General features: G+C 35.7%; 1 protein-coding gene across 3 annotated transcripts; it reads left to right on the top strand.

The window, feature by feature from the left end:
- The first annotated feature begins 34,806 nt into the window (after positions 1-34,806).
- Positions 34,807-141,916, top strand: USP47 (ubiquitin specific peptidase 47). Of its 3 annotated transcripts, none has more exons than XM_090264034.1 (29): positions 34,807-35,050; positions 64,119-64,178; positions 69,657-69,860; positions 73,196-73,309; positions 74,823-74,961; positions 82,330-82,426; positions 86,536-86,681; positions 87,217-87,296; positions 89,326-89,475; positions 107,120-107,215; positions 107,297-107,449; positions 110,195-110,350; positions 113,113-113,244; positions 113,684-113,760; positions 114,320-114,375; positions 116,877-116,989; positions 117,703-117,807; positions 120,172-120,379; positions 123,155-123,270; positions 125,298-125,417; positions 127,201-127,978; positions 131,622-131,797; positions 132,141-132,221; positions 133,451-133,566; positions 133,910-134,028; positions 136,130-136,260; positions 137,755-137,802; positions 137,891-138,021; positions 138,850-141,916. In XM_090264034.1, exons 1-29 carry the CDS (start codon positions 35,012-35,014, stop codon positions 139,022-139,024), a joined length of 4,116 nt encoding a protein of 1,371 aa, XP_090120160.1. In that variant the 5' UTR covers positions 34,807-35,011; the 3' UTR covers positions 139,025-141,916. The 3 variants fall into 3 exon arrangements, with proteins under 3 accessions (XP_090120160.1, XP_090120157.1, XP_090120163.1); XM_090264031.1 differs by having other exon boundaries at positions 110,183-110,350; XM_090264037.1 differs by lacking the exon at positions 64,119-64,178 and having other exon boundaries at positions 110,183-110,350.
- The last annotated feature ends 2,263 nt before the right edge of the window (positions 141,917-144,179 follow it).

Genomic DNA, 144,179 nt, shown 5'->3' with positions numbered 1-144,179 from the left:
ATTCCAGGAGGTAGGAGGTTCACAATGCAAGTTTCAGGTTCAGATTGGGAGTGCCCATTCTCGTCAGGCTTGGGTGTAGTTCCCATGTGTTATAACATGTGAACTGGAATCCAGTCCTTGGCACTTTCTTCTAGTCCAGGAGTCTAACACCTCCCAGCTGCCAGCAATAAAGACCTGTCCTCAGTGTACAGGAGGCCGGCTTGGCTCACATGGCCATCAGGGTCTGCAATGCTTTCACTGCCCACAGGCCTTTCTCTGGAGACCCCATGATTGATGGGGCCTCCCTAAGTGAACAAAGTCAGAAGCCATCTTTAATTCCCACTGAAGTCTTTCCATCTGCCTGACAGGCTTCTGTCCTGGTCCCCAGCTCTCCCTTTAGTTCCCCACTTGGAATGCAGCCCAACTGATGAGGGCTCTAGCCCTGTCCCCTTGCTTCTCGCTGCCCTCACTCCCAGCCCTGCGTCCTCTAGCTCAGCCCGGCCTTAGCCAAACAGCTCCACCACTGATTGTCACAGCGAGAGTCTTGAGATGCCCACTGCCTTCTCCCTTCTGTACTTGTTGTCTGGACTAAATCAGAATTCATCCCATCCTCTAGATCCAGGGACTTGGACAACTGACTGCTCTGACTGTTATCACAGTTGCCCAGGCCTCCCACTACCAGCCCGTGCTCCCCTTTCTCCTGCAGTGCCAGGGCCTCTCCTCACATTTCATTCATTCATTTAACAAATATTTATTGTATGCTATGCACATTTTTCTATCAAATTGCAAAACTCCTGAAATAAATTACATACACACTAAGCTCTGTATTTCTATTGTAATATGGGTGGTAAGTTATTGAAATTTTATGAATATATTACTAGAGACTACATACAGTTCAGTCCTTTTTCAGGAAGAGGTGCACTCCTAGACAGTTGTCATTATAGTACTCTATCCCATTCCTTTGATATTGTATAATAACAGCCAACATGTATTAGGTACTGAGCAAGCAGTGGTCTAATGTATGCATGTGTTAATAATGCTCACCACAACAACCCTACGAGATAATTATTGTACTACTGTCATCCCTATTTTATCGGTGAAAATTTGAGACTAAATTTACCTAAGTTCACCCAAGCTGTAATTAACAGAGCCAGTATTCAAACCTAGGTCTCTGTTATCAGAGCTTACTCTCAACCACTGTGGTATTATGCCCCTCCATAGTGGTTTTCTACATCAGATTCTTGGGCAGAAGCCAAAAAATTCATCAATCGCAGCTTTGGGGAAGCCTGAAAGATAAAGGGTGCAGGACCTGAAATGACAGTAACAACTCTGGACTCTGGCCAGTGGAACCCCTTAGCGGCTCAGTCATCTACAGGCAGTGAGCAGCCTTGTGTCCAGCAGGTTCCAGTGATGTGATGAGAGAAAGAGCAGGAGGCCAGTGCTGAGGACCCAGCACTATCAGCTCTGTCCTGCTGCTAGGAGTCCTGCTGATGAGAGGTGGCCATTTAGGCTTCTTCCTTCAACCCCAGTCATCTCCAAGCTTATATTCATGGTGGTTAAGAGTTCACTGTGAGAATTAAAGGCAATGACTCTTGGATCAGAGTATCTGAATCCATCCAAATCATGGGATAAGTTACTAAACATATGTGCCTCAATTTCCTGGTGCATAATAAGGCAGAAATAATAGCATCTTTCTCAAAGAGTTGAGAGCATTTATATAATGGAATGTTTATAAAGTATTTTTAAAATACCAATAAATGTGAACTATTTTAATATCATCCAAAAGGCAGGCTGACCATTTTGGAACAGCTGAAGAAGTGAACAGAAACCATAACAAAAAGATTCCGTTCTTGTATAGGTGCTATACAAGGTGCATCCACAGTGGGGAAAGAAACATCTGAGGGTATCCAGTCCAACCCCTGCTTTACAGATGAAGAATGAATTACTTGCACAAGGTCACAAACAAAGAGAAGAATAGTCTTGAATCTGCTCTCTACCTAACACTGCATTAGCTGGAAGAAATAATGAATTCTGCTGATCGATCTAACTTATTTAACAAATTATTTAACAGATTTAAACCATTTATACAAAATGATGAGAATACTTATTTTTCATCAAACACAATCTGACATAGTATGAAACAGCCAATGGTAGGTCTGTCACACTAGCATCTTGCAGCCCTAGTTCCCAAATGGCTGGAATAACGGTCAGCCTTTCACATTTATCGCAGGAAGCATTAAACTTCTTAGAAAGCTTATTTTCAAACAATAAGAAATAAGGGGAAAGTTCATCTGTTCTTGTTACAGGAATTGCTATATAAAAAAAAGGAAAAGATATCAAATTTCCACATCAACTTTGCAGACTATAAACCTGGCATTCCTTCATAATAGCACCCATCTTTTCTCAAACAGCAGCTCCAGGGCACAACCACCTGGTCAGCATCTGGGGCAGATGCCCTGTCCTTATGTTGGCTTTCTCTGTCCCAGAATAGAGCCCAAGTTTCTCAAGAACCTTAACCAGACAAAATGTTAACAGAATTGAGACTGCAACATGACTGCAAGGCTGGTAATGACAGGTGTGATTCCCTTAAAAGAGTCAAAGATCTAATAGTTATTTCCAGACCCAACTCTACCTCTTAGAAACAGTGCAATCTTTAACCTTCTAAAACTTAATTTCCTCATCTTTAAAATGGGAGAAATAGTTGCCTACATCACAGGTTGTGAGGATTAAACAAGAAGAGTGTTCAGAAAATGCACAGCACAGAGGCTGGCACATTGTAGGAAGTTAAATAATTTTTAAATTGAAAGTGTATGGCCAATAATTTTCTTCCCTCTGAAATTGATCTGGGGTAATCTGTTCCTTCTTTTATTCATATTCAAATAAGAAGTTTAGCCTGTCATAAGCCTTTACAGGGCCAATCTTTGTTCTAATGCTGCCACCTGCTGCTGGACAGCCAACATCCCACCTGCTATTTCAAGGGGATGCAATGAAATAAATAGGGGACTATGTGGGGTGCATCTAAACAAATTCCTCCCAAGTATTCTTAGCTTCATCTCCATCTTTTAGGTCTGGACCAAGGGTACACCTGACTTATCTGATCCTGGAGATACAGCCAACTTTCCTTGGCAAGAGGGACTGTTCAGACAGAAGACATTTCCTCCTAGGTCACATTTTCCAGCATTGGGAACATGAAGACAGCCATGGGCCAAACTGCACCAGAGGTCAAAAAGTATTATACATTGTCTCCTGCAGGCGTGTTTTGCTGAAACTATATAGTGTTGGCCCATACCATGTTTCACAAAATTCAAATTACCTACCAATAGTTAAATATCAGATTTTACCTTGAAAATCTGGATTTTCAGATTGTTGAAAAATCTAAAGCTATGGCAACATGTGAACCACATTCCTTCATGAAAGCAGTTAGCTAGAGCTGAGTAGAAGTCCCTTTACCTGGGCAGGCCTTCTCCAATTTGACACCACTAATCCCTACTGGATCTTCCACTTAGCCTACCTCACTAAGTAATTTTACCTTGCTGACCCCTGACCCTGTCTCTACACAAGTTGTTTTCTCTCTAAATCCTAACCACAGTCTTATGGAGAGTAGGATGGCTAAATAGAGTATTAATACCTTCAAGTAATAGTATGATAATAATTAGTAATTATCAACTACTTAGTCTGTGTTAGTCACAAATGAGAACATTTTGACCCTAACCTCTGACCTCAAAGACATTTTCATCTTATTGTGCATTTGGATTTTACATCTTTGCTCTATGCATTTGCTTCATTCTCTCGGCCAAAAAATATAAAAGTCAGTAACACATCTAAATCATAACAAGTATTACTTGTGAAAATATTGCTGTGTGGGATATCTGAGATTTTACTGCCTATGTTTTCCTCTAGGATTTTTATGGTGTCACGACTTATGTTTAAGTCTTTGATCCATCTTGAGTTTATTCTGGTGAATGATGTAAGTTGGTGGTCTAGTTTCATTTTTTTTTTGCATGTCCCTGTCCAGTTCTCCCAACACCATTTGTTGAAGAGGCTATTTTCACTCCATTTTATGTTCCTTCCCCCTTTGTCAAATATTAATTGACCATAGAGACATGGGTTTATTTCTGGGCTCTCTATTCTGTTCCACTGATCTATGTGTCTCATCTTATGCTTGTACCAGACTGTCTGGATTACAGTGGCCTTGTAGTATAGTTTGATATAGAGTATTGTGATCCCTCCAGCTTTGTTGTCCTTTCTCAGGATTGTTGAGGCTATGTGGGGTCTTTTTTGGTTCAATATAAATTTTTGGAATATTCTAGATCTGTGAAATATGTCATTGGTATTTTAATAGGAATCGTGTTGAATCTATAGATTGCTTTGGGTAGTATGGACATTTTAATAATGTTAATTCTTCCAACCCATGAACACAGTATATGCTTCCATTTATTTGTATCTTCCTCAATTTCTTTCTTCAGTGTTCTATAGTTTTCCAAGTACAGGTCTAGGCACCTCTTCATATGTTTGCTGGCAACTAGCTTTGTTCTTCCACAAAATGCCTGTTTATATGACTTGACCATTTTTGATTGGGTAGTTTGTCTTTGCTTGCCATTTGTAAGGAATTCTTGATATATTTTTTTCACAAATCTTGTCACCTACATTACCATTATTTTTTCCAATTAAGTCATTTGTTCATTGACTTTGCCTATGATATCTTTGCCAAATAAGAATGTGAATTTTTACATAGTTAAATATAATTAAAATTCTGGCTAAAAGGTTCTCTCCCCATCATTCCCAATTCTTAGAAAATGTAGGAATATAGTCTTTCAAATTATCTTGCAAGATATTATTGTTTAATTTTAATTTTTTACATCTATCTTTAATTTATTTCAAATATACATAAGATAGGGATCAAACTTTTCCTTCCTTATGGATAGCCAGTTTTGCCAGGGTCATTCATTATAGAATACATCCTTTTCCCGCTAAACTAAATTACCAACTTTCTAGTATAGAGATGTTTATATATTCCAGGATCTATTTCCAGAGCCTTTATTCTATTATTCTAGTTACTACTTATTCTTATAACAATATAATGTTTAATTTATAGTATTTTCTGACATCTTGTAAACCCTCTCTCACTAGTCTTTTGATCATATTTTTCTGGGCCATCTTTGGGCATTTATTCTTCTGTATAAACTTTAATACCATTTTACAAAATCTTCCCCACCCCAAACCCACTGGGATCCTAATAAGAATTTATTTAAGTCTATATATTAATTTGAAATAATTAACAACATTAATGTGAAGTCTTCCCATCCAAACACATGGTATTTCTATTTGTCTATATTTTATCCTATGTTCTTCTATAAGACACATGACTTCTAATGAATTATTTGCTTTATATAAATCCTCTGCCTTTCTTGTTAAAACTTCTTCCTGTTTTATAATGTTGTTACTAATTAAGTACGTGTTAACATTTCCATTTGTACCTGTTTATTTTTATAAAAGATAGAAATTGCTAATTTTTGTATATTTTATCTTGCAACTAGACAACTAGCCAAATTATCTTATTAACTCTAAGAAGGTTTTTACTACATCTTACTGGATTTTCCATGTATATAATCATGATCAGAAAAACATATTATTTTTCTTCTCTTTTCCAGTATTTTTACTAATTATTTTACTTATTTATTATTATTACACAAACCTCCAAGACCATGTTAAATAATAATGGTGAGAGTAGGTAGTTCTGGCGAGAATAGGCTTCCCATTTAGTTCTTAATTTGAATTAAAACGGTTTTACTATTGTACCATTTAGGATAATATTTGCTGTTCATTCTTGGAAAATAATATTTATTTTATTGCATTTTTATTAGAAATAGTTGCTAAATTTAATCAAATGTCTTTTTAATGGGTACAATAATTTTATTTCCTTTGTTTATTGATAAATCATGTTGATCAACTTCCACTATTGAACTTTAATTCGTGTTCTTGGAATAAACTATAATTGTTTTCTTACTCTTAGATACATTACTAAAATCTATTTGCTGATATTTCACTTAGAAATTTGGCATCTATATTCCTATATGATAATTGCCTATGATCTAGTTTATAAAACATTTGAACTACAGTATTCCCTCACTTATTGCAGGTATTACATTCTAGACCTCCCACCCCCATGACAAGTGAAAATCCTCCAACTGGGAACCTTACATTTATTTTAGTTATTTATATATACTTTAAGGCTTTATAAACTCTTCCCACACACTTATAAACTGTTCCCAGTCCCTTATTAATCTTTCCCACTCTCTTATTAACCTTTTCCACACTTTTATAAACACTACTTATGTTCTTAAACATATTCTACACTCTCAAACCTATGTAACTTTAACAATGTACATATACAGTACCGCAAAATCCTGTGATATAGAGAAAAATCTGCAATAAATAATTATATTTTTTAAATCCCACAATACAGTGAGGCCGCAATAAGTGAACCATGATATAGAGAGGGACTACTGTATCCTTTAAAAATGAGGGAAAAAACTCAGTTATGAATCTGTAGAGTCCTGTTGTCTTCTTCAATCATAACATATTAATCACCTTTTCAACATCTTGAATGGTGATTGGTATGTTCGTATTTTCTACTTCAGCTTATTTCTTTTGGGGACTTACATTTTCTTCTGGGAAATTAACTGTTATTTCTGTTGTCATATGTATTGCCACAGAGGTGCATGTAGTACTCCTTACAATTACTTTAATCCCTATTATTTCTAATGTCACATACTTTATGCTCTTCCTCTTGTTTCAATAATAGAAACAGGGTTTGAGCTCTAGCCTTTCTGCCTCCAGCTCCAGTCCTGGTGCCACTGTTCCATACAAAACTCCCAGAGGTTAATTAAAACTGAAACTGTAAATGTAAACCATTTCAACTGATGAGACTGAAAAGATTACTCAATTACAGAAATTAGATTTTTACAAAGTTTATTCTAATTTTTGCTTAAAGTAGCTATTTTCACATGAGGAGAATCAGCAATAATATATTCATGCTTGGTAAAATCTTGGGAAATTTGAATTGTCTTCATTTAATAAGCAGATGCATTCTTTCCTTCATCCTAAAACTGGTTTTTGATGAGCACCAATAATTTCCATGAAAGAAAGCAAAACTTTCTTTATCTGAGACTATGAATGCTATTTAATTCTTGAAAATGGTATTCAAACGAACATGAGATTACATTCAGTTTAATAAAATACTACCTAATTAGGAATAAGCTTTCCTATTATCTCTAGAGACATACTACTATCATTAAAAAGAACATATGGTTGAGGAAGTTGTATGTACATTTATAATTTTTTTCCCTTCTGAATATGAAAGACTGTTTAATTAAGATTACTACTCTTTAAAGCTCTTTCTCAAATAAAATGTTCTTCAGTCTAAGTTACATATTTCCTTTAGAAAAATATTTTAGAAGAAATCCTGAAATTCTACAAGTTGTATTAAAAGGAAGACTATCTTCTTCCTTCCCTCACTATATTTCTATAATGTAACATCAATCAGGGTTGCTTGCATGTGCTTGCTTGCTTTTTCTCTCTGTGACAATTTTTTAACAAACTTATTTTCATGAGTAGATTGGAGAGATAAACCCATTATCCATATACTTCAGGCAAAAACAAAACAAAAAAAAGAGCATAGGGCCTGGAAGGGGGGTGCAGAAATTTCCATCCTCTGGACCTAGATACAGACACAAATTATTGCTCACATATCCATTTTTCTTTGTCATCAATATAAACATCTTTTCTACCTTCATGGTTAATGTACTTCAACTTGTCCCATGCTCTTCTGTTTCCCTTCTATCTCAGAGTTCTGCTATCTTACTTCTCTTGTTCTGTGCACAATCTGATCTCTGCTGAAACCGTTCTTCCAAAAGTCACCTTTCTTGTTAGGAGTTTAACTGTGTCCCTGCCAAATTCCTATATTGAAGTTCTAACCCAGTACCTCAGTACCTGATCTTATTTAGAAATAGGGTTGTGGCAGATATAATTAGTTACAATAAAGTCATACTGGAGTAGGGCAGGCCCCTAATCCAATATAACTGTGACCTAATAAAAAGGAGTATTTGGACACAAGAAATGCACACAAGGAGAACACTACGTGACAAAGAGAGAGATTGGGGTGCCGTGGCTATAAGCCAAAAAATGCCAAGACTGCCAGCAACCCACCAAACTCTTCCTCATATCCTCAAAAGGAACCAAACCTGCCAACACCTTGATCTTCTAGGCTCCAGAACTGTGAGATAATACATACTTCCATTGTTTAAGCCACCCAGTTAGTGGTACTCTGTTATGGAAGCCATAGCAAACTAATATATTCACCTTCCAAATTTAACTTCTTACTTTAAGTGATAACAGTAGCCACCAGTCCTTGTTGGATATCTTCCCCTCCTCTGAACTCACTTTGCATTTTATTTATACTTGTCTTGAATCATCACTGTCCACTCTAATTCAGTTACTGAATTACATGTCTTATATCCCCTACCAAGAACATGAGTCCTTGGAGGGCAGGGACCATTATTCATCTTAGATTTGCCACATCACTTAATACGGTAGCCAGCATATAGTAGGTGTTCGGTAGTTATTTGTTGGTTTAACTTTTAAAGTCTCTAAGTAAATTAATGTATAAGACTAACTGCCTATTAGACTATTTGAAATTCACAGGGCTCAGAGCAACTAAACTTTGAAAGCAGATTCAAATCACCAAAATCACCAGGAGACCTGGCTCACTTGGGCTCCATTCTGATCCAGTAAAGGCTGTCATTATGCACAGCTATCCTGCTTTTTGCTCCTATGAGGCACTCCAGGCTAAACTATCCCACTGACACCAAAGACCTTTCTCATCACTCCCACCCCACACTGGAAGGTCAGAACATACCATTACTCTTCTTTATGCCTCAGTTTACAAGATGCTAGGTAGATACCTAAACCCTTTGAAATAATAAGATAACTTATTATCAGAGGACTAAAGTACTCTGATCTTAACAGGTCCCTTTCACTCCCATGCCCAAAAGCCTCCACTAAGAAGGCTCCAGTATCTCCCTGAAACCAAACTCTTTAGATTGGGGGGGGGGGGGAAGACTTCAAAGGTAAAGACTGGAGAAAAACTTCAAATTCTTGATTTTTAACCCCAAAATATGCGGATACAGGGCAATCCCAACTGACCATTCACCTGTGTGTACAGCCATGGGGTGTCTCAAAGAAACAAGTCCTTATCTTGTCCCTGCAGATTTGAGGTTCCTAGTGTAGCAGTTACATGAATGGCAAGATTTCCAGGCAGGAGAGTGAAGAAGCTAAATCAGAGGGTCAGAGCATTGGAGGTGATTGTTTGAATTTTTAACTAGATCTGGTTACTTCCCCCCAAAGCAAGCAGGTCAAGAAACCACCAGAAATTCTATAGTAGCTTCATATTATTATTGATTGTTGTCATTAGTACTAACATTACTACTAAAAATATGTATAATTTGTTGAGCACATGCTATATACCAGGCATTATACTAGATTATCTGTATATGATATCATTTGACTCTCATTCTTTTTCTATGAAGAATTATGATTATTAGGAAACTAAGGTTTGGAAAAATAAGTAATGTCTCATGGTCACACAGCTTCTAGTAATGGGTATTCCAAGGCAGAGTAGAAAGCAAGCGCTAAGACATGAAGATGAGGAAAAGCAAGGGACCTACAAGCAGCTGGGTATTCATGGAGAACAGAGCATGAAGAAGAAAGAGCATAGAAGGAGGAGTTGCCCTTATATGCCAAGTTAGGCAAATGACTTTATCTTGCAGATTATTTAGGAGCTTTTGAAGACCTTGAAGCAGGAGAGTGACAGATTGGACTTGTGTTGAGGAAGCTGAGGTGGTGAATGGGTGACAGAGGACAAAATGAAAGGCAGAAAGACCAACTGGAAAACTACAGAAGTAATACTGAGAAAATATGATGACATCTTCAGGCCTATTCCATCTCTTTGATGATGGAGGTAAAGTGCTGCAATAGAGAAATACACAAAAGATAAAAATCAGCAAGTCTTGGGGAAGTATTGCATAGGGTTTCAGCTAATGATATCTCCAACCTCTTCTACTGTGCCTGCAACTCACATATCCAATGTCTTATACATGTCCCATGAGTATGAGGTCAAATGATGAAGGGAAAACAGAGGAATAAACAAACCAAGATTTCTGATCACCTTTTAGTTAAGACAGACAACACCAAATAAGAAAAACACCTAGTGGATATGTGTTATATAGACAATTAAATTAAGGTGATGTGATAGGGTTCGTGCTCCATTAGAATGAGAGGTCAGAGAAGCCTCTTAGAGGAGATGCCATTTAGGCTTGCTAAGTTCATGTAAAAATCAGGAGAAAGAAGTATCTTATTGGCTTGGAAGATGCCAAAGCAGGCCTGTGCAGATGGAACAGAATGGACAGAGGAGGAAAAAGGAACAAAATAAGATCAGAGAGTGAGACAGTGGCCAGGTCACATAGAACTTTGCAAATAAGATTTCAAAACTTAAACTTTATTTGAAATATCATGAGAAGCTGGTGGGAGGTTTTACTCAACAAGTGAGCTGACTTAATTTAAGTAGCTAAGTCATCACTCTGGCTTCTAAATGGAAAATGTAGGCAGGGCAAGTATGAAAGCAGGGAAACTTCTATAGAGAAAGGTAACTGGATTGAGGATATGTTGTGACAGACTAAATGTGCAATGTGAGAAAGAAAAGACACAAAGATGACTACTTTTTGACTTGGGCAAAAGGGATGAGGAAGACTGTGGAGGAGTAGTAATCTGGCAGGGAAAAATCAAGAACTTTGTTTTGGAAATGTTGAGTTTGAGATGCCTATTAGAGACCCAAGGGAATATGCCACATAGACAGTTGGAAAACAAAAGTCTGGAACTCAGGAGAAAGTCTGAAGATAGAACTATGTACACATGAGAATGATCAGCCTCTAGATGGTATGCATAGCCATAAGAACTAGATGAGCTGTCTTAGTAAAAAAGAAAGCAGAGAACAGGTCAAGAACTAAGCTCAGAGACACTCAAATATTTAGAAGTTAGGAGAAAAAAAATAAAGAGGAAGTACTGGGGAAGGATATTGGGATGGAGCAGCCAAAAGAGAGGAAAAAAAGAGGCAAAAAAACAGTGTGGTGCCCCCAAAACCAATAGAAGAAAAGTGGTTAGGAAAGGACAACGGACCAATTGTGTCAAATGCTACTAACGGTTCAAGTTATGAGTACTGACACCTGATCATTGGATTTTACAAGAAAGATGCTATTTATGCACTTGAAAAAAGATCTCAGGGTCTCAGGAGAATGGTAGGGGCAAAGATCAATTAGGTCAAATGAGAGAAAGAAATAAAGTAAGAGAATGGCCTCAATACCCTTAGAAGAAAAATCACAAGGTTATTAGTTTTACTAGAGGCTCTTTAGGAATATTAGTATCATATTCGCTTTTTAAGATGAATTTATTTTTGTCTGAATGTATTTTATCTCATCTGTTTTTCACACCTTGATGCAAACACATTTCTTCTCTCCAGCTATAATTGCTAAATACTGTAGTCATGATAGCTGAGACCTCATTTTTCCCCCAAGACTTCATTATCTTCTATATAAGGCCCATAGTCTCCAAGACATTTTTAGGCATCATATGAACTCCACTGCTCGTTACAAAATATACTCCCAGATCCTTTTAGCCAAAACCTGCTTCTTCCAGTCAAATTCAAATCCAGATGTTGTTTATCCAAATCTACTTTCTTTCTGAAGAGCAAGGAGGTAGCTATGGCAAAAGAACAAAAAAAATCTGCGTAGCCATCTCTTTTGTGTCCACGTGGCTTCTGGATCTTTTGGAGAATTTTATTTTATTTTTTTCTCTCTTAAAGGATTTGAAGTTGCTCTGAGTGAGGTGTCATACCCTTGAACTGTTTCTCCACTTAAAGATCTCTGCCTGATATCTTCAAAATCATGAAATGGTGACTCCCTTCCTAAACTCCCATCTTTGACATGCTCATGAGTTGCTAAGGACAAATAACTACAGTGACTGCTGTGACTACTGGGAACAAGTCCTAATTTTTTTTCCAAAGTCTTTTGAGTTAGAAAACTTTCTTGATGGAGCAAAACTGCAACTTATTTTTTTCAGGGTTTGAGAAGCTTTCTTATCTTTCAGGCTCTCTGCCCAAAATTCATCTTCTGAGTTACATGTTTTGAATTCCAGCAAAGACGGACTAGATGACAAAGGAAGCACTATGCTATGAGGACAGCTGTTTATTTTAGGGATGGCAACTCCTAATACAAGGCCCACAATGATTTCCTTGTGGTCCTTTTTCTGATTTTTGAAATCTGCTAGGATCCTATCATCAAAACAGGATAAGGCAGTTTTAACATCCTTATCATAAGTATCTCTAGAAGTACTATCTACCTGGTGTTCATTGTCTTCATCTTTGATAGGCAAACGTATATAAATACTTACACAGTTCTTTGGTCTTGTCTTGGTTTCACTTTTCTGGAGGAAGAAATGAAGTTTCTGTAAAACTTTTTATAAGTGATGTCTGACAATGAGACTTGACTAAGACTTTTTAAATATGTTGTCTCTTCTTTTCTTTCCTGTCAATAATTGCTAAGACTGAAGATGAAAAAGATTTGATCCTGATAAATATAATCTTTGGTGGTTTTGATATTGCCTAGACCCTTTTTGTCATGTTTAAAATGTTTGTTTTTAGGAGTTTTATTTTATTTTTTTACAAGACAAGGCATTAGAAATCCTTGAGATTTTTTTTTTCACATTTTCTTAATATAATATCATATCTTCATTTTCTTTACAGCTGAAAAAAGGCCATGTTCTGCTAGTAAGGTACTAGTAAATATCTACATAAAATTTCCCCTAAGAATCACATATTATCCCATATTATCCATAATAGTAATTTACACTTGTACAATATGTTTCTACTTTCAAAATGCTTTCACGTCCCATACCAGTAAATGAAAAAGGATGTTGTACTGTGTGCCAGATGCAGCTATAATGTAAAATGAGAGGGAAAATGTCTGGACCATTAGGCAGCAGCTACAGGCAGGACAGCTTGTCTTTAGCACATTGTGTTATGTGAAGATAAACCCCAGACTATGAAGCTGGGCTCCAATGAAAACAACATCAAATAAGGCTGACAAAACTAACTAAAAGACAAGGCAAGAGAAGTATACTGGGTATGTGAATCAAACCTCTATGCACTGGCCTACACAATAACAGGGAAGGAGTGAAAATAGAACACAAGGCTAAGTTCCACTAGTTAATTTAAATTGCTTGTCATTTCATCTTTAAATCTGCCGCTCAGACTCATCAGGGTTGACAAGTAAATAGAGTGTGGTTTACAGAGAGACCTAGTAGGAAGAAGAGAGAAAAAGTTATGCACCAACATGCTCACTAAGCCATACGGTACCTCTCCATACAAAGGTAAACAATTGATCCCAGAAAAAAACAAACACACACCTGTGAAGTGGGCTAAGGCAGCCTTCCTTTAGGAGTGTCCCCTTTCTTGGACGCTTTCTCGACCTTGCCTTCTACCCTCCTATTTACAGTTCTTTAGTTTCCCCACCTGAACCCCAACCATTTATACTCCCTAACCCCCACTCCCAGGGCTTGGAAATATATAGAAAAAGATCATTAGTGACTCAGTTGAGGCCAGATAGCCTTAACCAGAATTTAACCAACAGAATCAGATGTCTGGAAGTAACCTTAGGAGTCTTATTTTCCCTCTAATTTTCCATTCTCTGCATCAGTTCTAGAATAATCCCACGCATGGAATCCAGCCTCTGAGTCAACACCTCCCCTGATTGTAAATCAAAGCTTCCTAGGGAAACCCATTCTATTTCTGGATTGTTCTAATCATTAAAATGTTCTCAGTCATGTTAGCTGAAATTAGCCCCCTACAGCTTCTCCCCACTTACAAAACACATAACAAGTCCTTTTCCTCCTGGCAGCCTTTTACTTTGTTTGAAGGCAGCTGTCACCTCCCCACTGAGTACTATGTCCCTGCAGTTCAGATATACCCAACTGCTCTTCATATGTCATGATTCAGAGGCTCCTAACCATCTTGCTCACCCTCTCTTGGACATGTTGCAGTTCAATAAAGTCCCTTTTCAAAAGCATCGCCCAGAATGAAACAAAACATTGCAAAAATGGCCCAAATACAGAAAGAAAGCCATTGTCTACCATAAAAAGAATTGCAGGCAACAGGATCATATGAACAGGAGAAGGGTTTCTATTGTTGTTATCAGAGGTTTTTTTGTTTTTCTTTTTGTTTTGTGCAGGGGTGGGAGTGGGAGGGAGAGTTCACCATGCTTTTCATTCTGTGATTCTGGAAAAAAATTTAAAAACACAAATGAGAATTGCCTATGTGCGAGGCTCTCTGCTAGGGACTTTAAGAGAAACAAATGCGTAAGGCACTGACCTGAAAGAGTCCACATTCTCTTTTCTGCCCCTTGTCCCGTCCCTTTCATGTGAATCACAATCATAGAGAGCTTTTTGATAAGGTAGGTTTGTATCAGTCATCCATGTTAGAGCCCTTTGTTGGGGATAGGCAACCCTCAGGAAGGTGTGCTTGATCTGGCCCCCAAACAGCTGTTCAGGTGTGTGCCCTGAAACTGCAGATGTGTCTCCTCTGCTTACATCACTGGTCCATTGACATCCTCACCACACCAGCCTGGCTCTTGTACCCTCTGCACCCTCTTCACAGGCTGAGAGCCTTCCCTGTTTCTCCAAACATAGCCTCTTCCTCCTTCCTCTATCCAGGTCCCCAGATACTACACATTTATTATCCATTCCCCCAGACCCGAGGACCCAAAGAAAAGGTGGACTTCACAGTACCTGCTGACTGGCAGCTCCTGAACACAGAGCTTCTCGATCTACCACAGTGCCCAGAGCACCTTGCATCTCTTGGCCATAACTGCTGGCTGCTGAGGGGATGGGAGGTTTGCATCCACCTCCTGTGATTAAGCATACACAAACTGAGGTTGTCCAGTTACAGCAGGCTGCCTTTTATAGAATATGGAACTGAAAAGTCATGGAGATCGATTATTCTACAGCGGACAAAAATGAGGGAAACTCCGAAACTTAAGTACCTCATCTGAGGTAACAGAAGGACCCTAGTGACAGAGCACGAACTATCCTTTAAAAAAAATTTTTTTTTTCTTTTTCAGTTACAGTTTACGTGGACTGTCACGATTCCCGGCTCATTGCCCCTTCTGCTGAAGGATGCCTTTAACGTCCAAATACTTTCCGTGTGTTTAAGGAAGGGGCCTGGGAGTGGAGGTGACTCTTAACTCTTAATGTTTTAATCAAGAAATTTCTTGCAAGCTAAACTCCTGCCACACTTAGTATACAAACTATTCCCCTTCACTGATAACTGAGTATCAAGAGCTGTACCAGAGCGCTGGTCTCCCACTCCTTCCTCCAGCAGAGGGCGAGGAATCGCAGTACAGAACTCGGCTGTCTGGGATTTTCGGCCCTCCAGGGCCTGAGCTCGCTAGCCCCAGGGCAAGGAGGAAAGGCCAGAGGGTTAGGCGTTGGGTCGGCCCCTGTCCTGCTTACCGGGCTGCTTTTCCAGGCAGAAAAGGGCTAACACCTTTCCGAATAACCTCAGGTGCTCTGACTCAACACGGTAGCGCCAGCGACAGGAAGCGGCCTCCGCGCCGGTCGTACTCCCCACGGAAGGAGACCCTGGCCCCCCCACTGTGCTTGGCCACTGAGCTGCACTTCAGCGGCCAAATGACCGTGGGCCGTGCCCTCTCTTCGGGCCCTGCCCCCAGACTCCGCTGGGTTGCCTTGAAGTCTTGTTCCCCTCATCACCCTGCTGTTTGCTCTTTAACGCACTCCTGCCCCTTTCCCACTTCCTCCCACCGAGCTGCACCCCGCTCTCCATGCTGCCTCAAACCGCGCCCAGGTACACCGGACTTCTTTCCCTCTTCTCCAGCCTTCTGCCCCAGTGAAGACTGACTTAGGGAGCCCAACCATTCCTGAGTAATGAGGTACAGGGAGTCAAATTCTGCCCTCAAAGTTCTTGATTTTAGCCCCTTGGGATAAGACAGTTGAATCTCCCAGGAGTGGGCAATTAAATATAAAAATATGAGTTGAAAGAGAACCTAATAGATGCCAGTCTTTGTTCTAAGCTACCAGTATTGTGCCCATTTTACAAACTGGGAGACTGAGGTACAAGAGAGTTAAAAAGTTTTAAGACCTATGGCTAAAACAGTATATGGTATGTCCATACAAAGGAATGCTAGTTAGCAATAAAAAGGAACAAACTGCTGATACACTCAATAACACGGATGAATCTTGAAAACATCATGCTAAGGGAAAGAAGCCAGAAACAAAAGACCATACTCAGTAATTTCATTTCCCTGGCTGGTGTGGCTCAGTGGATCGAGCACCGGCCTGGGAACCAAAGGGTCACCAGTTCAATCTCCAGTCAGAGCACATGTCTAGATCGCAGGCCAGGTCCCCAGTTGGGGGTGGGTGTGCGAGATGCAATCACACATTGCTGTTTCTTTCCCTCTCTTTCTCTGTCCCTTCCCCTCTCGCTAAAAAAATAAGTTTAGAAAACCTTTAAAAATAATTTCATTAATATGAAACTCTCAAAAAGGCAAAAACAATAGCAACAAAAAGCAGATGAGTGGTTGCCTGGGTCCGGAAATGGAGTAGAAAGGACCATTTGGGGTGATGGAAGTGTTCCAAAACTTTATTGTGATAGCGGTTGCACAACTGTGTACATTTACCCAAAGTCATTAAGCGGGGCACTTAAAATGGATAATCTTTGTGGTATGTTAAGTGTACCTCAAAAACTTCAAAAAATTAAGAAGAAGGACAAAAGAGAACCTTCGATAACACAAGGATGAAAAAGCAAAGTAGAAATAAGAAATGTGGAGAGGAGTAGAGAGGTATGAGAACTAAGAAAGAAAGATGGCACAGAAGCCAGTGGAGAAACAAGTGTCTGGTGCATTGTAAGTGCCAGATAAATTCCTATTGAATGAATGAACAGCAGCGTCCTGGGGGAGGAAGTGGTCAACGTCTCAGAGAGAGATTGTGGAGGATGAGGGCCCTAAAGAGGCCCCTGGTAGTTGAGTTGGACCTAGGGAGGGCAGCCTCCAGAGGAAGTCTCTTCATTTTCTCTGCTTCATTGTTCTGAGACCTTCCAGGGAGTGAGATGTTGGAGCTCAGGGTGCTATCAACAGATAACCTGCCATAGAGTTGTCAATCATAATACAATTGTAAACAAAAACAATGGAATATTGTGCTTGTTTGAGATTTTCCTGTTTATAAAACCCATCCTAGTTTTTAAATTATTAAAAATGCTTATTTACTAGGGTTCAATTATATTAAAATATTTTGAAATATGTTTAATGCTGTTTGACCAATGGCTTGAAAAGGAAGTTAATGATGATCTCTCTCATATTCTGATCTTTTGAGATACAGGCTCAAGGCTTTAGAAGAGTGACAATCATAGAAGATATGTCCTCTGCGGTGTGAAGTTTTTGACACTGGTTTACATGGATATGATTAGCAGTGTGCTGTGGTATTCAGCAAAGCCTGCCTATAGGGTCGGCTTTCCAAGCCTCATGCTCTGGCTTGCAGAATCTGAGTCACAATGACTGATGGAAGGTGTTGCCCATAAGTTAAGGGCCTGTGGGCTGATTAATGGTCTCAGCATGAAGCTTTGGGCTTCTAACCCCAACAGATCATTAACTCCCAGAAAATGGCCAGCCTCTGGAGGGCATGGTTATTATTACAAACTAATAAATACATGAAAACATAAAACAGAGCAAATTGTCTTTTTATGTGTTGAGTGTATTTAAAAACTAAGCTACATATTTGCATGAATACAGAGTCCTGTTTGTAGCATAAATCCTGCCTTAGCTTCCATAAAGTAAAAGCAGAGACCATTAGAAGAGTCATACTTCACAGTTAATGTTGCATTAAATTTTAACCACTGCAGTCATGGTTAAGGAGATATTTTCATTATAATCTGGTATTTTCAGGACCTTCAACTTAACTTAGTTCAACGCTCAAATTAATTATACTGAAATTGGTTATTTACTCAAAATTGTATTTTTACTCAAAGGATATGAATGTCTTCAGTTTGATAAACCTTAATCAATCCTTAAACTTATTTAAATGCTAGAAAAGATAAAATCCTGAGACACAGAATAATACACAGTATCGTCGTCGTCGACAGCCGTCCGTCTCGAGAGACGATGGTGTAGCTTTTTAAGAGTCTATCTGCACCGCCGAGAATGGCTGTGCAGTCCGACTCGGGAGTGACACGGTATCTGTCTCCTCCCGTGTTGAATCGACATCTTGCGATGACGCTGGAGTGTCCTCTCCAGTGAAGCTGAAGCTACAGAGCCTGGGCAGGGTGATATGGAGGGTCTGCTGTTGCCCATGCAGCAGACCCCCCCTCTCTTCGCAGCTGAAGGATCCAAGGGAAAGACGGAGTCAATACAGCTTGGCTTCAGGTGCGCCGCAGGAGTTGCCGGTGTTGACTATAACGTCAAACCGCCTTAGGGACTCCGGCTCCGGATTTTCTGTCGGGGTTTACTCCCTTAGCCTTTCCCCTGAAGAGGTATGCCGCAAGGCAGCGGAGGTTTTTTGGAGTCAGAGTTTTCCTTCTCTAATACACAGTATATGGGAAAGATAATGAACCCCCATAGGAAGAAAGCATTATCCAGCTACTGTTTCTTTGTTGGTAAGGACAATATGTTCCAGTGAAACATATAGTACCACTATAAACTGATAATATGTAAAAAACCCATGGCTACTGAAATCATTGTCTATTTCTTTAATTTTTATTCTATGTCATCTAGGAAAAAATATAAATTGGCTAATAAAAAGAGACAAATACAGTAATAGGGGAAACAATCAAGGAAAAAAGGGAAAACTGCAATTATTCTAATAAAAGGGGTCACTTTAGTTACTGGGATAGGTTCAGGGATCTGGGCTCCCTGGTACTAAGGCCCAGAGGGAAACCTGATAATCTGACATCAAGTAATTAGAAAATGTTTGTTTTTCTCCAGGAAACAACCTATTAAACTGTAGAAACCTGTTAAACTTAAATTATGTCCCAGTCTCTCTGGCCATTAGACTGTGGCTCCCTAGTGACATTTTACTATAAACTGAATTTGCCGTACCTCCCGCCCCCAAATTAATATGTTGAAGCCCTAACTGCCAATGTGACTGTATCTGGATAGGATCTCTAAGAAGTAATTAAGGTTAAATGAGGTCATAAGGCTGGGGCCTAATCCCAAAGGACTGTGGCCTTATAGAAAGAAGAAAAGATCAATTTTTTAAGTAAATTCAAAATTACCTATGGGTATCTTCTTTGGTGAACTGTCATTTATTACCAAATCGACTATGCCTTTTGATAGTTTCTTAAGATTCCAATTGTGATTAGTTTCATTTGATTGATAGTACTGTCATTTTAAATACACAGAATCAAACATGACCAAATCAAAACAACCAAATGTTTCCATTTTTATGATATCTGAAAACTCTAATTTAGCTGCATATCTTCAAGAGACAAGGTCAAGATGAATGCTGTGCTGATTAGAGATATTCATTTCCTATAAATATTCAGACTGTCCCGCATTTCAAGATGAAAATGCAATGCTATTCTTAGTAGAAGAAAGGCATTCCACCCCTACCAAAGCTGGATCCTGATCACAAAGCATGAATGAATAACAAAAGCCTCTTGCCATGTATTCATTCATTTAGTCAGCTGACATTTACTAATAACTTACAGGGTAGTAGTTTAAGAAATGGGCTTCAGAATCAGAGCTGCCTGGGTTTAAACCTCCACTCCATCATTTACTAGAGTTCTGATTCTGTGTATTAGTCAAAAGTTATGTTTGCTGTGGTATCTAGTCCATTAGGCTTTTATTGTATAAGAAAAAAATACCATAGGCTGGGTGGCTTATAAACAACAAATATTTATTTCTTACAATTCTGGAGGCAGGGAAGTCCAAGATCAAGGTACCAGGAAATTCAGTGTCTAGGGAGAGCCTGCTTCCTGATTCATAGATGGCTGGCTGGCTTATTGCTGTGTCCTCACATGGCAGAAGAGGTCTCTTTTATAAGGGCACAAATGCCATTCATGTGTACTTTCCTCTCATGACCTGATCACCTTTCAAAGACCCCACCTCCAAATGCATTGCACTGGGGATTCAGTTTCAACATATGAATTTTGAGGGGGTTACAGGTATTCAGTCTATAGCATATGGCAATGAGTCAAAAATGAAATCTTAGTGGCTTAAAATGTCAGGGTTTATTTATCACTTATGCTACATTTTCATTGTGAGGGAAAGGGAGTTGTTCTCACATAATCACTCAGAAATCCAGGGTGATGGAGATTCCAGCATCTTGTAGCTGTATATGCACTTCAGCTTTTGAGCACTGGAGGGTCTCATATCAGCAATTAAATGCTTTAGTGAGAACTGACCTATAGCATAGAAGTGACATGTATCAATTCTACTTCTAGCTTATTGACCATTACCGGTTACAAGGCCATCTAACTACAAGAGGGAAGGAAAAATGATCCTCCCACATGCTTAGAAAGAGAGGAGACCCAGGAAGGGTGAGTACTAAAAGCCTCTATGACATCTTGGGCAAATTACTTAACCTCTTTGTGGCTCCATTTCTTCACTTGTAGAATGAAGATAATAATAGTGTATATCTTATAAAGTTATTGTGATGATTAAGTTAATATACATAAAGCACTTTAAACTGTGCTTAACACCTAATATTCAATGAATGCTATTATTATTAGGTACCAGTGATTATGCTAAGCAGTAAGGACAAAACAAAAAATTAAACAGCTCTCTCCACCCTATGAGTTCACAAATTAGCAGCATATAGAGATACATAGTAAAAATTCTGCAGGAAATCTGATTAATATCAATCTGGAAAATTATCTTAGTTCTGATGACTCAGTAATGCAGAAAGGCAGAGAAATACAAGGTAGAATACAGGCTATGGAATAAGGCTTTTCTTGGTTTGACTCTTGGCTGTGACTTAGACAACTGCTTTAACCTCTTAAGCCTCAGTATCCTTCTCCATAAAACAGGAACTTGAAAACATTCACCTACAGTTAGTTATGTGGTTTAACTATGAAGCAGAATGCATAATGTCCAACACATAGTTCAATGAATAGGAGCTATTACTTAGAATATATTCTTAAACATTCTAGACAAAAACTGTTTCCACTCTTTTATTTATTTCAAGCAAATGAACACACATAAAGCACCTGTGTGCCACACATACTCACTGGGGAATATAAATTTAGTATCCTGTGGTTTATCCAAGAATAGTCCTCTTTTCTTCCCCTTCATTCATCTTCCTCCATTGAGCCACTAGAGAGGACTCTCAGCATCCACCAGCTTCACTGCCCACTCACAGAAATGCGTAAGGTGTGGGGTGGGGGAAGTGCCATAGTAAACAGTATTCGAAGATGTTGAAACAACATGGGCAAAACTCTAGGGAAGGAAAAAGCTGACTCCTGTCAGGAAGTAAAAGAATGTGGCTGAAATGCAAAGGTCTAGGAGAGTGCGCAAGAGGAAGCTGCCGAACAGGCAGGGCCCAGATCATGAGGGACCTTGTTGGCCACATTAAAGACCCTGGTCTTGCCCTGACCAGCGTGACTCAGTTGGTTGCGTCATGTCCCACAAAGTGAAATGTCTTGGCGTTCAAATTCCCATCAGAGCAATGCCTGGGTTGCCGGCCAGGCCCCAGGTTGGGGTGCCTGGTGCCAGAGACAGCTAGCTGATTGACTGATTGATGTTTCTCTCATGCATAGATGTTTCTCTCCCTCTCTTTCTCCCTCCCTTTCCCTCTCTTTAAAAATAATTAAATAAAATAATAAATACATACATACATACATACATACATAAATAAGACTCTGTGGTCTTTACCTCATGAGCTATGGGAAGTGTGGAAAGATTGTAACCCAAAAAAAGTTACATGATTTTTTTTAAAAAAGGTTCTTTTAACTGCTGTGAGGGAAAGTATTGGAGAGAGGGACTAGAATTAAGAAGATATTTTATTAGTCTTAATTGAGAGACAACAGTTGTTGGCTTAGCTTGTAACAGTAGAGATGGAGAAAACTGGGCAGTTTTAAATTTTTTTCAGGAGGTAGAATTGACAAAAAACTAAAGCCTGAAAATTCTGACTATTAGATATGAATTTAAATTCAAAAGGGGGAAAATACTTAGTGAGGTTTGGAAAGTTCCTATTTAGAAAGGGTTACAGAATTTACTTTGAGACAATAAAATATATACAGAAACAAAAGGGTGTTATGATGAGGTCAGATGTTATGCCTAAAACTTAAAATTCTGGGTATTGGGTATATATATGTATGTACATATAATATATACATATATAACTTTATTTTATATGAAATGTAATAGTTTATAGATTACACATTTATTTCATATTTCATATTATATTCATATACAATATGAATACATATTCATATTATACTTATAAATATATGTGTATTCAAAATGTACCCTTAAGAACAATGAAGACCTCTGAGATGTTCAGGTCATATTCTTGTTGGGCACTGGACTACACAGACTGTGCTTGGAAAATAATAGAAGTAGTTACAAAATGTGCTTATATCACATAATTGAAATTGTACCTATACATTTAATGCTATTTTGTTTCTTTTTCCTCATTCCTGAGAGAAAAAGGACATACAACAATGGAAACCACTGGTTTCCAGGGAGGCCAGACAGAGACATAGCAGCTGAAGAGAAAAATCTCTAGCTGTCTTCATTTCCGTCAATCTTTGGAATCAGATTCTTTCTTGGCTCTTGAGAAGATCTGGTTATTGAAAGATGAGTTGTGGCCATCTGGTACTTCTGGGGAGCTGCCATTGGATTGTGAAGAAAGCGCTGGGCTAGGAGTTAGGAAATAGGAGTTCTGACTCTTTATAGACTTGGCTTCCTGGGCTGCCTTGAATAGATGACTTGAACAATCTGGACCTTGGTTTTTCAGCTGTGGAATCTGGACTAAATTTGGTCTGCATTCACCATAATAGTCATACCATGATTCAAATAGAGAGGATGAAGCTCTCAACTAACATTTCACAGACACAGTTTCTCTAATCATCCATTAATTTACTTGTGAAAAGTATTATTGTAGGCATCAGGCACACAACAGTGGGGAAAAAAATACAAACATACTCATGGAATTTATATTCTAGTGTCTGTGTTGGCTCTATACAAATTCTGGGTCATTAGGAATAGCATCTTTAATAAACAGTTAAAAGGTTTTTGTTTGTTAGTTTTTGGGTTTTTTTTTAGCATTAATAAAGGAAAATTTGTTCTTTCAATACTTACCCCAGGCACTATCTCCTTTCTCCAGGAAGTAATTCCTCTGAAAACTCAAGTAAGGTTAAGTAGTCCCTTCTGTAAATTACAGCATTTTATGCTATGTGATTTATTCATAAAGTGTATATATGTTTACACATTAGTAAACATAAATAATTATATTGAAATTCTATGTTGGTGTTAGTCATCTCAATAAACTCCTTGAGGAAGTGACCACTTGCCCTCAGGCCCGTAGCCCAGTGCTGGGCCCCGTGGGTGCTGGGTGCATACTTGCCCGCAGCTGAGCTGTGGGAAAATGCTGGATCTGAAACCCCATGGCCTCACTGACTTGCCCAGGAAGAGCTTTCAGAGCAGGATTGCCTACAGCTAAAATTCCACTCGTAGGCTCTTGCCAGGTTTCCTTTTCTCCTCCTGTCCTTTCATGCCCCCACCTTGCTCACGTCCTGCTCGCGCAGCTGTCAGCTCGCCAAGGCTGTGGGTCTGTTCCCAGCGGTGCATCGCCCTGCACAGGGGCCTCCAGAGTAGATGGGCATGGCACAGGAAATACCCTAGAAATTCAAGAGGTCTAAGAAGAAAATATTAGCACACACACACAAACACACATGTACTTATTTGCTTTTTATTTTTTTAAAAAGTTAAGGTTTACTAACATTTTATGCGTGGATTGACATCAGCACTCCCACTCAGCATGCATGTCTGATGGCCTCTTGGCCAATACTATGCCCAGGTCACTTGAAGGGAAGGGGGGAAGGGTAGCTTCCACAGCAAAGAGGGGGTCACTGAGGGTTCAGTGAGGTAGATTTACAGATTACTTTATCTGGTTTTAACTAACTTGCCCTCACAAAATAGAGAAGTGGCTTTAAAAGATTTGTACAAAAAATTACAAATAGAAATATAATGCCAGAGATACCAAATACTTACATAGCGTGTCCTGCACACCAAGCACTATCCAAAGTGCTTTGTCTCTAGTAATTAATTTAACCTTCATAAAAACCCTATGAGAATGCTATTGTTTTTATTCTCATTTTTAAACGTGAGGAAACTGGAGTAGGGAGAGTTTAAGTAAGTTGCTGGCCAATGGCAGAGCCTCAATTCACCTCAGACAGAGCTCTTGACCACAACATGATACTCCTTTACAAGCACAAGGAAACAAGAAAATGGCAGAACAGACACTTTCCCTCCTCTTGGTACAATACTTCAGTCAGACATCTTGGGGGGCTAAAAGCCTGACCAGTGTGACAGTAAAACAAATTTGTATGGAACTATCAAGAAGGTATTTGAAGTATAGATTTGTAGTCACCATCCTTAGTGGTGAACGTTGCCTTGTTTATTATGTCTTGAGATATTAGCCAATATTAGTAGAACATGTATTGAATTTAGAAATAAATGAATCAACATCTATTAGTGCTTTATTAAATAAACACCAGGTCAAAAAAATTTGGAGACCACTGTCCTAGAGATTAACAGATAACTAAACAACTTTCTACGAATGTCCAGAAGCTTATGTTCCAAATTGTTTATAGTGGTTATTTCCTGAGAAATGAGATTGAGCACATAAAATAGTTTTAAGATAAAATTTCAACTTATTACCTCTAGACTTAAGTAATGTTCAGATTTCTAAAACAACCACAAAACATTTTATAAGGAAAATTTAGAGCACAAAATGTATTGCTATGTCCCTACTAACACACCCAAAGTGCCTAAATTCTTAACATGGTATTTAGGATCTTCCATGATGTTTGTGATCCTCTTCTCCAGCTCTCAAAATGCCCCCTGTTGCTTTGCCTTTCAGGAATCTCTGCTCACTGATATCTCTATTGAGCTCTCCCTACTCAGTTCAGTCTTTGACTGTTGAATTGGGCACATGCCTCTTGCATTGGGCACGTGAGCCAATCATACATAAAGGGGTTCCTTTTTCTCACTATAACACATCCTACCAATCTTCTAAGACTCAAATGCCTTGTCCTGACAGACCCTATTTCTCTACGCACTCATGACTTTATGTATACATCTACTATATCTTTTTAACATATTTATTCAGGTACGTGATTGTGCAAATTGTGCAATGCACATGGATTCCCAGCTAAGGGTGAGTGAAAACTGAAGTCTAACCCAAACACTGCTCTACACTCAAGGAAGTGCCCTTCCCAGTGCATACATTGGATAGTGCACTTCCAATTAGATTGTAAGCTCGCTAAGTGTAGAGAACACACTTGTACATCATCAGACACAGTTCCTGGCAACGTGCCTTGTCAGAAGACTCAATAAACTTCTGTTGAACTGAATTTCAGAGTACATTTTCAGACATAAAACTCTTACATGCTCCATCATGTAAATCTTTATTCAGTTATGCAGGAAATCAGTGAACACACTGACTTTATGTTCTCTTAAACATCTATCACAACATCCAACACCTTAGGGATATTTAGTGGACATTAGTTAATTATTGTAAATGACCCTGGTTTGCTTTTCGTTCTTTCCATCAGATTTTCTTATTTTCTTATTTAATTTATCAGTTTTACTTATTATATTTTATCTTCCAAATAGCCTTGTATGATTGTATTGCTCATACACAATAAATTTTGAAGTTTTTATAGTTAAATTAATGAGACATTGAGTCAGGCTAAGAATTTATGATTCCTCATAGACAACAGTGCCATATGCACAGCAGCAATCCAATAAATGTTGATTATTGACAAAAATTGTGATGATGATTGGGGTTCAAAACTTATTTTCTGCCTACAGATGAGTAAATGAGATAGTAGTTGAAGCTTCTGAAAAAATTTTTAAATAAGAAAAAGGACCTAATTATCTGTGCATGTAAAAAATTCTATCAACGACTTAACATAAGTGTCAATTTTATTTTTCCTACCAGAGGATTGATGTAAACTAATGAGAAAATATTCCTTTGCTCACTTGTCCTAGTCTGGGAAAGGTTGATGGACAAGTTTAGATGATAATATACAAAAGAAACTACCTGCTCTATACAAAAAGGGAAGAAGAGGAAGAGGAAAAAGAAATGACAATTACTATTTATCTTTTTAGAGAAAAGTTTCACTTTTAGGAATGTACAGAAAGATTGACAATCTTTCAGAAAAGAGCAACTATAAAGATTAAATAATTAAATATCTAAAAAATGTTCAAGAAGTGGGATCATTTAGTCTAGTGAAAATCATCAAATAATTTAAAGACCAATTTGAACATTTAAAATGTAAGGGATCAAGCAGCAAAGGTCATTTTGCTGAAATTTTAAAAGAAAGGCCCAGAGACTGAATCACCCAACTTTGTTAAAAATTAAAAGGGATTAGTCACTGCTTTCTTCCACTGAGAATAGATGATACTCATCACATAACTATCAAGAAAGTTAAAATATATTATATGGAAATATAGTCTATATATTAAAAGATATTCTATAGCATTTATAGAGGCAAACAAGGATTTACCTATGATGAAAGGCTTTTGAGTCAGATTGCTTAGGTTCAAAACCTAGCTCCACCGTTTATTAGCCTTATGACCCCAGCAAGTTGCTTAACTTCTTTATTCCTATTTCTTTTTCTGTAAAATGTGGATAACAACGGTACCCAACTCAGAACGTTATTGTGAAAAGTAATGAGATACTATGTGTAAAGTCTTTCACACAGGGCCTGGACCATAGTAAATACTCTATAAAAATTTACAGTTGTTACTAGAGATATAATAGAGAACTTATAAATCAAAGCAGAAAATAAAAAGCCATAAAAATTATCAAATATTGAGCATCTACAATGTGTTAGTCATAATATTAGTTGATTTTCATACATTATTTTTTTAATTAGTTGTTTTAAAATTATATAAGACACATATGCTCCCTGGTAAAAGAATTAAAAGAATACAGCATGGTTTAATGTGAAAGTGAAAATAAAAGATCCCAGCCAACATTGACATTGACATTCACAACCTCTATTCCAGGGACTAAGGAAATAACCACAATAAACTCTCTTTCTTCGTTGCACAGGATCATTGCTGCTAGAGATTTCTATGCCCATAGTGAAATATACACATATAACCCCCATCTTTTAGTACACAAATGCTATACCTACTACCCCACACCTTGCTTTTATTCATTTATTTTATCTTGGTTTTCTTTCTCTATCACTTTAAAAAATAAACTTTTTATTTTGGATTTATAGAAAGTTGTAATATAAACTTACATAAAATATGTAATATAAACCCATCATTTGTCAAAAATGAGAAATCAATATGGACACATTAATATTAACTAAACTCTGAACTTTATTCAGATTTCATTAGTTTTTCTATTAATGTGCTTTTTCTGTTCCAGGATCCAAGCCAGCATACCATGCTTCACTTAGTCCATGTTAGTTTTTATGTCTCCACCTCACTCTATTTTAACAACTGCATAGTATTATATAGTATGGGTATACCATAATTTACATAATCCTACTGGTAAATTTTTGTGTTGTTTTTAGTTTTGGTTATTAAAAACAATACTTGATGAACATCACTATGTGTATATCTGTGTTCATTTGTGCTTGTAGGATAACCTTAGAAATAGAACTACTGGGTAAAAGATGTGTAAATTTTGTGTATAATTTTGATATACATATTACCATATTGTCTTTAAAGAAGTTTACACTAATTCACAAAATTTAAATGAATTATTTTTCCATAAGTCTTGCTAATCTGATAGCGAGAAATGACATTTTGTTGTTTTCATTTGCAGTTCTTTAATAAAGAGTAATGTAGAGCATCTTTTCAGATATTTATTGGCAATTCATATTTCATTTTTATGAAGTGCCAATTTATCTCCTTTGAGTATTCTTCTATCGGTTGTTCATCTCTTTCTTACTGATTTATAAGGCTCTTTTATATTAAGGAAATTAGCCATTTGTCATATTTGTTGCAAATATCTTTTCAGTTGATATTTTATCTTTTGACTTTATTTATATTAATATTTTGCTACACACAAGTTAAATTTTTTATTTATTTTTTATTTTAATTGATTTTTTAAAAGAGAGAGAAGCATTGATTTTGTTGTTTCACTTTTTATGCATTCATTAGTTGCTTCTAGTATGTGTCCTGACTTTGGGATCAAACCCACAACCTTGGCATATAGGGATGACACTCTAACCAAATGAGCTACCTGGCCAGGGCCTAAAAACTTTAAATTACCAGCTCTTGTTTACACTTTTGCTTTTTTGTTTTTGTTCCATGGCAATATTATTGTAAAATATTCACCTTTGTATACATTATTTCTCATCCTCACAATTCTATAAAGTAATTATTATAATGAATGCCTGATATTTTCAGGGAATATTGCGATCTCCTCAAACACCATATTTATAAATACTACTCTATTGCAAAGATCTTACAAAATCATTTTTAAAGATTAACACCACGATTCCAGCTATGTTTTATTGGATTGCTCTTTATTTTAGACCTTTAAATTTGAGTGTTTGCAGAACCCTAGAGAAAACTAAAATGAATCATGGTCAATTTGTCTTTGGTTGCCCTAAGCTCTGATATCTGTGTCTCCTTCTACATGTTTGCCAAGGCATTCACTGTTGATGTGAGCCTCTTTTTATGCTGTTGAGAATATTGACCTGTAAACCTTTTTTTTTTTTAATGAATTTCTTCAGCTCAGAAAGAGGCAAGCACATCTGTGGCAATAATTTTTTTTTTTTTTAAGTTTATTATGTCAGGTCCTTGAACCAACCTTTTTTTGAGGCTCAAGTGGATTGAGAGCTCCACTAATGTCCTCACTCCATTGCTTCATAAAAATATTTGTACATGTTCCTAGGTTTCTCCTGGATTACATTTTCTTGAGTATCATGTTTCCTGTTCTTATTTTTACACCAATAATTACTCATCTTTTTAATGTTTACTAGGTTTCCTACTCAATTGATGACTTATTTTTTTGTAGCGGTGAAAACACTAACTAAAATAGTTTCCCAAATTGCTTTTTCTTGTTTCTTTATTGATGATGTCATTTCCATTACAAATATAAACCATTGACTAATTTTACATTCTACTCTTAACTAAACCAAAGAGCTTATCTCATGACTAAGATCTGTCACTTTATTAATTTTTTCAACCTCATTGCTAATAGCTGAATTTCTTTTCAGAGACATTTTCAAAAAATAAAATATTAAGCATTTTCAGGGAGGTATTATGTAAGTGGAGAAGGGTAAGCACCAATGAAACTATCGAAGTATAGTCGTAGGGTGATTAACAAGATTCATTCATTAGCTAAATGACTAGTGTATTTACTCATTTACTCAACAAATATTTAAAAGAAACTGCTATATGGCAGGCATTGTTAGGGCTGCATAGTGGAGCTCAGTCTAGTGCTGGGATAATTATAACCAGTATATTTGATTGTTTAGTATATGCTAGACAATGTGCTGCAGGCTTCAAAAGTTCCGTATCAATTTCCTCATTTGTAAGATGAGGATAGTAGTAGCAGCTAGGCATAGAATAGTTGAGAGAATTGAATGAAGTAATGTGTAAAGCACCTAGAACAGGGCTGGTGATTATATATATAAATTACCATCTTTTTCTTTACCCTTTCAGATTTTGTTTGGAGATATATTTAATGAATCTTAGCTGTTCAAGTTTTGTAATTATTATTTTCTTTACTATTTAATATAACCTTATGAAGTGGGGCTATTATTACCTTCATTTTATAGATAAGAAAACTAAAGCTTAGTGAATTTAATGGATCTATCCAAGGAAGGTCATATAGTTCATAATGGCAGAAGTAGGATTCAAATTCAGGTAACCAATTTTCAACTTATTCTTTCATCCATTCAGCGATACAGTCTCCTATATTCTGGCTAAGTATAAAATTTAAACTTTCTCTTTAACACAATTATAGAGGGCTACACATGATGCACTTTTCTGGTCAACACTGCAAATATTAAATTGGTAAATACCAAATGCCTATTTTATTATCCCCATTTTCTAGTTGAGAAAAAAGGGGTTCAGATAAGTTTTATATGGAAAAGTCAGAGCTTAGGTCTCAAAACAGGTCAGTGAGTCTCCAAAGCCACATCACACTTTTTAAAACATAGTTATGGTCAAAATTTCTGTTCACGTTAATGAAATAAATTTAACATTATTACTAATAGTTACAGTTATAGTGGTGAACATTATCACTAACTCTTTAAATTGTGCAATATGACTTTGATTACATGGCTTTTTAAAAATAGTTGAAAATATAGAAATATTTTACAAAAGGCCTTGAAATATAAAAGAAAGAAGTACTTTTATTACCATGAACATTTTTAAATACACTTTTTATTTTAGACAAATTTTAGATTTGCAGAGAAGTTGCTAAGATTGAACAGAGAGTCCACCTGTACTCCTCCCAGGTCCCCCCAGGGTCAACCTCTTACATGACCATCATACAGTTGTCAAAACTAAGAAGCTGACATTTAAACATTATTAGTAAGCAAATTATAGATTTTATTTGGACTTTACCAATTTTTCCATTAATCTTCTCTTTTTGTTCCAGGATCCAATTCTGAGTACCACATATTATTTAATTGGCATGTCTCCCCATTCTCCTCTAGTCTGTGACAATTACTCTGTCTTTCACTGTTTTTCTTGAGCTTAACTGTCTTAAGGAATAGTAGCCAGGTATCCTATAGAATGTCCCTCAATGTGGTTTTGTGTGATGTGATGTATGTTTTATGTTTTGACTGAAGTTATATTATAAATATTTTAGAGTAAAGGGGAAAAGAAAAATAATCCAAAAAAATTTATAAGGGAAAGCAACAGGCTTATGACCTTCTCTGGTCCTGGCATTTTTAAAATGTGAATCTCATCTTTAAAAGGTCATTAATTTAACAAAAATTTATTAAGTACCTACTAGATGCCAGGCACTGTTTTAGGCACAGAGGATACACATTAAGGGCAACCAGTCTAGATTGAATGGTCATGGAAGTCCTCTTTGAAGAGATAACATTTGAGATGCCCAAATGACAGGATGGAACTAGATTTGGGGAAAGAACATTCAGAGAAAGGGAATAACTAGTCAAAGGCTTTGTAGCAGGGATAAACTTAATGTATTTTAAAAACTTCCATAAAGATAGAGTAGCTGGGTCATTGTTGTAGGAGGAAGAGTGGTATATGAGATGAGCAAGGCAGACGGGCTAGATTACATTGGGTTTTACAGACTTTGGCTAGGAATATGTGTTTTAAACTGAGTGGAATGGGGACTCTTTGAAAGGTTTTAACTAAGAGAAGTGCATAATCTGATATATTTTAAAAAGATGCTATGTGGAGTATGAATTGTTGGAGGCTAACAGTAGAAGCCAGAAGCCCAGTTGGAAGATGGTTGCAGTAGTCCAGGCAAGAAAAGATGATGATTGGAATTGGATGCGCAGTAGTGGACATAAAGAGAACCGCTTGTATTGGGATATAGTATTTCAGAGGAGGAAGCAACAGCATTTATTAATGAATTGAATATAAGATGAAGATTCTCAACTTTTTGGTTTGGTAAACTGAATTAATAGTGCAATCTCTTGAGGTGGCAGAACTGACAGAGTATATGTTGCAGAAGAAACGTTGGGGAAGCTTAGAAATCAAATGTTTTGCTTAGGTCAAGTTAAATTTGATATGTGTAGAGTCATCAGAAAGGTAGTTGGATATATGAGTTTGGAGTCCATGGGAAAGCTTAGGGCCGGAGTCAGAATCCACCTATAAAATAAACACATGTATATGTAATATCACTAACTACATTTACTAGGAAGAGTAGCCATACATCTCTATTGGTTCATTTATTTCCTAATAAATTAATGCAATTACATTTTTATTCCAGAAATATTTATTGTATGCCTATCAACCCATCAGGCTCTAGTACAGTCATGCCAATGGCCTCTGAAGTGTGTGTAACCAGAGAAGGCAGCTCATGGGAAGGAAATATTAGAACTTAAAAAAATATTTGTATTTATCTAAAAACAAAAAAAGTCTTATAAGTATTTAATATATAGATTTATACTGGCACCTCACCTTAAAAGTGCAAGTTATGCAATGTGGAGAATAATTCAGGGATTTCTTTTTCTTTTTTCTTTTTAATATACTGTGATTTCCAGTTTATGTGTTCTGGTTTAAGTAAATTTACCAATTACATTATTATTTCATTGAACTAACCCTCCCCTAAAATGAAAGCAGCTAAAATAGATTTCTCTAAAGGAAACAAATTGGAGATAATAATGCAAGCGTAAGCAAAAAAGACCATAGTAGAGATGACATGTCTACTTCTAGCACGAACTCTAGAAGTCATCTTATCAAGTAGTGTGGATGACATTTTGAAATCAGAGATTTGAAAACTTGCATTATGTGATTTTGATACAAAAATTATGTATGTACACAGTAGTCCCTCTCTATATCGCGGTTCACATATAGCGGCCTCACTGTATTGCGGGATTTTTAAAAATATTATATTTAATTTTTTATCGCGGATTTTTTGCTATATCGCAGGACTTTGCGGTACTGTATACATATGTTGTCAAAGTTACTTAGGTTTAAAAGTGTAGAATAAATGTAAGGTTCCTACTTCGCAGGGGGGTCTAGAACATAATACCCGCGATAAGTGAGGGAATACTATATGTTACCCAAGGCTGAGATTAGCATGAGGCAAGTGAGGCATTCACCTCAGGGACACAATTTAAGGGAGCCCTCAAAACTCAGTAATCAAGATAATAATCCTAATGTAAAATTTTAAAAAGTCAAAATGTGAAAATCTGTGATGAACAAAATACCAAAATTTTAAATAAAGACAAGATGATTGGTACCTTTAAAAAAGGTATACATGAACACTAAAATTTGGGGACAGAATTTTTCAACCTATTTAAAAATACTCCAAGCAATAATTCCAGAGAGTTTTGAACCCATTTGTTAAAAATATAAAAATGCAACATCTCCCAGCTGACAACAGGGGAAATAAAAAGTCACTAGTTAAATTGCAACAAAAACTTTTCATGGTTGGTGGAGGGAAGTGATAAAAATGGAACTGCATTAGTAAGAGCAGCCAAAGATGCACTTCTTCCATTAGGATCTACGTATCTTTTGAGTTATCTTTTTCGGCTTATGACAGCCATTACAACGAAGTACAGAAAATAACCTGAAGGTTGAATCAGACATTTTAATAACTTTCATAAGATACTAAAGATTTTTTTAAAGCATTGAGACCTAGTCATATTACTTCCACTAAGTATTTTTACTGTAACAAGGATTTTTACACCATTAATATAAAAATCTCATGGTTAGCTTTAAGTGTTTATTTCATCTTTATCTTACCATTCTTATATTAAAAATGTTTTACACCACAGCCAGCAGGACGTGTATGTAACTTATATAAGTATATATACATTCTTTTTTCGTTTAGGTAATAAAGTGCAAAGTTTAGAGAGCACAGGTCCAGGTAGTTAATACCGCGGGTGTAGGAACATGGCAGGATTATATTATCTCCGCGTGCTGTAAAATCACTGTATCCATGGAAGTCTTAACGAAGAACACCACACTGGATCTTTATAAAGGCTTGTTTATTTATTTATGTAGGAATGAGTAGGATTTAGAAAAATAACTTGCAGAATTTGCTTAGGGTAACATAGCACAATACTTACTACTAGAGGAGATTGAAATCCTCTACAAAACATGTTTAAAGAGGTATTAGGTTCCAACTGCCTCCCTACTCTCTGAAGCCATCTCAACCCCAGGCTGGAACCTGTTGGCGAAGGGTGGCAGGGGAATGCGGCTCTAACGGAGGTGTACGTGGGGGGAGATGTGACACCACTTCTCCGAGGCAAGGGCTGTTGCCTTCCCTTAGCAAGAGATGGGCCCTGATGTCCCTCCGGCCGGGGCCGTCGGGAGGCTGGGGAGACTCAAAAGAAAACGCAGTTCTTTCTGGCTGCGGCCGTGTTTGAGGGCAGAGGCCGGGAGGTAGTCCGTGGTGCTTTCTCTTCCACGAAGAGGCCAGGGGTCTGTGGCAAGGGGATAAAGATCAGGCGCTTTTCTAACCCGAAGGGACAGCAGTTTGGGTGGCAGGGTAGGAGAAGGTGCTTTAGGCTCCAGTCTTTCCCCGGTGGGCAGGGAGTGGGAAGAGCCCGAGCAGGCATGGAGGACGCTGAGGCCTGGCTTTTTCCCTGCCGGCGGAGGCAGTGCCAAGACGGACGGTCCAACTCCCTCTAACGAAACGCATCTGCATGGCCGCTCAGTCAACTTTATACCCCTCGGGCCTGAGAAAGAGCTGAAATAATTAAACGCGAGCGACAGGGGCCTCGCCACTTTGGGTACCAGGAGCCGGGCTCGGAGCCCGACGGCCCGAATTCTCGCGAGAGCGGATGCCGCCATTTTTCCATTGATTTCACCGAGCTGGGGGAGGGGCCGACAACTAAGGCGACGGCGACGACGACGACGACGGCGGCGGCGACGGCGGCGGCGGCTGAGCAGCGGGTCGGTATCTGCGCGCTGGTGTCTGAGGCTTAGGCTAAGGCCTCCGCTGTTGTTGGAGCGCAGGCGGTGGAGAGGATGTCTGCTGCTGCTGTTCTCTTCTGAGAGATAGCCGCCGCCACCTCCCCCATCCCCCGGCAGGGCGGAGAGGAGCGGCTGGAGTCTGAGCGATGGTGCCCGGCGAGGAGAACCAACTGGTCCCGAAAGAGGTGAGGGGCCAGCGGAGGAGGCTAGGCCCGAGGCCTGCGGCCATGGGAGGCAGCGCAGGCCCCGGCGAGGGGTCGACTGCGGGCCCTGCTCGTGTGCGGGCCCGGGTGTGGGGCAAGGAGGAGGTGATGGTGGGGGGTTGCGGTGTACGGTGGGTGCGGCGAGCAGCTGGGAGACCCTGCTGGATCTAGGGGGCTGGGGGAAGCAGAGATCTCCCCCCTCGGGTTTGTGGGGCTGGACAAATAAAGGAACGGACTAGGAGGTATCAAGTCCCGCTTTGGGGGAGGTGGCCTTTTAGGTACTTATTTAACATGTCGAGCCAAGATAGGTAATTTCAGAGGAAAAATTCTGCAACAGTTCTCGATGGGCTGGACAGGGTGACGGTGCTGCTTCTGGTTTTGACAGTGGCAGTGTATAACTTTCAGGGCTTGTGAAATCGACACCCGCCTTGAGATCTGTGGGAGAGCAGAATTAACTGTTAAGACTTTTATGAACTGCTGGTACTTGGTGGGACTGTTGGCCTGCCTAAATGAGGCCTGTAGAACATCGTTGAAAAGTAGTATATGTGACATTGACCTCTAGGTAGGAGCTTAACAGGACCGTACGGAGAGCTGAACTACTTTTTGTCAACTTCCGTTGTGTATGCCAGTTTGGGGGACTTACTAAATTTCTTAAAAGTAAGTGATATGAGAAGCCTCGACTTCTTGGCTTCTCTTGAATATTAGGAAATTAATGGTAGAATCCAGCCTTGGCCAGTGAATTTCAATATATTAGTAGTATCTCTGTTGGCTTTATAAATATTTTTAGCGTATACAAATGTGTTATTTTTAACTGATTGATCTTTGGGCTAATGCTTTGGATTTTTATTTCCCATATACCTTAAATAGAGGCAGATGTCTGTTGAAGTTAGCTGTATAGTAGGATCTTGGTATTTATGAGTGATGTTCATTAAAAATTTCTCTTTTTTAGTTGCTTTGTAGCAATTTGTTGCTACTTAAAAAAAGCTCTGGTGATATTGGAGTGATGTATCTTTGTTACAAATATTTTTCCAGCTTTATCAGATGATAGTTGTTTTGCAAGGACATTTTAATTCATTTGTGTCAGTATTAATAAACCATCACCTGTGCAAAGCAGATAAACAGGTGAATTAATAAGAAGTCTTGTTTTGGGAGCTTTCAGAACTACTAAGAAAGAGATCTCTGGTATTTGTTGAGCTTCAATTCTGGGTTAGGTATTTTGCTACAAAAGTAACTTTTCTTGTATAAGCAAGGATGGAAGTAATACGTGCTTTTAAGGAAGATATAAACATGCATGTTTATATTGCAGGTTTTCATTGTTATGAAAATCAAAGTTCTTAATTTTTTGACCATTATAAACTATAATAATAGGTGGAACTCTGCTTTAAGAAAACGCAACATTAGATTTCCGTAATTTGATGTATACAAAACATGAAAACTGATTTGTAATGCTGCTTTCTTTTAACCTGGATTTTAGAGAAAATGCCTCTCCTTTAAAACTAACTCTGTTACTTGAGGCTTCAAGGTTACCCCAACTTATTTTACTTTCTACTTTTTCTGGACCATGTACCTTCATTTTCTGTTCCCTAGACTCACTTTCAGTCTTTCCCCTAGCTCATCTCATGATTTCTGGAAGCATACACAGTACTCTTAAATCTTGACTGTCACTTGAAGGCCTTGCCTTTTTTTAGCTAGCTAACTAGTTCTTTCTTTTTTGATGCCATATTTCTTGAATTCTTGCTTGCTTCTCTTCCTTTAAGTTTCTTTGGCATTTGATACTTAAAAAACAAAAACAGAAACAAAACATTTCTTGATTTTAGTAATATTGTGCTTTTCTGGGCTTTTTTCATATCTGTTCTATCTGCCCACTCATTTAGTCAATGCCTTTCTCTCCTTTTCTATGTCCTCAATTATCACTTTGTCTGGTGTGTGTCGACTCCTCTCTGGTCTTCTTAAGTAGGAGTAGAATCATGCAGTGCTAAAGCTCAGAGAGAGCACAGTGTGATCATCAAGTAACTTATATTCCTTCACTTTACAGATGAGAAAGTTAAGGCCAGAGCATTGAGAATGACTTGTTAAGGGTCACGTAAAGACTTAATGACAGAGCTAGGACTAGAACTGACAATCACCTTGATTATACCCTCTCTGTCTACAGGTCTTTCCAAGAAACAAAGAGGCTCTCTGTAAGAATAGTTTGTAACTCTCTTAAGTACATTTACTATGTGAAAATAAATCACAAAATTAAAAATTTCTTTCTTCCGTTCTAATGGCTTATCAACAATTTGGAGAGTTTTGTTTGTTTGAGGACCTCTGAACCCTACTAAATTTAGATTTTGGTTAGGCGTGTGCATTCATGCATGTTGAATGAGCAATATATTTTTCTGGTCCCTGAAGCTCAAGGATATACCTTAGAGTGATGCTGAAGAAGGCAGCTTAGTGCAGTATGGGCTTGACAAACTGTAGCCCATGGGTCAAATCCAGCTCACAGTCTGGTTTTGTATAGCCCATGAGTTAAGTTCCAAATTGTTGAAAAAAATCAAAATAATACTCTGTGACACAGAAATAGCTGCAATTCATATTTCAGTATCAGTAAAGTTTTATTAGAATGCAGCTATGCGCCCCCCATTTATTTACTATTGTCTGTGGCTACAGCAGAGTTGAGTAGTTGATACAGTTGCTGTGTGGAGGATAAATTTGAAACTACTTAGCTTGATATTCAAGGCCTAGTGCAGTGTGATCCTGGCCACAGCCTGCCCTTTCAGCTTAGCTCTTCTCCCATGAAACAAGTTTTTAATGCAGCCAAACAGGTTTCTAACTTGCTTTTCATTTCTATTTCTGCTGTTCTCTCTTTCCTACTTTTCTCCACCTGCTCAGAACCTTCACGCACATTTTCCCCCCTGCAAGTACTTCATATCTTATTTATTCTTAAAAGCCCTTTTTGAACATTTTAACCTTAGGGATTTCTCCTTCCTAGAAGACCCTTATATAAGAATAGAATTCATTTGGCATTTAACAAATAGTGCTTTGTGACATCTATTATGGTCTCAAACTGTAACATACATTTTATGTATTATGTTATGAGTTTCTTGGCAGCAGAGATCTTTGTGTTTCCCCCCCCCCACCCCCATTTTGTATATATTTTAGGTCTAGGACAGGGTCTTTCCTGGAGCAGATAGTCATTGATGTGGTTACAGGTTGTATTGAAACTTAAAATCCTAATTGATTACCCTCTGCTTGGGTGTTTTCCACAGAATCCTTGGCAAGCCGTTTTCCAGCCTTTGCTTGAATATCTTCATGACTAATCTCTCATCATATCTTTGGCTTAGAAGAGATCTATTAAGTTTTTGAGTTGAGAGAAGTCTAGATCTCTGTTGCAGACATCTTTTGATAGTTGCCTCTGGCTGATAGAGACATTATTTAATCATTTTCTGTAGGATGCCTTTTTCTCATTGATAAGGGTGGGGGAGGGGAACAGGAGGGCAAACCCTCTCTGCTTTACAGACAGTCTGAGCATCTCAGTTCTTGAACTGTTTCTCAGTTGCTCTCTTTTAGACATATTTCAATGTTTTTAGTATTTCTCCTAAATTATTGTTCCCAGAGAAGAGCAAAGAGAGTGTGGTCTATTAATTGTGGTTGACAATAAAGCTTTTCACCTCACTTTTTCACTCTACTTTATGTTGTATGTTGATACTGACTTTGAGATCTCTTTCTTTTAATATCTTCACAATATTGTCTTTCTTGCTTAGTTATTATTCTGTTTCCTTATAAGGATTTGTGAATTATTATTTATTGAGTATTTACTGTGCATATTATTGTACTCTGCCATATAATGAAAATTTAGAAGAAATAGAAAAAATTTATTCTTCCCTCGAGTATCTTGTAATATAATTAAGGATAGGGTACATATGTACTAATGCTTTTAAAATAATACTTTCACTGCAACACTAAAACTGATGTCCAATGAGTATATTAACGTAGAAAAGATGGAAAAATGAAGAAAAAAAGTGCCGTTCCACACCTCTGGGTTTCCTCCTGCCTCTCTTTTCCATGTAATAAAAAATTCTTCCATCTAGAACTAATGATGATGGTAGTAATAATATTCGTTAAGCATTTGTTATATGTCAGATACTGTTGTATGTTCTTTGTGTGTATTAACTCATTTGAGCTTCACAACAACCTCACAGCTGTATAAGGGCCATTGAGAGCCCCCAAAACATTAAAACAACTTGTTTTTCATCTCTGTTGTCCGGTTTTCTTTTTGTCTTTGTTTGTTTTTTGTATTTTTTTAAATAAAATCCGTCAATATCCCTAATGGAGCATGTCAAATGAATATTTTAATATTATTTCTCCTAATTAAATCATTTAAGGAAATGTACTGCAGTGGTCATTGTTGTTTTTGGTAGTTCTTTTAAAATTAGCCTTTTTTTCTTAAGTTTGGGGTATTGATTCTCCTTTATCAGTAAGAGGCAAGTATGTTAGATAACACTAATCAGTGGTTTACAAAAAAATGGAAGCTTTTAATAAAAATCATTAGTATTTCAGATATCATTGGAAATACTCATTTAACAAAGTAAACAAAACTGAATGCAGAGTTGTGTATGATTCCAATTTTGTCGAGGAAAAAATAAACAATTTAGGATTATATGAATTGAAAGATTTAGGACTACTCTAAAATAGTAACAATGCTGATATCTAGATTATTAAGCTATATTTAGGTTTTTATCTTTATGTATTTCAACAATGAGCCATGTACATTACTAAAAATAAATGTAGATGATCTGATTGTAGTTTTTGAGGTACTTATTTATATAGAGTTGTATTGCTTTTTATACTTATGGTTTTTATTTTCCACCTGTCTTCATGCTCTGTATATTTCCACAAAGTAATCTGATCCACTTGTAGGACTTCAACTTTTTTATTGTAATTTACATATTTATATCTCCAGCCCTGACCTCTCTTCTTCTAGATTCAGATTTCTGCCTGTATACCGAATAGCTCTATTTAGTTGTACTGTAAATGTGAACACTATCAATCTCATGTATCTTCTTTCCCTCTTCTCACATCCTTCTCTCAACATAATTCTTTCTCTGTATTCTCTTTTTCAGTTAGTGTCGTTACCATCTTTTTCTTTGCTTAAGTTAAGAACATTTTTTGGACTCCTTTTTCTCATATATACTGTAGTTTGTTCATCACTTGGAAAATATTTCTTACTCTTTCTATCATGGCTCTGATCTATTTTCTCTGTTCAAATGTAGCTCTTCTAATGGTCTCTTTGCTTCTAATCTCTTCTCTTTCCTAGCCATCCTCACAACCACCAGAATTACTTTATAAAGTAGATGATATTGGGATTTACCTGTTTTAAAGTTCATAATTATTACCTTCCATTGCAAATTGAATAATAGGTGCTATTTTTAAACACTACTATGTGCCAGACACTATGCTAAACAGTTTACATACAGTACCATTTGATTTCTGTAACAGCCCTTTAGGAGCGCTGTTTTTCATTATTTATTTTGTAGATGAAGAAAGTAAGGCTTAGGTTAAGTAACTTGCCTAAAGTTGTATAGCTGTTTGATTTTAAGTTCATTTGGCTTTAACCAGTAGGAAAGTCCTTTATAATCTGGCCCTAGCTGGTTTTCTAAAATTTAATTTTTATCAACATTATACATGGACACATTTAAAAGTTGAATAGCTCTGCAGGACTACTTAAAAACTATAGTCCTTTGTACTTTCTTTCTCCCCTTTATTTCAGGTTCTCTAGAGGCAACGACTTTCAACTCATTCTTTTGATATTTATCTCCAAATTTCAAAATAGCATGCTTATAGTTTTACTTCTTGATTTTCTAGATTAAGCGATTATCTGCAGACTTCCCATATGGAAGAAATGTTTATACTACTATCCCCAACTACACAGAGACACATTTTTTAAGCCCTCCCCCATCCTCCCAGTATTGTCATATTGCAAGGTATTTGGATACATTGGTGGTATTTAAAGTTTGCGTCACTGTGACTCCAAGCTAGTCATAGTTGAACCATCTAGTTTACTGTGACTGTTTTCCTTTCTTACGCAACATTTTGTTTTCCCTGATTTAATATTGTCTTATAAATTTGCTTTTGCTTAGTTTTCTGTGTACTTATTAGTTTAGCCAAGTGGTTCTGTTCTCAACTGGGACAACTTAGAGGACACTTGGCAATGTTTAGGTAAGTGGAGGGAGGGAAGGGAGTATGCTACTGATATCTAGTGAGTAGATGCCAGCCGTGCTACCAAATTTCATCCTACGTTGCACAGGACAGCCCCGTCCCCCTTAACTAAGAATTGTGTACCCCAAAATGTCAGTAGTACCACTGTTGAGAAACCCTGATTTAATCCTCTCTCTCAAGTGTATAAAACCGCCTTTTATAAACTGACCAGTTTTTTATTTGAATTTCCTGAATTCCAGCTGTTATCTTAGATTTGCCTTTACTGTCACATTAGTAGTTCCCCTCAGATCACTCTTGTGTTGGAGCTCCTGGTTCTGTATCTGATGTCTTCACCTTTCTTTACTTGCTTTCTCATTTTTTGGAGGGCCACTTTCAATAGCTTCCTGGGTGGGATATAATTTTTTCAAGACCTCCCAAGTCTGAAAATGTCATTTGTATCCCCTTGTTTATAAGATAGTTGGCCTGGCAGAGAATTCTCCATCAGAAATAATTTTCTCTCAGAATTTTTGGAAACATTTGTTCATTGTCTACTTTTTTTTTCACTGTTGCTGTGAGATATGAGATTTCTAGAAAATTGTTTTCCTCTATTTTGAAACATTTCTCTCTCTGGAAGCTTGGGTAATCTTTTCCCCTAGAGTTACGAAATTCCTGTGGTAGGTGCCTTGGAATAGGTCTGTTTTTCATCCGTTTCGGCTCGGTTCAGGGTAGTCTTATCTAATCTAGAAGGTACCTCATCAGTTATGAGACATTTCCTTAAATAATTTCTTGCTCCTTTGTTTTCTGTTCTCTCTCTGGAATGCCTGTTGTTTAGGTGTTGGGCCTGCTGTGTGATTTCTCTAATTTCATCTTCATCTGTTTTCTTGTTTCTTCTATTTTCCATTTCTTTTTCTTTTTTCCTCCTTTCTAGGAGATTTTTCCCAGCCTTTCTTCCAGTTCTAAGGTTTTTTATCTGCTGTCATGTTTATCATTTTCAAGCACTATTTTTTTTTTCTGGAAAACGTTTTAAATTATATCCTATTTTTGCTTAATGGATGCAATGTCTTTTCTTATCTTTCGTGGGAAATTATTGATAATTTTCTTCTCTGCAGTCTTTCTTTTCTCCAAATTTCTGGTTTGTTCACTTCGGATTTTGTCTTTCCTATTAGGTGCTTTCCTTAGATGTTTGGTGATCCTTGAAAGTCAAAACTTAACTTAAAAGAGGTACCTTAAAAAGGTGAATTGACACAGACAACAGTATGATGGTTACCAGAGGGAAAGGGGATGTGGGAGTAGTAAAGGGGCCAAATATATGGTGATCAAAGAAGATGTGACTTTGGGCAGTTGGCACACAGTGCAATATATGATGAGGTCTGTCTGCAGAAAAGTCCAGCTGTTGTTAATATAATAAGAATGGTTTGTGCCACATTGATATAACCTGGCAGCCAAGGAGAGTGGACTGGAATGTGCATGTGTGAACAATGACGACTTCACTGTACTAGTGAGTGGGGTGGTAGACATAATTGAGAGAGCATGTATACTGTGTGGCCATCATATTCAAAATGACTGAGCAAGTAGAGCAATGAATCTGCATCACATTTTACATTAAGCTTGAACATTTCTCAATGGAAACTATTCGGATGATTCTGAAGGCCACAGCTATGGGCAACTGGTGATTGGCAGCTTAATCATGACAGTGTGCCCACTCATGCATCACATCTCGTGCAGAGTGTTTTGGTGAAACCTCAAATCACCCAGGTGACTCAGTCCCCCTACATCCCCCACTTGGTGCCGTGTGACTTCTGACTTTTCCCAAAACTAAAATCACCTTTGACAGGGAAGAGAGTTCAGGCTGTCAGTGACTTTCAGGAAAATATGACAGGGCAGCTGATGGTGATTGGGAAAACTGTGAGGTCCCAAAATGCCTACTATAAGGACTGAGGCGTCATTGTCCTATGTACAATGTTTCTTGTATCTTAATAAATGTCTCTTTTTCATATTACATGGCTGGATACTTTCTGGACAGACCTCATATAGACCATATATCACAGTAATGGACACTTGAAACCTCTATGATCCTATTAACCAATGTCACCTCAATAAATTTAACAAAGAAAAACAAACCTGATTCATGGGTATTAAGGATCTTCTTTAGTTCAGGCAACATGTTTGGGTGTCATGGTATGTAGAGGCATGTTCTTCTATAAAACTTATTACACTTATTTTGAACTGTTTTGCCCAAGTATTGATGGTTAAGATTTAATTTTGTACAAAAATTTTTCATTGTCAAAAAGTTTGGCAAAATGATTGTGTTTGGCGGTGATGGCAAATGATTGGCAAAGTGATGTGGTCTTTACATCAATATTCTTAAAGAGCACATATATATTTGACCCTGGTTTTATATTGATGTAGTGTAAGTAAACAGATGTCTTCTCTCTGTCCTACTGCATATTTGCATTTACTTTATAGGTGTGGAAGCAATAATAATTGCCCTGTATTTTTCTGTAATGCAGCTAAGCTGAACCACACATATGTAAAGTAGCCATGGATGTGAACATTTTTATTAACATGAAACTTCCTATAACCCACTTTTGAGAGATTACTGTTTTTATGGAAATTATTGAGACATATGTCTTGAACTTAATTGATTTTTAAAAACATATTCTTAAAATCCTGTCTAACCAGCAAAATTCAGGCTCTCTTCTATAAGAAACCTTTCCTGATTCTTTTCTGCCAATTTGATTGCATTTTCCTAAACTTGAAATCCTTTAGCACTGTAGTTTTTGGCATTTATACCCGTTTATTATAAGTTACATGTGCTAATGGCTTTATTGGATAAGAAGCTCTTCAAAGTCAGGATAGCCAGAATGCCTGTGTTCAAATACCAGCTTTGTGACTTTGGGCAAGTTACTTAACTTCTCAGTACCTTAGTTAAATGAGGTACAGTACTAGTAACTACCTCTTAGGGTTGTTGAGAACATTAAATGAGTTAATACCTGCAAAGTGTCTTCTACATAATAAGGACTCTGTAAATGTTAGCTTATCATTACTGTGACTACCATCATTACTGTTGTTACCTTTGTGGGGGTTCAGAACAGGTCACCCCAATGATGTGCCTCTGTGGTATGAGAATTGTTTTGAGCTAATGGCAACTCTAGCTCAGGCTCAAGAGAAACTTCTGCCCCTCCCTTAACTACCTAGAAGAACTTGAATTAGGGCCCTTGCCCATAATAAGGGATTATCAGAAATAACCTCTTTTGACCTATACATAGGTCATGGCAAACTACTAATTACTAAACATATCTCTCCTTGCAATGACCTTTTGAAGCCCCATGGTGCCTTATGTCATCCCTAGCTCAGATGTCAAATATACTCATTTTCCCTTTCTGTCTTTGAATGTTTTATGCATGTGGTCCCTGAATTTTGTGTATGTGGGGTTCCCATCCATATGTATGTATTGAATTTGGTTATTTTCTCTTGCTAATCTGTCTCGTGTCTATTTGACTAGTAAGCCAGCCAAAAGAACCTGAGGGTAGAGGAAAGTTTCTTCTTCCCTCACACCTTTATTCTGTTATATATTCTCTCTATGGGCCAGCACAATGTGTTCTACATTGTAGTCCAATAAATATTTATTGATTTAATTAAGATGAAGTCAGCCCTGGCTGATGGGCTCAGTTGGTTGGAGCGTTGTTTCTTATACCAAAAGGTTGCAAGTTTGACCCCTGGTCAGGGCACATATCTAGGTTATAGGTTTGATCCACGGGAAGGGTGTGTACAGGAGGCAACAGTTCAGTGTTCCTCACATCAATAATTCTGTGTCCCCCGCACCTCCATATGCTTCCTCTCTCTCTAAAATCTATTATAATATCCTTGGATGAGGATTAAAAAAAATAAATGAAAATGAAGTCATATTTTAGTTATTAAATATGCAACTTGAAGTTACAGTTCTGATTATGACTTGTCAGCTAAATATGTGTATAGCACAAATCCTAAACAATTGGCTTTATCTAGAGGATTCTGTGAGAATGTAACATTTGAACTAGGTCACAGAAGATGATTTAAGTTACCAGGTAAAGAAGGAGACCATTTAGTTAGAAGGAATGACATTTAAAACACAAAATTTGTAATGCATTTTAGGAAGGGGCAAAAGTTTAGCATAGATGTATAGGGTGCCTATAGTTGAATGAGAGAAGATAATTCTGGCACCTTGTGTCTTAAAATTCTGAAGGATTTGTATACCTATAAGGAGTTTAGATTTTTCTTATGGAGACGTTAGGGGGCAAGGAAATGTCCCTCTTCCCCCCAGAACAAGTTAACAAATACGTTTATATTGGTTACAAAGTTTAATTGCTGGAACTTGTTCATTGAAGCATTTTACGTACATGAATGTTTTAGGTCCTGAATTAATATTGAAAACTTACACACAAATGAACATGGGGGTAAGGGGAATTTACTAATACTTTTTTCTCACCTATTTTTTATAATTACTTTTTTATTTATTGATTTGAGAGAGAGAAAGAGAGGAACAAACATTGATTTGTTGTTCCATTTAGTTAATATATTCATTGGTCGTATCTCATATATGCCCTGACCGGGGATCGAATCTGTAATCTTTGTGTATCAGGACTATGCTCTAATCAACTGAGTTACCTGGCCAAGGCTACTTTTTTGTTTTTTAAGAATAAATTTTTCCTCATTATAATGCATCTTAAACACATTCTCCATCTATGAGTTGTGCAGGATATTATTTGATGTAATTGTTACATATTTGATATGGATAATGCACAGGTAGTTGTCTTCAAATAGGCTAACTAGAATAGGCCTCATTTACCTCCAGAAAAGCGGCAGTACCTGCACTCTGGGAGTGTAGATCTGTTTGGAAGTCCTGAGCAATTTCTCACACTTGATGCTGGAAGGGACGTTTGCAAGTGAGAAGTTCAGTGTACTTAAGATTTTCATCGACAGCTACAGTACTTGGCTTGTAAAAATGTGGTTTCTTCACCTTTTCAGAGCAAGGTTGCTTCCCGAATGATGAATGGCTGGTTTTTTTGTGGACCTTCATCTTGGTAGGAGCCATAGTATGGAGAACTCTATTTACCCCTCTTCTTTTTGACAGAAGTTCAGCAGCCTAGAGGTGGCACCTGTGTTAGGGATAGATTAATCTGGTGGTGGCAGCAGCAACGGCAGCATCTGAGAATACCACGGGAATGTTTCTAATTAAGGGATTAATGAAATCACCCCAAGGATATCCCCAATGCTCCAGGTAAAATTGGCTTTAGTATTTAAGAGGAGCTTGATTACAACCAGTTTCAGGCTGTATTAGAAAGTAGAATTTTTGTTATGACTCATGAAAGATATGCATTGCTTTAGTAAATATAAATAAGCTATCTATGAATTTATATACATTTCTTAAATTTTATAGATATAAAATGTCTACCCTATTATGTGTTTAGGTGATTTAATTTGTCTTTACTTTTTGGTTTACACCAAGTTGTATATTACTTTGTTTATTTATAGTACTTTGAGGAAATGAAAGGGAATTAGTAAGAAAAATTAGATACCTAACAATGAAATTTCTCACTAAAAGACATCTGCAAAATATTATTGCTTTAATTTTGACATTTTAAATTCATGTGTCTTGAAATACTTGTTTACCATTACATTATTTACCATAAACATACAAATATAATTTTAAGAATTCTAAGAAAAATAGACATGACAAAATATTTCTACAATTCAGTAATATGATATAACACTGGACGGATAATAGTGAGGTATGATAGTCTTCATTTTTAGATATAAAAACATAAAACCTGTAAAAACTTAACTTACTCAACGTCTCAGTGGTGGAAGAGCTAAAATGAGACCTTTTTATAAGAGTTAAGTTTATTGAAGTGTAATCTATAGACAGAAAATTTGCTCTTTTGGGGTGTAAAGTTTTATGAATTTTGACAAATTTATACACTGTATAACCAATGCCACAGTCAAGATAGATTATCTCCATCACCACAGGTTTTCTCATCCCCTTTGTAGTGAATTCCTTCCTTTACATTCAGGCCCTGCAAACCACTATTTGTTTTCTGCCCTCATATTTTGCCTTTTCCAAAATATCATATAACTGGAATTCATATAGTATGTAGCATTTTGAGTCTGACTTCTTTCATCTGGCATAAAACTGAGGTTCATCTATGTTGTTACATGTATTAGTAGTCTTCCTCTTTATTTTATTAAGCATATTTTATTGATGATGCTATTAGTTTTCCCAATTTTTTCCCCTGTGCCTTCCTCCTCCCAGTAGTCCTCCAACAGTCCTCCCCTTAGTTCATGGCCATGGGTCATGTATATAAGTTCTTTGGCTTCTCCTTTTCCTTTACTATTTTTAACATCCCCTTGTCTATTTTGTACCTATTGATTATGCTTCTTAATCTCTGTACCTTTCTTTCTCCCTGTTCTCCCCATTCCCCTTCCCCACTGATACCCCTCCAGATGATCTACATATCTATGATTATGTTCCTGTTCTGGTTATTCACTTAGTTTGTTTTTGTTTTGTAGATTTAGTTGCTGATAGTTGTGAGTTTGTTGTCATTTTAAGGTTCATAGCTTTGATCTTCTTTTTCTTAAATAAGTCCCTTTAACATTTCACATAATAATGGCTTGGTGATGATGAATTCCTTTGGCTTAACTTTGTCTGGGAAGCACTTTATCTGCCCTTCCGTTCTAAATGGTAGCTTTGCTGGGTAGAGTAATCTTGGTTGTAGGTCCTTGCTTTTCATCACTTTGAATATTTCTTGCCAGCCCCTTCTTGCCTGCGAAGTTTTTTTTTTTTTTTTGAGAAATCGGCTTATAGTCTTATGGGAATTCCTTTGTAGGTAACTCTCTTCTTTTCTCTTGCTGCTTTTAAGATTCTCTCTGTATCTTTAACCTTTGGCATTTTAATTATGATGTGTCTTAGTGTGGTCCTTTTTGGGTCCAACTTGTTTGGTGGGACTCTGTGCTTCTTGGACTTGTATGTCTATTTCCTTCACCAAATTAGGGAAGTTTTCTTTTTTTGGTTTTTCAATTAAGTTTTCAATTTCTTGCTCTTCCTTTTCTCCTTCTGGAATTCCTGTGATTCAGATGTTGGCCCTTTTGGAGATGTCCCAGAGTCTTCTTATTCTCTCCTCGATTTTTTGAGTTCTTGTTTCTTTATTCTATACTGGTTGACTGTTTATTTCTTCCTTATGTTCCAAATTATTGACTTGAACCTCAGCTTCCTTCCCTTTACTGTTGGTTTCATGTGGATTTTTCTTTATTTCATTTAGTCTAGCCTTCCTTTCTTTCCTTATGCGTTAGCTGTACTCAATAAATTCTCTGAGCATCCTTATCACCAGTGTTTTAGACTCTGCTTCTGATTGATTGGCTATCTCCATTTTGCCTAGTTCTTTTTGGGGGTTTTGTTGTGTTCTTTCATTTGGGCCATATTTCTTTGTCCCCTTATTTGGCAGCCTCCCTGTGTTTGTTTCTGTGTATTAGGTAGAGCTGCTTTGACTCCCTGTCTTAGTACACCTGTTATGTTGTAAGGGGAAGGGTCTTAGGTGACTGCCAGGGCAGGGCAACCTGCTTCACCACTTTGTGGCGCTGTATGTGGAGGAAGGGTCAGAGAAGGCACAATGCTGCTACCTGACTGCTGGAGGCTTGCTCTGCACTTGCCCCATTTCCAGTCACTTCACTCACTTCCCATATGCGACTGGCGCCCATCTAGCTGTTGACCTGGTGGTGGTTCCCAGAGTGGATGGGTTTGCGTATGTTCTAGGATTGTGCAGGCCTTTTAAATAGACTCCTGAAAGACTGGCAGTTTCTTCTGCCACCCCAACCCCCACTGTTTTTTTCAGCCAGAAGTTGTGAGGCTTTGTTTTCTGGGCGCTGGAACCCTTAGCGGTGCCATCTGGCTGGGGGCTGGGAACTGGGAACAATCGCTTCCCAGATGTTCCTCCCGGCTTTTATCCACCTTATGTGAATGTGGGACCACTGTTCAGCTGGCTACTGCCACAGCCACCACCTCCTTGCTGCCACTTTCCCTCTGCTTCCAACCACCACACCACGTCCTCCACCCTTGCTCCCCAGCTCCGCCCCTCCTACCCGTCTGGATGAATATGGCTTCTTTTAATCCTTGGTTGTCAGACTTCCATACAGTTCGATTTTCTGGCAGTTCTGGGGTTTTTTGCTTTGAGGTTAGTTGTGATCCTTCTTATGGTTGTGCAAGGAGATGAAGCATGTCTACCTATGCCTCCGTCATGACTGGAAGTCCAGTAGTCTTCCATTTTATTGCTGAAGGGCACAATTTGTTTATCCATTTACTAGCTGATGGACATTTGGGTTGTTTCCAGTTTTTGGTGATTCTGAATAAAGCTGCTACAAATATTTGTACAGTTTTTTGGGTGGACATATGTTCATATGATAAATGTACATTTAACTTGGTAAGAAACTGCTAAACTCTTTTCTGAAATTACAGTACCATTTTGCATTTGAGTCATCAATGTATGATCATTGTAGTTGTTTGGTACTTGGCAAGGTCAGTTTTTTTTGTTTTTCTTGTTTTGTTGTTTTTCAGTTTAGTTTATCTTTTTAACCATTCTACTAAGTATGTAGTGATATCTCTTTGTGGTTTTAATTTGCATTTCTCTGATGCCTAATAGTGTAGAACATCCTTTCATGTGCTTGAGCTTTTTTATTAAGCCTGATCTAAAAAACATACTTTATGAAGGTTTTATATGGTTAAAGTTTTGCTAGGTGTTGATGGGAGAGAGAGAAAAGTACCTATGCTCAAGGAGCTTATGATCTACATAAGGAAAACTGTAAATTGTGTAAAAGGTAGTATGTTTATAATTTTGGTAGGCTTTTTTTGAGAAAGTTGTTTACATATTAACTGGTCTGGTTGAAAGGACAGTGGTTTGGGAATCAGAGAACTTACTGGTTTGACTTGACCATAGTTGCTTAATCTTTCTGGGCCTATGTAAAAAAAAAAATTCTTTCATCTGTGAAATAAGGGAATTGGACCAGATAAGGTATAAGATTTGTCCCTAACTTATAAATCTACGTAAACTCTTTAGTAGTACATTTTCCTCTACTTTTTTTCGTGGTAGGTTTCTAAACTTTGTGAGAAGGTTATGCAGTCAGAAAACAAAAAATACTTGCAGATTTTTCCATCTGATGAAATTCCTATTACCTTTTGAAATTTTAAATAATATAAATTATGTATAATTATTATAGCCGAGGATTATATATTTTAATATCCGTTATAAGGATAGTAACTAGTTCTGTAATAATACCTTTTATATGATATTTATGTTATCAGTCATAGAGCACTTTCAAGTTACTGTCTTTTGATCTTCAGAAAAACTCGTGGTCCCTAAGAGGCACAGTAAGTGACTTGCGTAGGATTACACAGTTAAAAGAAAAGTGACCATCCATTTTTACCTGAGATTCTAGATCTTTTGCCTCTGCAGTCTATTACCTTTTGCACTGTAGTTTACTCCAGAAGGAAATAAAGTCTTTGAGTAGTTTTAAATAACTTTAACATGTTTTTAGTTGTATAATTTCCTGTTCAGAGTATTGTAAGAATGTAATATTCTTACTTGAAAATTATTATTCATGCTTCTAAATAAAAAGCATAATTATAGTTTCTTTGATTTAGTAATAATGCAGAATATTCAAGACCTTTAAACAAATCAGTTGTATCATAAGCTGATGCACTGCTTGTCAGCAACATTCCATTCAAAGAAGAAAACTTAGCTGTAATGAAATATAAAAATAACAGGAATAGTAAATGGCATGTTTTTTTCTTCTGAAGTTGTTTGTTTATTTTCTGAGTTTAGATACAGTACATTACACTGGGGAACACAATTTTCATTGAGTTAGGTCTCACACTTGTTTTTTACTAACTTTTGTCATCTGAATCCAAAAATGACCCCAGTTTTTCTCTATCACGTCAACTTTTTAAGGTACAGGATACCCGCCCTTTGTCGCAAATATCATACAAAATGTACATACAAAGGAAAATAAAGAAAAAATTACCTGAATGTACTGTTTATTTAGAGTTATTTTATTCATAGAAAGGCTATATATTGTTACTGTAAGTCAAATTGTGTACAAGTAGTAAAGTTCTTCTACCAAACATACCTATTAAGGTATTTTATCTCTTTAAGACGACAGGCTAGGAAATGCCAAAATGAGATACTTGAAACATTCCCCTTCAGTTGGCAAAGCTTTATCAGATTGCTTCATGAGACCCAGTTTTATGTGCAGAGGTGGGAATATAATGTTCTTTCTATCAATAAGTGGCTCATGTAGAATGTTGGATCACCAGGTTTGAGGTCAGATCTTAGAGGCCAGCTCCATTCCACCAATGCTTCTCACGAGCTCTGCTGTTCCACATACACAGAAAACAGGGATACTTGGTGTATCTGCGTTGCTGACCAAGAAGGAAGCAGACCATTTTAAGGTCAACACAGATAATCCAATTGTGCTTGTGATATTGCAACAGATCAGTGACTCTTTATGTCTTCATATTCTTCACAGAAACAAACTGAATGGCCGATTGGGACTGCACCAAATAAATTGCCATTGTGGAGGAGGACACACTTCAAGCTCCACTTTGAGCTATCAAAGAACAGTCGCCATTCAGTTGCGTTACAGATTGGAATTCCCAATTCCTCCACTAAATCATGTATGTTACGGCAATACACAAAGCCACCGTCACTTCGAAAGTACTGCAGAAATGCACTTTCTCTTGATTGAAAGTAGGATACCTTCACTCCTTTTTCAAGCAAGTCTTAATGCTAGGAGTTCTGAAACCTTTTTGGATAGTCCCAAATCTCGTGCCAAATCATTCAACTTATGCTGATCAAATCCCTTATGAACTGAGTCATCTTCAGTTTCAAAATCTTCATCGTTGCTGTCACTTAGTTCTTCACCATACTCCTGTTTTTTGAAAGGGTAGTTCCGTGAAAATTGACACTGGGATTTCAGCTGAATAAGACACTGGGCATAGAGCTGATGGTAGACTAGGATACTCTATTTTACATTTATTTTTCTTGTTATATCCTGATGTTTTCACTACACAAAAGTAACAGTCACTTGAATGATCTCTGGGTTCTCGCCAAACCATAGGTATACCAAATGGCAATTGATCACATGTTCCCTTCATCCACATCTGGAAACTCGACACACTGCTTGCACACCTTGTGAGGGGCCCAAGACTTATCTCGATCACCAAGTTTTACTTTAAAATATGCAAAATAGGCTTGCCTGAGAAATGCCCTGATGTTTGTCCTTTGACTGGGAATGGTGAAACTGCCACAGATATAATAAAACGAATCAGGGTTGTTTAGGCACTTACGACGAGAAATAGCAGAGGCAGACATGATCTGAAGGAAAGGAAATAAGTACGTATGTAAGTAAAAAAATAAATTCTGCTAACTCCTTTTATATAGAAAAGAACTCGGACTACACTTTGGAATATGATTCACTATATAGAGCAGCACACAACCTCTCACCACACTGTCTGTCTCATGTGTAACTGAATAGCCTAGACAAGTATGAACCTGTCACTTGTCTCCAAGGTCATCCCCCACCCTTCTCCACTCTACGGAGGTTTGCTCTCAGCCAATAAGAGAGCACTAGTGCTTCCCTGGATCCAGGCTTGATCCAGCCTAGAGTGGTCGCATTAAGATAAGCTGTAGAGAAAAACTTGATGTGATAGAAGGAAACTAACTGCAGTTTGAAATCAGCATGTCTATTTAAGTCTAAAACAACTGAAAAATTGAACTCAACAGGAATTATGTTAAAAATAGTTCCCCTGTGTTATTAGTGACTTACCCATTGCCAGTAGAACTACTGCTGTTAAAAGAAATAAAGCAAAAGTGGGAAGAGGTTAGAATAAAAGCGAGAGGAAAAACAACATCCTTACAATGTGTGTGTGTGTGTGTGTGTGTGTGTGTGTGTGTGTGTGTGTGTAGAATGCTATTCAGACACGAAAATCTGGATGTGAGATGTATTTATTGCTACAGGGATGTCATTATTTCTAGGTTGTCTTAGTGGAAGGAGCAACAAAATATGCACAAACACATAAATTTGAAATCTTTTTTTATTTCTATATTTCTCTCTACATGTATGCATATATACACTCAAATCGTGTGAAAGCCCTTAAAAAATAGGAAGATTTTTTATTGTTTGGATCACAAGAAAGAACAGGAATTTTTCATGTTTATACCTATATTTATATTACTCTATAATATGTTTATGCAAATTATGTATGATGCAGACCAGTAAAAACCCAGTTTGCAGACAGTTTTGCTACTTTCCCAAATTTATGTTCATAAGTTCTCCGTTTAATTTTAGTATTTTAAAAAATTGTGGTAAAATACACATAACATGAAATTTACCATTTTTGAGTGTACAGTTCAGTGATATTAAGTATATTCATGCTGTTGTGCTACTCATCATTATCCACCCACAGAAATCTTTTCATCTTGCAAAACTCTACCCATTATCAGTAACTTCCCATTGCCCCACCCACCTGTCCCCAGTCTCTGGCAACCACCATTCTGTTTTCTGTCTCTGAATTTGACTACTCTTGGTACTTTATATAAAGGGAATCATACAGTATTTGATCTTTTGTGACAGGCTTATTTCATTTGGCATAATTTTCTCAAGGTTTATCCAGTTTGTAACATGTACTAGAATTGCCTTTTTAAGGCTTATTTTTGCATATGTGTGTATGTGATATATGTAGGGTCACATTTTTGGAAAACTTGTTGTAAGCTGAAATGATGTAAGTTGAATTTGACTTTGCAGCACAGGTAAGTGATATAGCAGGAGGTTTTAACCTTGACAAAGAGCTCATGATGTCTAGCTTTTTGTGGAAATAGCCCAAATATCACATTGAGTCAACTCTAAGTTACTTTATAGTGTAGAGTTTTGCAGTGTGTTAATAAGGGTAATACTGTAATTATGTACATAAAATAGCATTTATACATTATCGTAGGATATAATAATTATATTTCACTTTTAATACAAAGTAGTTTCATAGCATTTTTATCATTCCTGTTTAGAGAACTCCTTTAGCCATTCCTTTAGGTTAGGTCTACTAACAACAAAATCTCTTTTTCTTCATCTGAAAGTGTCTCTGTTTCCCCTTTATTCCTGAAGGATATTTTTGCTGGACATAGAATTCTGAATTGACAGTTCTTTTCTTTCACCACTTGGGAAAAGCTATGCCATTTCTGCCTCTGTGATTTCTGAGGGGAAATATGCTATTGATACATTTGAATTGTTTTGCCCTTACAGATAAAGACATTTCTTTCACATTACTTTCAAAGTCTTTCCCTTTGACTTTAGTTATCAAGGAATTTGATTGTAATTGTCTTGTCAGGGTTTTCTTTGAGTTTATCTTTGGGATTCACTCAGCTTTTTGAATACATAGTTTTATGTCTTTTGTCAAATTTGGGAAGTTTTCAACCATTATTTCTTTGAGAGCTTTTTCAGGCCCACCCTTTTTCTCCTTTTCTTCCAGAACTTGGATGACACAAATATTAGATCATTTTTAACAGTCTTGCGGGTACTTGAGACTGCTCTTTTTGTAGTTTTACAGGTGCTTGAGATGGATTTTAAGTCTATTTTTTTCTTTATTGTTTAAATAAAGGTTTCTGTTTTTCTTATGTTCAGGGTCACTGATCTTCCCCCTATAATCTTCATTCTGCTGCTGAGCCTATCTAGTTAGTTTTAATTTTGGTTATTGTATTTTAGCTGGTATTTTTTTGCTGAGACTTTTTTCTCACTTATTTTGTGTGTTCATAATTGCTTGCTGAATTCGGTTTTTATGATGGCCACTTTACAATCCCTGTCAGATAATTTCAACATTTGTGTCATCTCCAAGATGACTCCATTGTTTCTCATTCAGGTTGAGATGTTTTTTGTTTCTTTGTCTGACAAGTGATAAATCTGTTTTAACAGACTTCCTCTGATGCCATGCCAATAGGAAAAAGGGGGCACTCCCTTGTTACTTGGAGGTAGGGGTGGGAGTCTAGGTTCCTCATTCCCCCTTTATTTACAATCTGGGGTAGAGGGGGTGCCTTATTCCTGCTGGTGGAGTTGAAGTTTACACTCCCTTTAAGCTTATATAGACACCTGCTTGGTTGGGAGGTGGTGGGGCACTTTGTTATTTCCATGTGGCTCCCGCTGATAGGGAAGTGAGGAGGCTGTCTTTACCACTAGCTCTTGCTGCCCACTGGGTCTTCTTTGACACCACCCTGGTGGAGGGAAGGGAGTGTGCCTTGTTATAGCTAACTGAGTTTGGAAATCTAGGCTTTTCTCTCAGACTGATGATGAGAGTGGAGGCAGGGCCACAACTGTTTTTCTGCAGTGTTTGGTTGTACTATAGTGTGGTTAGTGTCTAAAAGTTTCATGTTGTATAAGGGTGTCCCTTTCCTGATCCTCTAGCTAGAGAAGGGCATTCTTTTCTTGGGGCTTTTGTAGTGTGTGCCCACTCAGACCAGGATGTATTAGGCAAAAAATAAATCCAGGGAATTAACCACCATGTCCTTAATTCCTTGGGTCCCTAGCCAGTTTGCTTTCTCATCACATTGCAATATCTTCTTATATTTGTCTTATACATAACATTTTTAGTTTTATTTAACAGGAGAAATAGGGAGAAATGCATCTCCTCCTTCTTCCAGAAATTGAAGTATTAGGTATTTTAAAGAGTATATTATGTATTGTGTGTGTAGTTCTAAGGTTATAAGTGACAATAATTCTTTTTTAACTACTCTAAATGAATGCTATTTTCTTTTTAATTTCCTTTTAAAAGGCTTTCACCCTTACTTGTATCTGTATTCTTCCAAGTATATATTACTTGAAGTAGAGGAATCCTAGAAGGTGAAGTTTATTGTCTTCTCAGTTTTAGACATCCTTAATTTCTTTAATTATACAGGTAACCCCTGTACAACACAGTTGTTAGGTTCCTACAAATGCTGTGTTATGCTAATCCGTGTTATACGAAACAACCTAGTACAAAAATGGGGGTTAGGTTCCAAAAATTAAAAGAACATACTATTATATTTTTATAATTAAGAGAAATATCTATTAAAGCAAGAGTAAATTGATACAACGTACATGCTTGAATGAAAAATTTTAAATGAGTTATCTTTTGCTCTAAAAAGCTTTTATCAACATTCAGTATTGTACAGGGACTTCCCCTAATTTTGTGTTATACGGGAGTTTTCCCCAATTCTCTAACCGTGTTAGAGCAAAACTGTGTTATAGATGTACTGTGTTATGTGTGGAATACCTGTATTTTTATATAGTAATCTCATATTGCCTAAAATCTACATATTAATATCTGTTAATGTTACTTGATCTTGATTATGCTAGTTTTTATTGTTTATTTTTTGTAGACACATCATTCTGCATGTTGTCTACACTAGGAGTCCTTGAACTCTGCAGATCTCTGTCATGTGTACTGCTGCCCAGGCAAAGTGCTTTCATTTTCTTACTGTATACTTAGTTGTTTTGTCTCTTTGGAGAGGGTAAGAGTGGGCTAACACTTAAAAAATGTTTATGTAAAAGTTAACTAAATTTGCAAGTTTCTTTTTTTGTGGTTTACATTTAAGTTGTAAAAACACATGCATGTGCAGTGCCAAACATTTGTAAGTCCCAGAAAAGAAAAAGGGGGGAAAATCCCCTCGTTTTATTCTTGAAAGACAATACTGTTAACATTTTGATGTACCGTATTTTTCGCACCATAAGATGCACCTAGCTTTAGAGGAGGAAAACAAGAAAAAAATTCTGAACCAAATGGTGTACTAAAATATTTAACAAAATATAACAATAATATTTCAACCATGTAAAGTGAACAGCAGTCAACAGTGGTATTTGAGAACCATCATTACTGTCATTAACAAATGAGGAGAGACTTTAAGATTCAAGTACTCTTCTAGTTTTCTGGGAACCCCAAGAACTCATCATCGCTAGTGTCAGAATTTATGAAGCTTGGTTGCTCACAATCACTGATAATCACTTTCTTTGCTATCTTCATGCTGACCAGATGCCCTTAGATTCAGCAGTAGAGTGGGACATTTAAGCGTCCCCAGGGGTTTCCGTGGCCCACTGCTTCCTCTTTCTAACAGCTGTTGCCACTGCTGACAGGTCAGGTAATACACATCACGGTCTGTGACTCAATATTCGCTCCATAAAATGGAAGCACTTTTAGGGGGGGAAAAGTGCTTCTTATGGAGTGAAAAATACGGTAGTTCTTTTATTTTGTTCATGTTTCCTTCTTCCCAGTACAGACTTTTTAAAAGGCTATTATGTTTTGTGTTGTAAGGCTACCTTTATTTCTTAGCAATATGTGGTGAATATTTTCCATTGTCAGTAAATGTCACATAGTATTATTTTTAAGGGTTACGTGGTATTACATTGCCTATATTTTCTTATTGCACTGTCCCTCAACAGTGTTGACCAGAAGTAGTGACTCGTATGTAATCTTGTTGTGTTTCTATTCTTTTTTAAAAAAATTTATTTATGGATTTTAGAGGGGGGTGCAGAGAGAGAAAGAGAAAGAAAACATCAGTTTGTCCCACCATTGATGCATTCATTGATTGATTCCCATATGTGCCTTGACCAGGGATCGAATCTGCAACCTTTGCGTATGGGGTAGTGCTCCAACTGAGTTACCTGTTCGGGACATGTTTCTGTTCTTGAAGTGAGAGTTTTTAGCATTTTGTTATTCAATATGTTCGCTGTAGAATTTTGTAGATGCACTTTATCCACTTAAGGAAATTCTCTTTCTATTTTGTTATGCATTATCATCAAAAGATGTTTATGAAGTTATCATGTAAAGTCATGAAAAAATGTTTTAATTTTTTCAAGTGCCTTTTTGTATTGTATATATCGACATGACTTTCTCTATTAAATAATCTCTTAATATGTTGCATTATATAAATTGAAATTTCCAATGTTAAATGAACCTAGTTTACTGTATTATTATGCTTTATTACATTTCTGGATTCAGTTTACTAATACTTTGTTTCAGATATTTGCAGTTGTTTTCATGAGTGATATTGGTTTATAAGTTCCCTTTTTTTAAATATTAGTATTTTAGAGTTTAATACCAAATGCTAGCCTCATAATCTGATTTGGGAGCATCCCTCATATTCTGTAATTGAAAAATGTCTATAAAATTTGAGCGGATTCTCTTTGAGTAAGTGGTAAAATCTTTAGTAAAATCATCTAGACCTGGGATTTGTTTTTCTATTGAAAGATTTTTTAACTACTAACTCAATTTGTTTAATGACTTTAGAATTATTGAGGTTTTCTTTTGTTTTCCTTTATTTTGTTTGATAAGTTATATTTTTCTGGGAGTTTATCCATTTCATTATGTTTTCAAATATGTTGGCATAAATTTGCTTGTGACATTCTTTTATCTCCTCTCTTTCTTTTGTATCCCTTTTTGGGGGATTATCTTACCAGTAGTTTGTCCTTAAGCTTTTTGTTGTTGTTGAATAGAACCAGCTTTTTGCTTTGATAATTTTCTTCATAGTATTTTTATTTTGTGTCATTAATTTCTGCTTTTACCTTTTTATTTCTTCTGCTGCTTTAGCAATATGGCACAAAGTTTGTTGTTTTGTTTTGTTTTCTGCCTTCTGGGGACCAGCTACAGCCACAAACACCAGAAGCAGTGGAGAACTGTTTTTCAGCTCTAGGTTTTTAGAGTTCTTCCTTTGGAGTTGGACAGATCGCTCTTCATTCTACCTCTGCCTGTTCCCTTGTAGACTGCCTTGTTCTGCTGGAAGAATCCCTGCTTCTCCCCAATATTTTGTATGAGTTTTAATATGTAGTATTTTTATTATCATTTGGTTCTAAATATTTTCTAATTTTCATTATTATTTCTTTTTTGACCCATGACTTAGTGTTTCTTAATTTTGTAATTATATATGGTTTTCCTAATCATCATTTTGTCATTGATATTTAATTCACTTGCATTATAGTGAAAGTGTTCTGTATATCGATCCTTTGAAATTTGTTGGGACTTGCTTTATAGTGAAGACCAATATCAGGTTACTTTTTGTAAATGTTCTAGATATGCTTTAAAGGAATATCTATATATTGCAGTTGTTAAGTATAGTCTTTCTTATATCCCTTAGATGAGGCTTGTTAATTTTGGTGTCTTTCCTCTGTATCTGTTGAATTTGGTGTACTCACTTTAATTTTAGCCATTCTGAAAGGTGTGTGGTAATATCTCATTTTGGTTTTAATTTGCATTTCCCTATTGGCTAGTGACGTTGAACATCTTTTCATGTGCTTGCTTGCCATCTGTTATGCTTTTCATTGAAATGTCTCTCGTGATTTTTGCCTATATTCTAATTAGATTGTTTGCTTTTTTATTACGAGGTTTTCAGAGTTCTCTAGATATTCTAGATACTAGTCCTTTGTTCATTATGTGGTTTGAAATATTTTTTCCCAGTCTATACCTTGACTTTTCATCCTTAACAGGATCTTTGCAAATTAAACATTTCTACTGTCAATGAAATCCAATTTATGATGTTAAGTCAGAGAACTCTGCCTAGCCTTAGCTCTGGAAAATTTTCCCCTATGATTTTTTTAAAACTTATAGTTTTATATTTTTATATTCATGATTCATATTCAGTTAATTATTTTATAAGGAGAGAGATTTAGATTGAGAGTTTTTTTTTCTTGTCTATAGATGTCCAGTTGTTCCATCAGCATTTGTTGAAAAGACTTATTTTTCCTCCACTGAATTGCTTTTAAAAAGCATATATCTATTTGGGAAGAATTGACATCTTTACTAGGTTGAGTCTTTCAATGTAAAAACACATTATGTCTCTTCATTTATTTAGGACTTTTTAATCCCAATGTGATCAGAGAATACACTCTACAGTTCCTTTCCAAATGTCAGTTCTTTTAAATTTGTTGAAGCTTGTTTTATGGCCCAGGATGTGGTCTGCCTTGGTTATATGTTCCTTGGGCATTTGACGAGAATGCATATTTTGTCCTTTGGTTGGAATGTTTTATAAATGTTGATTTTTAGATCCTGTAGGTTGATGGTATTGTTGCGTTTTTTAAAACCCTTGCCAACTTTCTGTTTAGTTGTTCTAGCAGTTGTTGAGAGAGAGAGAGAGAAGTCTCCTAACTATAATTTTAGATTTATTTAATTCTTCTTTCAGTTTTATCAGTTTTGGCTTCACACATTTTGCAGCTTTGTTGTTTGGTTCATACACATTTAGGATTGCTATGTCTTCTTGGTGGATAGACCCTTTTCATTATGTTTCTCCCTGTCTCTGATAATATTCGTTATTCTGAAGTCTACTTTATCTGATTATTAATTTTTAAAATTAACTCCTGCTTTTTTTGATTAATGATTGCATGGCTTATTTTCTCCACCCTTTTTATTTTCATATAAAATAGTTTACATGAAATATACTTTATATACACATTTATGTACAAATTTTAATGCCATATATTTGACATAATTATAAATAAGTGTGTATGTGTGTATAGTAAGTTTCATAGAGACAGCATATAGTTGGGTCATGTTTTTAAATCTACTCTGACAATATCTGTCTTAATTGGTTTATGTAGACCATTTGTATTTAATGTAATGATTAATATGCTAGAACTTAAGTGTGCCATTTTATTTTGTGTTTTCTGTTTGTTTTTTCTGTTTTCCATTTTTCTATTGTCTTTTACTTGCCTTCTCATGAGTTACTTGAACATTTTTTTTAAATTCCATTTTGATTTACTTGTAGTGATTTTCATTGTATTCTTTTGTGATAGCTTTTTTAGTGGTTCCTCTGAGCATTACATTAGCTATGTCAACTTGGCAACGTCTACTAGTGTCATTACATTATCTTACCAGTTCAATTGAAATGTAGAAACTTTACGTTCTCTTATGTCCCTTTACCCTCCCTCGTTTATAATATAATTATGTTAAATATATCATCTACTTATATTTGTAACCACATCAAGCAATCTTAATTTTACTTCAGCTGACAACCATTTAGTAAAACTTCAACAGGAGGAGAAAGTGTATTGTATTTAGGTACATTTTGCTTACCAATACATATTCTTCCTTCATTCCTGATGTTCTAAGGTTCCTTCTTTGATCATTTCCTTTTGGTTTAGAACATTTCTTTCAGGGTAGTTCTACTGGAGACAAATTCTTTTAGTTTTCCTTCATCTGAGAACGTCTTGAATTCTGCTTGACTACTAAAGCCGTTCCTGCGTCCTTCCCCAAGGACATTTTTGGGGAGTTATAGTATTCTGGGCCAACAGTTACTTTCTGTAAGCAGCTGCAAAGTATTGTACAACTTCCTTCTGGCCTCTGATAAGAAAGTTGTCCCACTTTTGTTCTTTTTTGACTTTATTCCTTCTCTGTGTCTTATTTTTGATAGTTGCTATTTTTGTGTCTTCAAGAGTTCATCTTTTCTTTAATGATACCTAATTTGTTAATCCCACTCATATATTTCATCTCAGATATTGTACTTTTCGTTCTTAGAAATTTGAGTTGGATCTTTTTTGTATCTTCTTTGTTTTTGCTTATAGTCTTTCTACATTCTTGAAATACAGAATATAATTTTAAGCTTGTTATGTCCTTGTCTACTAATTCTATCATCTGGTTTTCATTGTTTGATTTTTCTCCTTGTTATGGGTCATAGTTTCCAAGTTTTTGTTTGTTTGTTTTTTGCATGCCTGTTTTATTTTTTATTGTATGGCAGACATTTTGAATTTTGTTTACCTTAATTGCTGCTGGATATTTTTTATTTCTGTAAATATTCTTGAGCTTTGTTCTCAGATGCAGTTTAATTTATAAATAGTTTGATCCTTGTTAGGCTAATTTACTGTACAGTTTGTCTTTTTGAGGCTTGCTCTCACGCTTTTAAACTTTAGACCAGAGTAGGCTTTAGACTAAGCCTAATTTGGTCCTTCTACTGAGACAGCACTCTTCTGAATACTCTCATCTGATTTTTTTTTTTCCTCCCCACTCTGGCTGGTGGAAACTGAAGTGAGATCCAGGAATTCTTTCCTGTGCTTCTTCCCCCTGCCTCAGATAGTTTCTTCAGTGTGCATATACAGACGAGCACTCAGCTGCGTGGTCAAAGGGGGACCACTCTACAGATCTTTGGAACTTACTATTGAATTGGCAGAAAGTTTGCTTAGTTTTTCTGTAAAATAAAAGACACATTTTTTATTTTCACCAATAACTTTATTGATTTGGACATTTTGAATATGTTGGGTATCTCCCACGTGATAGAATGCTGATTGTTTTCAGTGTCTCTTATTTGATCGTTATCAACTTCAACTGGTCTACCCAACTATGGAGCATCTTCCAGGGAGAAAAATCCAGCCCGAATCTTTGCAAACCACCTTGACACATTTGATCAGTCACAGTACCTTTTCCATGCACTGCACAAATGTTTATTTCCGTTTCAGTTGCATTTTTACCTTTCTTGAAATAGTAAAGCATAATATGCCGAAAATGTCACTTATTTTCTTCCATCTTCAATATTAAGGTGACTACACAAAAATTCACTAATTCTGATAAGTTTTTTTTTTAATGCATGTTGATATGATAGCTGTCACAATACAGTCTTAACAAAATTGTTTCGAATGAAGTAAAGACAACTAAGCGCTACTAGAGCCATCTTACAGAAAAAAACAAACTTACTTTTTGGCCAACTCAGTATTTGTGCAGCTTTCATCTCTCCAGTATTCTGCCCTATAAATTCTAGTTGAATTGGCCTCCTTGAACTCCCCACCTCATCTCTTGAAATGGGGAGATTGCTGGACTCTACCTAGCTCATCCCTCTCAGCACTGCAGCCTGTAAGGTGGCTTAATCTCGTTTGTTTCTGTTTTCACAGGGATCAGTGTCCTGTGTTGCCTGTTGTTAATATTTGAAAACTATTGCTTTATATATTTTTTCTAGATTTTTAATTGTTTAATGTGAGGAGGGTAAATCCAGTCTGCTGTTTCATCTTGGCTAATAGTGGAAATTTGGGGGGACGATAGGCAATACATAAGTAAAATATAAACAAATACAATGAGGTAGTTATAAGTACTATGTGGAAACCTGAAGCAAGGAAGGGAAATGAAGAATACTAAGGAGCTTGTGAATTTATATAGGAAGGTGAGAGGACTAGATGAGAAGTTGACTGTTATTCTGATTATCTTGTGTTACATAACAGTCTGCCCCCAAATGTAATGAAATTTACTCACAGATGTTAATTTAAGCAAAGTTGGTCTAGGGCAGCTTGTTTCCGCTCTGCTAGGTGTCAGCTGCGCAGCCGAAAGGCTGTCAGCTGGAATCATCTAAATGCTTTCTCACGTACAAGCGTGGTGGCTGATGCTGGTTGCCAGCTGTGATCTCATATGGGCTGTGGCTGGAACATCTACATGTGACTTTTCCATGTTGCTGCTTGGCTCCCACACAGCATAGTGCCAGGTTCTCATCACTATGTGAGGTGATTGACGTTAACCAGCCTTATAGTGGTAATAATAATACAAAGTTGTAGGTCAATTATATATCTCAATAAAACTCGGGAAAATATTCTGTGACTTAGAACTTCTACTTTACACACAAATCTTAAGCTACCACTCTGTTAAAATGTGATTGTTTTTTATGTTAGTATTATTCTTTATAACTTTAGCACAGATTTTCAGTAACCTTGTAAGAGCAGCTGTAAATTAATTTATGAATAAAATTCTAGAATACTTATTTTGTTTGCAAAAGATGTCTTTAGGTTAATTGTTCTCATTTTGCTGTTTAACCTCTGTATTTTAAAGAAGTAATTTGTAATTCATTTTGTTCTCTGTATACCATAGGATGTGTTTTGGAGATGCAGACAAAATATCTTTGATGAAATGAAGAAGAAATTTTTACAGGTAGACTGCTGATGTAATTGCTTTAGTGTGATAATCAGCAGAGCAAGTAACAGCATGTTAGTATTTTTATTTAATAACAAGGCATGTGTTAAGTTTTATGCTTGTTTGACTACTTTATTTTTACTCAATTTTAATAATAAGTCACCTTAAATAAATGTTTGATAGTCCCTTGTTTTTTAGCAAGTGAATGAGGGGGGAAACTGATATAAAAACCACAAAACACTTTGTTTTGACTTTTGAGTATATTGTCTTTCCCCTAATTTTTTACAGGCATATTTATTTTTTGAAATATTAATCATTCTGGGATTAAATCATTTAATAATTTACAGAGTCAAAACTCAGAAATCTTATTTGAGGAATTAAGTAAAACTGTTACCTTCAGCCTGTTATGCACTACAAACCTAAACTTTCCTATGTTGTATCATCTAATTCTAACCTTTACTTAATACCTGATTTTTCCCAGGTCCCTTTAGCTCTAAGTTTTTTCCCCAGTGTTCTTCCTTTAGTGTCTTCTGTCTTCTCCAAAAGAGCTGTGGGAAGACACCACTTAGAAGCAAATCATATTACATCAGAGTTTGCTTAGATGGTTGGAGTGGAGTGGTGGGAGGAACTTAAAATAATCTTTTTTTTTCCATATAAATTAGGATTGCCATCACTACCTCAGGAATTGTTACTTGTTAAAGTAAAAACGCACAATCTGAATGAGGCCAATATTTAATAAATTTCAGTCAGCAAAAGCATTCACATCATCAATTCTCTTTTTAAATGTATTGCAGTATATTAAAAATGAACTGTAGATAATCAGAAGTTTATTGTGTTAAGGCCTAATTTCTTAGCTCATAGAAGATCCTGTATCAAGAAGTAGATAAAATGGACTTTTGTGTGTATGTGTGTCTGTGTATTTTTAATTTTACAGCCATCAATACCATTCTTTGTAATAACATTGAAAAGAAAGTTTTGAAGGAAAATGGATTGACTTAAATTTGTAGGTAAAGAGGTCCCTTTGTAATGTTTTTAAAGTCTTTATCTTAATTTTCTTCACTTAGAAAAATCTGAATCTTGATAACTGAACTTTATTTGATATTAAATTGTTTTCTACATGCTAATGTCATTCTGAACATATACCATGAATTATACACCTTGTTTTGTGTTTTTTAAATAAGAGACACCTAGGAAGTACTTTTTATGAAACAAAGGTTTTGATGTTAACTTCGGAGAACTCAGATTTGAAATCAGAACTATTGGGAAAGCCAAGAAAGAAACCAGACTGACTCAAGAGGCAAACAGTCATGCCTTCAGCAGGCTCTGAGATTTCCTAGAAGAATTATCTGTATCAGCCTTGTCTAAATGTTTCTAGCAGTGAGCAGATCTTTGGAAGAAAAATGTTTTCAGTGAAAAATCCCAATATTTTTTACTTTTTGTAAATAAGACTAAGGTCTTATTCTTTTTCCCTTGATTTTTCAGGGATTCTTTTTTCAGACTTTGCTAGAAAATCTAGCCTCAGTTCTGCAATGAGCATAGAGACAGAACACGCCCTTAGCATATATAGTGTTACTGCAACTGCTATTGACTTTCCCCTTATTTTCACAAGTATAATATTGCTATGAATTGTCCATAAAATAAGTAGTTTTAATTTTATGCTTCATGCCTTTTCTGTAGTTGGCTAGATTTTCTGTGTAGAAAACTTTGTGCCCCTCAAATAGCTCCCCTAAAATATTAAATATTTTCCCTAGTGGAACATGCTTTGGATTTTTCTAAAACTTTGCATTTATTTTCTCTTAACCTGTTTCCTCATATTCATCATAGAACTTTTTTGATTAAAAAATTGTGCTCCCTTCCATAAGTTACATTGAGCATAGTACTTAAATGGGCACCCTTCTCCCTGCCCCCCTGATCAATACCACCGTCATCAGCCTTCCCAACTAGAGCTTGCCTGTGCTTAAATATATATAGCTGTGTTTTTGTTATCTACTGCTATCGAACAACCTACCCCAGAATTTAGTGTTTGGAACAGCTACTTTTATTTGCTCACAATTCTTTCAAAATTGGATTTGGGCAAAGGCTCAACAGGTCAGTTTTTTTGCTTCACTTGGCATCACCTGAGATCATTACTGGGCTCCATTTGGCTGGTTGCTGGCTTTGGATGGAATATGCAAGAAGGCTTTTTTCATATCAGGCACTTCAGTGCTCCACTAAGTGACCGCTTTCTCTCTGTGTGGATTGTTAGGGCTTCCTCACAGCATGGTGGACCCAGGGTAACTGGATTGCTTTTGTGGTGGTTTGCTTAGAAGTGTAAATGTGCTAAGAAGTGCAAAAGCTGCTGATTTCTTAAGGTCTCACAGAATATCACTTCTGTCACATACTGTTGGTCCTAGCAGAAGGCCAGCGCAGATTTATGGGAAAAGGAAAAAGAAAAAAAGGAAGAAGAGGCAAAGAATTTTTAGCTATCTTTTAATCCACCTCAAGATGATACTGCTTTTAGCTTTGGGTGTAAGTAGGATCAATGAAGGATACAACTCCAAAGAAATAAAGAAGAAAGATAGCCACTTTATTTTTCCAGTTCTAAAAAATAACATTTTACATTTAAATGTTTTGGAAATCTGCATGTTTAATACACTATTGTAGGGGATTTTAATTTTTATTTTTTGATGAGTTCCCAAATTGGGAGGTGGGAGATGGGGAAGAAATTTCACCTCAACGTGATTAGTGTTGGCAATAGTATCAAAAGTTTAGATGCAGTCCATGGATGATAACCACATATTAAGTTGAATTAGAAATAAAGAATGGGCCAAAAGGTTGTGTATAACATCATACAATTTATAAAAGACTATCTTAGAGCTTCAAAAAACAGAGATTTTTGTTTGTTTGTGTTTGTTTAAATTACCCTAGAATTTAAAGAGTGAAATGTGATTGACTCAAAAATTCTGCTTATAGAAAATTTTAAGGAAACAGAAAAGTACACAAAGTGGTATTATGTGGTGTTCATCAAAAAATTACTCTGACATGTAATAAAGTCTAGCCTTGGAGTTAGTAAAATAGAATTGATAGAACAAATTATTATTACTTACCCATGTAATAAAATATTATTCAACTATTATAATGCTGAGTTTTAAAAGTTTGATAGGGAAAGATTACATGGTATATTTATAGGTAAGAAAAGAAGTTACAAAGCAGCATGTATATCCTAAACCAGCATGTGTGTTTAAAAAGCATATGTGGGTGTATGTAGGAAAACTGTTTGGAAGGATATATACCAAAACGTTAGTAGTTATCTATGTTATGGGATTATGGGTGATTTTCCCTTTTTCCTTTACACTTCCTATTTTTTTAAAAAAGGAGCAAAATGACTTATATGCAATGCACAGAAAAGAAAGCTTTTGTCACAAAAAAAGATTAAAAGGCATACATGGAATTAATTTTGTCTTTTCTGTTGTACGCTTAGGTCTTCAAGTGAGATTCAATTGGGGATAATTTCCCCACATTTTGGGGTGAAAAAGTGAGGAAGCTGGAGTGCTTGTACCTTGCTTTCATGTAATTAGGGAAAGAACTAGGAACTGTTAATGTCTAGCCATTTGTATAATGGCCAGGCATTATACACTATTCTTATGTATAAAGCGGCAGCACTTCTGATTTCTGAATTCTTCGGTAGGGTCATCTTACTTGGAAAATCAGGTCCAGCCTATCTGAAACTTCAAAAATCTGGCCACCACAGTATTTTATACCTGGAAAACTTGAACCTACCTCTGAAGTATATTACTGAAATTATAAAAGACCTTTTGTAGTTGAAATTTAGTTGCTCCCTCTTTTATTGTAAACCAGTTTTTGAAAAGGTCCACTTTGTATTTCTCAGTTTGGGATTAAAATGTGTAAAATAATTCATTATATGTTCAATATGACATCTTAAGTTTATAGGTAAAGCCTTTTTTCTGAGAAGTATCAACATATTAGTAATGCTCTTTTTTTGTTATTTGCTTATTTTATAGAAATTATTATCCTTTTTCATTTTAAATGGGTTATTGTTGGTAATTAAATATTTTGATTTGTCTGAACTTTAGTGCTATCCAGTCTGTTTTAAACATTATACTTCTTCCATAACAATTTATTTGTTCTAAACTAAACAGATTAAACTTAACTTCAGTAATCTCTTGTGAGCCCAAAATTGGCAGAAACAAATTAGAATTGTATCAACTCATCAAACAAGCAAAGAAACCTTGTGGCTGTTCTTTTCTTCAGTATGAGGAAATGATAATAATTATTTATTTAAAAATGTATAATATAGAAATAACAAAAGGTTATATTGTAAAAAAAGAAGGAAAGAAATAAATTCTTGCATACTATACCAGTTTGTACAGTTCATATTTCTGAAAATCCTATCATGAAGATAGTGATGAAGTTAGTGAGAGGTCCTCCAGTAAAATGACCGCAGCACTTGACTTTGATGGAAAGCACAAGATTTGCATAATCAGATTTTCATATAAAATAACTTCTGAATTGAAGAAAGATAACATTGGAAGAAGTTAAATTTCTCAGGAAACTATTGCCATCATCTTGGTGTAATATTTTGATTGCTGCACACAGGAAAGAGAAAAGGGGTAAGAATTTGGTGATTGTGTGAGGTGAGGAGGAGGAAGGAGACAAGGAAGATATTCAGCTTTCTGGTTTTACCAGCTGGTGGATGACGGTGCCATTCATTGAGTTGGGCGTTACAGGACTCGGAGGGAGAGAATTCCCAGAAGTATCTGATGCAGCCTATTACCTCTGTGGAAAGTAGTAAAGAAAAGCGGTATTCTTCAATAGCTTGAGGGGGAGCATAGCTTCTTTGAGAAAATGTCCTTAAAATTTTTTTTTTGTCTTGATAATTGTTGAGAAAGAAGGAAGGAAACTTTGTGACCCTAACTTTCTTCTACATTGGTAACTGAAAAGGTTTTTTTCATGCTTTTCAAAACTTCCCCCCTCTGCTGGCTGGTTGTTTGGGCAACCTTGTCAAGCTCCCAATACAATGATAATGGGATTTTTGGACCTCTGATCTACAGGTGCAGCAGCAAAAAGGTCTGGAGGCCTTGTTGCCTATGTCCCTTAGTTACGGATTTTCTAATCTTAGTGAGTCCTCGTTGCATTTCTACACAGTTCCCTTTCTGTTTCTTCAGGAGACCCAGGCAGGCTTGATTTTACTGTGCTAGCAAGGTAATGACACATTATTAAGGGTCCGATTTTGTTATTTTCAACTGAAAATTGCTCAAGTATACTGTCTTCATGGCTTGTTGACCTTAAAAGGTGAAATTTCTCCAAACAAACAAATATGGTGCTTTATATGTTTGACATACACATTAGAGTGTTTTAGACATAACAAAATAGTCATATAGCACAAAGAAAATATTTTGTGTGATTTTAAAAACATTTAATCATAGAAAATGTGGCTGATTATAATTGTTTTCCTTTAAAGATAAATATATATATATATATTATTTTTAATTTCAGATAGAAAATGCTGCTGAAGAACCTAGAATCTTATGTATAATACAAGATACTACTAATTCAAAGACAGTGAATGAACGGATCACTTTAAATTTACCAGCTTCTACTCCACTCAGAAAGCTCTTTGAAGATGTGGCCAACAAAGTAGGCTACATAAATGGAACCTTTGATTTGGTGTGGGGAAATGGAATCAATACTGCTGATATGGTAAAACCCTAGACTTAAAGCATCTTCTCTTAAGTGGCTAATAATATTATAGTCATTATTATTGTTCTTATAAGTGAGTATATTAAATCCTGGAACCCTTTTTAATATAAGCAAAATTGTAATATAAGAGCCTATGTGCAACTCAGTAATTGCATCCCTCTTCATGCCTTGCCTTCATTCTGGATTCAGTATTTGCTTATCCTAAAGTTTGCACCTTCCGTTTTTTGGTTTGTTTTTTTTTTAATATGTGTAAGATGACTATCATATTCTGTCAGCTACAGAAATTGTGCAATATTTGCTGAATGGAATGATGTTCCTCTTGTATTTTTAAATGAAAAAATGCATGATATAAAATTATATATATTTTATAATCTAATTTTTGGAAAAGAACAGAAAAGTGTATAGAAAGAGAAATGAGTAAAAGGATATACACACCAATGTTAACAGAGATTACATACCAGATAGAGTGGTAAGCCCCTCACCGAGAAGTCTGGTGGTGCCATGACATCTACTTCAAGGACCCCACAGTCCAGTTGTAGAGACAGATGTATCAAAAAATAATTACACTGATATGTTTTAAGTACTATAGTATAAATTTCCCCTGAGTGAAAAGAAGAGGCATTGATCAATTTTGCATGGGAGAGTGGTAAAGGAGTCTGTTAAGTTGGCTCCAACTGCACCATTAGTATTCTAAATAGTCTTTTTTGTTTCATGTCTCTTAGTCTCAGTTCACTCTGCATACTAGTTAGAGTTAATCTTCAGTCATCTTAAATCATAGCACCCATGTCATCTTTCAGTTCAGAAATCTTCAGTGACTGCTTATTGTCCACCATTAAAAATCAGATTCCTTCGATTAGCAATCAAGACAAGTTACAGTTAGTCCTTTAAATCTCTGTAATCTTAACTCCCAGACACTGGACTAATTTATTTTCTCAACACAAATTTCCATACTTCTTCATGTTTTTGTTTATATTACTTGTTTCTATCCTATGCTATCGCTGCTCTTAAGTTTTCCAGGAAAATACCTTTAATGGCAAATGAAATTAAATGTGTATCCCTAGGGTATTTGGAGGCCATAGTTTCATTGGCTGTATAGAAGACTCAAAGGTGTTTGATGTTGCCTGATATGCCTTTAAAATTCATGATATTTTGCTTTCTGTTCCATATTTGTTTTTTAAATATAGAACTAATATTTTAAATTAGTCAGCTTTTTCCTTTGAAATTGAATAGTAAAATTGGTAGACCAACAAAGTATACAAAGAGAAACAGTGTTTAATCTGAAACTTTTAATACTCCCTGTTATATCACCATATAACTTCTAGTGTTGCCTCTTTAGTCAGTTTTAAGTATAGTTCTGTACTGCCATGTTTGTCTACCCAAGTCCTTTTTATATTTCACTTTTAAGAAGACTTGATGTCTTCCTCAGGTAGCTTTAAATGTAATCTCTTTATCTTTGTCCTCCTATTCCATTTTTTTTCTTCTGCTGTGCCACTTATCATAGTCTTTGTTTATTATAGTTGTTACTCATTTGTGTCATTCTGTTTGGTAGACTGTTTTGGTGCCTGGGACCTCATAGCACTAATTTTATATCCTCTATAGATATTCCCCTTAGGTATTCAAAAAGTGTTTATTAATATAACATCTACATAATTTCAAATAGCTCTATGTCAGGATTACTTATTTCTCTTTCTTTAGCTATGACTATTCTTAAGTACTCAATTTCTCTATTTTTTTTTTTTTACCTACTGTACGTTTCTAAAGTAAATTTTCACCTGCTTACTGCACAGTGCTGAATGTATGCTCCTCTGAAAACTTGGCACATTCAGCTACTCACCACCTGGTACACACAGACACATTTATTGTGGTAAAACCCCTATATATTCGAACTATATTATCTGATCTTTTATTTCCTGCCGAAGAATGAAAGGGACCCAAAACCTTTCCTTCTTCTATGTGACTTCTCGTAGCTTCAGGTTTTCTATTTTCCTATTTTTCTCATGGATTTCTAGAGACAAAGATAAGAAAAAATTATATAGTTTATTTTATTTCCCTAACACCTACTTTGCACTTACTAGGTATCTAATATTGTTCTGATACTAGGCTCTATACAAATATAACCTCATTTAATCCTTATAACTACTTTATAAGGTAGTTGCTGTTACAGCCTCATATTACAGCTGAGGTGACTGAGTGATGGGGAAGTAAGTAACTTTAACTTGCCCAGAGTCACATAAATATCAAGTGGAAAAATCACTTAAATTTTTTGTCCTTAATACCTGTACTTTTATAAAATGTTACTTTTCTAAGAAATAAAAACTTTTCCATAAAATAAATCCTAAAGAGACATTATTCATGTCTTCAAAACAAAAAAATTTCTTAATATAACAAAAATGTTTTAAAACAAAAGAATAGGATGTTCATCCCATTATTTATTATTTTCACCAATGGACTAGAGTGTGGGTGAGTAGGGCTTGGAGCATACAGAGCTCCATCTCTCATTCACCATTTGGAGTATATCAGAATGACAGCTAGTGTCTAAATTGCTCTAACAGATAAAATAGTTAGGTAAAGACTAAATATCTCAGATGGCTAATTTTGAAAGGGATGATCACTTTTATCCCCCTGGGATCCTCTGGACTTAAAATAGGTATCATATACTAGGACAAGCTTTTCCTTAAGTGGTCTTTCTAAAGGTGCTCATTGTTATAGTACATAATTATTTCAGTTTGTTTAGTGTATTTGGGAATTTTTAATATATTCATATGTAAAAACATGTTTTTAGTTACATGAAAGTATCTTTAGTTAATCTATTAAACACTACATTGCATACATTTTAGAGAACATAGAACACAAATATTTATAATTCTTTTTAAAATTATTTATTTATAAAGATTTTATTTATTTTTAGAGGGAGGGGAGGGAGAAAGAGAGGGAGAAAAACATCAAGGTGTGATTGCCTCTTGCTCGCCTTGAACTGTTGACTCTTTGGTTCACAGGCCAGCACTCAGTCCACTGAGCCACACCAGCTGGGTCTATAATTATTTTTTTATGGAGTACTTTTACCATTACCTTTACTCATTTTAGTTTTTAAGACATTGGGGAATGGCAGCATCTGGGATACCTGTCGATATATGCGCTGTTACTGGGCTTAGCTATCCCAGTACATGAGTAGTTAATTCCAAGTGTCATTTAATAAAATTAACCAGAATCTGTTTAAAAAAATTATTTGAGCCCAGTAATTATAGATATGTGTTCATTTGCATATTACTTGTTTTATTTTATTATTGCAATTAATGTTTTTTATAACCTGAGATATTTTACTTTATTCTCCATAGGCTCCTTTAGATCATACCAGTGACAAGTCTCTTCTTGATGCTAATTTTGAGCCAGGAAAGAAGAACTTTCTGCATTTGACAGATAAAGATGGTGAACAGCCTCAAATACTACTGGTAAACTATTTAGAAAGCCTTATATTCATACTTTGTGTGCATTGTTACCTACTACTTGGGAAGCAGTTTTCTAAAGGAATGAGGAGAGCTATGTATTTTGTAATTTATGTATAATAAATTATTTTCTATTTTTTGTTGGTTTTTTATCAGTGTGTATGTTCACATGGTCACAGTGGCCATCCATAGCATTGTTGTTTGTGTATATGGCTTGTTGCCATGCTGAGAACTCAGGTTACCATTTTCAGGACCACCACCTCAACAGGGATGGGAGTGGGTCTAGGATAATAAAAAGCCACAAAGATCTCCTCCCATGGTTCAGTGGCCTTTCCTTTGGTTAAGTAAGCATTCTCTTGGTTACTATAAATCTTTGACTTTTGCCCCAGGTTTTTTGGTGTTTTGGAGGAGGGCCAGACCCCCAGAATTCTCTACTCTGCCATTTTCATTCCCACTGCCTGCCCCTCTTCCTGCTTTTTGGGGGAATGACTAGTTTGTAAATTTCATGATATATTTCTATTATTTTTGTGTTTACTCCAACTCATATTTTGATGTGATTTCCAATCTGGTTTAGTGGTCTTAATGATGGTCAAACCCAGTAATTCCTAATTTCAGGGGCATTCTTTTAAAAAATTTGAGAAATTTGGTTTGATTTAACCTTGCTATTTTATGCAGTTAAAAAAAGGAAGGCTCAGAGTTTATGGACTTTTTCAGACCCTTCTCTTCAATGAAACTTCCTTTAGGAAAAGTTCTGTTTGATGCTTTTCGTTTAGAAGTCTATCGTGAATTATAATGCCTTTCTGCAAAGTAGTTAATGATTAAAAATAGGGCATCCATACTGAAGCAATATTAGAATATGCTCTCCGACCTTTTTAAATCTTATTTATTTTTATGACATTATGAGAAGATTTTGATTAGCCTGATATTGAAATCAGCTAAAAATGTAGGAACCTCTGGATTCACTATTTGGGAATTTGTGCTTTAAAATTCATAGTAATTACTCTTCAGCTCTGTCTTAATTGTTTGTACTGATTTTACATCCCTGAATCCTTTTCAACATTTTTCTCATTAATGGGAGATTTTTTATTGGAGGCAGTAGGAAACTATCCATTCAATTCAACACTTACTGAGTATCTGCTACCTGGCAGGCCTATTGGCAAGAATGACGTAAAAATGAGTGATGGACTCTGTAGTTCACAATGGTACTTTTGATTTATTAGTACCCAAAAATCTCCTTTTTCTCATGTAAATGAAATTTGAAAGGTAATTAAAGAAAATTAAGAAAGTAAGAACTCTGGAAAGAAACATGAGCATCTCTCCAAAGTATTTACATCAGCCATCTTTCGATCTTCTCCACAGAAAATATTAAGAGTATACCCTCTTAAATGTCTTAGTGGTTAACAGTAATAATAATGCTACATCTTCTTTTCCTTGCCTCAGCAATTAGTATGTATTTTTCTGTTTTTGTTTTTTACTGTTTCAGCAACATTTAGTAAATATTGGTTATGCTGCATTTTAGGAGGATTCCAGTGCTGGAGATGACAGTGTCCATGACAGATTTATAGGGCCACTTCCCCGAGAAGGTTCTGTGGGCTCTACCAATGATTATGTCAGCCAAAGCTACTCCTATTCATCTATTTTGAATAAATCAGAAACTGGTAAGATTTGTCATTGTTGTATTTTCATGAAATATTGGGCATTAGCCCAGAGTAATATTAGCAATCTCAAGCCTAGTCCCCTCATTTTATGGATTAGAAAACTGAGACCCAGAGCAAGATCAGTAGTTAGCAGAAGCAAAGTTAGAACAAGAATGTGGTTTCCCTTTTCCTCAACTCATTTTTCTTTTTACCATATTCTTCCTGCCGCTATTTATTTATTTATTTGTTTGTTTTTAGAGAGAGGGGAAGGGAGGGAGAAAAAGGAGAAAAACAGCAATGTGTGGTTGCTTCTTGCACGTCCTTAACTAGGGCCCTGGCCTGCAGCCCAGGCGTATGCCCTGGCTGGGAATTGAACTGGCAACCCTTTGGTTCTCAGGCCAGCACCCAATCCACTGAGCCAGTAATTCAATTACTGCCACTATTTAGTGATAAGGTAAAAAAAATACTGAATTTGCATTTCGAAGGAAGACTTGTTATTTTTGGTAAGTTTTTATTTTGAATTTAATATTAAGTTCTTGATATTGACTTCCTCGGAAAGGAATGCCTCTGCTATCTCTTTTGTATTAGAATAGACTACAGGGGATACTTCCATTTTAAAACAGATAGATCAGGCTTATTTTATTAGACCTACTATGTTATCTTTTTGTTTAATTATATATTTGACATTAATGATGTAATTAAAATTTTTTGTTAACTTTTTCCCCAAACATGATTAAACCTAGATTTTTGAAATATTTCAATTTATTGAGCTAGTGAAATTGTTTTTTTAATACAAATGCTATTCCTTTACATATGATTGGTTAATTGCCTAAAAATATAGTTTAGATACTTTTACATGGCATTTCATCTTACACCAAACCTTTGCAATAGATCATATTATTTATATCAAAAGAAGTGGAAACTGGGTTACAGAGAAGCCTTTGATTTTGTAGCTAGTTAATGCTCGGTATGGCTTTCGAACCTTTAGTCTTAAAACTTCAAGATAATTTGAAATATTGCATACAAATATCTGTTATAAAAAGAAAACTATAGAGTTACATTGCACATTTTGTTTGAATGTGATCTGTAATCTTCCATTTACTATATTTTGTAACTAAAACAGAATAATTTCTCATAGCTAATGATTTGTGCAGGCTTAATGGTGTATTCTGGAAATTGCAGTAAAAGCTGGTTGTGTTGGGTATTTAGGATGATGTATCAGTAGAACTTTTTGTAACAGACTACCAAGAATAAAAGGGAATGCAAAATTATCTTGTTTCAGATAATAGGAGACAATTAAGCTGTTTCTCAGTACACTGTCTACAGTAGTGATTCTCAAGTTTTTATGTCTTAAAAAATCATTTGGGGATATTTGTTAACAGGTTCCAAAGCAGTACTGATTTAGCTGTTCTGGAGCAGGCTGGATAAATTCCATTTTGTTTTAAATAAGCACCCTAGATTTTTCTGAGATAGTTGAAACACCCAGAAAGTTCTAGATTTAGCAAATCAAGATTTTAAAAATATTTGCTTTGTATTCTGACAGTCGGTTCAGCCTTTAAGCAACAAGTATTTACAGAACTCCTCCTTTGTGCTGTGTACTGTATGACTCTTTGATGCCCATAAATTCCTAAACATTAAAACATTCTTTAAAAATATCTTTTCTCTGATCATATAAATGTAATACATATTGTCACACAATAAAATTAAGAGAGTGAAAATCACTAATAGTACTCCTATATATATATGCTTTTAAGAAAATAGGGTAATCATGATATGAGCAGATTTTTAGTCTATATTTTTTAGTTAAATGCTACGTGGGGAGCATTTTTCAGTGCTATTAAGTATTTTGATATGGGGCTGAAAATTAAAATCATAGAAAATTAGTGTTTTAGTTATATGGCTTAGGTTTAAACTATCTGTTACTGGTTTCATAATGAACATTCTTTCACCTAAGATTTTTCATCTCTGATTATTTCCTTAGGGTAAGTTCTCAGAAATTAAATTACTAAATAGAAATTTATTTTTAAAAAATTTAGAGGCCTTTGATATACATTGCCATGTAATCGTAGTCTTTTTGCCCAATTACTGTTCCTCACACACCTCTATTCCACTCCTTTTTCCTACCTGTACATTTTTCTTAAGTATTCTGGGGTGCTGCCTTTCTGAATTTAAATAGTCTATAAGCATCCCAAAGAAGTATGCTTCAAAATTCATTTTGACCATTGGACAGGTGTATAAAAAATGCTGTGGTACATATAGGCAATGAAATATTATTTGGCCATTAAAAAAAAAAGAATTAAATCTTACTATTCAATATTTGTGACAGCATGGATGGACCTAGAGCATGTCATGTTAAATGAAATAACTCAGAAAGAAAGAAAGACCATATGATTTCACTTACATGTGCAATCTAAAGATCAAAATAAATGAACTAACAAGACAGAAACAGACTCATAGGTACAGACTCATGGTTGCGGAAGGGAGGGGGATTGACAGATTAGGTAAAAAAAAGTGAAGGGATTAAGAAGTACATATTGGTAGTTATAAAATAATCACAGGGATGTAAAGTATAGCATAGGGAGTACATTAAATAATGCCATAATAACTATGCATGGTGCCAAGTAGGTACTGGAAATATCGGGGGAAAACTTTGTAAAGTATATGATGTGTAACCACCATACTATATACCTGAAACTATTACAGCATAATAGTGAATGTAAACTGTAATTGAAAAATAAAATTTAAATTAAAAAACTTATTTTGTTAGTGACTATTGAATTTTCATTTTCCTTAAGAAATTACTGTAAATCTTCACATGCGTGCAAACTTTTTATTAGAAAATGTTCTTATGATTTTAACTCAGGGCTCTAGGAACACATTTCTCTATAATGCAGTGGGCTTGGAGACTTACCATATTCTTCCCTGTCTTCTTTGTTTAACAACTTTTTCTGATAGCCAGTGTTTGGGGGTCAGGGGATAAGAATTTTGAGAAGGTCAGTAAAGGAGTGGATTGAAGGCTGATGTGGACTTGGAGGTGATTAGAACTTATGTGAGTAGGGTGTTTCATTTTTTAAATGCATATCTGTCCTGGGCCAGTTTCTTTTAACAGTTCTTTTCTCAACTGCAGGAGTTTGCCTGTTTGATTTCTACTTTATTATCTGTTGGTTCTGTTTATGATTTCTTTCTGCATGTGTACTCTGCAGAGTGGCATATGTTCTCACATTATTCTCCTTTACTGGCTTGTAATACTTAACAATTTTTATTCACACCTATTTCAGATATAGGACCCACTTGATAGTACTTGTCATTTGAAGTTTGTTGATTTAGACAATGCATAATGATAAAAGATTTCTATTAATTCAGTAGCATATTTAACTTATTAGTCTCACTAAAATTTTCATATTAAAAAAATAGTAGTGCATTTATGTGAGACACTGTTCATTCTGTTTAAAGTATTGTGCTAAATCAAGTATAAAAGACCATAGGTTTCTCTCTGATTTTATTGCTAATGACAAAATAATGAGTGATGGCAAAAGTAAATTGCTGTTACTCCCTCCCTCCTTCCCGTAAAATGCTCTCTCCTACCCCCCCCTTTTTTTTAAGCCCAGGGAAGGGAAACACAGTCACATATAAATGATACATGATTGGTCTATAGGGTAGAGTAGTCTCCTGGCTGGAGCACTGTTTTCTTTGTGGGGAAGAGTCTGTTTATGTGAACTGAGAATGAAATAATGCTTTTCATTATTAATAATCAGGCTAGGTATCATACAGATTTGAGTTACTTGTAAGTTGTATGCTCTTACCTCTCATATGCACCTACTGCTTGCAGATTCAACCCCTGCCCTTAAAGTCTGATGTGGAGGAAATATAAATAAATAGGTAATTATAGAATAGTGAGATAAAGCCTCTGATACAGATTAAGGACAGGCTGTTATGAGAAACTCAAGTGGGAGATGGGTAGTAATTGAAGTAATTTATAATTATGAAAAATGTAAAGTAAACTACATCAACACAGTGTACTTAAAATAAAGATGAAACCCTTTAGAAATCAAAGCTTGAACTTTAGTCCAAAGGGAAAGGTGGTAGCTACTTGGTCTCTTCGTATTGTGCAGGTGCAGGTAGTGTGGATCTATTCCTCTTTTTCACAGCTGACCAAGATTCATCTTGCATATTTTTTCTGTCTTTTCATCGCCGCTTTTGGCAGATAGGTATCCACAGACCTACCATTTCTTAAGACATTTTTATATAATTGTTGGAAAATTGAAAAGGTATTTTGAAAAGCTTTAGTGAACACCATCATCATCCTTTGAGAAAGGATTAAGTTTTGATTCTTTTCTTTTTTTGTTGATTTTCTTTTTTTAGAGAGGAAGATTGAGAGAGTAAAAACATCAGTTTGTTGTTCCACTTATTTATGCATTCATTGGTTGATTCTTTTTTTAAATATTTTTTATTTTTTTATTTTTAAGTATATTTTATTGATTATGTTACAGTAGTTCCAATTTGTTTCCCCTTTGCTCCCCTCTGCCCAGTACCCCCCCACTTCCCTCCAGTAATCCCACCCCCCTTAGTTCATGTCCATGGGTCATGCATATAAGTTCTTTGGCTTCACCCTTTCCTATATTATACTTAACTTTCCCCTGTCTATTTTATACCAACTGATTATGCTTCTTAGTCCCTGCACCATTTCCCCATTTCTCCCTGTCCCCCCTCCCAGCTGATAACCCTCCAAATGATCCCCATACCTATGATTCTGTTCCTATTCTGGTTTGCTTAGTTGGATTTTGTTTTTATTTTTTAGGTTCAGTTGTTGATAGTTGTGAGTTTGTTGTCATTTTAGTGTTCATAGTTTTGATCTTCTTTTTCTTAAGTAAGTCCTTTTGACATTTCATATAGTAATGGCTTGGTGATAATGAACTTTAGCTTCACCTTGTGTGGGAAGCACTTCATCTGCCCTTCCATTCCAAATAATAGCTTTGCTGGATAGAGTAATCTTGGTTGTAGGTTGCTTTTCATCACATTGAATACTGCTTTCCAGTCCCTTCCGGCCTGCAAAGTGTCCTCTGAGAAATCAGCTGATAGTCCTATAGGCACCCCCATATAGGCTACTCTCCGCCTCTCTCTTGCTGCACCCAGGACTCTGTCTTTATCTTTCACCTTTGGCATCTCAATCATGATGCATCCTGGTGTGGTCCCTTCTGGGTCCAGCTTGCCCCAGACCCTCCGTGCTTCCCGGACCTGTATGTCTGTCTCCTTCGCAAAATTTGGGAAGTTCTCCTCATTTTGTTCAATTCTTGCTTCCTCATTCTGCACTGGTTGACTCTTTTTTTTTTTTTTCTTATGTTCCAAATCATTGATCTGAACCCCGGTTTCCTTCCCTTCACTATTGGTTTTGTGTGGCTCTTCCTTTGTTTCACTTAGTATAGCCTTCACTTCTTCTCTTATGCGTTTGCCGTACTCAAGCATATTTGTCAAGCCTGTGAGCATCTTTATCACCAGAGTTTTGAATTCTGCATCTGTTAGGTTGGCTATCTCCTTGTTGCTTAGTTCTCCCACTGGAACCTTGATCCGTTCCCCCTTTTGGCCCCCTTTTGGGTTATACTACTCTGTCTCCTCATCTTGACAGGCTCCTGTGTTTGTTTGCCTCCATGTCCCAGGTAGAGCTGTTGCTCCTATAATGTAAGGGGCGGAGCCTTAGGGATTCGTCAGTACAGTATGACCTGTTTCACCACGTTGTGGTGCTGTATGTGGGGGAGGGGTCCAAGAGGGAATAATGCTGCCTATCCAGCACTCGCCCCTTTTCCAGGTACTTCTCCCACTTCCGCACCGGACTGGCGCCCCTCTAGCTGCTGCACTGGCCGTTGTTCCTAGAGTGGGTGGGTCTGCGGACGTTCTAGGACCATGTGGACCATTTAAACAAGGAGATTCTGCTGAGACCTGCAGTTTCTGCCTCCACCCCAACCCCCACTGGTCTGCATAGTCAGAAGCAATGAGGCTTGATTTTCCCAAGTGCTGGGACAGTGAGCTGCGAGGTCCAGGTGTCCCTCCTGACTTTTAAAACATGTGATTGCGCTTTCTGCTGGTGTGCCACTGCCACACCGCATCCTCTCTGCCCTGGCTCTGCCCCTCCTATCTGTCTGGATGAGTATTTCTTCTTTATCTTTGTTTGCTGGACTTCCATGCAGCTTGACTTTCTAGAACTTGGGGTTGTTTCTAGATTTGAGGTAGTTATATTCTTACTTAGTTGTGGAGGGAGAAGCAGCGTGTCTGTCTATGCCTCCATCTTGGCCAGAAGTTGATTCTTGTATGTGCCCTGACCAGGGAAGGATTGAGCCTACAACCTTGGCATATCTGGACAGTGCTCTAGCCAACTGAGCTACTCAGCCAGGGCAGATTTAAGGTTTTATTTATTTATTTATTTTTTAAGACAATCAAGTTTTTCAGTATTAATTAAGAGTAAATAGGTTTAATTATTAGGCAAGGTATTTACCACATTTTGCTCAAATAATGAGGTTTAACTAAAATGATAAGACTGACTTTTTTTTTTTTTTTTAGTATATATGCATCTTATAAACTGGGTCTGTAATCTACTTCTAGAGAAAAGTTCCCAAAGTCTTCTCAACAGTGGTAGCCATATCCAATTACATATATATAGCAAAGTACTTTTATTTTATTATTATTGTTATTTTATTTGAAAAGCACTTGTGAACATTTAATGAACTTCTCTCTGTGGCTTCAAGCTACCAGGACACAGGCTTCCCTGACACCCTTAATCATTTCCTCAGCTTAAATTTTAAGTTCATAAAAGTTTCTTCTTTTTCTTTTCTCCCTCCATCCCTCTCATCTTCTCTACTTCCACTTCTGACTTCTCTTCTTGCTTTATAGTCACTCTGTGCATAACATGCTCATCTGCAGAATCTGATAATTTATGGACTTATTAAAATAGAGGAAGTTGTTATGAGTTTTTATGTAATGAGTTTAATCTCATATGTTACTAATTCTTAGTGGTTCAGTTTGGTCCTCCTACATTGGATATGTTTGATAGTTAAAGTGAATATGTTTACACTTTTCCATTTTAAACCACAACTTTCAGATTTAGGGTACAAAGATTATTTTTATGTCAATTAAACATACTATATTAAACATATTTCTCTTAAAGTTTTATTAAATGCTACATAATATTCATGTGCATCCCTGGACATATAACAAGATGACTTGCTGGGAAACAAGGTTTATATAGTGCAAATATTTCTTAGGTGCTGTTAAAATGAAAATAATTTACAACTAAGTACTTAGCCTCTCAATTTGTACTGTTTTTAATTCTTAACTTCTTTTTTGTTATTTTTTAATATAAATGCTGATTTATATATATTTTGTGCTCTCTTTTTAAAGGATATGTGGGATTAGTAAACCAAGCAATGACTTGCTATTTGAATAGCCTTTTGCAAACACTTTTTATGACTCCTGAATTTAGGAATGCATTATATAAGTAAGTATTTTTAAGATTCTATAAATAAAATATAGTTTTAAATGAATAAAATCTAGTTTATCTTTTTACAGTTATTTGTAAAGCTTGCGTTATTTCTTCATAAGACACACCAGAATAATATATAAGAAAAGGATTTTATGAGAGATTGGCATATGGAAAGTTTGTGGAGAGAGAATCAGAAATGCATAGACAACAAAGGATAAATTGATAAGATTTACATTTGGGATAAATTATTATTTATAAGCTTCCCTTCTTAAAGCTTTAACACTTTTATGAAGAAATCTGTTATCTGCTTTTTGAGATAATCTGAATATGTAAACTACTTCTTTCCCTTAACTTATCAACTTAAGAAACAAAAGTTGTCTTTTTAAGCTTGCAAACTTTGTTTCTGATTAATACATAAAACGCTCTTCTGTGTTTTGTGTTTGCTTGTTTCTAAAAGACTGCATACATCAGATATTTTTAAATGCTTTATGGAGGAAATCCATATGTAAATTAACCCTTTATACACCCTCATTTATTAACACACCCTTGCATTTTATATTTTCTTTAATGTATCCATAACTTTTTAAAAGACATTTTAAAGTACAAATAAACTAATTTCTTTCCTTTTTCATCTTACTTTTGAGTAACATCTTTGAAATTACTCTAAATATGTATAAAGTATTTTGGGAACTTCTAATGTTTGTTATATTGTTCATACAACATTATATTGCCATGGCATTCATATGTAAATTAAATTTACTTATAAAAGTTACCTTTTTCATTCAGCAAGTATTTGTTACCCAGTAGTGTTTATATATGCTAGACACTTGGTGGAGAGAGATGGAGTTAGAAGTAAGGTCTTTGTTCTTGAGTAAGTTACGGATCTCTTTACAATAGCAACATTTGTGTTTATGAAATAGTTTAAATAACATCTAAGGGAAGCTAAATACATGAGAGCTTAGAGAGAAGGGAGCTTAATGAAACTTGGAGAAGTGGCTTAGTGTAGAAACTAGAATATGAGGTTATGAAGCTAGGTATGATTTGGTCAGGTTGGGAACATATAGAAAGCATTGCAGATGGTACTTTCAAGCGCAAAAATGACTAATAGTGCTACCTGAATGTTAGTTTTTATTAGTTTGTATCAAACACTGCATTGAACACTTTACATATAGACTCATTTAATTCTTATGGTTCCTGTATGAATTACACAGTGCTGTTATCCACATTATACAAAAGGGTAACTGAAGGCGCAGAGAGGTTAAGTACTGTGCTAGAGGCCATAATGCTAGAAGTGGCACACCAAGTAGATGTAACAATCCATTTTCCTATTCTGCCTATATTATAGCTGATGGCAGAAAACATAATATTTCTTAGGGGCCTCCAGAAGATAGCATAATTGTAGTTTTGTCAGAGTACTGGAAGTTGAGGTTAATAGATGAAGTCTGGAACCTGACCTCAAAACTAGAACAAACTGAACAGTCTAGGGTGATGTGCCTGCTTTGGCAAGTAATGCATGGGAATGGGGATCCCAGGAGCTTGATTAACCATGAGTCCTAATCCCTGGAAACGGTCTGTATATATCAGCACTGTGGAGAAGACCAGAGCATAGCCAGGGCTACTCATTCAGCAAATATATATTGTGCACTTACTGTATGTTAAGCACTCTTAAGCACAAGATTACAGTGGTGAATAAGACAAAGGCCCTCTCTTCAAGCTTCCATAAGTCAGTTAATATAAATGAGTATATTATACATAGTCTTATGTGCCATGAAGAAAATAACAGGACAATGTGGAAAGCCTAACTGTCAGGAGGTGGGGTAGTCAGGGAGTTCCTCTCTAAGGAACTCTACCATGTGAATAGAACTCACACGAGCCAATCTTGTGAAGATCTAGGGGAAGAACATTCAAAACAGACAGAACTCCAAGTGCAAAGGCCTTTGAGGAACAAAAACCCATTGTGTCTGGAGCCCAGTGAGTTAGGCGGGGAAGAGAGACATAAGGTTAAATAGGAAAGCAAAGTGCAATGGGGATTGTGAGAATAGAGTGATGTTTATTGCCAGTTGGGGAACAAAGCTTGAGAGCCTGATGATGTTTCATAATGTAGAACCAAGGAAGGGATGTCTTATTAAAAAGGCTGGACCTCACTGCACTACAGAGAGGGTCGCACTAGCGTGAAAGGATAGGGTTCTATTACTTTATTTTCTTTGCTTGTTATATAATAGTCAACAGTCTACCATTTTAGGTGTGGAGGCATGTAAGTGATGTGTTAAATACATTGTTTCAGGAAAGTTTATATATTGCAGCATGCAGAATTGATTTGAAAGATAGGGAACGCTGGAGGAATCTATTTTTAAACCAGACACAGATATATGAGGCTCAGAATGAAGCCGGTGGCAGTGGTTATTATATTTTGGGTCAAAAACTGATACGACATAGTGACAAATTTTATTTAGGAATAAAGGAAAAGGAAGAATCAAATATGGCACTAAAGTTTCTAATTTAGGTGACTGGAGTAACAGCAAGTACCAATAAGATTTAAAACCTTTTTAAGGTATTTGTACCAGGACTAAAAGGACAGGTGAGAATTCAGTTTTATATTACAGTAATTCCTCCCCACTAGTGAATTTCCCTGGCAAGAAATTTAAGCATTCTGTATTTTGACTTCACTGTTTCTTTACAGCTACTGGGAGGATTTTAGATCCCATAATGTCAAGTATAACTTCTTTCTATTGAGAAAAATAAGAATAAAAGAGGGCTAGGGATTGAATGTACAAGAGTGAATAATGAGTAGAGGTGTTTGCAGGGAAGCTTTGAGAAAAAAAAATGAAATGTATTCCACTGACATCTGCAAGGCAAAAGAGAGTTTCAGTATGTTAAAAAAAAAAAGAAAAAAAGAAGAGAATCACAGAGCTGCAACTTCCAAGCCCTAAAATAAGAAAAGTATTGAGTACTTTAGCAGAGGGCCATATGAAAAGAAGAAAAAATAAAATATTTTTAGTATATTTATAAATTGCATTATAGGAAAGTTATGTTCCAACCTCCTTTTGAATCCAAAAAGATTCTAAAAAGAATTGAGTAAGAAAGTAAAAAGTAATAATCTCATAGCCAGCTTAAGATAAAGATAACCATTAATAATATCCTTATTAATATTTGGCATTTTATTTTATTGTATATAAATTATTTTAAGGACTTTTGTGGGTACATTACAAACTTGAATCCCACCTTATTTTTTTCAAACTGACCTTAAGTTCTTTTGTTAGAAATTTGCTTGTTATTGAAACAGACCCTAGACTAATGTTTATCAGAAGTATGTGAGGGTAAATATCATATCTGGATTATTTTATTTACTTATAATCACTTTTTATTATGGAAAAATTCAAACATTAAAAAACAGTGAAATATTGTAATGAATTTATCTGTACCTATCACCTAGCTTTGAATATTATCAACTCATGATCAGTCTTTTTTATCTGTAATCCTCCACTCTAATTTTTTTGGAAGCATACCTCATCATACCATCTGTAAATTATATCTCAGGTCAATGCTAAGATTTCCCTGATTACTTCATAATCTGTTTAAACAATCTGTTCAAATTAGGATCCAAGTAAGACTTGTGCATTGAAATATGATTGATAAAACATTTAATCTATTTAATTCCCTTTCTGTCTTTTTTCCCCTTGTAATTTATTCCTTAAAAAAAATACACAACTATTGTAACAATATAATCAATAAAGAAAAGCTGGAAAAAAAAAAATACACACACACACACACATGCGTCATTTGTCCTATAGTTTTTAACAGTTTAGATTTTGACGGTTGAATGCCATGGTGTCCTTTAATATTGTTCTCTTCCTTGTATTTTTTTGTGAGTTAATAATTAGAAAAGAGCCCTGATCAGATTCAAATTTGACAGTTACTTTTATTTCACATTGCTTTCTTATGTCTTTTCTTATTAAAGTCTAAGTTTCTTCTGAATTTATGAATTGGAGAAAGACTAATGTTTCATGATAGTAATAGCTTGTTAATATTCAAACTATAGGATCTGACATATTATGCTAATATTAATTATGCTTTGGAAAATAAAAATATTTTGTAAATAATTTTCAGTCATTTTATTTCAATAGGTGGGAATTTGAAGAATCTGAAGAAGATCCAGTGACAAGTATCCCATACCAACTACAAAGGCTTTTTGTATTGTTACAAACAAGCAAAAAGAGAGCCATTGAAACCACAGATGTTACAAGAAGCTTTGGATGGGATAGTAGTGAGGGTACTAATTCTCTTGTAATGATAAGTATTTCTAATATTCAGAGGAATTTTGGCAGACAGTATTATAAACAAATATCAATATAACACAAAATTTGTGTTAAGAACTTAATTAACCTGAAACGTTTTCATTGCTTTTCGCTGGGATTTAAAAATAATTTATTTTTAAAATTTAAGCTCTGAGGTGTAAATTTTTGATCACTTAAAAATTTCCTGTAAAATGCATTGGTTATACTCTACTTACATGTACTTAATCTAAAAAGTTTAACTTTGTCATCTTTTTTTCTTAACTTTGTAGTGAAAAGTAAAATAGCAAATATCATACATAGCACCATAAAGCATGTTATTTACAAATACTGAGATACCTTTGTTCTTTTCCTGTGATTGCCTTGTAATGACTATTATGTGTACTTTTTTTTTTAATTTTGCATTGTTTTGTGTAGTCTTTTGAATGTTTCTGACAAATTTGTTTTTAAACAATCAATGTTTTATTACACTAAATTTATTGCTATTTTTAATCAAATTTTGTCTTAAAATAGCTTGGCAACAGCATGATGTACAAGAACTGTGCAGAGTCATGTTTGATGCTTTGGAGCAGAAGTGGAAACAAACAGAACAGGTAGTTCTTTCAAGTTGATGGGAATGTTTTCTACTAAATCACTTTTTACCTTAAGTGACTTCTGTTCTGTTGGAATGTTTTAGCTTGGTCATAGTTCAGTTGTGAAAGTACTAAATGGGAAATTGAAAATACTAGGTTCTCAGTTTGCCATTAACTGAGTCATAAAAATCCTTGTTAAACCACTGTAGACCTCGGCTTCCTTGTCTTTATTTTCAAATAGGAAGTTGGGCTCTATCATCTAGATGGTTTCTTTTTAGCTAAAACTATGTGATTCATATATATATATATATATATATATATATATATTGTACGTGTGTGTATATATGATTTGGGGGGATGCTTTTTGAACAGTATTAGATATTTAAGTAAATTACACGTCTATAATCGGTAGCACATTACAAAGTATATTCATCAACCATTGCCTTTGTTTTGACATTTTGGATCCTTGTTATTCTGACCCTGTTCTTAGCCAGTGGAGGGTGGAGCAGGTTTAGAAGATGTAATAACATTAGATATGTCATTGAGATGAGGTGTAAGGCTGAATTGGATGGGGCTCAACTCAGTACAGAGGATTTATAGTGGGTGTAGTGATAGAGAATCACAGGGATTAAAAAGGGGGGAGGGGTTGGAGAATCTGGGCAGTAGTCTGGAGGGTCTGTTTTCTGGTTTGAACTGTTAGGATATCTTTGACCAATGTTTTTTAAACTGTAGATTGTGATCTATTCATGGGCTATGAAGTTTAGTAAATCCACACCAGCACTTTAAAAAAATGTAGAAAAGAAAAGTATAAGAGAATATCACATAAGGGCAAGTATTATTATTATGTAACTTTTGTTATAGTTATATGTACTGGGTTGCAATGAAAATTATTTTCTTTCTGTGGGTTACTGTCAAACCTTAAAGACACTGGATTGAACCACTAGAAATGATACAGAAGACGAAATCTAATGTGACTAGGGCAGGTGAATGAAGAAGGCTTCATTAAATATTTAAGAGTAGACAATAATGGTGGACCCTAACTTGAAGGCTTTAAGCCCTAGACATTTGAAGAGATGTTAAATTAATGAACTGTAATGTGTTTTCTTCTTGGCTGTTCTTAAGAGATTTGAAAAAAATTTTATTCAGTGATCTAGGTTTTCTACATAATCTTGTTGGATTGTATTTTAGTAACTTATGTAGCTGGTATTAGTGGCCTGTTTCTTTTTCATAAAGTCTGAAGTTACCCTTCTTCTTGTTACATTACCCGTATGGGTTAACACTTTTATTTAGATCAATTGGGGCATTCCTACTGAGTTCCAAAGTTTGGGTACAGGAATCTTGAGGCAGGACATTCACTTGGAGAGTCCTGATTTAGGAAGTTATGTGCCCTTTTGGGGCCAGAACAGCTCCAATTGGCTAAGTTTGGGGAACTAGGTGAGAAATCCATTCTTTTAGGTGAGGATATTTTAAGGGAGATGGAGTTTAAGATCTAAAAAAATTTTTCTATACATTTTTAAAGTTATAATCTTCTTAAAATTGTTTTACATATGTTACTGAAAGTTAAAAAGTTATATTTGAACTAGTAGATGGGATTTTAGAAATCAGAATATATTATTGTGAGAGTGGTGATATACATATATTAAGCTATAAAAACGGGCAGTTATTTAACTGTGTAATTATTAACATGCCTAAAGTGATAGATTAGGATGTATTTTCAGCCAGTGAAAAGATATGAGGCTTATTAGTATAACAAATTGGTAACTGATTTCAACAGAACATTTTTAATAGTGGGGTTTTTAATATATGAGAATTGGAGTAGTTAATGTCTGTACTTGATTTTTACATTACTGTTAATCTAATTTTATTGATATTTTTATCAAGCCTACATTTTTTTCCATTGGATTTTATATAAGTCTTAAAGCTTAAAAGTTCAACAGTCAGAATGAAGGTCCTTTTGAAATTCATATTTAAAAGTATGAAATTGTGTTTTCACATATTTTAAATTTTATTTTTAAGCAACACTTTAAAATGTAAATGTTCTTATTTTTAGGCTGATCTTATAAATGAACTATATCAAGGCAAGCTGAAGGACTATGTGAGATGTCTGGAATGTGGTTACGAGGGCTGGAGAATCGACACATATCTTGATATTCCATTGGTCATCCGACCGTATGGGTCCAGCCAAGCATTTGCTAGTGTGGTGTGTACCTTTCTACTGACTACTTGTGTATCCATGCACAGAATATATAATAGCACAGTGGTATAATCTATTATGAGGTAAGTATCATCCTAGATACACCTTCTTGGGTTGTTAGTCATTCCTGCATTTAAACTAGCAAGATCTAGAAGATTTTTGACCCTTCAGTGAGTCCTAATAGTGCATGTATAAGAGGGAAGGTGAATGCATATATACTGCCTCATGGCTCAGTGTTTTATTCTGATAGGTGACTAGATTATTTCACTTTATTTCTTTTTTTTACCTCTAAACAATCTGTTCTATAAATGCTATTTTGTGACCTTTGATTGCATTAGGAAATACATTTGTTCCATACACTTTTCTTTTTTGTTCGTTTGTTTTTAATCCTCATCTGAGGACATGCTTATTGATTTTAAAGAGAGGAAAGGAGAGAAACATCAATGTGTGAGAGAAACATTGATCGGTTGCCTCTCATAGACCCCTTGACCAGGGACCGAACCTCAACCTAGACATGTGCCTGAACCTGTGACCTTTTGGTTTACAGGACAACACTCCAACCAGCTGAACCCCACTGGCTGTGGCTATTCCATTCACTTTTAAAATTGGAAAAGTAACTTTTGGTTTTATGATAAACAGAGGCCACATTTTTAAAGGATAATATCTATTCTAAAATTTAATTTAAATCCATGCATTGTAGAAGCATAGATAACTTGAAGAATTAGAATCATATGTGGTTAGTTTATTAATATATTTAATATATAAGTGGGAGATTAAGATTTTTCTAGTCTCCTGTTATTCATTTCTTAATTGGTTTTTGGTAATTTTATTATTGTATTTTATTCTTATGTGTGTTTACTCATATGAAACGAGAGTCATGGAAGGAGTTAAGTTGATATTTGAAATGAGAGTATTGAGAAACATTTACTTACGACCTATTATGAGCCAGGGGAAACTTTCAGAGCTAAATGAGACGTCTAAAAAAGTAGAATTTCATCATGATGTTGTTCAGGTTTTATTTATGCTTACAAGCTGATGATGGCTCTTTGCCAAAATCAGTGTTTTTAAAGCTCGTCTACTTGATCTTCTAAAATAGTGCTACGTATATGGCTTAGTCCTCTAGTCTATAGGACACTTGATTCCTTTTTCTCTTTTCTCCTACTTTTATATGGCTAAAAGAAGTAATCAGCAAGCAGTTATGGAATCTGTGAGTGAAATCCAAAGTAAAAGACCTTTTCTGGGTAGTGAAGATAAGGTCTCATTTCTTTCCTCCACTACTTTTCAGTCTGCTTCCTGAATATATTTGAAAATTTTCTGTTAAGTGCTTAAGTGTACCCTTTGTAAACTGCCATTCTAGGTATATCAAATTGGCTGTGGTTTGAGTGACTAATTTTGTTTTTCATTTTTGTTTTGCTTTTACTTTATTTTGGCAGTTTAAGTTAGAAGTCTTAAACTGAAAAACCATTGGAAATTGGTTAACACTTGTCTTTCAATGATTTATTTTCTATCTTATTTCTAAATATTAGCGTTTTTTAAGCAAAATATACTAGGAAAATATTTGATAGGCACAGGTAATATAGAATATTTTTCCTCCTTTTTTACAAAATATTTTTTATGAAGGGGTTTTCACATATACGTTTATTTTTTAATGTAGTAGTTGAATGTTGAGGAAACTAGTTTTGTTTTATTGCATTGTTATATTTGAGTATTCAGCAAATATAATTGTTTAGCTGATTGTTTTTGTCATGATTTATTCACCGACTGAATTGCCACCACTCTCTCAAGTACATTACAGACACAGCAGCGGAACAATTTGGAGAATATTTTTGGAGAATTGAAAAAAGTCACATTTCTAAGTGAAATTCTCCAAAGAGAGTATCATCTATTGATACACGGGTGGTGGTGGTGGTGATTCAGTGGGAGTTGGAAGTTACAGCTATGAGGCAGTATGTGAGCAGGTTTGTAACACACATGCGCTAATAGGGCTTGCAGAAGGCAACTTAAAACTTCCTAGACTTCGCTGGAATTTACTGAGGGAAATAACAGCAGGTAAAACTACCCAAGATAGGGGTTCTAAGGAGGATACTACCTTCAGAGAACTTTAGTTAGAGGTAAGTGATTTCTCATTATTTTCTGGATTCAAAACACTTCTTAATTCATAGAAATCATCACACAGCATCTAAAAGTAGTTTTATATCACTGTTTACCATTGTGTATTTTGTTAATTTTATGTGCTTAGAAAAATTGATATAAATGTGGATTGTAAAAATCTGGTTAAAAGGAACATTATAAAATCTCATTTAGGCTATATTTAATATTGGCCATAATTTGAATTGAACTTTTAAAAAATTTATTTTCCTACTTTTAATTTTGGTATCTGGTGTTTTATATTATTGGGTATACAGACACACAAATACCAACACACGTACATACATACACACCCAACATTGATGGTTATATGTTCTCTTGTATGTTTTGTTCTTGAACCACCATAGTATAGTTACGTATATACAGTGAGATGAATAACATCTGAGGTTTAATTTCATATAGTTAAGTTTGAGATTCTGTTAAAAATTGAAGTGTTTATTTTTTAACGTTCATCTAAAACATCCAGTTTCTGGAGTTTTTATTGTCACGTTCAAATAAATTACTTGAGAATAATATTTAAGATTAAAATATGAATGAAATTAACACTTAGCTAATTGATGCTTATAACATCTATAATCAATTTTTATGGTAGTTTTCAAGATAATTGATAGAAGATATTTTTTTAATGAGTACTAGAAATGGTCTACATTTTTTTTAAAGTTTTTATAATATTTTCCTTATTGAATTATTATTTAGTTCTATGATATTTATTGTTTCTGGTCTTCATTTTACCTGGCCAAGTAGGGCACCCGTATCTAAGGACTCTCCTGCCATTCTCTTTCTCTCAGTTTGAATTCTGTTCAACACCAGTCTCCAACAGGATTTAATAGATGTTTGAGAGAAGGCTTCTTTGATTAAGTTTGGGAAACTATATACCTATAGTCCTCCTTGTGAAGTTCAAGGTGCATATTTTATTTAAAATTCCCCGAGAGTTCCTGTAGTAGAGAAATTTGTTCAACTGTGTTTAACCTAGCATTGTCTCTTTCTGTGGGACATCTGTTAATATTTCAAGGGACACTTGGATTCTGAGGAACAGATTTTGGGAAGCACTGCATTGGATTAAGGTGATTTAAGGACTATTTCTGCTTTGTTACATTAACATTTATGCCCTTGGGATGTTCCAAGGGGAATAAGAATACAAAAATACATGTTTTAATTTCCTCATGTTTTATAAATTTGTTGCTCTTAAAAGATTAATATCAGCTGAAATATTGCTTGTATTAGTCTTTTTAAAAATTTTGTTCTTAATGATTTATTAGGTAATTGGAACCTTTTATTTTCACTGATTAGAGATGTCTATATAAAACAAGGCTTTCTGAATTTTGTAATCAAAGAAACCTTGAATCAGCATATTCTCAGGCACATTTGAGAATGTATTATAAGGAGATAGTCCTAAATACAGAATACATTCTAATGATACATAAAAATTAGAAACAGTTTTTATTGGTTAATTATGAAAGCTTGTTTCACAAACTGAACAAAAATGATGGAGCCTCATATGTTTGACATTAACAGAGGAGGTACTTCTTCTATTTTAACTAAATTTTTTGACACTATTATTTTATGGGTATCTTTTGTCATTTAACATATTTATTGAGTTGCCTACTCTGGCCAGTACTGTTCCTAGGCCATTTTCTATTAGGATACTTTTATTTTATTATTGGATAAGTACCTTGAAATATCTGTTTATTGTAACTATGTGTTCAAAAGTCTGAAATGGGATTTAGCTGTATAGTTTCCTATAGTGTCTTTGGAAAGATCAAATTATGTAAAAAGACATTTTGTTTCATAAGTAAACATAGTTTCATGATTATTTTAAAGTTTTGAATGGAAAATTGTTAAATTTATAAGTATTTATGAAATCATAAGGATATAAACTTGCATGCAGTACAAGTGATATAAACTTGTATGTAGTACAAATTATTATCCTAAGACATACTCCCTGATTTAACTGGCGATTTAGACATTCTTGTGTGGCTGGCTCAGCCATAATAACTAATTTGGATGGTGCAGTGGTCCAAATTTGTAAGCATCACATAGAGAAAAATCTCTTGCACAGACTACCTTCATTTTTCCAGGAATTTGTGTGGTTGGACATAGTGGGAACCAATTTAAAAAGTGGGGACTTCTGCTTTCAGGAAAATGGAGTAGAGGTGCAATTTCCCTATTCCCTCTGCTAAAACAACTAAAAATCTTGTACGATATATATAAAACAAACATAAAACTCTGAAAAGTAGAAAAAAGGCATGAAGACTAGGTACCTCAGGATTCAAAGAATGACACAGGATGTGTTCCTTGGGTTTTCTTTTTGCCTAATATATCCCAGACTTGGAGCTGAAGAAGTTGGCAGCCTGAAAACTACAACAGGCACAGGCTAAACAGCCTACTTTCTCTGATCAAAAGCCCAGGAAAAAGACAGCCTGGTGAGGCACAGAACTTTTATATACTAACTGCTCTGCTCTAAACAAACACCACAGAAAGACTTTGACCCCTGCCCCTACCCATGCCAGCCAAGACTGGTCCAGATCCTAAACTTCTACCCTCATCAAATTGTAACAAAGTTCTTCAACCCCGCACCAGGGTGGTTTCAGAGAAGGCTGAGTAGCTAACCAGCAGTTTCACTTATGCTGGGCAGTAACTAGCCTCCGCACTGCCATTTTCCTGTTTCTCTGGTCCACTGTCACTAGAGACTGCATGGGGAGCCTGGCCTTCAACTCCCATCTGATTGTAAGGAGGTGTTCCTTTTTCTCCCCACTGGAGTGATGCCTACCTATGTGGAGGAGAATTAGGATTTTTACCACCTCTCACTAGTGAGGAGCTTTGCACACTCACAGCCAAAGTGATATCAGCAGAAGCCTACTGAGCAGCCAGAATCTGTACGCTTGCCCAATAGTAGTGAAGAGTTCCTCCCCACCTCAAGTGACAGCAGAGGCCAAATGGAAAATGCTAGATGTCTATTTCCACGTGACAATAATGAGGCAGGAACCTTTTCCCCAACTGGAGCAGTGTCAGAGGAACCATAGAAATCAGATTTAAATAGGATCCAGAATACCCAAAATGTCCAGGTTTAATTTTTTAAAAAATCACTCTACATACCAAGAAGCAGAAAGTTCATATTATAAATTAAAGAAGAGACAATCAATAGACATAAACACTGAAATAACAGATGTTAGAATTATGTGACAAATATTTTGAAGAGTTGTAATAGAAGTACTTCAATGAGAGATTTCAAACCCACTTGAGAAAAGTCTCAGGGAAGATGTAGTGGATATAAAGAAAAATGAAATGGAATTTAGAACTGAAAAATGCAGTAACAAAATAAAAGTCTCAACAGATAGGCTTAACAGCAGAATGAAGACGATAGTGGAAAGCTTCAGTGAATTCACTTTAAGATAAAGCAATAGAAAATTGCCCAATCTAAATAGCAGAGAGAAATAGACTGGGGAAAAGAAGTTCCTCAAAGACCCATGGGACTGTATAGCAAAATATGTAACATTTGTGTCATTGGAGTCCTGGAAGGAGAGAAAAAAGAAGGCAGAGCTGAAAATACTCAAAGAAATAGTGGTTGAAAACTTCCCAAATTTGACAAAAGGCATAAACCTACAGATCCAAGAAGCTGAGTAAACCCCAGATAGGATAAGCCAAAAGAATTCTACATAAGGTCGTTATAGTTAAATTTCTGGTAACTAGAGACATAAAATATCTTGAAAACAGCAAGTGAGAAAAGGCATCTTTTCTTATATGGGAAACCACTCTGATTTTTCATAAGTAGGTTCATCATCAAAAGCTATGGAGGCCACAGGGAAGTAGCACATTTTTCAGGTGGGTGTTGCAGGAAAGAGCTGTGAAAATATTCTTCAGGAATGAAGGGGAAATCAAGTCATTCTTGGATGAGGGACCTTTAAGAGAATTTGTCGCCAGCAGACCCAGTTTTAAAGAATGACTGAAGAAACTTCTCTAAACAGAAAGGGAATGCTTGATTAAAAGGTAGGTATCTTGGAGCATTAGGAATGAAAAAAGAATATGATAAGTGAAAGTCTGGGTCAATAGAACTGGCTTTCTTTCTTCTCCTGAGTTTCCTAAATTATGTATGATGGTTGAACCAAAATTATCATACTGTCTGTCTGATGTGAGTCTAAATACATAGAGAGGAAATGTTTGAGAAAATTATATTTCAAGGGGAGCAGGAGAAGGACATAAAGGGAGGTAAGGATTCTCTACTTCACTTGAACTGGTAAAAGGAAGGCACCAGTAGGCATGTATATATAATATAATACCTAGAACAAATACTGAAAAAGAGATACCTTCAAAACAGTATAGATAAATCAAAAGAGATTAAAACAATGTTCACGTAATCCATAGGAAGGCAGGAGAAAGAAAACAAGCAAAAAAACTAAAATAGTGAACTTAGTTACATATATGTGGTCTAACTATACCAACTAAAAAGTCAAGATCAGCATATTAGATTTAAAAAGCAACATGACCCAGTAGTATGCTATCTACAAAAACTTCCCTTCAAGTGTATTGGTATAGGCAATATCAGGGACATTATATAATGATAAAAAGGTCAATTCATCAAGAAGACAGCAATCCTAGATGCATGTGTACCAAATAATAGAGCTGCAAAATATATGAAGCAAAAACAAAAAAAAGCTGCCCACACTAAAAGGAGAAATTGACAGATCTACAGTTGTAGTTAGGGACTTCAGTGCCTCTTTCTCAATAATTGAGAGGTAGAACCTCTAGACAAAATTAGCAAAGATATAGAACTCAATAACACCAACCAACAGAATCTAATAGACATTTATACATCGCTGCACTCAACAATAGCAGAGTCTTATCTTGGTACTAAACCAGACAAAGACAGCTTCAACCAACCAACCAACCAACAAAAATTATGACCAAGCTAGTGTCCTTAAGGCATATAGATAGGAAAGTCCTTACCAAAATATTAGCAGGTAAACTTAAGTAAAATATAAAAAGAATTATATACCATGGCCAAGTAGAGTTCATTCCGAGAATTCAAGGCTAATTGATATTTTTTTAAAATCAGTGAGTTAATTTGTCAAAAGAAGAAAATTTACGTGAGCACATCAATTGACTCAATTGACAGAATTCGACAAACACTCATGATAAAAATGTAGGTACTAGGAATAGGTTAATTTTTCCAACTCGAGAAGGAATGTACTAAAAAAATCCTATGGGTTACAGAATACTTCATGGCGAAAGACTGAATGTTTTATCCTTAGAATGTCAAGGATGTCTGCTCTCAACACCCTTATTCAATATAGTACTGGAAATCCTAGCCAGCACAATAGAGTGAGAAGAGGAAATGAAAAGCATACCAATTAAAGGGAGAAATTATATTGTCCCCACCCCTGATTTTAGATAACATGATATTTTATGTAAAAAATCTCTAGATGCAATAAATGAATTTAGCCAAGTAGCAGGTTATAAGATAAACTTATAAAAATCAATTGTGTTTCAAAATATTAGCAAAGAACATGTGGGAAGTGAAATTAAAAGTACAATACCTTTTACAGATAGGGAAACAGATCTATGTGTTAGAAACTACAAACTCTGAAAAGAATATTTAAATAAAGGGGGAGACATACTTTGTTCAATTGATTGGAAAAGTCAGCATAGCAAAGATGTTCATTCTCTCCCAGATTATATAGTTTTAATGCAATTCCTTTCAAAATATGGCAAGATTTTTAATGATACACACAAGTTCATTCTAAAATTTATGTGTAAGGCCATGAAACTAAAATAGCTAGAATTTTGGAAAAAGAAGATTAAAGTTGGAGAAATTAGTCTACCTGATTTCAAGACTTATTACATAACTGTAATAATAAACACTGTGTGGTATTGGTGGAGGGACAGATGAGTAGATTAGTGGAATTAATGGAAAACAGATAGTTTCAAGAAATATGCCCAGCTGATTTTTGAGAAGGACATAAAAGTGATTAAATGGAGGAGGAGGATATTTTCACTGTATGGTGTTGGAACAATTAGGCATCCATATGTACAAAAAAGAACCTCTACTTAAACCTTACATTGTGTACAAAAATTAGCTCAAAATGGATCATGGAGTTAAATGTAAAGTGTAAAGTTATAACTTTTAGTAATATAAATAGGAAAGAAATTTTCCACATCTAGGGTTAAGCTATATGCATTCTTAGATTTGATACCAAAAGTTGGAACTCATCAAAATTTAATAATTGATTTTTGAAAGCCCATACAAAGAGGATAAAAATAGAAGCTATGGACTGGGAGAATATACTTGTAAATCATGTATCTGACAAAAGACTAATTTATAGGATATGTAAAGTCTCAAAATACAATAGTGTAAAAAAAAAACAAACCAAAAACCTCAAACAATCCATTTAGACAACTGGCAAAAGATATAAACATCTTATCGAAGGGGATATACAGATGTTAATTATTAATACCGGAGAAGATGTTCAATGTCACTAGGGAAATACAAATTCAAACCACAATGAGGGTATCACTCTGCACCTTCAGAGTGGTTACAATGAAAAATAGTGACAGCACTAAAAGCTGGTGAGAATGTGCACAGCTAGATCACTCCCATCTTTGGTGGGAATGTGAAACGGATAGTTTCTTACAAAACTAAACATGCAATTACTTAAACTCCAGCAGTTGTACTCTTGGTTATTTATTCCAGGGAAATGAAAACTTAGTTTACACAAAAACTTGTTTACAAATGTTCATAGCATCTTTACGTTAATATTCCAAAGCTGGAATCAGCCCAGAGGTCTTTCAACAAGTGAGTAACAAACTTGTATGTACAAATCATAGAATACTACTCAGCAATAAAAAGGAAAAATTATTGATACACATAAAAGCTTGAATGAATCTCCAGGGAATTAATGCTGAGTGGAAAAAGCCAATCCCAAAAGGTTATATATATATATGATTCCATTTATGTAATATTTTTGATATGACAAAAATTTGAAAACTGGGGGACAGCTTATTCATTGCCAGAGCTTACGGATCTGGTGGGGTTAACAGGAGAACGAATAGGTCGTTACTATAGAAGAGCAACATAAGGTACACTTGTGGTGTAGGAACTGTTCAGTCTCTTGACTAGTGATGGATATGTGATCCTATACAGGTGATAAACTGTAGAACTTAATATGCACACATATGCAGACAAATGAGTACACTAAAGCTTGGCAAATCTGAATAAAATAGGTGGTTGTGTCAATGGAGGATGCTGGGCAAAGTCAACAAGGGTTCTCTATTACAATTGTATATGAATCTACAATTATCTCAAGCATTGCAATTAAAATAAGTGGATAGCTTAGATTCAAAGTATTTGTAGTCATTTCCCTAGTAAACAAAACAAAAACACATTACATGTATATTAAAATGTATATCCTGAGAACATGGTTGAATATATTTGCTGCTGTATATCAATAGCACAAAATTGCAAGGTATATCAGAATCAGGAAATAGTTATCAGTGGAGGTTCTGATTTATCTTTGTCAATTTGAAAAATAAAGTATCACATTTTAATATCAATTTCTCCATTCAAAATAAAATAGATGGAGAAAATATTTTATATGTAGATTAAGAGTAAAAAGAAAAATGAGAGAATTTATAGATAGTACCATTCTTTGGTTATATCTTTTGATTGTACTGTATGTATATTTTCTGCATTAAATATAAAATTGTGATAAACGATTATTTTTTATCCTCACCCAAGGATATACTGTTGACCTGGTGGCGGGTGGGGGGAGTGGGGCGGGAGAGAAATATCAATGTGAGAGAGAAACATTGATCGGTTCCCTCTTGCATGCTCCCCTACTGGGGACTGAACTGCAACCTAGGCTTGTGCCCTGGCTGGGAATTGAATCTGTGACATTTTGGTTTATGGGACAGTGCTCCAACCAGCTGAGCCATGCTGGTCAGGGTGACAACTAATATTTTTTATATGGGGAAATAAGGATGTAACAGTTTTTTGTGTTCTATTCTGAACTGTGAAAATTACAGTCTTAAAAAACATGCAGAATTACATTTTGTATACTTTATAAATAAGTTCTAGAAAATAATAATCTTCACTCTGGAATGATGAAAAACAATCATAGTTAACCCAAAGCTAGTTGGAAAGCATGATACATAAATTTAACATACTCAAGATGACAGCTCATGGTAAGCAGTACAGGTTTTGTGTGTGTGTGTGTATTATTAATATTAATCATTAATATTAATGATTGTATTATTTTGTTCTATTTTATGATCCATAATTTTAATATCTAAAATACAGTTTGGCATGATTTTTAGTTATATTGTAGATAGCATTAAGATAAATGTATACAGCCATATTAGCCCATCATTTACGTGTCATTTGGACATATTTGTTGAATGGGTGGATGGATAAATTGAAGCTAATTTTTGTAACTGACTAATCTTAATTGTAATTATTCTGTTTAAAACTTGTTAAAAAGCTAGAGTAAGGAAATATAGAAACTTACTAATGTAGAGACTAAAAAAATTTATTAATGTAGCTTTAACTGGTTTCTCAGTCTGAAGGATAATGGTGGCTACCTCCACACATCCTCCCCTCAAGCTGTAGAAGGTATGGGTTAATTGGGCTTCATTTGTGTTCCTTTTGCGTTAGTGGGAGAAAGAATATCATGAAGTTCAAATTACCTGTTAGTAATAAAATAACTGCCAAGTTTCAACAAAGCTTGCACAGCTGCTGCAGGTCTGTATGTGGAATGTGTGGAGCGGGAAGCTTTAGAAACTGTATAAACTGGAGAAGAGGGGATTGAAGGACGTAGGCAAAACAAAGACAAAATCACCCTCAAAAAAAAGAAAGTACAACAGTGTGTGCCAACATAGACGAAACTTGGTAATTTATAGCATCAGCTAAAGGGAAGGAGTTTTAGAATGAGCAGGATTAGAAGTGGCAGCCTTGGAGAAGTTTTGCTTTTGGGGAAGGAGATAAATAGAGAAGGGCTGATGCCTCCTGGGCATAGCGAGTGAAGAGAAAACGAGAGGAAGAAACAAATGAAGGGTTCTGCAAAATGAAAGAAGACACCAGTCTCTCCTCTCATTATCAATTCAAGAAACTGCACTTCCCTAAGTTGACCAAAGGTACTTTAAAACTAAAGAGTGCTGTCCACAAAATGACTAGGAGGAAAAAAACAAACATAGCAACACTGTTAGAAGAAAACAAAAAGTATGTATTAAAGCATTTTAGTTTATGAATAACCCCCCAAAAAACAAAAACTTCAGGAAAGTAGCTGAAAAGTAGAAAATAGTACAAAGTAGAACAGTACTCTAAACTAGATTAAATAGTTTTCAAACAAGCAAAACAACCTGGTATCCAAACATTTAAGGAGAGAAATTAAGACAAAAACAGTCCCTGGCTGGGTTACTCGGTTGTAGCATTGTCCCATACACCAAAAGGTTGCACATACCTAGGTTAAGAATTCAATCCCCAGTTGGGGCATGTACAGGAGGCAACCTATCAGTGTCTGTCTGTCTCTCATTCTTTTTCCCTACCTCTCTAAAAATCGGTAAGAAAACATGCCCTTAGGTGAGGACTAAAAATATAAAAAATAAACAAGAAATGCAATTAATGTTCATCAAACTTGGGACAGAAATTAAAGAAAAAGACTTAGAAATGAGTAAACTATAAAGTGCTTGAAAGTGAAAGTGGAATAAAAATCTAAGGGACATCAAATGAAAATGAGATTTTAAATAAGGGATCTCAGAAAAAAACAATTGTAAGGGAAGAACCAGAAAAGGTGTCCAACATAACGAGTCTGTGAAGAATAAAAACAACACAGTGAAACAAAACTTAAAAACTATATTCCAGGAGAACTTCCTGGGAATAAGAGAAATTTAAACCTACTTTTTGAAGGACCCACCATTTATCTGGACAAAGTGGTCTGAAATAACCACCTTTGGGACATACTTAGTAAACCATTAAACTTGAAGGATAAATTGGACTGGCATCATACTTCTGAAGATCAACATTCAAATCATGGCAACAGAATGGCAATTTCAAGAAACTGAAAGGAAGAAAGTACAGGCCCAAGATTCAATATCCAGCCAAGTATTCCTTCAATTATGGTGGTGATACAAAACCAATTTTGAACATTGAAGGACTCTTTGATTGTTAAAATAATGAGCCCATATGTGGAGTTTATTGGAGAATGAGCTCCATCCAATGAAAGTATCACCGGGGAAACTTCAGCAAAAGGACTGTGAGCATTTGATTTATTGAATTGTAGAATTAAGGACTAATTAATATTGTAGAAATAAGGACTAAATTTTAAAAGAAGAATAGTAGAAGAATAATATGAAATGTTATATGTTAGACAATACAAAGAATATCATTCTTAAAAAAGGACAAGAAAGAGTAAGTATTGTTGAATAAGATCATAGACTGCTGAATAGGTAGGCAACACAGTACCAGTTAGAATTGGCAGACTAAACCTACAAGCTTAAGTAAGAAAAGGGAAAAGATGAAGAGGATTAAGGCAATAACGAAAGTATAAATGAACTGTAACAAAATTACTAACCTTCCTAAATACCAAAAGAAAATATAAAAAACAGCAAAGGAAACATTCCACATAGAGAAAGGAACACAGTAAATACTAATACAGTAATTATACAGTAGAGACTGAGATGAAACAAAACATCAGTTGCATCAAATATGAATGGACTTAAATTGCCTATTAAAAAGATTTTCAAGTTGGCTTAAAAAGCAAACATTACATTACATTAAATTTGGTTAAAGCAAGAGTCCATTAGCGGATGCTAAATATAGGGTAGGAAGTTTAAGCCTCAGGATTTTTGCATGGTCTCTAAGGGTCTCCTTCCAGATTTCTTTCCTTTTTTTAAAAAAATATCTTATTGATTATGCTGTTACAGTTGTCCCAATTTCTTTTCCCTCTGCTCCCCTCCACCCAGTGATGCCCCTCCCTCCAGTTGTCCAGCCCCCTTAGTCCATGCCCATTGGTTATGCATATAGTACTTCTCAACATCTTCCTGTCTGCTCCACTCCCTCCTACTATGCTTCTTAATTCCTGCATCATCTCCCTCCCTTTCCCCCCTTAACCCCTCTCTGCTGACCTCCCCCCATAATGTTCCCCATACCTATAATTGTTTTCCCACTCTCGTTGCCTGCTTAGTTTAGTTTGCCTTTGTTTCGATTCCCTAGCATCTGTTGTTGGTGGTTGTGATACAGTTTTCATTTTAATGTTCATAGTTTTGATCCTTCTTCTAAACAAGTCCCTTTAACATCTTATATAACAGTGGATTGGATCTAATGAACTCCTTCAATTTTACTTTATCCTAGAAGCACTTTCACTGCCCTTCTATTCTGAATGACAGCTTCGCTGGATAGAGTAATCGTGGCTGTAGGTTTTTGCTTTTCATTACTTTGAATATTTCTTGCCAGTCTCTTGCCTGCAGTCTCCTTTGAGAAATCAGCTGATAGACTAATTGGGACCCCTTTGTACATAATTCTCTTCTCTTGCTGCTTTTAAGACTCTCTCTTTATCCTTAATTTTTGACATTTTGATTATAATGTGTCTTGGTGTGGTTCTCCCTGGGTCCAGTTTTTCTGGAATTCTCTGTGCTTCCTGGACCTGTAAGTCTATCTCCTTCCCCAAGTTAGGGAAGTTCTGCTTCATTATTTTTTCACATAATTTTTCAATTTCTAGTTCTTCCTCTTCACCTTCTGGCAACCCTATAATTCGTATGTTCGTTCACTTATAGCTGTCCCAGAGGTTTCTGAGCCTCTCCTCATATTCCTGACTTTTTGTTTCCTCTTTCTGCACTCGTTGGCTGTTTGTTCCTTCCCTATGTTCCGATTTGTTGATTTGATCCCTGGTTTTCCTTTCCTCACCACTTGTCTCGTATGTGTTTTCATTCATTTCAGCAGGACTAGCCTTCATTCCTTCCCCGTCTTGTTCAATATCTTTTGTTAATTCTGTAAGCTGCCTTATGACTATAGCTCTGAACTGAGCCTTAGAAAGATTATTGATTTGTTCATCGGTTAATTCACATATTTGCTTTTTGGTCAGCTGCGTGATTGGTATTTCAATCATGATTTCTGTCATCTTGACCGTTTTCGTTTATCTTTCCTTCTTGGGCAGGGCTGTCACACCTCCTACGCTATCTGGGGCAGAGCCCTGTGCATTCCTCACTACCGGGCGACCCTTCTCACCACACTGTGGTGCTTTGTGTGGGGGCGGGGGTTAAAATGGATTCCTGCCGTTACTCTCCGCTGAGAGACTGGGAGCCTCCTCCTCTGTCCCCATGCTCTCTGGGCCTCACAGTCCAAGGCAATGGGGGTCTGCCTTCCCTGGCGTTGGAATTGCAAGCTGACGGGTCTGGACTGCAGCCAGGGGTGCTCCCCTGGGGCTTCTCGCCTCCCCTTAAATATGGGTGTCTGTGCTTATCGCAGTCCCCCCACTCGTCACTGCAGCTGCCACGGGCATCACAGCTTGACCTCCACCCTGGCTTCGCCCCTCCTACCCGTCCGGATGTGCACCACTTGTTTATAACTTCATACGTTGGACTTCCATGTAGCTTTATTTTCTGGAACTTCTGGTTATTTCTCGTTTTGTGGTAGTTGTAGTCCTTAGTTGTGGAGGGAGACAGAGCATGTCAGTCTAAGCCTCCATCTCGGCCGGAAGTCTCCTTCCAGATTTCTTATTAGCTGCAAGTGGAAAAATAACTATACAAAGGGGAACCCTCCCCCCAAAAAACCCCAGAATTTATCAAAAAATTGTGTATTTATTCTTAACATATTTGAACTTTGGTCACCTTCAAAGTACTCTCCATCTGATGTGATACACCTACCGAGATGTTTTTTTCCACTGCTCAAAACAGTTTTTGAACTCATCAATCTTGATGCGTTTTAGTGCTGCTGCCATTTTTGTTTCACCTCTCACATGGCAAAGCATTTCCCTTTGCTTTTTTTCATCAGGGAAAGCACTCAGGGCAAGATTGGGTGAATAGGGAGGGTGGGACAGGAGGTCATGCCATTTTTGGTCAAAAACTGCTGAACACTCAGCGTGGTGTGGGCAGGTGTGCTTGTAAATTACCCATCATGAAATGGGCAAACGCGTAGTCTTCAAAAAAAAATTCAGTGAAACCAAACACAGCCTCTCACAACAATGCCAGCTGGCACACTGATACAGATGGGTTCCTAGAACACTCACCTAGCAGGGGAAGCCTGTACTACAAGGTGCTCACCCTCCAGAAGATAATCTTAGTTATTTTGGGTGGTCCTCCTTCATATAGTGGACAAACTGAACAAGACTGAGCGCGATTAAAGTTAATATTACCAGTAAGAAGGATAGGGACATGGTCTGTGACTGCGACACCCTTAAAAGGACATAAAGTAGTCTAGAAGGGCATGCATAATCTGAATCTAATGGTGGGGAACATCAGAGAAGCCCAAATTGTGAACATTTTATAAAATACCCAGCCTCGACCTGGCTGGTATGACTCAGTTGGAGCATCATCCTTTAACCTGACTGTCTCCAGTTTGATTTCTGGTCAGGGCACTTGCCTAAATTTCGGATTTGATCCCTGGTCCAGGCATGTAAGGGAGGCAACTGGTCAATGCTTCTCTCACATCAATATTTCTCTCCCTTCCTCTCTCTAAAAGCAATGAAAAAATGTCCTTGGGTGAGGGTTTTTTAAAATATAAATAATATCTGGCCTCTACAAAAAAATACTGATGTCATGAAAGAAAGGCTTTGGACTGAAGAGGCAGCCAGCCAAATGCAGGCTGTGATCCTGGATTCCATACTGTACTGGAAGGGGAGGAATGCTATTAAGGACATTATTAGGATAATTGACAGAATTGAAATATGGACAGACAAAAGCACTTTAAATTTTTCTGAATTTGATAACTAATGTTTAAGAATAGTCTTGTTCTTAAAGTGTCACATTGGAGTTTTAAGAGAAGAAGCATGATGTGTGAACCTACTCAAATGGTTGCAAAAATTACATAATGGGTGTGTAGGTGGGATAATGATAAAGCAAAGGTAGCAAAATGTTAAAGCTTAGTGAGTCTGAGTAAATGGTTAATGGAAATTTTCTGTTCTTTAAATGTTTCTCGGGGTCAAAAAAAAAAAAAAAAAAAGATAAGCTCTGCGTATAAACTATAAGCTAGAGACCAATACACACACACCTTAGTTTAGTAAGGTAGAATTGGAGTTAGATAATTTTTCAATCTCCCTCTTCTCCTTACTGCCCCCGCCCCCTTACTCTTGCTCTGATTTTTTTTAGATACTGTTTTACCAATTCAAATTACTTCTATTTGGAAAATGACGAATTTTGATGTCATTCTATGTTAAGCTATAGGTATATGTGATTACTATGAAAGCTTTTACTCTGTTGTTTTGATGCAGTTTGCCTTTTTGTGCTTAAAATATGATTTAGAGAAAGAAATAATTTTCCAAATGTGTTCTTTCCTATTTTAATAAAATGGTTGGTCATGTGGAAAACCCCCCAGCTAATTCATCCCCCCGGGGCCTTTGGTCTTCCTTGTGTTTTGAGAACAAATAGGAGATGGATGAAGTTAGAAGCATTTTGAGTATATTTTTAATATGTTTGATATTATTCTAAAATGAGTTATATCCAACAACATGTGGATAGTAGTTTTAAAAGCTTTGCCAGCTCTTTTACAACTAAGTCTATTTTGTCAGACCAAGCTCCTTTATCTGTCTTTTGAGGAACAGCAGAAATATTTGAAAATACTTTGTCTTAATGATTCTATTTTTTTCTTTATATGTAATATTTAATTTTATGCCCACTTAGTTCATACTAAGTTTCTTGCTTTTGTCTTGAGGCTGTATGAAGAAAAGAGAACAACGTGGTACACTAGATGACCAGTCCAGGAGCTCTCATTATACATTTTCAAATGCAGCAGTGTCTGACGTGCAGTGAGAAGATTGCTGTGTTTCTCATCCTTTATGCTAGTGCAGTGGTGGTTGCCTGATTGATTCTAAGTGCAGTGATTAAGGATGATTGTTAGAATTTTAAGTGTATGGATAGTGTGAATTCTTCAGAGTTCTGTGTTATTTACTGTACAGTTTATAAATATCTCCTTTTACAAGAAGATTAAAATAGTACATGTAACTGCTTTTCTAAGAAGTATGGGATTACTTTTTAACCTAAAGACTGAGGATTTTTATTGGATTATTTAGGCAGACACCAGAATGTAAAATCATCAAGATTACGTAGAAATTGACTATCTGATGTGCAATACTAGGAAAGGCAGATCTCATACAGAATGAAGTAATTAATTACATATTTGCTCAGTTTTTATAATGATAATATTTTGTTGATTGTTTATTTTTCCTTTTTGCATTTTGAGTTGCTAATTTTCTAGCCATTCTATTTATAAGTATTTTGGTAATTGCAATGTTTTTATATTCAGGACATTATCATTAATATAATATTATTAAGTAATTACGACATTTTTTTTTCTAACTAGGAAGAAGCATTGCATTCATTTATTCAGCCAGAGATCCTAGATGGCCCAAATCAATATTTTTGTGAACGTTGTAAGAAGAAGTGTGATGCACGAAAGGTAAATGCCATGTAGAAATTAATACTTAATTACTGAGGTAATAGTCAATATTTAATAGGTTCCCCCTCCCCTGTTTTATAGGGTCTTCGGTTTTTGCACTTCCCTTATCTACTGACCTTACAATTGAAAAGGTTTGATTTTGATTATACAACCATGCACAGGATTAAGTTGAATGATCGGATGACCTTTCCTGAAGAGCTAGATATGAGTACTTTTATTGATGTTGAAGATGAGGTAAATATTTATTATATTTTTTGTTATAAGATGTTTTTTATTAATCCATTTGGTTAGTCGTGTTTAAAAGAGCTATTTGGAGCACCTTAACACTGACATTTATACTATTTACTTTATTTTTTTCCATTACCATTTACCCCCATGCCCTCTTCCACCTACACCCACTAGAGTGTTTTCTTGATGGAAGCTTTTCCTTTCTTATTTTCTAATGCTGAGTTCTATAAAAAGAACTAACTTTGTATAAGCTTTTTCTGTCCACCATAAATTATATTTCAATAATCTTGCTTGATCAAAGTAACATGATATTATTTGAAAAGACAAAAAAACCCTAAAACTCTGGATTTATTTCTTTAATTTGAGAGGTACTTTTATGTTTCATACTTTTTCGGTTATTGAAACAAACCAATCTAGAGAGGGCTGCATTTTGTAGTACAGAAAAAAACAGAGAACAAATATGTATGAATGAATGAACACGCGAACTGGGTGGGATGGCCTTAATTCCTTGTATTTGTTTTAGGGTCTTTTTCAAGGATTCAGGTTTCTGGATTATTCTCTCTAGATTTGCCTGCTTTTAAATTGGCTACGTTAGAAAGCTAGGGAAGAAAGGTATTTTGTCTGTTTTCTTTTTGTAATTAGTTTATTTTTTAATTAAAACTTTATTTAAATAGTTGACAAAGTTACTTTGAATTACACAGGTAAAGCTCATTAGTTTTTTCCACTCATTGACCTCCTCGAATTCTCTTGATTTCTCTCTCCTTATCCATTAGAAGACTCATAAAGTTTCACTATATTCTTTTGGAAACTCTTAGTATTTCATTATGGGGAATGTTTATAATTACTTAACATAGTTGTTAGAGTAATAAATCTTTAGAATTCTCAAACTGTCATGAAGCATTTTTTTTTTATTGGAACTTATTGCTATAGTTATAAAAGTGCCTCTTCCCAGAAGCTGAAAAATAACTTTAAACATTCATCAAATTTTATTTAGTGCTTTTAAGTGCTAAGAGACAATGTGATATAAAAGAGCAATCTTTCTGAGCCTCACTTTTCTCATCTGTAAAGTAAGGATAATAACTGGCTTTTTATAGCTTTTATAAGAAGAAAGCGCTTTATAGATCAAGTAGGTATTCATTGAATGATGCCTGTGACCAGGTAATATTTTGAAAGGTTTAGTTTAAAATAATATCTCAGATGCTTGTACTTAAGCTAGGAAATCTACCCAAAGAGTACCAAACTTTCAAAGGAGACATAATCATTGTAGAATTCCTTCTCAGAGATCATTATTACTTCAGTTTTCTGTATGTTTCTAATATATTCGGTTGGCCAAAAGCTTTGTTTGGTTTTTTTCCCATAAAATGGTTCTAGTAGCGCTTAGTTGTCTTTAACTTCATTCAGAACAATTTTGTTAGATTGTATTGTGACAGCTGTCATATCAATAAACATTAAAAAAAATCAAAATTGGTGAATTAATATTGAAGATGAAAGAAAATAAGCACCATTTTTGTCATATTATGCTTTATTATAAAGGTAAAAACATAACTGATGCAAAAAAGATTTGTGCAGTGTATGGAAAAGTTGCTGTGACTGATCGAATGTGTCAAAAGTGGTTTGCAAAGTTTTGTGCTGGAGGTTTCTTGGTGGATGATGCTCCACGGCCCATGGCCGGGTAGACCAGTTGAAGTTGATAGTGATCAAATCAAGACGTTAACTGAGAACAATCAATGTTCTACCAAATCGATTTTACAGAAAAAAACTTAATGCACTTTTTGGCCAACTCAATATTTCTTGTAAAGGGAAATGTTTTTCAAGGAATGAAAACCTAGGTGTACAGTTTGACAGGAATTTTTAGGAAGTTCTAAGTTCATTTCTTGGAAAAGAAGATACTCTGGCTTAAAGACTTTCAGGAATGATCTCTTTGGACTTAGTGTAGAGTTCTAAAGTTGATTTTACCTCTTTTTTTCTTGAACCAGCTAACGGGATGAACACCTTATGTTAGATGCAGTTCCTGCAGCCAAGCTCTGGCAAAAAAATTGGTGTTTATATTACTTAATTCAAGAACTTCTATGCCATGCCTTAGAGGAGAATTCTTAAATTATTTAAATAAAAGTATTTTAGATATGTACATAAAACATTGAAGAAAAAGGAGAAGTCTTAGAAGTAGATTTCTTCAATTTAAATATGCATGATAGGAATTTAAAAACCATAAAAGCATGAAAAAGTATGATTTGCTATTGTTATATTTCCACCTTCTACATATTAGAGTATAAGATTCTTGAAAATAGATATGTCTTGTTTTTCTAATTGTCTGCAATACCTAGCATAATGATAAACTGAATTGAACTTTTTGTTCAAGAAAGATATGACAGTCTTTGGGGCTTTGAGAACAAAAGAAGCTCATTTCAGAGCTTTGGTTGTCTGCGTTTTTTGTTTTTGGTGAAAAATAATTTTTATTTTTACTTTACAGCTATAAACATAAATAGGTTTTAAGTGAATTTTGAATCACTGACTTGTATTAGAATTTTAAGGAATTAATATGAATGTTTTAAAATACACCTTTTTGTTTTAGTTTTAAAGTCTCACTTTTAAAGGAGAACTAAATTTACTTGAAGTATTTTTATTTACAATGATATCTTAAATTATGTGAAAAAACAGCATATAGATTAAAAGTTTTACTCAAGTGTGTATTTTTCTTTTATTTAGTTTGTAATTGTAAGATAATGATGTTTTATTAAGAAATCTCCACAGACTGAAAGTTGCACTGACAGTGGAGCAGAAAATGAAGGCAGTTGTCACAGTGATCAGATGAGCAATGATTTCTCCAATGATGATGGTGTTGATGAAGGAATCTGCCTTGAAAGCAATAGTGGAACTGAAAAGATTTCAAAACCTGGTCTTGAAAAGGTACCATTTATAGTTTGTGGTTTTTAGTTGAAAGAGAGAATAATGTATCTCTGGGCTGATATGTATAATTATATAGCTGTGTGACTGGTAAAGTTCTCTTTAAAAGAAGTTTAATTTTTGAAAATTAAGACTTTTTAAGATTTTTTTTATGCTTTTATGTGATTATAATTTAACTTACGAGAAACTACTTACAGATGGGAGCATTAATTTCTGGGAGGCTGAACTGTGATTATGTAAGCAAGGTGGGTGATGGTGTGGAACGGGTCCTGGTAGTCAGGACTTCTGCCCTTAAAGCTGCAGAAGCCTCTACATCTTGTATCTTAGAATTTTCTCATCTAGCAAAATGAAAATATTAGATCTTTTGATTTTTTAAATTCTGGCTATAGAACCCTTTATGAAATAGTTAATAATAGAACTTAACTTTTTATTTTTTTAATTTTATTTTTATTTATTTACTTTAGTCCAGTCGTGTTGTGGTGGAGTGGTTTCTTCTGTCTGTCTGTGGTTATAAGGCTTCTCTTCAGCTAGTGTTCAGTTGGTTATTCAGGATGATTTCTCTACAATTTAGTTGTAATTTCAGATTGGTCCACGGAAGAGGTTAGTGTAGCTTCCACCTACTCCTCCACCATCTTGAGTCTCACTCAGAACTGATCTTTTTTGTTTATTTGTGTTTTAAAGACTTTATTTATTTTTAGAGAGAGGGGAAGGGAAAGAGAGAGTGAGGGAGAGAAACATCAATGTGTGGTTGCTTCTCATGAGCCCCCAGTTGGGGACCTGGCCTGCAGCACAGGCATGTGCCCTGACTAGGAATTGAACTGGCGACTCTTTGGTTTGCAGTCCGGTGCTTAATCCCCTGAGCCACCACATTAGCCTGGGCCCAGAACTGATCTTTTTAAGGTAGGGGAAAGACAGAGCCCTCTCGGCTTCCTCTTCTCATCCCCAAACCCCATGACACAGCCCTTAAGGCACTTCAAAAAATGTTATAGTTCCATGAATTATAATTTTGAAACTACAAAACTGGATATTCTCTAGGATAGAATCTTTTCTTCACTGTGTCAGTGATTTTTAACATTTTACCAAACCATTTCTTCCATATCATAAAATCTGCTTTAATGAGGAGAGAATTACAGATCAGATACCTTGAACACTGTGAATATGAAGAACTAGCATGAAAACCAATCACTAGTTCAAGCTTAAGAGATTTTTTTGACAGTATTTGAGACTGGAGTTTCACATGCATAAATCTATTTTTATACCAAGACCAATATTCACAACCACCATCATCACCCTTTACCTTTTAAAATTACCTATTTCTTTCAGGGCAGATAGATGAGTGTGAATTGCTATGAAATGAATAATGTAGGGGATGCATTATAACTTAGGATAAAGAACATTGCATTCAAGCAGGGGTTGGCACACTATAGCTTAAGAGCACAATCCATCCCCGTGTCTGTTTTTCTGCATAGACAATTATGTCTTTTTTATTCCTTGTCTTATTAAATTAGGTAGGACTTCCCTTAACAGTGTTGAATAGGAATGGTTAGAGAGGACATTCTAGCCCTAGTCTTGTTCCTAGTCTCATGAGGACCATGTTCAGTCTCTCATCTTTAATTACGATGTTGGCTATCGGTGTTTTATAGATGTTCTTTATCAAGTTGAGGAGGTTTTCCTATTCCCAGTTTGTAGAGAGTTTTTGTCATGAATGGGTATTGAATTTTGTCAAATGTTGTTTCTGAGTCCATTGATATGATCGTGTAATTTTTCTTCTTTAACATGAATTACATAGATTAGCATGTTTCAACCAGCGCGCCGCAAGAATTTTTAAAACATGCAATATCTGACTAGTCAGGGGCACTGATCTCTTTTCCCTTAGATTGTCGAATAAAAAAATGATAAGCTAAACAATACCTCTCTGGTGGGAATGATCAAAATTATACCTTTTTTTTTTTTTTTTTTGTCAGATTGACAAAAAATATATTTTTTGGTGTGCTGCAAAATTTTAGTAATTGGTTTATGTGTGCCATGAGATGAAAAAGGTTGAAAATCGCTGACATAGATTGCTTTTCTAATGTTGAACTAGCTTTGCATACCTGAGAGATGTCAGATCAGTAAATCAACTATATCACAGATATTACATAAATACATTAGATGTTGCAAGCCATTCTATTTCTTATCTCCTTTGAAAAGGAAATAGAATATTATTTGAATCAAAAACAGTTATTTGAACCAGGTGTTGCTGGTTCGATTTCTAGTGAGGGCACATGACTAGGTTGCATGTCAGGTCCCCAGTTGGGAGCGCGAGAGAGAGGCAACCACACAGTGATGTCTCTTTCCCCTCCTTCTAAAAATAAATAAATAAATAAACAAACAAAATTTTTTTTAAAACAGTTATTTGGGATTTCTTGATTTTCATTGTTTATATTAGATTAGTCTTATATATGACACTTGATTCTAAAACTTCAGACTATTTCCTTTTTACATAAATAAATTAATATTTCAGATATGCATAGTTCCAGTGATTATAGCATAATTAAAATGTTAAGGGGTACACCGAATAAAACTTGTGAAACTTGTAGTATGTATATAGAATTATGTGGTGACTTGCCATTTTAATTATCTTAGAAGAGAGTTAATCTATAAGAAATATATAGGATAACTAACATGTTACTTTACTGTGTATTAACAGAGAATATGAAATACACAAATAAGGATTTTGTGTTTTTCCTCTTCTTGAGTTACCTTTATTTTTTTTTTCCCCCTAGAGTTCCTTGATCTATGAGCTCTTCTCCGTTATGGTTCATTCAGGGAGTGCTGCTGGTGGTCATTATTATGCTTGTATAAAGTCATTCAGTGATGATCAGTGGTACAGCTTCAATGATCAACATGTCAGCAGGGTAAGGAGGGGATTTTAAAGATTATTATCCTAGAAGGGAAGAGTAGGGGTGTCTCTAACAATAGCAAGGTTTATTGAAGTGGGAGACTGTGTCCAGTGAAGCATTTTAAGACACATACCAGATCAGACTTTTTGTTTTTACTTTCAGTAAATTTCCTGCTTTGTTTATTGATGTCATTTCTTGGTTTTGTTTTGTTTGGGGCTTGCTGAGTGTTTCCAGAGATAGATTCCCAATTCTTCCCTTGTCCTGAGCCTTTATGTGGGCTGGTTAGGAGAACTAGAACTCCTTGGTCACTGGAAGCCACTGATTGTGGTGAAATATTGTGAATTGGTATCTGTGATCCATTTAACTCTGAGGTTAAAAATTGAGTTACATATGGCCATAAAGGTAATGCTGTTATAGATTTCACCAAAGAGTAAATAATGTAACAACTTTTTAGATAACACAAGAGGACATTAAGAAAACACATGGTGGATCTTCAGGAAGCAGAGGATATTACTCCAGTGCTTTTGCAAGGTAAATAACTTCATAATTTTTAGTGTTTATAAATTAATTATAGCTCCTAGGCATTTTTCACCATTAAAAAGGTTTAACCTAGAGGTTGGCAAACTATAACCCATGGGCCAAATTCAGTCTACTTCTAGTTTGTGGAAATAAAGTTTTATTGAAACACCACCATACTTCTTTAAATGTTGTGGGTTGATATCATTGTATTACAACAGCAGAGTTAGGTAGTTGCAATACAGATCTTACTTTTACTATCTGGCCCTTTCCAGAAAAAAAAATTGCTGACTCCTGACTTAACTGTAGTAATCATTCTAGGAAAGAGGTTTTTTGAAAACTTTGTATTACCAAGAGGAGGTATGGAATCTTCTCATAAATGTATCAGTAAAAGCAAAGTAGAATTTTTTTTCTAGAATGTCTTAAATTTGAACCTGTTTGAGAACAGTTTCATGACTTTCTAATTGTTTGAAACAAACCAAAAAACATTTTTTTAATAAATATTTGATGCTAGGAAATGGAATCTTTACAATCTACTTTTTGTCCCCATTAATCATTTTTGTATTTCTGCTAGCTCCACGAATGCATATATGCTGATATATAGACTGAAGGATCCAGCAAGAAATGCAAGTATGTTAACATGTAGTTATTTGATTTTAATCTGTACTGTAAACTAATTTCTTTTGAAAGTTTTGTAAACCCAGATAACCACTTTTACCTGATAGGACAATTAAGTTTTTTTAATTATAAAGTCTGTTAAAAGAGAATACTAACTGGTGAAAGTGCTTGGGAAAAAAATGAACTATTTTACAATTCATTAAGAGAGGAAACATGCTCTACATTGAATAAGCTGTGTATTTCTTTGCAGTAAGATTGTATTATATGCAGTTTGGTTTAGTGATGATAACATCCAGACCTGTGTAGCAGTCATAACTCACCAGCTGCATGCCTCACTTTCCATATCTGTAAAATAGGAATACTTATAATATTTTATAGGATTGTTTTTAAAAAAATTAAATGAGGTAACATTTTAAGCTCTTGGCATCATGTCAAATTTAGCTGTTATTGTTTTTTCTGTTATAATCTTTTTGGGTATTTAGTATCTAAATGCTTTGAATGTGGACCACAGGTGAAATGAACTTCCCACTTACTGCTCTAGGAATGTTCTTAAGAACTAAAGTTAAATACCTTTGCTGTTTGCTTAAAAAGCAAGTAAAGTTTTACAAGTCTTGTATACCTCCTTTATTATATTTTAATTTTATTAGGAATTCCCCCCAAATAATCTTGTATATAAAACATGTGAGGTTGTCTTTTTGTTTTTTGTAACTATTTAAAAAATTGCAATTCCTTACTAAAGCTAACTTGCTATCTCTTACTAAAGCAGTACTGTATTGCAAATAGGTAGAGGTGTGTGTTTGCGCATGTATATAGTTATACACACAGATGATGTTGCTTATATTCTTTTCATAATTAAAATAATATTTTCACTGTCATTGATTTTAACATTTATTTTATAAACTACCATGCTATAAATAAATCTGTTTTAAGAAGTATAATGTTTAGTTTACATTTTTGTTAACCCTCATTAGATTGTGAATTCACTTGTTGTAAGACTTAGGACTTACTCATCTTTTCACCAAAAGTATAGTCTGTCATTTATAGTGGTTTTTCAATAATTTACTGTAGAATTAATGAAAAGAAAGTACAACAAGTCATTTTAGAACAAAGCTTTTAGAGTAGAAGTAATCATTCAGTACAACCCAGAAAGTAACTGTCCAATGTCATAGCTACCTGCAGGTGGAGACAGGGTTGTAGTTCCTGTGTCCTCTTTAGCGCCCATAATTCCAGATGTTTCCAGTGGAGCAGTGACTTCAGCAGCCGTCCGTCTCGAGAGACGATGGTGTAGCTTCTTGAGAGTCTATCTGCACCGCCGAGAATGGTTGTGCAGTCCGACTCGGGAGTGACACGGTATCTGTCTCCTCCCGTGTTGAATCGACATCTTACGATGACGCTGGAGTGTCCTCTCCAGTGAAGCTGAAGCTACAGAGCCTGGGCAGGGTGATATGGAGGGTCTGCTGTTGCCCATGCAGCAGACCCCCCCTCTCTTCGCAGCTGAAGGGTCCAAGGGAAAGACGGAGTCAATACAGCTTGGCTTCAGGTGCGCCGCAGGAGTTGCCGGTGTTGACTACAACGTCAAACCGCCTTAGGGACTCCGGCTCCGGATTTTCTGTCGGGGTTTACTCCCTTAGCCTTTCCCCTGAAGAGGTATGCCGCAAGGCAGCGGAGGTTTTTTGGAGTCAGAGTTTTCCTTCTCTGATGTGCCCTGACTGGAAGATCGAACCAGCGACACTTAGCTCGCAGGCCGACGCTCAATCCACTGAGCCAAAACCAGACTTAGCTTTGTTTTATTCACTGCCCTGGCTACGTTTGTGGTGAAGCACCAGAGGGCGCTATACGTATGACATGGAATAGTTTTAGAATTAGAGCTCGGTGCTAAGAACAGTAGATTTTTACCTTCCATTAAACAGTGTCATAATCTTATAATGTCACTTTTAATACTTTGAGTTACATATGAAATTCTTTGATTAGAAGGCAGTTAAAAGACTACTTTGAGAACAAAGAAAGGATAATGGTATTAGAGAATAATAAGTAAATAACATTTGTGGTAGTAACAGCAGCAACAGCATTTATTACATTTTATTATATCCTGTAGGGTAGTTACTGGTAATAAGCTGATGAAACCAAGGTCTGGAGAAGTAAACTTGCCCAGAGTCACATAATTTTATGGTGATAATGTGATTTGTAATCAGAAATAGTTTTATTTATAAGTTTCAGAGAAGCTTTCTTATTCTAAAAGTATTAATCTATATAGAGTTGTCCTGGAGCCAGGAGCTATTATGGATAAATATATGTCTTTTTAAAATATGAAATCTAGTCATGCATTATTATTAACTACCTCTTTACCCTTGTCTGAAAGAAGCTCATGTTTCAAATGGAGAGATTTACATAGTTGAGCTATATTTTGATGAGAGCTGTGGTAGAATTATACACAATGGGAACATAGTAGAACAAAATTAAATACAGGAAGCTCAATTTCAGTAACAGTCTTACTCTGTTTTTATTATTAATAGAATTTCTAGAAGTAGATGAATATCCAGAACATATTAAAAAATTGGTGCAGAGAGAGAGAGAGTTGGAAGAACAAGAAAAGAGGCAACGAGAAATTGAGCGCAACACGTGCAAGGTTAGTTTTCATAACCTTTTAATTAAAAAGTGCTATTGAAGTTTGCTTAACTGCAGTTCTCGTAGCTAACTAATCGGGTTGATTCTATAGATAGTTATGCTATCATGGTCATTAACCAGTGTAACCAACTATATTACTGAGGTAAGATACGATTTCATAATATGCATTTAAAAAACACTAACATGGTAATACTCAGTACTGGTGAGTTTACAGTAAGATGAACATTTTCACATTCTGCTACAAGAAGAATAAATTAAAACTTCTGCATAGATATTGAGTAGAATTTATCAAGAGCCTTATGCAAATTCATATTATTTTACATATAATTCTCTTAAGGAAATATTACCTAATGAGATAATTACAGATGCTATAAAATTTTAACCACCAGGACATTCATCACAGTATTTACCAGACAAGGGAAAAATTGGAAAGAGCCTTAATATATATTAGTAGGGGAATGATTATATAAATTATGATATATGCTTAAGAAGAAACATACACTTGTTAAAATTGATGTTTTTTAATTTTTTAATAACATGAGATACAGTCACTATCAATTATTCAGTGAGAAAAAGACACCAGAAGGAATGATCCCAATTATGGTTTTTAAAAAATTTAGTTTTTTTGACTATTAGGAAAAAAATACTGTCTATTAAAAATTAAGCTTTGACTTACGACTTGCTGAATTGATGATGATATTTTACAATTTCTAGATAAAATTGTTCTGTTTGCATCCTGTGAAACAAGTCATGATGGAAAATAAATTGGAGGTTCATAAGGATAAGACATTAAAGGAAGCAGTAGAAATGGCTTACACGGTATGTTTTAATTGCACTGTTAGCATTTAATTATTGATATCTTAGATAACAATATTAACATGTTTTCCAAAGATTTTATAGTCAATAGTAATATAAGCACTTGTAATAATGTTGATAACGCATTTAAATCATGTATCTTTTTAAAAAGTGTAGTTTACACCTCTTTTGAAACATACTCAGTTGGTTTTGAGAGATTTCTCACAAAAATCTTTATTCTTTACATGCATTTAGGAGATATTTATTGAGTGCCCACCATATGATATGCCAGAGACACTAGAGTGCACAAGACAACAGGTGTTAGGAGTACTGGAGTGAACAAGCCATGCTTACTGCCCTCAATGAGTTTATAACCCATTGGGAGAAAAAAAACAGACAGAAAATATTTAAACGTGAAATTTGCAAATACTTTATTGTTTAGATGCTATAAAATAAATCAGTGGTAAATTGAGATAATTTATTCTGAAACTTTCACCATGAGAAGGAAACAGCTATGCAAAAAGTTGGGAAAGAATATTTTAAGTAGGAGTAACTGTGTGTGTAAAGACTGAGGTAAGGAAGTGCTTGGCATGATCAAGAAACTGGAAAAAAAGCATTAGGTTTTGATTGTCTTGAATGAGAATAGAGTAGCATAAAATGAAATTAGAGACTTTTAAGAATAGAAGTTTACATTTTCTAAGAATAATGGAAAGTCATTAGTGGCTTTTGAAAGGCAAATAGAAAGGGAAGCATTCTTTAACCAGATGATTCTAAATATCGTCTGTGATACTAAGCAAATTAAATTTTTTGCCCTTTTCTATAAACAGTAACATCATTTGACTGAAATTAAGTAGTCATTACCTAGAGAAAAAATTGTATACCAAATTACTTTATTTATAATATTAGAACCATTGTGAGAAATATAGTACGCACAATAGCTGACATTGTTTCTCAAAATGTAATTCAGCATAACCTGCACCAGAATTACATTTCTATTTAAAAAACTAATTCCTGCAAATAAATCTGAATTTCTCTGTTGGCGCCTGGAAATACACATTTTAAATAATTACCTAAGGAGGTTTTAAGCAACTAAAGATTGAAATCCATTTTTTATTAGGTATCTGACCCTTCATAGAAATCAGTATTGAAAATTTATGTTACATGACTATTTTAATTAATGTCATTCCTCCTCACTAAACTGTAAGCACTTCTAAGGGTGAAGTGTTCCGGTTTTGTTCACGATTTCATTTTCAGTACATTTGCCTGGTATATAGGAGAGTCAAATTACATGATTATGTGAATGAATAAGTAAATGAACAAACAATAAAATGGATGGGTGGATGGCTCTGGATTTACCTCATGAAAGTAAAAGTCCTTTAAACATACAGGCATCATCGCAAAACCATAGTGAAACCAAATTAGACTAAAATGGAGGAAATGTCTTTACTAAGCAATTTTACCCAGCAAAGTCAATCAGTGGTAGCAGTAAGGGTAGTTTGTATTCCATCAGTTTTCAGTGCATGAAGGAAAAAAAATATTGTCTTAAAAATAGGAATTAAAAGTTTGTAAATATAAAGAATCAAACAAACAAAACAGTGAAATAAATCGATCATACTTACCAAAAATAGAGCTCCTCTTTGTGAGAGTGAGGTTGAGTAGAGGTCACTGGGGCCCACATGCTTTTCTTTGACATCACAATCACAAAACTTAAATGGGGTTTCTGTTTCTCCAGGAGATTTATTTCCAACTTAAGAGATGTCGCATCCAAGCATGCTATCTACTAGTGACATGGGAGAGAGGGAAATGTCGATAGGAATTCCTGTGCCCTGAGCTGTAGGTATTCTGGAGGCTAATATTGAAGGGAATGGTCCAGTGAGGAAGTGGGCAGCCCTTGGAGGCACAGAAGCCGCAGCCTTTATGGTAGCTTTGAGAGGCCTACTGTCCTTCTGTACTTAGAAGATGGTTATTAGACACATGAGTTACCACTTCTTCTCCAAACTGGATTAAGAAAACAGAAGGTGCACATTCCAGTTGATTGTTTTCCCCTTAATGTCTCCAGCTTAGTAGTTATAGAGCAATAACTTATAATACGTTGACTTTGAGTCCATCTAAAGTTTAGAATGTTAAGTTTTTCAAAACAAAATCACCTTTAAAATATGTAAGTGCATAGGTTGTATGGTTTGAGGGATAATGAAATACAGTTATTTAAAAATAGCATTTAAGTTGTGCCTTTAACTTTGCTTTCTTTGAGCTTTGATGCATATCATAAGCATGGGTTTTGTTTGTTAGGACCTATTAAGAGATGTAAAAGAAAACTCTAAATGTGCGTGCAATTACACATAAAAATAAGACACATTTTTCTTTTTTCTTGGGGTCATTTTCTTTTAGATGATGGATTTAGAAGAGGTGATACCCATGGATTGTTGTCGCCTTGTTAAATATGATGAATTTCACGATTATCTCGAACGATCATATGAAGGAGAAGAAGGCACACCAATGGGACTTCTACTAGGTGGAGTCAAGTCAACATATATGTTTGATCTGCTGTTGGAGACAAGAAAACCTGACCAAGTTTTTCAGTCTTATAAACCTGGGGGTAAGGAATTTCACAGTATTTTGAGTAGTACTGGATTTAAAATTTTTGTAAAGTTTTTTGTTTATAGAAATAAATTTAATTTTTTATATGTTCTTTAAAATAGTTTTGATAGGTTGGGAAATAATCAGCATCAAGCTTGGAATTAAATTCTAGATTACTTTCAAAGAGCTATAAACAAAATTTAAAAAACCACAGTGTTCTGTGGGAATTTTCTTCAATATTGTGTAACCCCCCACCCACCCACCCACTTATGAAGAAGACCCTGGACCAAAAAAATGTATGTTCCCATAAAGTTGTAGATGTAGAGTCTGTTTTTCAGGGTCTCTTTGGAAAGATGGTATCATAACCCATCACTGCCAACATTTAAAGTTTTTCTCCGTTCTCTCCATTTCTGTAGGTTCCAGGGAATTCAGCCTTTTTTGTTTTTATTAAATCTGTCACATTTTCAGTGTAAGGGTTTTATTTTTTTAATTTAAGACTGATCTTAAAAGCAAAATGCCATGCCGGTAGCTTTAACAAAAGTCATCCTTAGAAATGGTTATGTGTCCAAAATTGTCCAGTAATCACTGTATTTACACTGTAACAAATAGGGCAAAATCAAAACATTTACTTTTTTTTTTTTCTTTACCAAATTCTTCCTGTTGTCTTGACCTTAATTCCCTTGCGTTGGTTGTTAATCAGAAATCAGGTTTATGTTCTCTACTTTTATTCCTAAAAGTTGAATTTACAAAAATTTCTTCTACCTTTCAAATTTTGTTTCTCCATGGATCCTATATACCTCCTTCCCCCCCCCCCCTTTAATGAAGACTCCTCCTTCCAAAGTAGATTACGTGTGGTATTCTTTTAGGGGCTCCTTCAGTCAGACTCTGCCCTATCTATAAAGAATTCCTCTGGAGGCTTTTCTTGCAGATTATTTTTTAGCTAGATAGCAAAAATTAGGATCAAAGAGTCAGCAATAAGACCACTTTTTAAAAAGAGAACTCTAAATGTAAGTGTGAGTTGTAAAACTTATAAACAAGGTCTTGAATAGTTTAATGAAGATTATTCAAAAGCAAGTACAGCTGCTCTGTCCCCTTTACTATTTGTTGTGCATTCTCTAGTTATATTTACTTTAGTGTTGTCGTTTGGGTCTCAATTTTGGAACTTTGGAAATATATTTTTAATGTGCTTAATAAATTTAACAGTGGTGTTATGTTTAATAAGGAAACAAAGTGTATTTTTATTTATTATTTTTTAATTTTTAAATTATATTTTATTGTTTATGCTCTTATAGTTGTCCCAGTTTTTTCCCTTTGCCCCTCCTCTACCCAGCACCCCCTACTCCCTCAGGCAGTCCCCACACCATTGTTCATGTCCATGGGTCATGTGTTGGTTCTTTGGCTACTCCATTTCCTTTACTGTACTTTATCTCCCCATGGCTATTCTGTAACTACCTATTTGTACTTCCTAATCCCTCACCTCTCTACCCATTCTCCCACACACCCCTCCCATCTGGCAACCATCAAAATGCTCCCATATCCTTGATTCTGTCTCTGTTGTTCTTGTTTGCATAATTTGTCTTTTTGATTCAGTTGTTGACAGGTGTGTATTTATTGCCATTATTGCTGGGCTTGGAGATTCCCAGGCAGAGCCAAGCTGTGAATCTAGGCTAGTTGCTGCTAGTGCTGGGCCTGGGGCCACTTAGCAAGAGGTATGCGGGGCTGGGGGCTCCATGAGGCTGGCTGTTGCTTGTTTGAGAGAATTTAAGAAGTTGTGATGCAGGAGCCAAGACCAGCCATTCATATAGAAAAGCAGCTTGGGTGGGCTGGAGCCTCAGGGGATCCCCAGGGTGGGGCAAACAGTGTTAGCCAGGTTGGTGGAGTCTTAGATATGGCACCAGCCTGCCAGCTCTGTGGCTCTGCAGGAGGGTTCAGAAAAGGGACAAAGGCCCACCTTTCTGTCTCTGAGAAGGCTGTCCCCCCAGCTCTAGCCTTGATGCCAGACACTTAACTCTTTCCCTGTATGCCACTGGTGCCTTTCAAGCTGCTACCCGAGAACTGGAGTTCAGAGAGAGTGAGTCTGATTAAGTTTGTATGTGGGTTCTTTAAGAGGAGCTGCTTGGGACTCCAGCATTTTCTTTCGCTACCTCAATCCCTGCTGGTTTTTGTAGCCAGAAGGTACAGGGGCTTATCTTCCTGGCCCTGGAACCCCGGGCTGGGGAACCTGGTATGGGTCTGGGACTCCTCACTCCTGAGATATCCCTCCCAAATTTATGTCCATCACACATGGATGTGGGACCAGACTGTTCTGTGTCTCCACCCCTCCTACCAATTTGGATGGATGTGATTTCTTTAATTCCATAGTTGTCAGACTTCCATTCAGCTAGATTTCTGACAGTTCTGAGTGATGTTTGTTCTATAGTTTAGTTGTAATTTTGATGTGGTTGTGTGAGGAGGCGAGCCGTGTTTACCTATGCTGCCATCTTGACCAGAAATCTCAAAGCATGTATTTTTAAAAATCACATTTTGACTTTTGTCATTTTTTAAAAGAGATTTAGAACTTTTTTATTAGGCTCATTTCCATATCTTTATATATGTTTGTTTGTAATGTGACAAATCGTACAAGTTTTAATGTGTTAAAACATGTATAACATACTATACATCTACTATTTTGATAACTTGAAAAATGTTATCTTTGCCATCTATTAGAAGCATATACTAAGAATGCATTAGTCATGTGAAATATATTTTTAAAATTAACCTCCAGTTACATTTTCATTTTTTTCAAATGTGACAGAAGTGATGGTGAAAGTTCACATTGTTGATATAAAGGCGGAATCCGTAGCTGCTCCCATCACCGTTCGTGCATACTTAAATCAAACAGTTACAGAGTTCAAACAGCTTATTTCAAAGGTAAGTTTTAAAATTAGTTAATATTTTTGAGTACCTGCTCCGTACAAAGTACTGTGTGATACAGTTATGAGTAAGATAAAGGGATCAGTGTTTACTTTTAGGAGCCAGTATTTATAGCTAAGAGACAACTGTAGTTAGGAGAGAAGGACACTTCAGAGAGAAGAAACAGCTCAGCCACACTATTCGAGGTAAGAAAATGTGAGACGTGTGTATAAAACAATGATGTGTTTGGCTGGATCATTGTAAACTTGCCTGGAAATGTATGTTCAGTTATTTTATGGAGGGTTTTAAAATAGTGAACATATAAGTTTGGGCTCTCTTTGATGTAGGCAATAGGAAGTAGGGTTTTTTGTTTTTCTAAGTATGACATTGGTATGATGAGCTCAATGGGAAGTCTTCCAACACTAGACTAGTATTCCAAATAGGTTAAGAGAGGTGTCAGATGAGATTTTTGTAGATGAGGAGATTGTTGAAATAATTCAGGTTAATGTATATACTTAGAGATGAGAAAAGGTGTAGATTGTAAGAATGATGATATAACTAGAATCTGCAGTGATTGGTAAATGTTGAAGTGAGGTAGAACAAATGACCTCAAACTTGGGTAACGACAAAGGTAGCAATATATTAATAGAAATAGAAGGATATGGTTAGGGTTAGGGAGCAGATTTGACAGGGAACGTGGTGGGATAAATATTGGCCACAGTATATGTGAGTTAATGATAAGGAACCTAAGCTCACTCAGAATTTCTGAGCTAGAAAACATGATGAAAACATTCACGAACTAGTTCTTTGCAGAGAAATAATTATTATCCTTCCAGGGCTCTGTACTCTATAGAACATTGATCATACAAACACAGGCAGAATTTTGTGGGGTTCCTAAACCTCAGGTTAAGATCGCTTGGTGTAGTGGAAATTGTTCAGCAATCATAAGTCAAGAGGTTGAATCCAGTTTTCAGTCATTCATCTTATGGTAGTCTTGTCTTGTCTTTCACCTCAACTGGGGTTTCAGTGCTTCCTTTAACAGGCAGTTGTGAATGTTAATAAAACAAACGAGTGTTCTGTGGGAAAAAATTACTATAAAGTACTGTATAAAAGTTGGGTTTTAATTATTATGTTAAAAAGATAATGACTTCTAACGTTTTTGCCAAAGTAACAATTAAAAAACAAATCATACTATGGAGCCATATTTTATGATTAAATTGTTCATAAAAAGACTACATTACTCTAATTACTCTATATTACAGTTTATACTGTAATTGCTCTGTATTACAGTTTAAAGTATGGACACTGAGGTAGAATACAAAAGAAACACATGACATTCCCTTCCTGAAGAAGCTAATAATTTTGTTGGGGAAAAAGATACCTGTAAAGAATAAAGCAGTCACAAAACATTGTGCCAAGAAATAGTGTATAAACTAGACTGCCTAAGAATTAGTTATCGTTAGTTGTATTGAAAACCAATTTTTTAATGTAAATAATTTTAATCTGTTCATTTTATGTGAAATTCATAAAATAACACCAGACATTAAGGACATGGAATTCTAGAATAATTTTAAATTATCCCTACTAATTTAATCTCATTTTACACAGAAGAAAAATTGAGTTAGTAAAAATATTAACTACTCACAGAATATAGAACTCATTAAAAATCAAGAAGTTAAAAAAGGTATTGATTTGACATCAGCTTTCAGATCAGTTATTTCCTTGGAATCAAATCCCTTCATTCTTTGCAAGTTTGAGAGGAATATAATTTTTAGTGAAAAACTGTTACCTTTAAAATAGTTTCAAGGCATACATTTATAAGGTATACTTTGTTCTTCTAATTACAGCATAATTAATGAATGAAACTAATAATTTTTCCATAGATTATTTTAAAGATGTTTAAACATATACTAATATTATATTTCTCTTAATTTTCTTTGTGTTCTTTTAAGAACTCATCATTGTCTTATTTTCTCATATTACCAAGTCAAACAGAATTATTCCTGAAAGAGTCCTTTTTTAAAATTAAATTACTTTCATTATAGGCTGTTCATTTACCTGCTGAAACAATGAGAATAGTGCTGGAACGCTGCTACAATGATTTGCGTCTTCTCACAGTGTCCAGTAAAACCCTGAAAGCTGAAGGTTTTTTTAGAAGTAACAAGGTACCTTTTGTTTTTTTATTACTATTTTCTGTGCTGGTAATAACAAATGAAATTAGGTCTAACATAAACCCATCCTCTAGAGCTATCCACCTTTTAAATTCTCACATCCTCCCAATAATTATGTTTCTTCATCATCAGGTCAGTTCTGGCCTCTTCTGGCCTCTTTCTGTCCTCTGAATCAGTCTTATTGGTTCTCCTTTTCACCTTGTTCATGAGCTACCCCCACCTGGAGTGTTCTTTCCCTTCTCCCTACATTTTTTTTCAAGCCCCCGATTAGTCCTGCCTCTTTGGTGAAGCCTTCATGACTATTTATCCACAATGGTTATGTCCTCTGAATTTTATTCATTTTTGAACTTCTCCCATAATATAGTAAGTACTTCATGGTGAAAGTGAGAGGCATGCCCAGTGCAGAGAAAATTATCACATTGGCTTCACCCAGCATTATTTTCTTTGTCTACTCATTTATGTCTGTTAGAAAAGCAAAAGTTCATGTTGATATTTTTGTTTAATCTCTTGATATCATCATGTGTTTTATTATTTATCATTTTTCCTCTGTGTTCCTAATACCATTGATTTAGTCTGGATGAATTTCACTCAAAAGTTTTGTGTTTGTCATCTTTTATTCTTCCACCTTTTCCAGTCATATTCATCTTTGTCTTTTATCTCATTTAACCATTTTTAGTATTGTTTACTATAAATCCAATGTGTAATTTTCATTTACCTCTATTTTCTTCTAATACTTTTGTCTGGTATATGTGTGTGTAACATTAAAATCTCTAATCCACCTTACCACTGATTTAGGGTAAGGAGTGGGAGAGATCTTTTGTATTTTTTATAAATGGTTAGCTGTGAGTCCTGATATGTAACATTTATTGCATAATAGTTACATTTTTATGCAAAACTCAAAATGCTGTTCATAATTGCCATGTTTGTGTATATGCATTTCATTTTTAAACTTTATTGTGGAAAATTTCAAGCATATACAGAAATAGAATAGTGTAATGAACTTCTGTGTACTCATTAACCAGCTTCTATAATTATCAACTCGTTTCATCCATATTCAACCACCTAGTTCTCCAGATTAGTTGGAAAATATCCCCAGCATCATATCATTTCATAATTAATTGAATGTCTCTCTCTAAAAGATGAGAAGTCTTTTTAAAAACTAACTGTAATTACATTATTATACCTAAAAAATTAACAGAAATGCCTTAATATCAACCAGTATCTAGTTAGTGTTCAGATTTCCCTGATTATCTTACACATATTTTTCCAATAGGATTTGTCTCTTCAAATCAGGATCCAAATAAAGTTCATAATATATCTTTCAAGTTTATTTTAATATAAAGATCCCCCTGTGTGTTTTTGGTTTGTTTCCTTGCAATTAATTTGCTATAGAATCAAATCATTCGTCCCTTAGATTTTTTTCTTGTAGTCTGGATTTTGGTCTTGCGTTCCCAAGGTGTCTATAGTCATACTAAACTTTAATTTCCTAAAAAGCAAGATGTAGATACAAAAATTTTCTGAAAATGGACAACCCAATAAATTAGATATCTCTATATGTGTGTTCCATCTGTCTTGGCAGTTTTATGACTAATTATAAAGACACATGAAAATAATGTTTATTTTGTATAGTTTCCAAAAACAATGCATGTGTCCTTTAGAAATATCCCCAAATTTATAACTTACACACTGTCTGGTATTGATGTGATATCATCCTTTAGATGAATGAGATGGTCACTAAAATTAATGATACAATATAACTCTTTGACTTACTATTTAGGTGTTTGTTGAAAGTTCTGAAACTTTGGATTACCAGATGGCCTTTACAGACTCTCATTTGTGGAAACTGCTGGATCGGCATGCAAATACAATCAGATTATTTGTTTTGTTGCCTGAACAATCCCCAGGATCTTATTCCAAAAGGACAGCATACCAGAAAGCTGGGGGTGATTCTGGTAATGTGGATGATGATTGTGAAAGAGTCAAAGGACCTGTGGGGAGCCTAAAGTCTGTGGAAGCTATTCTAGAAGAAAGCACTGAGAAACTCAAAAGCTTGTCACTACAGCAGCAGCAAGATGGAGATAATGGGGACAGCAGCAAAAGTACTGAGACAAGTGACTTTGAAAACATTGAATCACCTCTCAATGAGAGAGACTCTTCAGCATCAGTGGATAATAGAGACCCTGAACAGCATATTCAGACTTCTGATCCTGAAAATTTTCAGTCTGAAGAACGATCGGACTCAGACGTGAATAATGACAGGAGTACAAGTTCAGTGGACAGTGATATTCTTAGCTCCAGTCATAGCAGTGACACTTTGTGCAATGCAGATAATGCTCAAATCCCTTTGGCTAATGGACTTGATTCTCATAGCATCACAAGTAGTAGAAGAACTAAAGCGAATGAAGGAAAAAAAGAGACATGGGATACAGCAGAAGAAGACTCTGGAACTGATAGTGAATATGATGAGAGTGGCAAGAGTAGGGGAGAAATACAGTACATGTATTTCAAAGCAGAACCGTATGCTGCAGATGAAGGTTCTGGGGAAGGACATAAATGTATGTACTTAAAAAGTAAAAGCTCCTTGAAACAGCGACAATTTATTCCCAACATATGTAAATTTTTAATTAAAAAAAGAATCAGCTAAGAGTTAGGTACTTTGTCCTAAGACCACTTGTAACTTCCTGGATTATAAGACTATTCTCTGTCACCTTAGCTCCCATATTCGATACAGGTGTAGTGAACAGTGTTCTTAGACCTGCGCAACACATTACCCCTGTGGCAGTAGTGGTGTCACAGCTCTGGTGAGATAAGTTATTTGATAAAAGAATATTTTAAAAAGAAAATAATTATGATAAAAGTACTAAGTAAAATATTAAGAAATAGTTTTAAAAGTAAATAATATACAAGAAAGAAAAGTCAAGACACTTTAGAAAATTCTGTATTGAATGCCCAAGAAAATTTTGTTTGTATCCTCTCCCTATTCTCCGTCCCCCAGTGTAAACAACTACCCTCCCACGCTTCCTAAAAGTACATAACTAACTGGAAAAGTCAGAAAGGAAAGGTGCTTTTGTTTAACTAATTAGGACTAAATAACACTGGAAACATGTGCTGTTTATACATCTTGCAGAAACTCAAGTGAGAAAATGTGAATTGGTGGGCCAAAATGAAGACAGAGAAACTGTAATAATGCCTTAAATTTCTATGGAGTGTTACTTTTTTGGGGGGGGAGGTTTGTTTTGGTTTGGGTTTTTTTACCTCATATGGCTCATTAACCTACATTATCTCATTTAGTTCTCAATAGCTGTGTGAATTTGATGTCCTTAGATGCTTTTCACTGATGAAGAAAGGGGCTCAAATAGGTTGAATAATTTGCCTGAGGTCACAAAGGTAGTAGGTCATACTACTGGGATCAAACTTCGGTTTTCTGATTGCCCCCTAGTATGCATTCTTCCACCCCATAGCTACTACCATGGCTCCTTACTTTTCTCACATAGTAAAAGAAAATCAGCCAGTAGCCACTGTGCATTCTTGCCATTCTCAAGCCTTCAAGAGCATTGAAGAAATTAAAAGTAGCTCCTCTTTAGGGAAAGGTTAGGAAAATTTTAAGTGGTTTGTTTTAAAATAATGTGCTGAAAATTTGCATAATGGTCTCAACCTTAAGAGTTATAGTCTGAAGAATCTCATATCCATCTTAGAATGGTTAATAAAATCTTTTTTAATAAGAGTCCTGTACATTTTAACCTTTTTGGAAATCCATAGTGGGCTAATTTACTAGTGTTCATTGAAATAATAAACATTTATGTAAGCTTTCAGAAGCCGCGCAGAAGGCTTATTTGAAATGAAAAAGAGGAAACTGGAAAATGTCTTTTCATGTTTAGAAAACTGGCTTAGAGATAGGGAAGTAGGAATAATGTAGCCAGCTGTGTCAGCGGTCTGTAGTAAGTCTGATTTATTACAGTTCCTCAGTGACCTGGGAGACGTGGATGATGAGTAATGATACAGGTTCTTCAGAGTGTTGAAATGGCAAGGTGTAATAGCTACAAAGAATTTGAAAACTGAATAGTGATATTCTGTGTACTGTATAGGCGATTCATTTAGGTAATAACCAAACTACCCTTAAAATAATGATCTTTAAGCTGTCTGTTATCGAGAAACTGTTTCAGGGAGTAATCATATACCTTTCTCTAAAATACTCTTCTAATTGGACTTAGTTGTAGTCTGCAGGCACTTAGATATAAACAGGAAGGTAAAGGTAATAAAAATGGTAGTACATTTGCACAGAAATTTTTTTGCATAATTTTGGTTACCACTTTATTCAAGAAATAACGTAAAAGAAAGAAAAGAAAAAGGAAAATTCTTGAGATAGTTGCACTGTTAAGTAACTGAACTCTTCACTTTGAAGAGGTAGATAAGAAAAATGGTATGATGGTAATCTTTATAGCTATAAAATAATTATAGCCAGTCAGTTACGCAGACAATTTTTATCAGGCCTGTGTTAAGCATTTTATATAAATTGACCCACAAACACATTTAGAGATATGAATACTATTATCTGTATTTTATAATAGAGGTAATTGGAGTACAGATAAGTTAAGAGGTCAAAGTCCCAAATCTATACGAGTAGGAACCAGGCATTCATTCAGGCCCGTCCATCTAACTCCAGAACCACCTGGTCCTAATCACCATATTGACTACTCAATAATCAGCAAGCATCTGTGTCTTCCTGTGATACAATGTTACTACGAGTTATGAGAGAAACCAAAATGGCAATCAATAGTAGCTTGTATTTGAGTAATGCTGTGGAATTTAGTACATTTGTTGTAAAAACAACCAAGACTGGTGTAATGATTCCACAAGGAAACTGAAGCTCTGAGATTGGATGATCTATCTGTAGCCACTGTCATTCTGAAGTGGCAAAACTTAATTCAGCCATAGGCTTCTGAATTCTAATCAAGTAATTTTTTCATTACACACTTCTCAAGAAATTTAGTAACTTCTTCCGATAGCATAAACAGAGTCTTGTTTTTTAAAAGCTGTATTATTAATATTTAGGGCACTCATTAAGCTTAGAAATGGACATTTTAAAAGTTTATTACCCTCTATCTTTTCATCTAATTGATACTTGTGATATTTGCTATAGTGAAGCTGTATTTAATAACCAGGAAAAGGTAAATGGACATTAATTTGAAAAAGCCCACTCGGAAAAATGCATCCCCCGAAATTGAGATGACCTGAGAACATTAACCATCAGTCATGTTAAGGCCTCATCCTTGACTTTTGATATAAATTTCGCAGAAAAACAAGGACCACCGTAGAGAGAGCCTGAGGGTTGCGGGGAGACAGACCACGGCCTGTGGCAGCGCAGCCGCCTTGCAGTCTGCACTGCTTGTTCTAAGAGAAAGAGACACATGAGTGTTTTGCGCTTTGCTCGAATATAAAGACCAGAGCAAAGAGAAATATTTCAGAAGTATGCTGATGAGTGGCTCATAAAATAAAGGATGAAAGATTAAAATAATAAGCATTAGAAAAAATAATGGTCATCAAAGATAATTCTATTAAAATGCCAAGAGAACTTAATTTGAAGCTTAGAGGAGGTAGGAGTTTCTGACCCACTTAGATACTGTTCCTGTTACGGTCCAGCCACATTTTTTTCATAGTAGAAAGCTCAGAACTAGATTTACTAATAAAACTTGAGCTAATTGCTATATATTATATGGCACTGTGCTAAAAGCATAACTATATTACCTTATTGAATTCACTGCAATACTATGAGGTAGGTACTATTAGGATCTCCATTTTTTAAATGAAAAAGGGTAAGTACAAAAGCTGGCAGCTTACTCCATGACAAGGAAGCAGAAAAGCAAGGTTGGAACCCAGCCAGAGCCCATACTTCACTATGTACAACTGCAAATGTCTGTATTTGAAAAGACTGTCTAGAAGTTTATTTTTTAATTCAGCCTAAATAAAAAAGCACTTAACTATCTCAACATTTAAAGCTGTCAGATTATACCAGTCATGTACTCAGCGTCCATATTCTTTGTTCATCTAATGTTGTATATTAGCTAAAAGTCAAATAACTGAGAAGTGGTGCTTTTTCCTGTTTATAATAGTATAAAATGTATATGATCTGTTTTATTTATACTCTAAGAGGTTTCTTTTACAGTTTTGTTTCTGTTTGATTTTTTTTTTTGTGCTTAGGGTTGATGGTGCATGTTGATAAAAGAATTACTCTGGCTGCTTTCAAACAACATTTAGAGCCCTTTGTTGGAGTTTTGTCCTCTCACTTCAAGGTCTTTCGAGTGTACGCCAGCAATCAAGAGTTTGAGAGCGTCCGCCTGAATGAGACACTTTCATCATTTTCAGAGGACAATAAGGTTGATTAAAATAATTTTGAATAATTAGAGTCTTTCAAATGATAGATATGAGAACATCTTGCACTACACCCAAGTAAGGTGAAATAGGTACCCTAAGAGGGTCATTTTTCTTTGATGTTTAGTGGTTATTTTTGTTGTTGTGTTCATTCATCTAACAAACACTTGTTAAATGTTAAACTGTGTCAGTTACTGTGCTAGGTACTGGGGAATCAAGGGTAAAAGATATTCCTGTTCTCAAAGAGCCCATAATTAGAGAATTTTGGAAAACAATCTAAACCATAGGAGAGAATGGGTTGTTTGTTCTGCTGAGATAGTACATCTAAAAAATGTTTTTAATTTATAGATTACAATTAGACTGGGGAGAGCACTTAAAAAAGGAGAATACAGAGTTAAAGTGTACCAACTTCTAGTCAATGAACAAGAGGTAAGTAAGATACAGTCACTTTTGGTAGTTATTAAAGATGCAGACATTTTATTACCAGCCATTTCTTTTTACCTCTCTAAAGCAGATGTCAGCATACTTTTTCTAGGTTATCTTTTAGTTGTTCAGGCCATACCGCCTCTATTGTAACTACACAGTTCTGCCATTGTAGCATGAAAGCAGACATTGACAATACATTAAACCAATGCAAGTGGCTATCAGGTCATTTTTTATTGTGCCCTTGTTCTAAAGTGTAGCTACAAGTGCTAGAGTGAGGCAAACATTTCCTGCTTTTAAAAGGGGACTTGCTTCTGCTTATTTTCTGGGAATGATTGTATATAGGTTCTTATGTTCAAAGTATCATTTTAGTGTTTAACAGATATTTATCTAATGTTTACCAGGTGCTCTAAGTGCTTGCAAGTATCAACTCCTTTAATCCGCATTAATTAACTCTGTAACTACTATTTATTATTCCCATTTTATAAATGAATAAACTGAGGCACAGAGAAGTTAAGTAACTTACACAGAGTCATACAACTTGTAAACAATGAATTAAGGATATAACCAGGCTATGTTTTTTAGGGAGTAATCAATAAAATATTTTAGTTCCTGTGATACACAAGGCTTGTGGTAAATACCCAGAAGAATAAGGCAAAGACCCTATTTTCAAAATGTTTATAATATCTTATTGGGGACTAGACAAATGAGAAAAACAAATAGCAAATAAGGGATAAATTTTTCATGAAATACTTCTGTTCATTCAACAAACATTTTATCAGGCACCAATCATATCTCTTACATGTGGTCCATTACAGTCCTTTTGACTTATATGTTTCTTCCAAGTGTGGGGTTTGTGGATATTATATCTCTTTTGAGACAGTTAATGAAAGTACTTGGAGAATTACTTATGCGTTTCTCTTATTTTAGTCCATAAAAGTGATTCTCTTTACTTTCAAAATCATGATCATTTTATTACAAGAAGGGAAGTATGACTCTGTTATCTTAATCTTTACAATGACCCTGTAAGACTGCCCCAGTTTTTATAGATGAGAAAACTGAAGCACAGAAGTGTTAAGTAAACTTGCCCAAGATAACAGCGGAGCCAAGATTTGAATTGATATCTTAGACACCTGAACTTGGGCCCATAATTGTCACAGTATCAAGTACAAGTAAAATGTCTGATTAATCTTTTTTTACTCTATAACTCAAGCTCTCATTATTTATGTTTCTAGCCATGCAAGTTTCTGATAGATGCTGTGTTTGCTAAAGGAATGACTGTACGGCAATCAAAAGAGGAATTGATTCCTCAGCTCAGGGAGCAGTGTGGTTTAGAACTCAGTATTGACAGGTAAAGTAAAATCACAGTGTCATCAGCGAGTTGAAGAAAGACTGGTCAAATGATGAGTTGGTATGATTTTCTAATACTAGAAGAATTAAAAATTCCTATAGTATTCAGAATTTTAGTACTGCAAATTAGTTTAATAGGACTAAGCGAAAGTACTAGAATTATGTTTGGATTTGCTCTGTAGAATACTACTAAATTTGAAGTATTGGGAGCATTTTATTTTTCCCAGTTTTAATGAATAACTACTTAAACATAATTCATTTCTCCTTGCTATCAAATCAATGTCATTTTTTAAATGACAGAGCTTTAAATTATAGTATTTTAAAATGTCTTATCACGTTCGTAGGTTTCGTCTAAGGAAAAAAACATGGAAGAATCCTGGCACTGTCTTTTTGGATTACCATATTTATGAAGAAGATATAAATATTTCCAGCAACTGGGAGGTTTTTCTTGAAGTTCTTGATGGTATTACTATTATTTTTGTGGGGGTAATATCAATTAGAAATGCTCTAGAATTAATGGAAGTCTGTAGTTTTATAAACCACAAAATTAGTTTTTTCTGTCTTTTTTTCTTGATCCCATTTGCCTTTTAAATGTTTCTTTTTTCTCTGATATTTTTAGAATATTATTCCTTCTTACAGGGAAGTTGCATTTTCAGTATTGTATTTTTTAGTACTTTTCACAGAAAATTTTTCTAATATTTTCTTAGCTATGTTTATTTAGTTTCTTTTTTCGTGCTGGCTTATTTTGAGTATGTGCTAATGATAATTTACCAGAGATTTAGAGAATAATGACTATATTAGTTTCCTAGGCTGTCATAATAAAGTACCACAAACTGGGTGGCTTAAACAACAGAAATTTTTTGCCGCACTCTTTTGGAGGCTAGAAGTCCGAGATCAAGGTGAGATCAAGGTGTCGGCAGTGCTGGTGCCTCCTGAGAGCCTCGAGGGCGCGTCTGTACCGTGCTTCTCTCCTTGCTCAGGGTGGTTTGCTGCCAGGCTTTGGTGCTGCTTGCCGTGTTGGACGTCTCACCCTGATCCCTGCCTTTATCTTCATGTGAATTTCTCCCCTGTTGGCTTCTCTATCCCTGTCCCAATGTCCCTATATTATAAGGACACTAGTCATTTTCGATTAGGGCCCACTCTGATGACCCCATTTTAACTTGATTACCTCTCTAATGACCCTATATCCAAATAACGTCACATTCTGAGGCACTGGTGGGGCTAAGACTTCAGTAAGTCCTGGTGGGGGGGAGGCACAATTCAACCCATAACAGTGGCCCGGAGAAGACACTTGAGTTTGTCATCCATCCTGGTTTTAATGTGTCAACATTGGTATATTTCAAGTATTGGTTTTTGGGGGAAGCAGTGTGGGGAAAGTTGGCTTTTAGGAGATGGCATCAAGGGAAAAAACAGATTTTCTATATTTTGTGACTTCACTGTCACTTAGAAAGATTTTAATTTTCCTTTTTCCATAGAAATTAATACATGATAAGTTCTGGATGTTCCTGTATATGATTGTGATAGCTTTCAGAGGGCTCAGTAATATATTTCACCTATTTCAGACTATTTCAGGTCTAATTTGGTTTAAATTTCTACAGTTGAAATTGTGATTAATTGACAAGTTATGGTAAGACGATGAAAATCAGGAAGGATTTTGTATGCTATCATGTGTAAGGAAGTGTTTCAGATTGTAATTCCTCCTCTAAGTGTCTGGGGCCTTAGAGAACAATCGCTATGTCTGGGTAGGCCAGGAAGAGATCGTGAAGAACACAGAAGTCACCTTCTTAAGGAGGATTGAGTGTGTATTAGCAGAGATGGATTAGCCAGAAAATGTTACTGAAAGGTGGGTGCCTGAATCAGTATTATTCCAGTATATACTTTAGCATCAAATAGTTGAGTAAGAAGTAAGTCATATAATTAAATCTAAGAAGCATTTATTGACCATAATTTGCTAGATGCTGCTAATCCCTGGTGCTACAAAAATGAGTAAGAACTAGTGATTGCCCTCCAGATGTACATAATCTGTGGGTGAACCAGAACTCAAAAGCTGTAATTTCAAAATGATAGGTACTGAAGACCAAATCAGTACAATTTGTTCTTGTATAAACCAGAGAGAAAGGTGACAGTTGATCTGGGTTTTGCAGAATCAGTAAGTTTGGGTATAAATATAGAGAGAAGGATTGAGATAGCTTGAGTGAAAAAGGGAGGTAAAGTGAAGACAATTCAATTATGATTTTAGATTGTGGGTAGTAGCCAATAGAGAAGCAAAGATTGGAGATCCAGAGAAGAGAGTGACTGGTAGAGCAGTATCCAACTGAAGTCAGGAGAGAGTGGAATTTGAAATACTGGTGGAAGAAGAGCTTGCAGAAGAGTTAGGAATTATCTTTTGAGACTGAAGAAAAGAGTAAATTTTATTTTCAAAACCCCCTAGGGGTTATTGGTTTCCTGTATGCCCAGTTTTTAAGACTAATACCTGAAGTAATTTTTTTTAGTCAGGCAACATAGAAAACATCGAATTATGAACTTAGAAAATACAGTGATAGCCTAATCTTGCATGTTCATAGGGGTGGAGAAGATGAAATCCATGTCACAGCTTGCGGTTTTGTCAAGACGGTGGAGGCCTTCAGAGTTGAAGTTGGAGCCCTTCCGGGAGGTGGTGTTGGAAAGCAGTAGTGTTGATGAGTTGCGAGAGAAGGTATGTTCATTCTAAACAAAATGAGCTAGTATACATCTTGTATTTTCTTCTGTGTTGCCTGAAACATAGCCTACGAAGTGAGTACCAAATACTGACACAGCAACCTTTCTTTGTCACATTTTGGGACACCTTGAGTTATACATTTTAATTATTTCTTAGGGCCCTGCTGCCTTGAAAAATAACATTGGCTTCTGGCCATCCAGAAGTGGACCCTCACTTTCTGTTACTTGGATCAACTTTGTCCTAAATAAGTAGGATTAACTAGGAGTTACCAGAGTAAATTATATATGCTTTTTTTTTTTTTTTTTTAAACGAGAGAGGTAGAATTAAATAGAGAATCCAGATGAAGGTCTCTTTTGAATGTTTTATTTTAAAGGTGGCATTTCTAAGGATCTCTGGGGAAAGAATGAATTATTTATAAGTGATACTAGAACAATTGGCATTTTGGAAAAAATTTATTTTGCTACTTCACACCAAAACCAAAAATAAATTCTAAATGTATTAAATTTGTATTAAAAATGTAATGAAATGATAAACAGACTAGATGAAAATATTTTTATAATCCTAGAGAGGCAAAGATATTTGTAATCATGATACCAGAAACTGAAAAAAAGAAAAGATAGGCTACATAAAAGTTAAATCTTTTGCACAGCCAAAAAAAAAATTTTTTTTAAACAATAAAAGTTAATAAATAAAGTTAAATAAGAAAGGGACAAAATATTTGAAACATATATGAAAGGTGATGTCTGTAATTTATAAGGAGCCACTACATTAATAAGAAAAAAATGAACAATCTAATTTTAAAATGGGCAAAGGACATGAGTAGCAATTTGTTGAAGAAATACAAGTTAAAACAACAGTATTTTCACCTCTTAAATTGATGAAGCTTTAGAAAATCAATTAATACCTAAAGTAATAGGCAATATAATACACCTTTGATAAGTGGTTAAAATGATATAATTTTTTTAAGGTTCAGTCTGGCATTATCAGTATTCCCATGTGCAATTTCACACCTAAGAATTCAAGCCAAAGAAGTATTTGCAGAAATATGCAAGGATATTAATGGAGGTGTATAGTATAGCATTGCAGCTGGGAAAAATTAAAAACAGGCTCAATGTTTTATTTCCATCAACTGGAAATAAATAGTTCAGCTATTGAAGAGAATCAATTACTCCATATCCTATTCTTATAATAGAATAATTATTCTTATAACATAAAGGTATTATATAGAAATATTTTATAAAGTATTTTAGAAATGTTTGCATAATTTATAGATGCATAGGAAAAGCTCTGGAACGAACATACTAAATTGATATTTCTGAGACAGCATTTGCAGAGTAGTAGATAGAAGAATTTCATTTTCACCTTTTTTCCTAATTTTTTTATATCAAACATATTACTTTTTCTTGAAAAAAGTTACCTGTTGGGTAAAAGGAAAATAACTTTTTAAAGCAAATTTATATTTTCAATGAACTGATATGTTTCCTTTTACAGCTTTGTGAACTCAGTGGAATTCCTTTGGAAGACATTGAATTTGCCAAGGTAAAGCCTGAGAATGTTTGCATTGGGTTACTATTGCTCAATAAATGTCGTTAATGGCATGATTCATTCCTTCATTCTTTTTCCTTAGGGTAGAGGAACTTTTCCCTGTGATATTTCTGTCCTTGATATTCATCAGGATTTGGACTGGAATCCTAAAGTTTCTACCCTGAATGTTTGGCCTCTTTATATCTGTGACGATGGTGCAGTCATATTTTATAGGTAACATGCACAACATTCTTGTTATTTCTAGTAATATAACATTTTTCTTTTGCATAAATGTCGTTTTCCATAAATACCTTTACTGTTGTTATGATATAGAGCAGCCTTGACCAGTAGAAATACAATGAGAGCCACACATTTCATTTTGAAATTTTCTAGTTGCCACATTTTAAAAAGTAAAAAGGAACAGTTGACATTAATTTTAATAAAATATTTTTAACCCAGTATGTCCAAAAAATGCTTACAACACTTAATATAAGAAGTTATTTGTGAGATGTTTTACCCTGTTTTTTGTTGTGGTAAGTCTTAGAAGTATTGTGTTATGTTACACTTCTAGCACATTTCAGTTTGGATCAGGCGCATCTACAGGTTATCAGCAGGCACATGTGGGTTACTGACTAACATGTTGGACAGTGACATAGAGGGAAAAGAAGTCTTGGAGCCTGGCTGGCACAGGTTCAGATTTAGCTTTGCTATTTACCTAACTTCTAATCTGTACAGTGGGGACAAGTGCTGTCAACCTTGCAAGATTTTATGAGAGTTAGAGCTTTTATTGCATTTTTAAAAACCGGCATAGTGCTTGTTATTAAATGGATGCTCAGTAAATGATAATGATTATACTAATAACATGGAAATTATGCCATTTTTAGAAGTGAGTGCTATACTAATAAACACATTAGAAATCTGTACGATCTAGGTAAATGAGATTAATTTCATTGGTGACATCAGATTTCATTTTCTCACTGTGGAACATATAGTATTGAAGCAAAGATTAACAGAGGCAGACGGCTCTGGTGGCCTAATATGTCATTAATATTTTAAATGTAGGGATAAAACAGAAGAATTAATGGAGTTGACAGATGAGCAGAGAAATGAACTGATGAAAAAAGAAAGCAGTCGACTCCAGAAGACGGGACATCGTGTAACGTACTCACCTCGGAAAGAGAAAGCACTAAAAATATATCTGGACGGAGCACCAAATAAAGATCTGACTCAAGACTGACTCTGCTAGTGTAGCATTTTCCCTGGGGGATTTTGGTTTTAATTAGACGGTTCACTGCTACTGTGTAGTGCCATTATGGCCGGACATGGTTAGGGGTAACCCCATGACACCAGCACTGATTGGACTGCCTTTCACCAATCAGAAGCCCAGTGCCCAGTGGGCCACTGTTTTGACTTGGAATCATGTTGTGCACTATAGTCAAATGTACTGTAAAGTGAAAAGGGATGTGCAAAAACTAAAAACAAAAAGCAAAACCTGTTACTAGAGAGGGGGAAGGGGAATGAGCAAACGTCTTTTTTTGCGGACAAATGTGCGCATAGCCGCTAGTAAAACTAGCCTCAAAAAGGATGCTGATAGCTTAATAATAAAAGCTGTGCAAAGGCCATGAATGAATGAATTTTCTGTTTATTTCACTGATACACACATTACCTCATTGACAATTCGTAAGTAAATGCAACGTGTGTTGACTCTTGGAAAGCAGCAAAAATAGGAGCTGAAGAAAGAAATTCTTAGAACCAGCCGTAACCCAGTAAAGATTTGTGAAGTTGTGTTTTCTTGTTTCATTCTTTGCAAAGTATAAAGAACATTGTTCTGGAACATCAAAATGTTTCCCTTAGACCACTCCCAGCAGATGGCAGCTCAAATTGCTGAATATTGTAATTATAACTGTACTTAAGTTATGGATGTAGAGAATATGTTTCACTCGGTCATTCAGAATGTAAATAATATTGATCCTGCTGAGTTCTCATAATTGCAGTTCACCTATTTCCCATGGTGGTTCTTTTCACCTATCATTCATGATGTACATTTGTGTACATTGAGAAGTATAGCAGTCTCTGTAAATGTATTCCTCAGTGCTGGGTTCCATACGATTGTATTTGCCCTTGTTAATGAGGTTTTTCTGTTCAGTGGCTTCAATTTTATTTCTTTTGTACATTACTTTTGAAAATATACTTCAAGTTTGGATCTTATAGAACCCTTGTAAGTCCGACTTTAATTTTTGGAGTTGATTTGTAGTTACATGTAGTTTAACTTTGGGAAAACTTGTTACATTGTGATGAATAAACTTGCTAGTAAGTCAGGTCATAGCACAGGCTGATACAGTCAACATGATTTCATTGCAAAGTCTTAGAGTCAGCAAGTTTTTGCTTTGCTAAATACAACTATTCAATGAACACAGTTACACGTAAATTTTGAAAATGCCATCTAATTTATAAAAATCAATAAAAAGGTTTTGGTAAAACTTTTTCATGCCAGATGCTGTTTACAACAATGAACATGCCAATAAAACATTTGTTCATTCTGTTGTGTTATTTTAGTCATTAAACTTTTGTGGATGAATTGGGTTTAAGAATAGATTTGTTTTCTTTATAACATTTTGTAATGTGTACTGAATAATTACTCATTTCTGTGATAGAGTATGTTTACAATAGAGTTTCTCAAAGAGATGAAAAATGTTAATATTTAACTTTGGAGGATCCTGTCAATATTACAAAATCAGATTTTTACTTTTTTTTTTCCTTTTAAGAAATATATAATTAGAAAATAATAGAGGTTGGCTCTGCAGTTTGAATATAATAATTGAGACTTTCTTACTATAGCTTAAAAGTCTTCTGGCATCCACAAGGAAAAAAATGTTTTCTATGGTATTTTACTGGCTAATTTTTATTTCATGTAAACTATATAGCATTCTGCTCACTTTGAAGTACTGTTCTGAGTTTGCATTATTGGACTTGGTGGTGTCCTCAGAGGAGAACTGGAAGCCTGTGGTGAGTTGTCTTTCAAGATCACGGATATTCTGATGGAACATGAGAGCTCTGTGGTTCTGGTACAGGCCTGCTTACTTGGGACATGGCGGTTAATAAATTGGGTTTTTGCTTTCAAGGACTGAGGAGGCTGATTTGTAAACAAAATTGGCTGTGGACTTGTTAGGTTTGGCTTTGTTTAGTATTCCTAAAGAGTAAATGGTAAAATTCTTATTCTGTGCCTTCTGCCCCGATTTTTGTTTTCTGTTTGCTATTTCTAATTGCAGGCATATTACAAGTACCAAGAGTAAAGAAAATATATTTCATTATAGAAAATAAAAAGTGAAAGCTCTTGCTTTTCAGTGCCTGATAGAGTGAAAACACTATGTTGCACTTTAGTAATTTCAGTAAAGGAGATGCTGAACTTTTCAAATGGACTTGTCATGATAGGAACAGTAATTTATGTAAAGGAGGTAAATGTGAGTCAGCCCTCCTCAGATTCAAAGGATCGACTGAGTACCCATGAGGCCAAAAGGCAGAGCACTAACTGGATCAAGTGCCCAAGCTGGGCAGGATGTGGAGCCTGGGAATCACTCATCTGCCGAGTCTCCTGATGCTGAGGCAGGCCGCATGCAATGCATTGCGACCTTGCTCCCCACAGGTCACACCAAGGTTTTGAAGTGCTTTTATTGTGGGGCAGATGGGTTTGTGTCAGCCAGCACGCCTTGTGAGGACCAAGTACCTACGTTTCTGAGGCAGGTGTTGAAGATGAGGGGTGCATTCTGGTCAAAGAAGGAAAAGCAGTGGTTTCAGGACCATGCTGTTGTTATCTGGCCTGTACAGAAATTTGTTGTCTCAAGGTCCACTTCGCAAACTAAGGAAGTAAAGGGGATAGTAGGCAAGATGCGGAGCCCTACAGTAGAATGTGTGGTGATCTCTCTTTTGTAATGTAATGGAGAATACTTTAAAATTCTGAGAAAGCGGGGTGAACCTATGCTGCAGCTAGAAAATAGTCCAGTAGCTGTTGGTTGCCAGGCTGCACTGTTAGGAATGGTCTTGTGATACATCTCTAAGCTAAATGAGTGCACTCAGTCTGGAAGTGACATGTGAATGTATGGAGTACAATAAAACCTTTTACTCTGGTTCATTTGCTAGTATTTCCTTTTGAATTAGCTACTGAAGTTCTCCCTCTCAATTTTGTCCTTTTGTTCAGCATCAAGACCCTAACCAGCTGTTTTGCTGTTGTGACTGGCAAATTGTAGTCCAGAGTACATGGAATAAAAGAGAATCTGAATTAGCAAGTTTTTTGTTTGCTAAATAAAACTATTCCACCTAAACAATCCTGTGTAATTTTTGTAAAACAAATCAATACTTTGGTCACTAGCAGTCAAAAGGCCATAAATTCTTAAATGCAAAATTATGGGTATGTATAGTTTTCTAGGGGGTTAATAAAATGGTTTTTTCAATCAGGTTTATAAAGGAGTTTGTTGCCCAACTAAAGCTTATAAAAACTTGAACTTAGAGTACTTGAAGTCAGGTAGATGTTCCTTCAGTGTCATTCACATGGGTGTTGTGATCATATGGTTAGATACACTGTTAATTTTCAAAAGTTGGCTTTCAGAAACAAAGTCAAGAGTGCATTAAAGCAAGTGTGACCATTTAGAAAAGAAGGTAGTGATCATGAGGGGCCGAGCTGGGAGGGCAGAATGGTGGTGAGGCAGAATGCTCCTGTCGCTTCCAGCTAATCGAACTGGAGAAGCTGGTCTTCTGATTGGTCACAGTCTAAGAGACTTCACCCCACCAGCAGTTATCCGTGAACCCTGTGGCCCAACCTAAAAGGTGGGATCACGTTCACATTCTGCTTCCTTTGCTCCCAACCTGTCCCTTCCCCCAGGACAGAGGGCACACAGTTTTCAGCCTCTTATAATGCCTAAGTAACCCATTTACGGAGTATCAACTTAAGATACAAATATGCAATGGTTCTATTTTTCCAGTAATTGCCAACTGTTATAAGTTCAGTCATTTGATTTAAAGCTCCCCACTGCCGCCACCCCCACCACAGTGCCACTGATGTGCTGCTCCGCTTGGACAGGGGAAGGGGTGTGGCCAGTGCTCCCACTCACCCCCTGCCCTTCCTGCAACAGCTCCGTCCTGCAGGAGAGGAACAGGCACAGCCTCCTGTTGGTCATGGTGAGGTTACGGTCCCCTTTCATCAGGTCTATAAATTCACTGAAGAGATGCTCTGCCAAGGCCCGAACTCCAAACAGCAGTGGTGGTCCTTGATGAAACTTGACTCTTGCCAAAGTGCTGCTGGTGCCGGGCCTTCCTCTGTAACGTGTGCCACTGGATCCCACCAAATCTTCGGCCCTTATTTCTTCTTTCTTCCTACCCCTATCTTGTAATGAGTACTGTCAGAATCCATCTTTTTTGCCTCTGCCCCACTGCAAGGCTGTTCCAACAAGCCACCTCTCCCTCACGCTCCCTCTGGTAAATTGTTGACAAGTCAGCTGGGCCTTCAGCTTCTGCACAGCTATTCCCCCTAAATGTGTCAGTGGCTCCCATACAAAATTTCCGAGCGTTTCTCTGAAAGTTCTCCCCATGAGTCTTAGTCAAAGGAATAAGTCTAATGTCCCCTTCTTCATGGGCGGTCATCCCCTGTTTTCTAGACACTCCCCAAAGGGGATTTCTTAACCCCTTTCTAGTCTTTCTATAGGGTAGATGGGCTACTGCTGAAATGGCACTTGGCGAGTCCTGCATGGAGGTACCTGCTCCACAGCTGTTGGCCTCTGAACTTAAGAAACCCAGTCTAATTACCTTAAAATAATCTCAGGGCAATCTAGTTGCATTTCTTGACTATCTGAAGGGGATGCACTGACCACAGGAAACTTAACATCCCTTTTCTGGTCCCACTCGCTGTCCTCACACCACAGCAGGGCCCCTTGCTCTTCTCCCAAACTCTCAACCTTCTGCGCTGCATCCCTTTCTCCGGACTGTGTCAAAAGCCCAAAGAACCAGGCTAGTGAGGCAGGAAACGCCAGGCACGGAGGGGGACAGAGAGAGAAGGAACAGATCAGGAGGCCTCCCAAGCCACCGTTTTTGTCTCATCTACTCCTCTTCCTGTTCACTCTGCGTCCCTGCGGGTGAAGCCACTGTCTCATCTGTAGGGAGGGGAGGGCAGAGACTCAGAGCCTGCACCTCACGCCCAAACATTTCTTTTCTAATCTTGCTTTTTCCAGAGCTGTGCACTGGGGATGGAAAAGTGGGTGTGTTGGATGGGATTCATAAAGCTCTACTTTGTTCCCCGTTTGGCTGTTGTTCATCGTGGCGGCATCTCCTGCATTCGTTAGGAATGCTTTGGGCTTCAAATAAAAAGACAGCAGTTTTAAAATAATTTTGGTGGCTTACTTGAA

The sequence above is a fragment of the Furipterus horrens genome, unplaced genomic scaffold (assembly GCF_987537825.1).
Source record: "Furipterus horrens unplaced genomic scaffold, mFurHor1.1.pri manual_scaffold_2, whole genome shotgun sequence".
Lineage (NCBI taxonomy): Eukaryota > Metazoa > Chordata > Mammalia > Chiroptera > Furipteridae > Furipterus > Furipterus horrens.
The sequence above is the reverse complement of the archived record's forward strand: the minus strand, read 5'-3'. Positions and strand labels throughout refer to the sequence as shown.

What these genes read in the sequence shown, in the direction of transcription:
- USP47 (XM_090264031.1), top strand. Translation starts at nt 35,012, where the DNA reads ATGGTGCCCGGCGAGGAGAACCAACTGGTCCCGAAAGAG. An exon ending in CAGTAGAAATGGCTTACACG is followed by an intron (nt 117,808 to 120,171) that starts GTATGTTTTAAT and finishes ATTTTCTTTTAG; the next exon opens with ATGATGGATTTAGAAGAGGT. An exon ending in TTCTGGGGAAGGACATAAAT is followed by an intron (nt 127,979 to 131,621) that starts GTATGTACTTAA and finishes TTTTGTGCTTAG; the next exon opens with GGTTGATGGTGCATGTTGAT.